Source organism: Cuculus canorus, chromosome 2 (genome assembly GCF_017976375.1).
Source record: "Cuculus canorus isolate bCucCan1 chromosome 2, bCucCan1.pri, whole genome shotgun sequence".
Lineage (NCBI taxonomy): Eukaryota > Metazoa > Chordata > Aves > Cuculiformes > Cuculidae > Cuculus > Cuculus canorus.
The window spans coordinates 142,319,312-142,439,335 of record NC_071402.1 but is presented as its reverse complement, the minus strand read 5'-3'; the positions used below and the strand labels follow the sequence as shown (position 1 = coordinate 142,439,335).

At 39.4% G+C, this 120,024-nt stretch overlaps 3 protein-coding genes across 7 annotated transcripts; 2 read left to right on the top strand and 1 right to left on the bottom strand.

Moving 5' to 3' along the window:
- Nucleotides 1-40,699: 40,699 nt before the first annotated feature.
- Nucleotides 40,700-51,212, bottom strand: THNSL1 (threonine synthase like 1). 2 transcript variants are annotated; one of them, XM_054060198.1, is made up of 3 exons: nucleotides 51,194-51,212; nucleotides 48,209-48,282; nucleotides 40,700-47,714 (listed from the first exon to the last, which is right to left on the bottom strand). In XM_054060198.1, the coding sequence occupies exon 3, from the start codon at nucleotides 47,660-47,662 to the stop codon at nucleotides 45,449-45,451; it is 2,214 nt and encodes a 737-aa protein (XP_053916173.1). In that variant the 5' UTR covers nucleotides 47,663-47,714; nucleotides 48,209-48,282; nucleotides 51,194-51,212; the 3' UTR covers nucleotides 40,700-45,448. The 2 variants fall into 2 exon arrangements, with proteins under 2 accessions (XP_053916173.1, XP_053916172.1); XM_054060197.1 differs by lacking the exon at nucleotides 51,194-51,212 and adding an exon at nucleotides 50,625-51,148.
- Nucleotides 51,213-51,862: 650 nt separating this feature from the next.
- On the top strand, nucleotides 51,863-72,625 carry ENKUR (enkurin, TRPC channel interacting protein). Of its 3 annotated transcripts, none has more exons than XM_054060818.1 (7): nucleotides 51,863-52,147; nucleotides 55,683-55,814; nucleotides 58,256-58,482; nucleotides 60,641-60,787; nucleotides 63,306-63,475; nucleotides 69,793-69,860; nucleotides 70,868-72,625. In XM_054060818.1, exons 2-6 carry the CDS (start codon nucleotides 55,736-55,738, stop codon nucleotides 69,839-69,841), a joined length of 672 nt encoding a protein of 223 aa, XP_053916793.1. In that variant the 5' UTR covers nucleotides 51,863-52,147; nucleotides 55,683-55,735; the 3' UTR covers nucleotides 69,842-69,860; nucleotides 70,868-72,625. The 3 variants fall into 3 exon arrangements, with proteins under 3 accessions (XP_053916793.1, XP_053916791.1, XP_009567632.1); XM_054060816.1 differs by having other exon boundaries at nucleotides 55,669-55,814; nucleotides 70,868-72,624; XM_009569337.2 differs by lacking the exons at nucleotides 69,793-69,860; nucleotides 70,868-72,625 and having other exon boundaries at nucleotides 55,669-55,814; nucleotides 63,306-66,705.
- A 1,495-nt stretch (nucleotides 72,626-74,120) lies between these two features.
- PRTFDC1 (phosphoribosyl transferase domain containing 1) lies at nucleotides 74,121-119,524 on the top strand. 2 transcript variants are annotated; one of them, XM_054058373.1, is made up of 9 exons: nucleotides 74,121-74,231; nucleotides 78,280-78,386; nucleotides 81,285-81,468; nucleotides 99,415-99,480; nucleotides 113,960-113,977; nucleotides 115,420-115,502; nucleotides 115,916-115,962; nucleotides 117,575-117,615; nucleotides 118,233-119,524. In XM_054058373.1, exons 1-9 carry the CDS (start codon nucleotides 74,190-74,192, stop codon nucleotides 118,278-118,280), a joined length of 636 nt encoding a protein of 211 aa, XP_053914348.1. In that variant the 5' UTR covers nucleotides 74,121-74,189; the 3' UTR covers nucleotides 118,281-119,524. The 2 variants fall into 2 exon arrangements, with proteins under 2 accessions (XP_053914348.1, XP_053914347.1); XM_054058372.1 differs by having other exon boundaries at nucleotides 117,539-117,615.
- Nucleotides 119,525-120,024: the final 500 nt, after the last annotated feature.

Genomic DNA, 120,024 nt, shown 5'->3' with positions numbered 1-120,024 from the left:
CACATTTTCTTCAGTCCTCTGTCATCCTTGAACCATAAGATATGCTGGTTTTTTCCTAGTAATTATTCTCTTAATTCCCTGAGCAGTGTCTTTGGGCTGAGGGCGCGCTTGGCTTCACTGTCAGTTCCTCTACTCTACAAGATTTTATTTCTGAGTAGCTCATTTCATTTTTACTTGCAGGTTTTTCTCCCTAAAATAGCAGGAGTTAATTGCAGGGTTTGTGTTATTCATCATTTCATTTCTAGAATTTCCTGAAGACATATAAAGGGACAAATATACAAAGTTCAGCACTGTATTTCTATTTGAAATAACAGAAGGATATAAATCCACCTACAACCAGTGACCTTTCTGGATTTGCAGCATTAGATGACATTGGAAAAACTCTGATGGATGAAAAATACAAATGTTAGGAAAAAGTATTATCTAGGATCCCTGGTGTGATATTTTCAGGACAAGATTTTATAGCAGTTATTTTACCCTTTGATTTATTCATACCTCTTGCATCTACCCTCAGGCCAAAGTGCTCAAACTTCTCCATGAAAAATTCTTATTTGGTGAGATTTTTTCTCAAATGAGATGCTGGCTGCCTGTGATAGGTCTTCCTGAGCACCCTGCGTAAGTTTTTCCTTTGACAAAGGTTGCAGTTCATGTTAAGCCTGTGATTTCCTTACAATAACTTTGTAGCTCTTGACACTATTACAGGAGATGAGAATTCTCCAAAGGGTTACACAATAAAATGAAATGTGAGAATTTGCTCTGAGTGATGGGTAAGACCTGGTGGTGGTGGGTGCACACAGAGTGCATTATGGTCACAGTAAGAACTTTCGCCCTGATGTTTATGGCAAATCTCACTGAAGAGCATTTTGTACTTTTTAAAACTGGTATAGACATTAAATCAAAAGAACTATGAATGCTTAAATACCACTTTTTGATAGATAAATTCAAGAGAACATGCAACACCAGTTCTTTCACCCAAGTTTCCTTCATCTTTAGCTCAAGTCACACAAAGCTGAAGAAGTTTTTCTAAAGCTTGTCTGGTCCTCTTCTTTCAGTAGTTCAAATAGCCTTGTGTTTATTCAAGCCATTAAAGCTAAGATTAGCATCCAGAATTTGTTGTATTCTTTCTGTAACTGCGAATGCTTTGTCCTGGTAGATGGATTGCCATAAATGAGCCTGACAGCATCCCTTCTCACATGTGCGTTGTCCTGCCGATGGCCAGCCAAAGCTGACACGTTAACCTGCAATTCCCCTGGCAGCTTTATTTCACTTCTTTGTTTCTGTCAATGCACTGTGCCTGAATGAAGGACGCTAGATAACACTCCAGCCTTTACATGCTGTGCCTGCCCTGTCTCCATCTATTGCTGAGGGTATCCATGTGTGTTTCCAAGATCAGAACTCGGGAAGGATTTTTTTTAGCCTTGTATCATCTACCTTTTTCTACATGGGGCTTTGATGCAGTAGCAATTGTACTTGGGTGTGTAGTGCTCCTGTCCTAAGCTATTTCTATGGAGCTTTCCTTAAATTCTCTGCAATATTCCTCACCACATGACAGTGTTCCAGATCAAGCTCTGCCAGCAGGCAGCATAGGTCAGATCATTTACCTAACTATGCCTCAAACCTCACCCAGGATGGCCCGCCACGCCGAGCTGATTTCTTAAATGCAGCTGTGCCAGGCATAGCCTACAGCCTTTTGCAGGCTTCTGGATCTCTGTGTGGACACAGAAATGTTGTCCACCTTTAGCAGTTGATGTTTCATACAATAATCCTTATCTGTGAGAGGCTTCTGCACTTCAAGGCTGTGCATTGGGCTTTTGAGATGAGATGCTTGAGTACATGTAAAATAGGCTGAATTCTACTTTCTGTAAACAACCTTGTCATTTCTTTTGTGGAATCAGGTTTAAAGGAAAAAAAAAACTTTTCGTTTTACTACATGATTCTGAGGATCTGCTGCAGGGATCTGTGGCTATAATAGAAGCAGCCATCGTGCTCGAGATCCTCAAGGCTGATTAAAGAAACATTACATACAGCTTTATTCAATGACTAACAGAGCAGCCAAATAATTCTACCTGAGCCAGTGCCCTACGACCTGCTGTAGTAAAAGGAAATCCTCTGACATATCAGTGGACAGATTTTGCCTTTCATCTTTAAAGGTGGGCTAGAAATTCAGCTTTCACTTTGTTCTTACTTTAGAGTTAGCAGCCTGAATAGCTATCACGAGCTTTTCCTAGGAGGCAGGATGCAGGAGGCATTAAACTCTTATTTGGCCCAGTCTTCAGAGTGGAGCCAGATAACTCCTTTGGAGTGGGCTAACAAAGGCTCCTTATTCAGGTAGAGTACCCTGAACATCCATACCTAGAGATGTTGCGGTTCTGTGGGCAAAGGTGGGCATGTAGGTGGGTACCCACAGCAGCACCCACTGTGCACCCAGCCTGGTCCGGCCGCCCCAGCCGGGGGCTGCAGGAGCAACATAATAGAGAAACAGCATTAGGGGGAGCTCTGCTACCTAGTCCAGTTTTTAGAAGAGTGAATGTTTGTGCTAGTGACAGAGCAGCGACTTCAGTTCTAGGGAAATCCCTGCCTTTCCTGTTCAGTCTCAGGCTGCTGTGGGAGAGTGACGAGCAGTAAGACCAGTAGTAAGGTCAGGTTCATTACAGATATTTTCCTGTAACCTCACTCTTAAAACTGGCCGATTTATCAACAACAGTTTTATCATTTCCAACAACAAGTCAGAAATGCCACAGGGTTACTTTTAACCAGGGTTTCTACATCCACAGACCAATTAACTAGTGAGATCAATAATTAGCCATGGGAACTTCATGCTGCTGGATTGTACTGCCAATACGGTGGAATGGTTTGACAGTTTCTCTGCAATTTTAGGGCTTATGACCCAGACAGTTTATTGTAGTAATTACACCTGAACATCTATTATTGTTGTATAAGCTCTAATGTGCATAATTTTATTCATAAATAAACATTAGAGAAGAAATGGAGAAAAACTAAAAGTTCCGATTCAAAAGAGATGGGATGAATTTGAGTTACAAAGAATAAATATGCAGACCACAGCATAGCAGTTGTGAGGAAGGGAAAAAAATGAGTACTCTAGGAGGGTGGAGGAGAAAAGGAGAAACTGAAAGAGGCAACAAAGTCTATGTGGTACTACCAGAGGGGTTATTATTCTCTTTATTTTTTTTTTATGTTAAGACACAAAGATCAACTCTAGGCTTATTTCAACAGCAAAAAATGAAATGCTTTGTACTAAATGGTCTTTTACCCATCTTAAAATGCTTTCTATCCTAACCAGTCCACTGCAAGCAGTGGCAGTGCTTGCACAGCAGTCCAGTTATGCCCTGAAGCATGGTTTTAAGCACTTAAGACAAAAGGGGGAGGCTTTGTGTTCAGGTTCTGTGTGCACCATCTGCTGAGAGGAGACACACAGACTTTCAGAAGGCTGCCAGCTGGCTGGCCATTCCTCTCATTTCAAATAAACATTCAACATGTTTTCAGTATATTCTGAATGATAAAAGTCTGCTTTTTCCTTTTTACAGTTCTCACTGGAGAGGGTGAGAGCTTTTTGTTTCTCTTGACTATATTACATATTTCCAGCAAGATGAACTTTCCCTTCAAACTGTTATTATCTCACGAAAATAGCCCACATGGAGTAATACTCATTACTGGGGTATTATATAATGAACTTTAAAGCGGTTATTAGCTCTTTGAAGTAGGTTAAAGAATAAGATCACTTAAAGATCCCTACACCTGAACTATTCCAAGGATGTTCCAATCAATGAAGTAATTTTAAAGAGAGGTTTTCCTTCCTAGGATGTTTCATTTATACAAAGTGAGGAATGCAGAGAGCTCTGGGGTGAAACACAAACACTGCACTATTTTCACTGCATAATGGTCCAAGTTAGCAAGCAAATGCCTTGTCTAAGTATATAAGAATGATGAGTACCATCACTCAACCACTCTGTAGTTAGGAAAGACCCTGCAACCAGCACGGGCTATCTTTAGGAGTCAAGACCTCAATTTTACGTTTTAGAGGATGCTCATCACCCATGAACATCCTCACAGGGTGCTCATCATCCATGGCCATTCTGAGAGGATGCTCATCATCTGTGGACATTCAGATGTTCTTGTTTGAAGTGAGCAGGATGGAGCAGTCTGGCATGGGGAAAGATGCCTCTGTAATCTAAAAGCAACACCAACCTGAACCATGCTGTCACCTTCAGTAGGAATGCAACACTGTAAAACTAGTTTGACTTTTTATCTCAACATTTTATAAATCAAATCATGGGGACTATCAAAGTTGTAAGAGTACCTGATTTTTCCAGCCTCTCTTTTAATGCCTGTGAGGATATGCAAGCAATCAAGTTACTGTTATTAGAGGAAATCCCAAAGCACCAGCTATTGTTTGGTAATTGCTCATCTGAATGTTCAGGACGCTGGAGGTCATCTTCTCCTCTTTCACTCCCAGAAAAGCAGTCTGAGTCCCCTTGATCTGGAGAGGTACACACAGAAAATTACCATGAAGCCCAATGCTGTACCCCCTATTTTGCCTGCCTCCTAAGAATCTGTGCCTATGACCGTGCCAGCTCCATTTACATAGACATTAGCCTTTTATTTCAGTTTCTTCATCTGTCCCAGCACTTTCTTCCATCTGCTGCTTTGTATCTCGTGCAGAAGAATGTAATTTTTTGTTCAAACGGTTTTGTTTTATGAGCCATGCACTATATAAGAGGTTTCATTGTACAGCCTCAGGTGTAAGTACCATGTTAAGGTCAAAGGAATCAGAGGGGTTTGGGTGGCAAAACACAAACGGACAGATAAACATGATGTTCTTTAAGAGATCAAGTGAAAGTATTCATAGCAACAGCTTGATCCTTCAAACAAACAGTCAGGTCAATAACTTTGCTTGGGCATATTCTCTTATCACCTCAGTAAGTTTTTGTAAAATTATTCACATGCATAAACATTTACAGAATCTTTCCAGGGGTCATTTCACTTCACTCGGTATTTTAAGCTCATCTTTTTCTTTGTTGATCTGTATTATTCACACATCAAGAAGCTGAACAAAAAGCACAGTGATATTTTACTGGTTTAAAAATCCTTTGGCTCAAACTGTAGAGCAATTTCCTTCTCAGGAGGATGTGTCATTTAAAATAATTCTGGCATACCCTCTCGCTCTTCACCTACCCAAAAAAAAATGTAAAAAAAAAAGTATTTTGCTCTTTTCCTTCCGGGTCTGTGAAATAATATAAGTGAGAGTACATAGGAGAATTGTGATCTTTAATTTACTGGCAGTACCCATAGTCTGTACAATGAAGCAGGAAGGAAGTATAGTTCATCTCAATGGCAATTGCTATTGTGAGAAATATTTCACATGCTAAAATATTCTTTATGGCCATGAAAATGCATCCTCATGCTACTAAAAACAGACTGGGAAAATATTACATACAGAAACATAAACAAAAATTTCCCCAAATAGCATAAAAGAATGAGGAAAACAATTAAGTTAAGGAAATTCCGAATGAAGGTGGTACCTACATCAGGCGGTGGCAAAACAAATATAGCACACATAAATAAACTGAGACATAATAAAAGATAGATTTACTGAAGTGCATTCTGCACAACTCATATCCTGCTGCATTACTTCCTGTCATTAATTACCCCTCCTACATCCAAATAATATCAATCAGCCAATTGGAAGCACAAGTTAATGAGCAAAATTTCATACTCCTGGATCAAATTTCTTTTCCTTCATTTGTCTTCATTAGCAGCACGTCTCAAAGCTTTCCTGAAATAGAAGGCAGTAAATTAGTCGAAGAGATTTTGAAAGTCGCACTCAGAAATGCTCTGAAGTAAAATAGGAGGATTAGCCTCAGAGCTGTTAGGATAAATTAAGGTTGCTATCATTATTAAAAAAAATACCAGAACTACGTGTCTCGCCTTTGCAATTATTTGCACAATCTGTACGTTTAACTGGGTGTCACATTTGCCTGAATGTACAAAGGATATACAAATGCTTTACAAATTATTGCTTGGTCTGTAAACTGTAAACCATAATGACTTTCCTTCCATGGCTCCTCCTGGTCAGTGCATTGCAGTCAGCAAGTTTCCCTTCACAGCACCCTATCCTCTCTTCCTACTCCGGTTAAGCTGGATTTATCTCTATTCCTCCCAACAACAGAGCAGGAAAATTGAGCACCACTGGTATCCATAGCATCTGCACAGAAATAAGGAGAACAATGTAGCCATGGGACCTCCACACAGAGGTCCTGCTGCTCCACAACCCCTCCTGGAGACTTCCAATCTCCTCCAGCTCTTGCAGAAGTCACATGCTCCAAGACTCCTTTGCAGAGTCCAACCCCCTTACAAAATATTTATGGGCAGGATCTGGACATGCAAAGAGGAAAGTGGGGTGTTCCTGTGTTTGTTCTCCAAGGAAATCTCTTCATCTTCTGTCTTTTCTGTTTATGAGCTGCCAGAGAAAAAGAAAGGGAAGACATTTTGTATCAGTAGCCAGTCAGCTAGAAACCTCTGCCCTTGACTCACAGCTGGGAAAACATAACATAGCCTGATAGTCCTAGGCAATATTTTGGTGACCATAGATATGCACCAGCAAGGGGTGAAAATGAGGCAGTTCATAGAGCAGCTCCAGCAGTTTGCACACATGAGGTGAGGTGTGATGCTCAGAAGCATCAGCATCACTGAGAAGCAGCACAAGGCAGAAGTGTCTGGAGATTAAACTTTGCACAAAGAACAACTCCTTCCTGTCCAGAGACACCTGGGTTTTCCAGTGACCACATATGGAGGGATCTCACTCTCATGAGGATAGAGGTTTCTCCTCTACTGATCCTATTCTATTTAGCCCTAACACAGAGTCTGTTTACAAAAAAGCAAGATGATAAACGGCAAAAAGCGGCTCTTTCCTTGGAGTGGAGCAGTATTTTACTTGAGGAGTATGAAACGCACTTCTGAGGATCAAATAGTGTCACATAAACACAATCAAAACCACCCTTTGGTGCAGTGCTGTGTGTACGTAAAGGAACAGGAAAAGTAAAAAAGGATTTGAGCACTGGGAGTTAAGACGAATTGCTTGTGGTGGGGTTCATCGTGATAGTGAAACTCAAATAGTCCCATGTAGTCTGTGGTCTCCAGCCCTGCAAAGGCTGAGGGCATTTGCAGTGATCAGACCAAGGTAGTGAGGCGCGATTCCCATGGCAGATCAGTCCTGCGTACAGGGGCCCCATCAATGGTCATTCGCAGCACACCACTGAAATTAAGCTAATTCCTGCCTTACCAGCAGCTTCTGACAGTGAGAGCAGATGATACTGAGGTGGTGCAGGTATGGCATGGTTAAACTACCTCTGCGTAACAAGGTTCCCCAAGGACAGGCACCATGGACCAAGGCAAAGGACATACTGATGGAGGCTGGTGGTAGGACACGGTGCTCCTGCAGCACCAGGGCCTGGAGGAATAAATCCCACTTCAAGGAATAGGAATGACTGAAAACTTCAGGGTGCACATTTCTACCTGAACACTTCCCCACCCAACTTGCTGGGCAGACAGAAAAAAGGCTTGGTTTGGTCTTTTTCAGTTTAGAAGAAACCTTAGTGAACACAGGTGAGTAGATATTTAGCAGATTAAATAGGAAAAATAATTTACTTCATTTTATCATCAATTTCCTGGAAAAAGCTCAAGAGAATTGCAATGCCAGACTCTAGGCAGAAAGTTATTTCTGCAAGAAAACACATGCTGAGCTGCAAAACTGGGCTCTGGACAATGAACACAGGTCCTCATAAAAGCAGGCTGGGGCTTCGTTTGAAGAAATTTTCCGAATGTAATTTGAATAATTAGCTCATCTCTGGTACTTCCATATCCCAAGACAGTCCATGTGAAAGAAGAAAAATACTCTGGCCAATGTTTTAGGCCTACAAAAGACACCATATTAGTGGCTCTGTGATGGCCGCTAATGAGACAGCTATTATAACTATTGATTTTCTGTGGAAAATTGACAGATTTATGTAGCCAAGCCTTGTAAAAGGGATATAAGATTGATTTTTGTACCAACTGTCCATGTAGCGTAGTCAGTCATTTATACTGGCAGATTGATGGCAAGTGGAATAGTAATCATTTGGGAAATCTATCAGCAATTTATAAATTCCAATCAAAGACTTCTATTACACTCTCAGTATGCAATAGCAACTACGTATTAAATTGGAAACTTCATTCTGCAATGCTAGTCTGCCTTTCTTGGCACTGTCTTTCCAGTTCTTCTGGGGAGTAGATGCCAACACTGAGAACAAAAGACAGAGTTCAAGATCTGTCAAAGCTAATATGTCTCCTACACAAACTCTACTTCTTCAGCAGAGAAGGTGTCCAGGTGAAGAAAGCTAGCTAGTGTCTACTCAACAGATTCCCACTGTGAAGGCTTCAGACTCCTGGTGATGTTGATGAAGCATTACATGGTAAGCAGAAGTGACAACCCAGAGCCCTGAAACTGTGAAGCCTTATTACTGTAACTGTACAAATGAAGCAGTGGTGTGGTTGAGTGTGTGAGAGGTAAGCCACTAAACTTTATGCCTGTCTGTGATCCCTCAAAGAGCTGACAAAGGTCAAAGCAAGCTGACTGTCGTACTGCCTTGAGCAGGATGTGCAAACCAGGAAACATCAACATGTGCCGTGAAAACGTGTGTGGCATGAACAGCACACACTATTGCATAAGCTTCTTGAATAACCTTAATTATTCAGTATATTTCAGAATTCAATATTATTATGTATCTTGATGTGTTAAGTAGTATAAAATAATCTAGAAGCAGTTTAAAGCAAGAGAGGTAGAAGGAAGTGACTGAATGTTACCACAAGCCTCAGCCTGACTTCAGTCATGCTGATTTAGGCTAATAGGTAATAAAGTAACAGGAAAGCATTAGCGAAGAGGAGTGTCGGACATAAGCGATAAGCCGTGATGTCTTATCAACTGGATTAACAGAAAGAAGCTGGACTGCAAATAGTGAGTAAGTATTTCTGCTGGCTTTAAAATGACAGATAATTTCCTATTTACGGAAAAGCTCATGTTCAAGGAAAGATTCCTGTCTGCAGATAGCTTGGGATCTTCCTCAGCGCTCAGGTGAATTTAGGTAAGGTTTCTCCTCTGCCAGAGGGCTGGCCACATTGTCAGTGAGTGATCTTTAAGGCAAGGCTTAGAATTTTCAACTAAAATTCCCACTCTTGTGTCTGTTATCAGAAATTCAGTACTGAAGTCTTATAGAAACTTTTTTTGCTTTAGCAATATCACATTGTCCTTTTGCTACTCTTTTTATCACGTATTCAAAATTAAAACTCTCTTTCATCCACAACAGTGAGTGCATTGTTCCTGCAGATTTAATTCCTCGGACTTTCTTCCTTTCAGCTCAGGCTTACAGATCAACAGTTTCTACTGAACGGATCCCACCTAGCACATGCTTAACACATGGATAAAATAATTAGACCATTAGAAAAATGCATTGTGGGGACAGGAAAACTAATAGAAGCATGTACCCTACAATGTACAGGGAAGCAACTGAATTGTATAAAGGATGATCACTGGCTGCACCTCGAGGATGATGAGCTTTCTGTCCACATCAGGAAAAGAAACCTGCAGAACAAATACAGAGTCATTCTGAAGTGAGGAAAGGAGGGGGAGTTCGGTCTTACAAAGAGGTGACTTTAGAGCAGGTTTCAGCACATCTACCAGTGCCTTGTGGGTGAGCCGTGCTAAGGGTGGCCAGCGCTCACCGTCACCAGTGGCTGACAGGGGAGTCACGCTGGAAGGCGCATTCGACAGTCAAGATTATGAAAGGATGTTCCTCCCTCTCCTGAGCTGGTACCCAGCAGCTAGGTATGCATTTCCATTGACACCATGAAGGCAAACTGAACCACTCAGAAGTGGGAGCTCTGGGAAGAGTCGTGCTGTGAAATGTGTGAGGTGGAGAGTTTGACCTCTGCAAAACTGCAGCCAGGCCAAACAAACATCAAACTGGGGTTCCTCTTCTGGTGTGAGGAAGGCAAATCCCATTCTGGGCCATCAGGTCAGCCCCTGCACAGGGTGCTTAGACAGGACCACTTGATGGTGTGTGAATCTCCGGTGGCTGCAGGAGAGCAGGGGTGCTGCTCCAGCTTGCCCTGGGAAGCACTACAGAAATCCCTCTTACTGTGGAAATCTGAGTAAACATTCCCAGCAATTCAGAGCAGTTTGCATGGTGCAGCTTGGATGTGGGTAGCTTTATCCCATTTATGTTGTGCTCTATTTGAGCAAGGAAACTAATAGGTGTCTTGGTAGAATTTACCAGTTCTCATGAAGCCTGATGTCTGTGTTGGGGGGCTGGAAAGTAGGAGTTTGTCATGAACCACTGCTGTGGCACCCATCTAAAAGTGCATGTGCAACATTAAGCTGCTTCCCCTGTAACTGCTTTGGCATCCCTGTGGCTGTGTGGCACCGAACAGCCATGGTTCACCAACTGCCACATCTGAGCCTTGCTGGGGTGGCTGTGGCTGTGCAACCTGTCTCTGCCCACAGACTCATTGAATTTTGAACAACTGGACACACTCAGACAGCCGTGGCCCTTGAAGCTGTGGTCCTTGTTTTTGCAAAGAAAAGCTTTAGCATATGAATTGAATGAATCACAGCTCGTGAGACAAACAAAAACAAACAGAAACATACTTGTCATTGTTTAGCCCCACCTAGCCAAATTCAGCATCTAAAGCCATGCAGCTGAGCCTCCAAAATCCCTTCCCAACCTTCACCCTCAGGGAAAGGAGAGGGGGAAAGGAGAGGAAAAAGACTTATGAGTTGGAAACTAGAACTACAGCTTTAATGCAATGCTAAGGACAACAATAAAAATAATTAGAATGTAATAAATATATGAAAATATATGAGATCGCACACCTTGATGACTATATTTCACCACAAATGCTGCAGAGCAGACACAAGGGGATGGGTCCATGGCTAAAATGGAGCTGGACTCAAGAACTGGATTCAGGAATGCGTGGACCTCGGATCAGGAACAACCAGACAGACAGGGTCCTCACTGGACATCAGCCATCGCAGAAGAGAGCGAGACCCTCATGATCTTTCAATTTATACTGAGAATGATGTATATGGGATGGAATACTCTGTTGGTCAGTTTAGGGTCACCTGTCCTATTCACCCCTCCTCACAGGTGTGGCTCCTTTGCCGTCAGCTTGATGATGGCCTTGGTTAAGTATAAGCATTGGCCTTTTTGCTTACCAATGCCCTGTGTTACCACTTTAGTGAAGAACAGTGTCTCAAAAACATGCACTTAGTTTTCGGAGAATGAAGTTGCTTACAGCAAGTGAATTAGTCACAAAACTGACTGTAGTTTACCTCAAACTACAACAATACTACATAGAAAATCTTGTGATTTTAAGTCAGTCTGTTCCCTGGGGATCAGGGTGAGCCATTAGCTCTGGCCACCTCTTTGGCCAAGTGCATGTTGCCATGCTCATGATACCTCTGTCTTCTCCACAGTCACTGCTTACAGCAACGGCCTCCAGTGATTTTTTCCCATTCTTTTTTTTTCTTTCCCAGTTTTCCCTCTCTTGCTCATCCTTCTCAACAGCTCTGTCGCATTGGCATTACCTGTCTTCCCATCTTGCTTGATTATAAACCAGTTTGGTTATGTTACACAAAGTAAAGCTGTGGCAGATATGTCTTCTTTTCTTCTTCTGGAGCCTGGCTGCGTACCACCCCAAGCATTCAGCTTCCAGGCCTAATGTGCAGCTGGGCATCCTGTCAGCTGCTGACAGTCACGTTTCCTTCACTTGAAGTGGGGCTAGTTTCTGGAAATGTTGAGCTAATTGAAATTCTTCACAAGATCAGCTGATTAATCGAGACAACAGAAACATTGATCAGCAGGAACCAGCATATCATGAATATTCAGGAGGCCCTAAAGTAAGATTTCTTTAATAAATGACATCCCCTCTTTCATGATGTCTGGAAGTGTCTCATTCATGACTATTGAGTTAGCGGCTTCCCCTCCAACCTCCTTGCACAGCAGTCTGATCACTATCGCACTCAGAAAGTATGCAGAGAATACTCAAAATCAGCCACACAGATTTTTCATGCACTGATTACCTGTCCCAAGAGAAAGCACTGACCTAACCTTACTATAAGAACAAAACTTTTTTACAGTGAAAACAAACATTCACTGGAACAGCCTTCCCAAGGATGTGGTAGGGTCTTCATGGCTAGAGGTTTTCAAGATAGGCCACTTCTAAGGTGCTAGATAATCTCCAGGCTCTCTCTCCCAGCTGATCTTTTGAGATCTGTTCCAATCTGTACTGTCCTATGACTATATAGTAAAAGTGAACGTGGGTTTCTGAAGATATAAAGCAGACGATCCCACTCCACAGGTCTCTGTTTCTCTGTTGGCTTTCACCAACTGTACCTCTGAAGCCACTGCATCCTGGTAAAGAGGGTGAGGGCAACTTCGGAGTCCCTTGGCTACAGTATCTGTCTTTACCAGGCAGGAACAGCAGCCAGGGATTTGCAAGGAGTTGAGAGTTTTGCAGCATGCTGGCAGCCCCGACCTGAGCAGAGCAACTCCAGGGGCAGAGACAGGGTCAACATTTCCAACATTGAAGTCCTCTCCTCTCCTCTCCTCTCCTCTCCTCTCCTCTCCTCTCCTCTCCTCTCCTCTCCTCTCCTCTCCTCTCCTCTCCTCTCCTCGTGAGATTAGATACAGGTAATATGGTGTATTTCCCTACACAAAGAAACCTAATTGGACTCATTATAGCAGCATTTGCATACATTAGCATCGTCACTGACTCAGAGAGGACTTACTATTATACAACTGTCCCCATTTTGCAGGGGCCATCAGTCAGCCACCTACAGCGTTGGCAGCAGGCATTTTGTTGACAGAGACTACTGCAACCCGCTCTCCATGCCGTTTGTTTGACAAACAATATTGTATCAGCCAACAGACTAGCTATCTGTCATCATGATGACATGTCTGGTCTATCATTAAAAGGGAAATCTTTCTAAATGAATATGTGTGTAAATTAAAAAGGCATTGTTTCAGCAGGTTATTAACCTAACAAAATTCTGAGCAAATTGAATATAAATTTTCCATTGCACTTTTTCTTCTATTTTATAAATCATAGCAGAAGCTATGAGCCCTTTCATATATGACTTTAAACAGCACGTGCTGAAGTAATATTTCTTACATCACCAGTTATTCACAACTTTTTAGAACGTATAGAAAATTACAAGCTCTACAACCAATAAGAAGTTGTTGTATTCTGAACTAGAAGACTTTTCATAGAATCATAAAATCATTCGGGCTAGAAAAGATCCGTAACACCATTGAGTCCAACCGTCAACCTAACAATGTCAAGTCTATGTCCCTTAGCACCACATCTACATGTCTATTAAATACCACTAGGGATGGTGACTGAAGTATTTCCCTGGGCAGCCTGTTCCAATGATTGACAACCCTTGCAGTAAAGCCATATTTCCTAATACCCAGTCTAAACTTACCCTGGTGCAACTTGAGGCCATTTCCTGTCATCCTGTCACTTGTTACCTGGGAGAAGAGACCAACACCCACCTAGCTGCAACTTCCTTTCAGACAGTTGTGGAAAGTGATGAGGTCTCCCCTCAGCCTCCTCTTCTCCACACCGAACAACCCCAGTTCCCTCAGCTGCTCCTTGTAAGATTTGTGTTTCATATCCAATTTTTCACCAGTTTTGTTGCCCTTCTTTGGGCACACTCCAGGACCTCTTTCTTGTGGTGAGAAGTTTGATGGGATTGGAGTAAATACTCTGATTTCTAAAAAGTTTTAATGCACTTTTTTCCTGTTTTTCTTTCATGGAAAACAAACATACAGGAAGACACTCTAAGGAACCTGGTGTTAATTTCAACCCCTGACAATGACATCTTCCCATGTATGCCTATATGAGGTCAATCCTGTTGATAGAAGAAGAAATAGAAAAATTCTTAAACAGAAATTGTGATTATCTTTTCATACAGAATCTGCCTGGAATGTTTTAAAAATAAGATAAACATTAAATTTAAAATTATTTTTATTTTTGCAAGTAATACATATTTGGTATGCAAATGCATGTCCTTTTATCACACAAGTGTCCTAACAAGCAGGACTGAAGATCACAGATAAAGGAGTGAAACCTGAGCCATTAATGCCTGTGTGGATAACACAGCTAATGAAAATGACAGAGCAGCTCTTCAAGGTGCAGAAGCCAGAGCTCTGCAGAGATGCATCTTCCTGCTGCACCAGAGGGCTTTGATGATGATTAGAGTCCCGCAGTGCTAGAGAGACTAATCAGTGACAGTCACGTAAACTGGGTGCTGATGGGTCCTTCCAAGAACGTGGGGAGAAGTACATTTATGACAATCTCTGTGATAAGTGCAAAACAGCCCCTGTTCTCAGCCTCATTACAGATAAAACTTCTGATGGGGAAATAATGGGAAAGGTGGTGAGGTACTGTCAAACACTCGTCAAGGCAAAAGCCAAATGTCATTCTCTAGACAATGCTGCTATATTAAACAGGCGCTGTAACAGAGTGCATTATGCAAAAGAGGAGCAAGATGGACAGTTTGGCAGCAATTCCATTACTTTGGACAGGCAGATTGCTTCCAGTTTTCTGGAGGACAAGTATTTTGTTAATTGACAGAAAATGCCAATGAAGGAACCTATGAACCACAAATCAAACTCAAAACTTTGTTTGGTTAAAGAGATCTGTAAGTGACACTGAAACACAAGATGATAGTATACTGTTTTGCTAAGAGAGATTTGGAGCAAAGCTGTTTTCTTTTTCCTGGGGATACATGAGAATTAAAGGGAGAAGACAAAGTGATGGTCTCACATTTCCATTTATGGCGCCTCTTCTGGCAAGACTGGTTTGGGACAACGCTAACACATCTGTGGTTTGCACATCTGTGAAACACTTGACATGTGCAAGACACCCTCTGTAGACTTCCTCATCACCACAGGAAAGGAGCCACAACACAGTCAAGTTGGGAAAGAATGTGAGAAACCATATTGAAACTTGAGAGGAAGTGCTTCAGAGGGCAAAATGCAGCTGCCAAAGCAAATTTACCAATGACATTTTTCAAACTGTGTTCTGGGCTCTGTCATGCCCACAGACAGAGAGGACCTTGGTTTTGCAGAGTGAGGAAAACTCCTGCCAGACACTCAGAGGCTGCTGCAAAGCGCTCTCAGACATAGAGCTGGATCATCTATCAAGGGAAACACTAAGCTCCATCTATTTGCCAAAAAAAAGAAGACATATGTGTCAGGCTTCATTAGAAAAAGGGAGGGGGGGAGTGCTATTAGTCACAACTTGTTAAAAATAAATAGCTTTAAAAACAAAGCCATGATTCAGAGAGTATAGAACTAGTGCTTCAGAAACAAACCATTGTGCCCTTTGGTCTCCTTGAAGGAAGGTGGCTGGCAGCTCCCTGCTGTACCATGTGCCCACAGTCTCCTCTCTGGAGAACACGGTGCTGCAGAGATAAAGAAGCTGTTAGAGCAGCCGTCGCTTCCCTCTCAGATAAGGATGACTAATAACACACTCAGCAGGCCTCTCTTTTTTAGGAGTGCCATTCTCAAAGGCTTACAATTAGTCAAGTCTAACTGAAGAAAATAGCGTTTCCCAGGGAGCTGGAGCCAGCTGAGAAGGTTGGTGGCCCGAGATGAATCAATTAATCCTCATCAGCCAGTCCCCACAGTAGCTGATCGGCGGAGGTCACTGCGGTTTTGCGTGAAAGCCTGCTTCCGCTGAAGTGTGAGCTGGAGTGCACTGGTACCCAGGGCATTTTTACAGGATGGATTCTCATCCATCCACCAACACAAAATCCCAACTGACCTGTCTGCAAGAGAGACCACCAAGCTCAGTGAGTCCTGATGCGAGATTGTTTCAATGGGTGACTCAGCCCCATTTTTACTATAATAAAAGCTAAATCTGCCATTCATGGGGCTCAACCAGAGGAAGATTGTCTGCCACCAGCCGGAGCCAGCGTGCGATTGGAAGAAGGGGGAGCAAAAGCATCTTCATCTCAGGGCCGGCTGCATAGAACCTGGTAGAAGCAGCATCTCAGCTGCTGTCACTGGCATTTCCCTAAATGTGTGCTCTTCACAGCAACATAGCTGTGCTTTTTATCCCTTTGGTGCTTTCAGCTGCTGTTCCCCAGAGCTGCTGCTAATGCACATAACAGGGGAGGTTCAAGCATCCAGAGAAATCTTAGCAGCAAAGGCTGGGGCTGCCTGTCAGGAGGAAAACAGGGCTTTTGCTGTCACTGCAGAGAGCTCTTGCTGCAAACAAATTCCTCAGGGAAGCAATGCCAAAATCTAAAGGCACAAAAGCCTTTAGAGGCTTAAAAGTTCTGTGCAACCACAAGGCAGCATTGGATGTGTCTGGTAAAGAAAGTAGGGTGGTATGGCTGCAGGGCGTGCTCCCAAAGCACAGTGATCAAGGTACAGCCACTGCTGAGCGAGAAGAGACAGGAGCAAGCACGCCCGTTCCCCGCATGTCAGCAAAGGGAATAATAGTCAGATTCAACCTTGCAGACTTCGTTTAGCAACCATTGCTCAGGCTGAGAATTTGGGGCTGCAGGAAGAGGTCATAGGTAAGCATTTTTTACAGCATTTTAAACCAGTTCCTGTGACTCATTATAACACAAGTATTTTCCTAGCTGAATGTAGGCATATAAAGATTACCTGTGGAACTGCAGCTGCTTTTAACTACTGCCATGTTGTAGATATCAATAATTAAACAGCAACCATTCTGAAGATCACAGGAGGAGACAACAGACTAAATTTATGATGCTGTGAGGAAAGGGTATTTTCTTATAACTCTGAGAATGTCTTAAAAAGCCATCTCACGAGACTGCATGCTTTCCAGAATCTATCTAGCAACGATTCAGCTTTTGAGTGAAAGCAATATAAAGGATTAAGCAAAATGTAATTCTAAAAATTCAATTAAAACAAAAAAACCCTCATGAAATGGCACTTTCATTGTCAAAGTACATACTCTCTCCTACTTTATTCAGCCATATTTCCCACAAAAAAAAAAGTAATATGCCATCCCCACAAAGGCAATAGCACAAGAGAAGTGCGGCACAGTCTGTCTTCCCTTTGCATCATTGAGAAAACTGAGTGCTGCCTTCTACCTTTCAGCCACTGATGTGCACACACTGCAGAAAACCAGCCTGGCTTTCCAGCATACAGATTATGTTTAAAAGGACTGGGATGAAAAAAATATCTATTGTAAGCCGAGCAAACAGTATATGGTGTTTATTAAAAGTATAATAGGCAACACCACAGTTGATGGCTACAGTTATTACTCTAATACTTCTTGTTTTACAGGACAGAAGGAGGATTGCAGAATGGTCCTGAAACACAAAACCAGGCAGGCCATCATTTCAAGGCAGATTAGGTAGCTACATAATGATCTGTATGAAATGAGCTGGTAATATCACCCCACTTTTGGAGGCAGTAGATACTCCTATTAGAAAAATCATCACCAAAGCTATCATCTTTCTTACCAGAGGCAATTCATGCACAGGCCTCTGTCCATTCCCAGAAACAGTCCTGTGAAGTGTACACACAGGCAGGGATGTGGATGCCCAAGCTACACTCCTTGGACACCATCTCTGTGCTGCCTGGCAGGCAGGCACAAGCACAGGCATTTGCCTTCCTGGGGTCTCAGGGTAGCACTTCTACCCAGGCGGCAGCAGTAGGTGAAATAGCTGTACCAGCACATGCTAATCCAGCGCTGCAAACCATAACAGCCATGTTAGTAAAACTCTCCTAGACCTGGTCATATTCCAGTATCAAGTTCTTTTTCCTTAACGTTACTACTGTGGACTAGAAAACAAAAATTCCCTGTTATTCCAGAGGTGGGGTTTCCCCACGGGGATTTATACCTATGCATGGCTTACATGTACTAGAATAAACATATTGGTAACTGGTAAATATCCCTATGCTGTTTGGACCTATAAAGAAGACAAAAAAGCTGGGGAAAGGGAAGAGAAAGGGGAGGTGGAAATGGGAGCAGGAGGCAAAGGGCTGGTCTGTTTAACTGCTCTCCAAACTAATTAATCTTGGAGCTACGTCTTTAAAGTAAGGTTTTCAGGGGATGCAGACATCCGTTTCATGTGTGCTTTATCAATTCCAGGAAAGGTGATGAGAGTCTCTGTCTGAGAAAGCAGGTTGCTCTGCTCCATCCAGCTCTTTGAAATCACCTAATGAGATGGTTTCATCCAGCAGATAACTGAAGAGCCCACGCAGCACAGCAGCCACTGAACACCAGAGCAGTCAGAGAGTGAAGGGCATTCAAGGTTTCAAAATCACATCCTCCCTCATCTCGACACGATCAAATCAGTGATGAGACAGCGCCTGCTACAGCACTTGACAGCTATGAAGACAGAACGACTGGTCCATTGGTCAGCGATCTGCAGGTGAAACAGAGTGCAGCTCCTGTAGTCCTGGGGAAAAAGTAATGAACCTTCATTTCCCCTGCTGTCTGCTCTGCGACAGATAAAAACTAGATTTTGCTGCTGAGTTTGTCAGGTGATAAATTTAGGTTAGTTTAAGGCAGGAAACCTGTAAAACGCTTATGACTTTTGTTGGCTGTGAGTGCACAGCAGGGACCCAGGCAATGCCCCTCATGTCCAACTGGAGTGACCTGAGCATTGGCTGCGCGGTAGAAGTGTAAAAGCTAAATGGAGTCCTCACGCTTGATTATCTTAAAGTTCATGCAATGTCATCCCTATAGTGTCAGGAAATCTGTTCTTTCAGACCCTGATGTTTTCATGCCCTTGAAGAAAAAGCCCCTCTGTCCCCTCAGTCTGGCAGGATTTCTTGACAGCATGTAGCTCCAGTACCTCTTCCCAGCTTACAAGAAATCAGCTGGAGTTCAAACCCTTTTCCTAGTTCTTGATTTCCCGCTCAGAAAGGAAGGACCACCAACCATCCTTGGTAAAACAAACTCAAAATTCAGGCACTGGATCCCTTCCTTGAGGTAGATCTTTGTCTTCCTCTGCTTTTAACCTTTACTAGATGACTTATGCCTTAACCAGTCCTCTTGACGGAGTCCTCTTTTCTCCCCCCAGCTCTACAGCTGGACTTCAGAGTTTAGAGAGCTGATTTCTGTCCTCAGTTACTACTTTTCCCAGCTGCCCACAAATGATCATCCAGAGCATGGATGAGCTTGAGGTGGGGAGCGTGTCCCTGAGGCAGCACCATGTGTCTTCTGTGCACAAGATCCTAGGTTCAGTAGAAGTAGCTTAACACAGTGGCTGTTTCCCACTGAGCTCTAAAGCACCAAGTTAACATAAATGACTGTCTGTGTCAGAGTTTAGGTTGCTGTGCTGCAGTGAGACACTAGTTTATTTGGTTTTGACGAGGTAAATGCTTTTGCTTTTTATAAAAAGAGCATAGGATTTATGCTCACTTGAGGATAAGCAAGTTTAGAAATCATGAATATTTAAAAATGCATTACTGAGGGGGACAGAGAGGGAGGCTTTCTTTGAGGGCAGACATGAACAGAGACCTAGAACAGACAGCCAGGTCACTAAGTCCTGTCCCCTGCTGTCACATAGCCCAGATGGTGTCACTCCCTCCAGACGCCAGTCACTTTTCTTTGGCAAAAAAGCAAAACATTTGCTCTGTAAATAGCTTAAAGGGTTTATTGCAAAACCTCAGCGTCTAGGTGGGTAGAAACTTTCTGATTTGCATACAGTCTATGTTCTCTCTGCATGCTGATTTGTGGGTTGGTACTGTCCTTTCAATAGATGAGTCTCTTCTCCAATGTTAACCCTTTGGTGTAATGGCAGGCAGGACAGTGGTTTGCTGGGCTCATGTTGCAGGCACATTGGATGCTGGCAGCCTCTAGGCAGGCTGGACACATCCCTGAGATTGCTGACACAGCACTGCAAAGAGTCTACACAGTCATTCCTCAAGTGATAGAGCATCCTTGCTCTCCAGCCCACACCGATGGGACAAAGTCTCCTAGGTGTCCCTGATAAACTTCTCTTGATATAAAAGGGAAGAGAGCAGGAGCCAGAGGAAGGTCAAGATGGGGCATATGAGCCTACATGGCAGCTGAGGAAGCCTTTCCTTCCACCTACCATCAAACTCAATTATGAGAAAAGAGCAAATTTTCTATTATGATTTCCCCTTGCTGCCATTATCATCTACAAAATGTGCTGTGCTTAAAAGAGGTTCATACAAATATTTAGGTAACATGCTTTAAATATCACCAGGTATTGTCCCAGTATGAAGAAACAATGTATGCAGTCTGATGTTATTTCTGTCCTCATGGAACACCTTTTACTCTTTGTTTGGACCCTCAAATGTAGAAACCACTCCAATTAGAACCACGGTGTAGAGCTTTGTTACTATTCCTTCCCCTTTGAGGATAGCACCAAGGTAAAGACCTGTGCCATCTTTGAAGGGATGCAATGACTCTATTCCTGTCCTCATGTCATTGCTCGCAGAGAGCAGGATTCTGCAAATGAGGCAGTCCCTGGGAGGCACCAAGGTTTGGCACAAGTTTTTGTTGTTCCTGTTCTGCTAAAGCTCCCTAAAGCACACAAGGACATTCTTTAAATTTTTTTCTCCCAGCCTGTTTTTTCATATCCCATAAATAACTCCTCTTTAACCACAATACTGAAATCCCTAAGTAATGAGCCAAGACTTGATTGTATTTTTAGAGGCCAAACACTTCAGTGGTCTGTTCAGCTTTAAATTAAAATTAAAATAGTCAAGAAATGCTATCTTACACCTGAGAGTCTCATAAAACAGAGTTGTTCTCCTTTAGTCATTGGAAGTACACCTACAGTGCATGAAAGGTTGTGAAATAGCAGGGATGAGCTCAGCTTCAGCAGCTCTGCATGCTTTCATGAAGTCAGCTTGGACATCACGGCCAGGGGTTTCACATTTAGATACCTAAATACAGAGCTGTGTATACTCGCCATGGCCGAATTGCCAGGAGCTTTTATGTTCAGAGCTGGAACATGATCAACAATTTCTAAATAGTCGCTTTGTGATGTCTAATTTTGGGTACCAAAAAGCAAATCCATTTCAGAATGCAAGTTACTTATGGAAATATTGAGATTGATTTTCTTTCATGTGTCATTCATGGAATTATTTCCATGGGAAGGCAAGATCAGGGAGCAGCAGCCTAAGCTTTCTTAGTAGTAATGTCATATAATATTACCTTATAAATTTCATACCAATATATACCAGTAATAACCTGATTGTCCCATTCTGTTCATTCAGCACCTCATCATAGCAACATGAAGTCAATTTTCTGGCTCTAAGGCAAAGCAGTACATTTGAAGAAAGCACTTTCCAAAGGGAAAGAAAAATGTTTTGCCTTCCCGGAGACTTTTCACCTGCGCCAGCATGTGTTGTGTTAACTGCCTCGCTCAGCACAAGTCCTACAGTAGCTGGTGGGGTGCACTTCTGCTGTACACACATGCACAATACAGTGCCACACATTAGGCTTATTAGGAGTAATTCAATGTCATTAGATGATAGTCCATTGATTATAACTTGTTATCACCTTGCCTCTGGGATCTAGAAATGATGGCTAGTCTTTTTTATCCTTTTATCTGACCCCTCTATAACACAATTAATATTTCACATTAAACAGCCTTCAGTATTAGGGATGTTTATTTAGCCCCTACCCTAGCCTTGCTCTGAAGCATGTATTTACCTTTCCACCTGGAAGTATTCAATGATACAACCTGTGTGATTAGTTTCAGCACATGCTACATTGCCGCAGTGCACTAGGTTCTCCGGGAGAAACATTCTCCCCTTCCTTGCTTTGCTGCTGAAGACCTCTGCATCCCATCCATCCTGGAGCAGACTAAGAGACTGAAGACATATTGCACTCATTTTTGTGATAGCTGCTATAAATGTTAAATGGACTGTGAGGCTGGAAATATCCTGCGGAAAGCAGCTGTGATAATAAGTCATGATAAAAGTATAAGAAATGCCTCACTGTCTGTCTGTTAATGTATCTTTGCAGAGGAAGAAGCGTGAGGAGCAGAAAACTCACCTCCAGCCTGGTCACTCTCACATAACTTTCTTGCCTTGACAGGAGGTGGTTAAAGGCGCACTTAGGTCTCATTGTGATTGTTTGGCTCCAGGTCCCTGGACATGATATTAATTTCTGCAGTCCGCTGAAATGCAGCCCCAGGAATTCAGAAGTGGGATGCTCCCATGCCTACTTTGCAGAAAAAATTCCCATGTGCCTCCCCTGCTCGGGACTATGATGCTGCTGTTGCTCCTGCTTCCTGGCCAGGGAGAGACTTGTGCCTCACCTCAGCAGTACTGCACGGTCATGGACCAACACTCGGAGGAGATGGTTCTTCTTCTGGACTGGCTCTGTCTCCTTGTTCTCCCCTAAAAAAATGACTTGTTGGTTTAAGACGAAGCTGTCTCTCAAGTCGTCTTCCAATTTTAGGAAATGAGAGGATTTGTTTTTCACTTAATCTGTGACTTTGACATTTTGACCACTTTCTCAATCATGTAAGACCAAACATTATGACATTTTTCCTCCTTCTGTAGAGTGTAGATCCAACTTTTTCCAAACATCTTGCTATTTTTATCTAATTGTTCACTCACACATCATTCAGGAATCAAAAATGGGCAGGAGCTGTGAAAGATGTGGCACCTAGCAATTAAAGGGAGACCTTCAGCTGGTACAAATGGCATTTCTCCAGCTGGACAGTGGAGTGCTGCAGCTGTGGAGCAGCTGAGCAGCCAGCCCGCATGGTGCCTGGACCACAGGGGCCTGGCAAGGTACATATCACAGTACTCAAGCTGGACAGGGAGGCAGTGGAGGCAACTTTAGCCAAGGGAATCTAGAGTCAAGACAAACCCAGGCTCACCCAACTTTGAACGAATGCCAAATCCCACTCCTACATGTTAATGAACTTTGCTACATAAGGCCCACAAATGTGAGAAAACTGCAGAACCTTCTGTAAGCAAGAGGACAGAGAGGCTTCATAGAGGCCACTACACACTTCCCTGTTGGCAATCTGGTTACTCAGGAAGTTATGTTTGGATGCAATGATGGGGATCTGTCAAGTAGCTCATCATAGCTTCACACATTCCTAAGTAATTTAGATGATGATGGTTTTAGTTTAACATGTGTTACTGCTTCTGCCTCCTGCTCCCAAATTCTGTCTGGTGGTAGTCAAACCTAAGAGCCAAATAAGGATTCATATTCATTTATAGAATGATATAAAGAAGTTGTAGAAAAAAAATGTATTTCTCCCTCCTTCGGGATAAAATCTAATGTAAGACAGCCTCATCTTCAAAGGAAGACTGCTCTAGTATAGCAGTCAGAAGTAGATCAGGCTTACAGACGTAAAGCCCCAGCTGTACCTAAAGGAGAAATTGATCCTGGCAACTATCTGACTATCAGTTCAGGAATGGGAATCCCCTCCAGGCCAGTGTGGAAATGATGGATGAAGAGAGAGGATCTTTGCTGTGGTGATATTAATAGCTCATTTGCAATTTTTTTCTATTTTTATTCACTTCAAAAGCTCAGCTTGGGGACTGAGAGGGAGATTTTTCAACAAAACATTAGTATCAATTAACTAAATGTAACTAAGATAAGTGGGCTGAAAATAAAAAAAAAATGAAGCAGATAAAACTAGTGAGGCCTTTAAATATATAAATGGAAGATGCTGAAACTTGGAAGGCACCCAAATACAATTCTGCAAATATCCTGAGGGTCAGAAAGGGATAAGAAGGCCCTCCCAGGCCAGATATGCTGAGCAACCAGACAGTATTGACACAGACAGTCGAATAACAGTGGAGCCCACAGCAAACACTGTGCACTAAGGTGGGAAAGAATTTTAATGAGCAATTTCAGTCTTATACATGATATGAAAAATGGACTTGGCATCATTCCCAATGACAGTGCCCTCCAGATTAGAGACTAAGTTGCAGCATCCTCAAGGGAGGATGAAGGGACAGCAACAGAGTTTCCTTCTTTCTTTCTTTGATTCTGATATACTAGTAGTAACATGTGTGCATAAGGGCTATATTGGAGCAGAAAGAGCAAGCTGAAGAATAAAAATTAAATTAAAATAAAGTAATAAAACCACAATAAAATGTTAACTAATTTTAAGGTGTTAATACAAATTTTTATGAACATCTATAGGAGGTCACGTACTTTGGAAAATTATTTAAGCAATAGTGCCCCTTAAAAAGACTGTTTTCTGATGTCTTCAGAAGGACCAGCATCCCAATGCTCTCAGATGAGGCAGATGTACAAAAATAAGCAATACCTCGTGGCTTGACAGGTTCCGCCCTCAAAAACTGGAGGAAGCAGCATGTATAGTGAAGGCAAAAGGAACAAAACACTCTCCAGGCATCAAGGGGCATCAAAAAACTCAGCTGTCTTCTGCCAAATAACTGCAATATGTTAGTAGCTCAGGGTAAATGAGTCAGATGCTTCCCCCAGGAAACATTACACCTGGCCAGCTGGGGGCTGGGGGACAGCAGATGGCTGCTGGGAATGCCTTTCTGTCTGGAAAACTGGGAATGAAAAGAACGTGCCCCCAAGCACAGCTGATCTCTTAATGACAAACTCATCACCGCTCAGTCCCCAAGCCCAGCGTGCTGCAGGAGCTCTCCCACCGCAGGCAGTGCCAGCACTAGAGCTGTCTTTGCTCTTCCCAAGCAGAACACAGGCCCCTGGGGCATCTTCATGGCCTTGATCCTGCTTTAGGCTAAAAAAAAGTATGTTATGATAAGTCAGCAAAACTCATGAAAAAGCCTAATCATATCTCTGTAAGGCTGAAGGAGCAATGTGCACGTTATTTCCCCAGCTCTGCACCACAATGCACCTTGCAAGCCCTTACAGAAAGCAGCATATTTAGTTTCAAGTAATTGTCCTGCCATGCTATTGTGGGCTTGGCCTCCTCATGAGAGCAATTTCCTAGATAAGCTGCAGAGCCGGGGAAGTGGCACTTCATCTGTTGCTGCCACTGCTTGTTAAAAGAATGGATCCTCCCACCATGGTGCTCTTCATTTCCATTTGATCCTATTCATTATTTCTCACCAGCTTTTTATAATCAGTGTCCTGTAAGAAACCCCAAAAGTGAGCATAAAGGAGAATTAGGCACTTATGGCGCTTACATCCAGATAAAGAAATACTTTTAAACTGCAGACGACTCTTGTGTAACACTGGATGTGCAACATTGCTACTATTGATGTGGCTTTAAATATAGGTCTTCAGCAATCCTGACCAGTGCATGCAGCCAGAACCAACATGAGGGTCATCAGGACATCAGATAAACACATTCATCCTTTCCCTTTGAACTAACTGGGAACTAGAACACTTGAAAGTAGTTAAATGTTTGAAAGAAAAGGTACGCAAACTCTTCATTCACCAACAAACTTGTGAGCAGTGACATTTTTCTACCTATGTGGAAAGGTTATCATTATTTTTGAAAACATAAGGTCAATCTTTTACAGAAAAGGCTTTAAACGATAGGGTTTGTTCCTCTGCTTTTTCCCTGTGTAGAGCAAAAAAAATTTCTACATCAGTAGCTTCACTTAGGTTTTTCACTTGAAAATCAGAAAGCTATCATTTTGCCTTAGTAGATTATTTCTATTATTTATTTGTGCATTTTCCTGTAAACCAGACAGACTGCTTACTGGAAAGTCATCTCCTGTGTTTCTCAAATAAGAAAGTAGCTGCTGTCCCGAAGGCAGACGTAATCGCTTGGTAACAGCCAGTGCAGGGCTTTGCTTTTCACCATGAACCTATTCCCTACGTAGGGACTAATTAGGTACTGCCAAAAGGAAGAGGGAATCTTCCAGAGCTGCTCATCCACTCTTGTTCCCTGTGACTTGCAATGTGTTTCCTTACACTTCCTGGTCTCAGACCAGCCACAGCCCAAGTCCAAACCCCTCCATACCATGGCTGGCCACCTGCTATGTAACCTACCTCTGCGACAGGATTTAAAACCATGTTGCATTTTTGCTGTCTCTGGAGCAGAATGAAATCCTCAATCCTCAGCTAGTAAGAATGAGCTCTTCCAAGCAGGCAAGGGGCTTTTGGTTAATCAGTGAGTGGTGGGGCAGTATTGCTGGGAGGCACTGGACCACCACTTTGGTCACTGTGTTTCCAGGGGGAAGCAGATGAGACAAGCAGACATGTGGTTCCCCTCTCTCTTCTTTGCACCCCCACAGCTATCCTCATCCAGGCTGTCAGGTGAGATCGACTTCACCTTTGAAACATAAGGAAATCACGACTTCAGACCAAATCTCTCTCTGCTGGGTTCTAATGCAATGCTCTGTGTCAGACATAATTATGAAGACTCAGCTTATAGGACTACATAATACATGTATGCTCAGAGATGATATTAGGAGGAAATTTCTAGAGGAAATTATCTGTGACAATGTAATTAAATACTGTATTGTAAAGGGTATATATGGGGAAACTGAGCTAAGGCTGCCTGACAAGTTACTACTTGGTTATTTCCTAGCAGCTGAATGTTTGACCTTTAAACAGTAGCATTTCTTTACCCAAGTTTTCACATGTCATATTAATAGAGAACTTCAGCAGCTTCAGTCACAGACTTGACAACTATCTCTGGTGACCGTGCCCCTTATTGTCTTTCAGCTTCATTACACACAGCAAGCATGAGAGAGATTGAAAAAGTGAATGAGATTTTTAATTGCTTTTGAAAGAATTACGTCTGTTCATGTACAAATTTATAGAGTCACTTGTTGAGGTACCTGGCTTTTAGCCTGTGTAAAACAATAATGAAAGAGTTAACCAGGAACATCATAGAGAATTATTTAAACATTAATAAATATGCAATTAATTTCCAGTCTGCATTTTGCAGTAATTCAATCCTGCTCCCTTGGAGCACCATAGTAGTTTTGTGATTCACTTTAAATGAATTAGAGTGGAGAGCTATCATGTAAGGTAAAATCCAGCACTTAAATAAACTCTTTATTCTGAAACTCCAGGGATTTCTCCAAAGACACATAGCACTGTTACTCCCATCATACAGATGTAGATGCTAGTGTTACAGAGTCACCCAGATGGTCAGGCGGTGGACCAGAAAAGAGTAATTGATAGTTTTCTTAAATAGTGGGCTTCAGTGAAGCTACAGATTGTATTTCCAATGGATAACTTATCATTTTTATTCTAATATCTACAAGGGAAATTCTGCTTCCTCTTGCAATCTATTTTTAAATGCAGTTTGGAAGCTAGGTTCCAAATATTTATTCCAAGATAAAATATTACCTTACCTATTAACTGTTCAGATATCCGTTGGCTCCCTAACTACCCAAAGCAGCTCAAGGGCTCTCAGCAGCGCCAGTAAAACCACTCACTTTGGGGAAGGTCAGAGGCCACAGGCAGCGGCAGCACCACAGCAAGGGCAGAGAGCATTGGAGGCTGGGCCAGGATGGGGCAGCACGGGGCAGCAGGACCCACCTACTCCCCATGGCAGGACAGTGAGTTTCCCCAACTCCTGCGTGGGTGATGCTCTGAGGTGGCTGCATTAGTTCTGCAACAGTCTCTATAGGCAGCATATGGCCTCTCCTACACAAAAGTCAGGCATCTGCAGATTTACAAAAGCCTTGAGGAATCAGGAGTGAATCTTCCTAGTTTTCTCTAGAAGTGCCTTCATAGCTGCATTTTCCAACACAGCCTCTGAGCTAGTGTTTGTTAGGTCTTTTCCAACCAGAGCACCCATACCAACAGTTAGGATTCAGGCGTCTTCCCAGCCCTCTAGCACTCTTACTCCCCTTGGACAGGCTGTATAAAGCAATGGGCATTTGCTCTGCATCATTGTTCTGGGTCCTGGTTCTCAGCTGAACATTGTTTGGACTTCTTGTGGCATAAGGGCACCTGAATTCCTTCTGAGAGCAAGATTTCTGATAGTTACTCCATAGTAAGGACTGCTGATTTTGTCTCACAGTTATTTCCCCTTTGTCTGATAACTCAAAGAGTTTCTATTGGAAACTATATATTAAAAGTCTTAGCAAACTGAAAATTAGCAGTGATTTTCTTTCTTTTTTCATAATAATAAATGCAAACAGCATTTCCAAAAATACTCTTCTCATTTATGTATCAATCACAAGGCAGAAACCGCTCTTGAATTATCATTGCTTGTAGGGAACTGCCTTAACTTTACGGATACTAGAATAAAGCGGTTATTTTTGTTCTCATGAAAGAAAATCTCATACATCCTTCAGCCTATATTTCAAAGCCCGTCTGAAGAAAAGCAGCAGATGTAGCAGTTTCTCCCAGTCAGTTGAAAATCATAGAATTATAGAATCACTGGGTTAGAAAAGACCTCTAAGATCGAGTCCAGCCATTCCTATCAACCACTAAACCATGTGCCTGAGCAAATACTGAGAAATGTCCCTGAGAAAACTGATGATGATTTACATATATGCCCCCAGATGACTGCCCCTCCTCCAAAAAACAATCTCTTGGACCAGGCTAAATGCAAGCAGGGCTGCACAGGACCACCGGCTCTCCCTTGTGTTAAATAATACATTCTCCAAGCCCAGACATGTCTGGAAATTTAGTCAACCCAAGGTTAGAGGAAGTAACTGAGGACAGTGGGCTGTAATGGAGCGGGCTGCAGAAGACGATTATTTTCCAGTTGCCAGACTGCTACAAGTCTCTCTCAAAATGTACCTTTTGTCTGTTTAGCAAATGCCCAAAAGTAAATGCTGTTGTGCACTGTGCAACAACTTCTCCGGCTTCAGCTTACACTGTTCACTGATTTGTTTAGAGGAGGGAGCTTGGGCTGCAGCAGCTGCTACAGAGCAGGAGCTCACAGTGTGATTAGGAAGCCTTTCTTCCTGAATGCCTTCATGTCTTCTTTCTGTATGAAGTCCCACTACCCCAGGTTCCTGAGTGATTTAATCCTGTTGGCAGGTTAGCTCATGGGGATATATTTTCCTATCTTTTGCCTAAATCTAGTTCACACTTTGTAGCTCTGGAGACCTCTCACCGATATCACTGCTACTTTGCAGCTCACAGGTTTTGTGGCATGGCTGCAGGGGGAAAATCATCCAAAGCTTATAGGCCAAACAAAGAGGTCACATCTTTCTCTATAAAAAACAGCCTTCCAACATGACTACCTAATTTCTTCACAGATAAAAAAAAAATCTCCTTTTTACAGCTATGTTTTGTTTCCTGCCTTTTGCCCAATTATCGGTCTAATGAGCCAACTTTCCACTTATTCCATTACTCTGCCTCACAGATGTTGTACCCTGGTCTGAAATTTTGCCAGATGCTCTAAAAAGCCATTGCACTCCCTTTGTACACCATAACATTAATATATTCAAATAATTCCACAGCATTAATGAGTTATAACCTTTCTTCCTAACACTGTAATTACTTTTCTGTCTTCTGCTCTTCCCTTGTGGTTGGTTTTCTATCATTTGTTTACTCTTCTCTAGTTAAAATTATGCTGAAGGAATTTCTTAACCACTTCAAGTACCCAATTATTATCTCTAATTTCCCTGACCATTTCTATTTTCACACTTAGAAGTTTTTCTTCAAATATCAGTTGACAAGTAGCAAGCATCAATCATTCATCTGAAGTTACAGCTAAAATCCACACAGTGGCATTATTCTATAATAAAAATTTATTGATTGGTCTGATTTAAACTAGTGAATCAAATGTGACTTTCACTGTATGTCAAAATGGATACTCCAAGCAAAATCAGAGATAAATCCCGTTTCAAACCTGGTCCTCAGAACTGACATTTCAGAGGAGGCTAAATTGCTAACCACTTTGTGCTTGGATCTTCCTTTAAAACGAAGAAAAATTAAAATGGATGGAACCAATGTATACTTGTAGTCCGGCTGAAATTATCCAGGTAGTCCCTTTTAGTTCAATGCTCTTCTTGCTTAATCACTTGGTTTGAGAAGTGAAACGAGGAGACTGGCAACAAGAACTATGGTGCTCGCAGGAATGAGCCTGTCAGGAAAGATATGCAGGGACAGGGGGACACAGCTTCTCCAGTCAGGTTTGAGGAGCTGCAGAGCGCATGCCAGATGGTACACACATTTCTACCATGTCCAAACCAAGTGAAAACCAACACAAGTTCAATAAGACTTTGCTGCATCTGAATGTCATCTATTTATACCCATAGTACATCCAAACATAAAGACTACAAAGACTATAAGACATTCTCAAAATGAGATTATTTCTTTAATCAGAGGGATACAAAGGCAATTGAGAGTCTACTTCTGCCATATGTGAAATGTGGTGTGCTTCTGGAGACAGGTGCTGGCTTTGGCTGTGACAGCAAGGGGGGACCTATGCAAAGGTCCAGCAGCCCCACAACCCCTGTGAATGGAAAACAAAGGTATTTTCATCTGGGTGTTTTCATAATCAGTAGTGCAAATTCTTTCTTGCCCTTAGTCCCTACCCCAACACTGGATACACACATTTGGGCTGGGAACATTTTGTTCTTGCTCCTCTAGCCCTGATGCCAAGCTAGGCACCGACGTGGGTGGCCAGAGGGCTGGTCAGTCCCCACAGACCTCCAGGGCCAGCACTCTGTGCTGGGGTAGACACTGGGACCAAGAGCAGTGAGAGCACAGTACCACATGTCAAGTGTGCCTTGGAGGTTGTATGAGTCAAGTGATTTCTCCGAGTGAAATGAAAGTAAAGACGTAAAGGGCATCAAGAGGCTCTTTCAAAAAGAGCTTGATTGGAAAACCATTGCTCAGATAGGTCAGGAGGGAGCAGACAAGAGGAAATGAGGAACAGTACAGAAAAAATGTGAAAAAGGAAAAGGGAGAGGGGGAAAGAAAACCATATGAAGTGGTTTCTGCTGCTTTTTATTAGTGTTGCAGATTTTATACTTCATAAGGAAAGTATCTCAGTTACGTTAAGACATCCCAGTAAATCAGGACATGTCTTCATAGTTGCAGAGAAGCCATTTTCTAAGCCTCTGCTTTCTCCCTCGGGTTTTATAGATCCCATGTCAGTGTTTTGTCCCCAGCCCCTGAGACACTCTTACGAGCTCAGCGCTTTCAGTTCTGCCTGGCTTTGCTCTTCTTACCATGCACAGTTTCAGTTTACACACTCACTCTCACAGCCCAGCGACAGCATTCTCAACAACAGTGAAGTAAGATCAGGCAGCGATGCCGCGCAAAACCAGCCAAGGGTCACAGCCAGCCAGAGTCCTAGGCAACAGGGGACACTGCAATCCTGAGCCTGACTGCATGGCTCAGGAAGATTGTGTGGTTCCTCTGTGACATCTCACATTGCCTATGAGGGACAACTGCATGGGTCAGATCCCACTTGGACTTGCTGATACAGCAAACCGGCACCTATTGCACATCTCTTTCTCCATGTGAAGTGAGGTGCATCAGTCAAGATGATGTTCACAGTGGTACTGGGAACATGATATTCTGTGCACACAATAAACTGAAATACACACAACCTATATGCATATACTTTATATGTTCATGTGCATACATGTAAATTCACTCACGTTTTCTGTCTCTCAAAACATACAGTAAACTGAACAAGATACCCTGGGAACTTTCATAATCAGGAAGAAGTCATAGAAATTCAGTTAAACAGATTACTAAACTAGTAGAGCTTAGCTCATCCCATGCTAAACATAGTTTTTTGAGGTTCAAAAAAAAGTTTCGATACTTTCTTCTTCCTTTATCTCAGAATTATTGCCAGACAAAAAGTAGAACCAACCTCCCCAACTGCCCCCTAAAAAGCTGTTTCCGTGTTATCTAAACTCACTGCTGCAGGATTTTACACAAATCTCTCAAGAAAACCACAGCTCCACTTTTATTGTAAAATGTTAAGGCTAAAGGTGGCCTGTTTTAGTCATGGCCATGTTTAAAGGAATTGTTTCAGGGATCAAAACTTCAGTCTTGGGCATTAATTGACAGGCACTCAGCAGAATTGTGTCCAACCTCTACCTATTCACTGGACCTGATTTTTGCCACTGATTTTCCATCTTTTTTTACTTACTCCATATTGAAGTCTGATTTTCAAAAGAACTCTAATTTTTGTGTCATTCATTTATGAATTTGGGGAGGAGGAAGGCAGAAAAAAAACCCCCAACATCCCCTAATCAATGTGAACAAAAAGAAATATTGCAAAAATCACCATTTTCAAGGTTTCTGAGAAAGATAACAGCTTATCAAACATCAGCACACTCACACATATACATCCATGTACACATTTTCTCCTCTTAAGTGAAATTATAAAAACAAAATAATATCTTCTGATTTTCCTCCCCACTGCAAATTGTTGCGTATACACAGTTTTATTTCTGTTCAGAACTCATGGCACTTCATAAAATTGTGCTGTCTGATAGCTGTCAAAAGTAGAGTTAAGGACAACACAGTTCACAGAACTTAAGCAAGAACATTTCAAAGGGTACCTTATTCCAGAAGGGTAATAAAACTCTTGATTTACAGTCCAAACATCAGCCTGAAAGGAGCTTACATTAACTACAAAACGCTTATTGCAAGATTATTTTTTTATTTTTATGATTCTGGTATTTTGAGTTGTAATATAGAGTTAAATTTACTCTATAAAGATTGTTTTTAAATTATCCTCTGAAAAGGATTAAAAAATTAGAAAAAATGATTTTATGCTAAAATGATTTTATGATAACGGGCACTGGTGAAGAACTTCAGTGCACTACACAGACATCTGCTTTGTAAACAAAAAAAACCTACTAAGGTGGTCTCAATGACACTCCAAATTCTACTGTTATGTGCCTTATTTCTTCTGTTTACCCTGTAAAAACAGATTTACAAACCACATCATTACCAACAACACCTATTGCCGCTATCAAAAAAAGAAACAAAAGAAAAGGCGAAGCAAATACAGCGCATACAGAAGGGAATTTAGGAACATGGGACTGGGCAACTGTTTCTAGGGAACTGGAGACAATCACATAATGAAATTGCTTTCATAAGTTGATCAAAAACCATCTTAAATTAAAGTGACAGAAAACTCATAGGAGGGAAAGCTAAGGGACATTGGAGGCTATAGAGACCAATTTTTATCTTTTTGGTCCTTACACACACAGTCACAGTAGCCATAAGGCACAATAACTCATTAGCTTCTCAGCTGCACAATTACTTTTAAGCTGTTCCATTTATATGTAATCTGATTTATGAAGCAGATCATGCAATCAATACAAGGAAAAAAACTTCATCACTAAAGATGATGCTTCTCCTGTCCCTGAACTGACTGAACAGCCACCACCATGGGAGATGGGTGATACACTCTTCACCCTATAGGTTTAGCACAAGCAGCTATATGCTCACAGAAGGCAAATTTTATTTTGAATGGATTTAAAAAAAAAATAAATGTAATTTATATTTTCTTCATTTCCCTGTCAGCTGTCAGCTGTGCCTTGCGGAAATGAGTAACTATCTGCGATGTTGGGCACTACAGAGATCTTAGTAGTTTGTGAAGTAGTTTTCCATCTAACTTCTGTACTGGTTCCATACAGTTCACTTTGCACTCAAGATCTTCCGGCTCAGCTTCAACACTCTGAATTTTTAAAAAGGTTTGTCTGTGTATTAGGTTTGATTAGTCTTTAGTAAAGTAATTCTAGTGCCAGGCAAAAGTAACACAATAGATAATTGTGTCTGTTTTATATCACGATGCCATTGAAAAGAAAGGTACCTGTATTTATAACCATTTCTTTTCAAAATAATATAATGAATAAGAAAGTAAGAGCTTTACCATCATTGACCTAGAAGCACAAGGAACAGACATGTTGGCAATTCAGGTGCTGCACACATCCTTGAATCTGGACTTGAAAGATAGTTCTAACAAAATAGAACAGTTTTTGTAAACAAGTGAGAGCTGTTTTTCTGTTTTCAGCAATCACCAGTGTATCTTCAGCATCTTCAGTGAATGCAATGTATTGTTTTGATCAGAGATAAAGTACAAGTATATAACTTGGAAATATATTAAATATTTAAGTAACTGAAAATTTTCTAAAATACATATTTCTAGATTTTGAGACTGAGGAAATGAAAGGTAGAGAGTGAAAGAGATTAATTATGTTACTAGCCTCAGGAAGGAAATCTACATGTTGCATAATGACCCTTTATATCATTAAAGGGTCATTTATTCAAAAACCTTATGGAAGTGCTTTATAAATCTAACTCCTTTTCAATTGGCAAACCTGGTCATCTATTGAAGGTAAACAACTAATTTCCTTCGTAGTGCATTATTCCAGAAAAACCTTTAATGAAAAATGTAATCCAGAGTGATAAATGACTTAGAACAATAAAATCACTTGCATGAACAAACACAGCTTCTGTTGGTAATTGTGCTTGCTTGCCCTAGGCGTAAGTTTGTTACATATGGGAAGTGATAATACTTGTGGTTACAGTTCCTAGGATCACATTTTCCTTTCCCAGTTCACACTTACTCTTAGCTATACTTATCCAGCAGCAGTTACGTAAGAAGCAATTCCAAACATTTATAATCCACCTCTAATAAAACAATAAACTGCATCAAATTAGCCCCTGATGGGCTTTGTACTAGCAAAGCAATTTGCAGATCTGTCATGAAGTATTAGTACTATTATTTGTCCGCACTCAGTATGACCATTTTTTCTGACAGTGTTACCTGCAACAGCTTGTTTACCTAAGTTTAGAGTGGCTGTCATGTAACTGAGAGTCCCCCAGGCAAAAGGACGAATCCAGTGTCATTTATTCCCCCATTTCTGGGAGTGGGAGTACATATTAATCTGATTCAACACTATTAGATATTCCAGATGCAACATCAGCAATGGTTGAGACCACTAATTTCCATTGGTGGTGTCCATCACGCCCTACTTATTAAGGCATTTTGGGGGACCCTGAACCCTGCCGCTGCCTTGACTAACCTGTTTCACTTGTTTAGCTGTATATATTTCTACTTAGAAACTATCCTTCAGGATAAGCCCTCTCTACACACCAGCCATCAGCCCTCGAGAGCAGAGAGTGTTTCTTTCCTCAGTACATTTGCTTTTCTTTTTTTTTAAACTTCCTCCATGAGACAGGCTATTTGCTCTTCTGAGTGGATCATGTACTCACCTACTCACCTACTGCTATGCTCAACTACTACAAAGAAAATTCAGTGTGTAACTTAACTTGAAAAGTAAGAGCAACAAATCATTTACTTCCACATCAACATTTCATAATTATTACATATAACTTTCTTTGTACTGTCATTTCCACATCCTTGCAATAGTCATTTTCACTTTACCATATTTCTTTAAGATTTGTAACAAGTGAGAGATGTTCAAGCCTTCAAATTTTACTGCTGGTCAACAGGAGATACAGTTAGCTCTAAAGGTTTGCCTCTGCAGACCTTGTGTCAGATTCAGCTAGCAGACACTGGGAAGAATTTTTTTACTGTGAGGGTGGTGAGGCACTGGAACATGTTGTCCAGAGGAGTCAGGAAAGCTCCACCCCCGGAGATTTTCAAGGCCAGGTTGGATGGGGCTTTGAGCAACCCAATCTGGTGGAAGGTGTACCTGCCCATGGCAGGGAGTTGGAACTAAAGGGTCTTTAAGGTTCCTTCCAGCCCAAACTATTCTGTGATTCTATGACTGACAATTGTTTTCAGTGAACAAAAATTCAGATTTTGTTTTGCATAGTCACCTTTGAGAGATGATAGAGGTATAACAGTGTGTTAGGAAAAAGAACATCTGTTCAAAGTCAAGGCAACATTCAGTCCCTCCACAAAGCCTGTCATTAGTGTCAGCAGCAGCTGCAGCCACTACTCCGTTCTCTCAGTTGAGGCATCAGCAGGGGAACTAGCAGGAAATGTACACATGCATTAGAAAAGATGCCGTGGAAGTTTCGCTGCCATAAAACAATCAAGAAAAAAAAAATTAGTCTATGATAATCCTTTCTGTTGACTTGAAATAGACTTGAAAAAAAAAATCCACAATTTACATGGCATTCCAGTTTAGGCAAAAACTTAAGATAATCTCTTTTTTTTCCCAACCAAAATGCAGCTGGGGAGGTAGCTAGAATGGAAATATAAAGGATTACTTAGCTCAGGTCTGATCTTAAAGAGTCAGCAAAAATAAGAAAAGTAAGATCAGGACCTTAACCATGGGGTACAGGAAAGGAAGTATAATATATATGTCTTTATGTTATAGAAAACATAGCCCACTTGCATTGGTTTAGTAAGTTGCTTGTATTTAAGGAAAAAGAACTATAAGATATTTGATTTTCACATGCAAAGATTACCAGAAACTGAAAAAGATACAAAGCAGGGCTGCCTGTGGGCTCTCTTATCATCCTGGGTGACAGGCATTTCAAAATATGCTGCTTGGTCGTTTTAACATTAAGCTATGCAAAACCCTGCCCTGCACAGTAAGCCATACTATTTACTGTTTACTCCTGTGAACACTTTATCTGCTTTTCTTTATCCCAAAATTCACTACAAGCCCCATATGCTGCATCACATTCAAAACCCCAGACACCTGGGTTTTGCATGTAAGAACATGGTATTCTTTGGGCTTTTGAATTAAATATTAAAGAATTGAGGTTTTTTTCTTTTAGATTCTTATATTAAAGCAAAACAGACTCAAGATCTACAGTTTAAATATCTCTAGCAGCACATAATGCCGTAAATTAACAGAGTGTTTCTCTGACCTGGAACCATCACACATGTCTGGGTACTCCACATGTCAATGAGTATTAACCTAATTATCATTAAGATTTATTATTTAAATTTATGTTAATTACGTTTTATAAAAATGAAAATATAAAAAGCTCATCTAACATTACAAATGCTTTGGAAAGCCTTTCATGTAGACCCCTTAAAAAAACTGCAAGAAATTATCAGGTCTAGCAAAGTTCTGTTAGGAATGCCATCTTGTGGTTAAAAGCTGTATGTAACAACGAGTCCAGGTAATATTAACTAAATATTTACTTGCAAAGTATAGTTTTTGCAGAAATGAACCATTCATGTATGACCTTTCAGAACGGTATAGTATTCTTTTATAGCCCATTCTAGATGGAAATGACTGTGAATATGGCTTTCTTGTCCTCATTTGTCATACAATGCTAATTAATTATGCAGGGAGGACTAGTTTCATTAGATGGGATGCATTTATTAGCATTTTAAACAGAACCAGATTGTCATGTGAATTTACTAAAAAAGTCCTCTAAATGCCTAGTCTATTTAGCTATAGTTTAGTGAATTAGTCTAAAGTGCATAGAAAATAGACACATTTTTCTCCAAATGTGTTTTTGAAGCAGAACCTTATGAGTACACTTTACGTTCTCTAAACTCCATGGAGCATCTTTGGTTGATATATAAAAGGTCAAGTTTACCTTTAAAAAGGAAACACTGGATTTTTCAATTTGTCTTACACAAATCTTACTCCTAGCTGAAAATTAATGGAAAACGGCCATCAGATCACCACTTGCTCGGGAAAGCAGAGAGAAATTACAAGTAAATAAGAATGGCCAGAAGGGGACCAAAAGCATTTAATAAAATTTAAAATATGTATAACTTTTAAAAGCTTAGAAAAATGAATAATAATTAGCCATGCACAAAACAGTTGACATTTACATAGGCACTTCCCCACTATGTATCTCCACCTCATTTCCATAATGGAAGTATATATTGCCCAAACTATCACAACACATATTGTATAATGAAATTTAAAACTTATGAGCCATATCCTAACAGCCATGAGTCAAGTCCGGGTATGCATTAGTAATCCATTTGCAATACTCTAGAGACAGTAAAAACAAGGCTAAACATATCCAGTCGCCTATTTAGTGCAGAACTTGTTCTGTGTACTGATAACACTATAGGCTGAAATGAGTTCACAATCTCTAGCACTCAAGCCTCTTAGCACTCAGAGCTCTGTGAAATACTGCTCATACTTTTGTAAGCATGCAGGTTACCCCTGGGGGAGCCAAAAAAGGACTGTCGTGATTATTTACCTTGACCTCTTGCATACCGTGGATCTGACTTGCCTGAATTGGTCCTCTTTCTATCAAATCACGACTTTTCAGGAAGTCATGTAACTCATCCAGACTAGAGAAAACCTTTAGCATTCTGTTACGTGCCTTTATCTCTTCAAGTAATGTGTCCAACTTCTACTGGACCACCCTTTCTATGCTAGATAGAACAGATATTATTTTATTATAAAATTTTTGCTCCAAAGATGGTTTCTTCAGACTAACTCACCCTTCACTAAACAAAGCAGATTCTACTCATTGAGAGTGTCATGCCAGTGCTTCTCTTTAATCCTTTTATTGCTCTCATGACTCTTTTGTGTCCAATGTTCCAGCATTACCGGAAATTGTGACTATTGGCATTAGGCATAGCATTCTTCCAAAAGATAACACCGAAGTCAAATATACAAAGCAATATTACTTCCCTGACAGTATTTCCATTTCTAAACCTGAGAATCTTGGTGGTCCTCCTGGCCACAAGCCATGCTGAAAATTCATGTTTCATTGAGCGTGCACATCCCCTCTAGACACTGTTTGGTAAGTATGTCCTCAAACCTCTGCTCCTTGAGACACAGATCTACTTTAGGCCACAGTGAAATGCAGTTTGCTTATAGCTTCCAACTAAGTAATTCACTTTACTCTGTTTAAGTGGCTCCTTAGTATAAGTTTTGTGGTATCTGTAAATTCGAGCAGTCATTATTCCATTTCCTTCTGTATTCTTAACAAACTTATGGATAAGAGGCAAATCCTGTGTGAACTCTCATAACAAATCTGTTCAGTTACAGCTGTCCTTTCAGATTTACATTCTGAGATCTTTCAGGTTTAGACTTGATTATGTTATGACAAATTTTAAATTTGGGGTGATACTTTGTTTCTATAGCAATAACTTCTTTAAAATAAAAGAAACTATTTGACAGTCTAAGGGCATTCCAAATACCAGCAATGAACTGCTAAAAAAAAATGCTTGAGCAACAATTCCTGCGCTATGTAAATGATTTTGTGAAGTTTGAGATACAGTTTTTATGAAAAATATGTTCCTATGTTGCAAAAGGAAAATGCTGTGATTTCTCTACTTTGTTAAATTTTATAAGATACTGTACCTAAGCAAGTAAAACAGGTGTTTTCTAAAATCTGCTGAATAATTTTCCTATCAAACATTTTATTTCCTTGTGCTGGCAAGAAAGTAGTCAGAAGCCATCTTGAACAGCTACCAGGGAATAGTGTCTTCTCAAGTAAAAGGCACAAAAGAAGCTCAGATCTACCTCCATGCCAAGTCCTTCAAAAGTTACACATAAGTTGGAGAGCAAAACCAAGATTGGTATCTTTTAGATTGCTTCATTCTAAAAAAAAAAAAATCAACATTGAAGCAACAGCTTCTCAGTTCTCAAAAGTGTGCTGAGCACATTTATGACTACTATGAAAAAACACAGTAATGTTAAAATGCTCCTCAAGCTGCTAATATGTGCTCAGAATTAACTGCTTGTTCACATTACTTCACTGAAAAGAACTACTCATTTCTTATTGCTGCTTTAACTATTCAAGTAATTTGTAAGCCTGTGATCCTGAAATCATATTCCATGTGAACTAAAGTTGCTCTGTAACTATTAACAACCAGTACATTCCTCCACTGAACTAAGTGCAAATAAGAAATATTAAACTGTCACAGATTTCCTCTTCCATATTAATTCCTCAGAATACAGATTTCCTATGCAGCACTGGACAAGTCTGCAATGCAATGTAAAGAGAGTGTTAAGACTCCTGCTATTTTTAATGAGAGTTTCTTTTTTATACATACTTCTATTCCAGGATAATGCAAATTATCTCACCAATATCTGTCACTCTCAGCAAAGTGAAGCTTGTTTACTACGCACCTAACTTTCAAGTAAACAGAACATGTCTTTCAAGATTTAACATCAATTCTGAAATAATTTCTTTCAGTGGATTTTATTTACATAACAATTATAAGGAATTAAGAACACATTTGCAAAGGAAATGGTGCAGAGTGGATCCCACAGTGTTTAGAAAAAATATAGTGAATACAAATTACTAATGCATATTTTCCGGCATATCAAATATTATTACCTAATAACAATGTGTGTTCTTGGTGTCCTTGAAGAGCAAAGCTGACCTCCTGAAAAATAAGAATCTTCCCTTTAGAGTTCCATCTGCTAAAAATTCCATCACCTCAAAAACGTAAATAGCAATTCTTTCTAAATTATAAGATGTTAAGCAGAATTATCTTCTGAAGCCATCCCTATATGCTCTATTCATCCTTTACCTCAAATGACTCTCTGTCACCCTGAGGACTGTGACTAAAGGCAAATAGTGAGCAGTTGGCAAGTCTGTAAGCAAACCGAAGCATTTGTATTCTTATAATAAAAAGCTTAAATATAGATATCACATTTATCCTTACATCCATGTCGTGGGTTGACCCTGGATGGACTCTAGATGCCCACTAAAACTGCTCTATCAGTTCCCCTTCTCCAATGGACAGGGAAGAGAAAATATAACAAAAGGTTTGTGGGTCAAGACAGGTACAGGGAGAGATCACTCAGCAATTATCGTCACAGGCAAAACAGACTCAACTCGAGGAAAATAATTTATTAGCAACCAAATTAGAGTAGGATAGTGAGAAAAAAAGTAAATCTTAAAACACCTGCCCTTGCCCCCCTCCCCCACCCCCATATTTCCCAGGCAACTTCTCTCACGATTTTCTCCACCTCCTCACCCAAGCAGCACAGGGGAGCTAGGACTGGGCCTTGTGGTCAGTTTATCGTACTGTGTCTCTGCTGCTACTCCCTCCTCAGAGGGACACTCTCTCCCTGCTCCAGTATGAGGTCCCTCCCATGGGACACAGTCCTCCATGAACTTATCCAAGGTGAGTCCTTCCCATGGGCTGCAGTTCTTCATGAACTGTCCCAGCAAATGCTCCTTCCACAGGGTGCAGTCCTTTAGGAACACACTAGACTGCTTCTGTGTGGGTCCTCCACAGGGTCACAAATCCTGCTCCAGAGTGGGCTCTTCTTGCCACAGGTCCTGCCAGGAGCCTGCTCCAGCTCAGGCATCTCATGGGGCCATTGCCTCCTTCATGCACCCACCTGCTCCAGCATCAAGTCGCCCATGGGCTGCACGTTGATATCCACTCCACTATTAACCTCCACGGGCTGCAGAGGGACAGCCGGCCTCACCAAGGTCTTTGACATGGGCTGCAGGGGACTTTCTGCTCTGGCACCTGGAGCACCTCCTCCCTCTCCTTCGTCCCTGACCTTCATATCTGCAGAGTTGCTTCTCTCATGTATTCTCACTCCTCTCTCTGGCTGCAGTTGGTGTTGTGCAAGGCTTCTTTTTCCCTTCTTAACTATGTTATCCCAGAGGCACTACCACCATCACCGATGGGCTCAGCCTCGACCAGCAGCAGATGTGTCTTGGAGCCAGCTGGCATTGGCTGTATCAGACACAGGGGAAACTTCCAGCCACTTCTGACAGAAGCCACCCCTGCAGCCTCTTCACTACCAAAACCTTGCCATGAAAATCCAATTCAATTTGTTACATTTGTCCCTAAAGTTTTTCATGCAGTATCAGTGTTGTCCTTATGTTTTTTCATGTAGTATCAGTGTCCAGCAAAAATTGATTTATACATAACATTAGCAGCTTAACTAAAGCTATGCTATTACTCCAGGTCAACAAAGGTAGTGGAAATGTGCATATGTGCTTGCTCACAATCTCTGTAGACATGGCTTATATTGATTCAGACTGTGGCAGTTTATCTTTACGTAGGTAGAAGCAAACTCCATATACACCAGGCCCAAATGGCTTAAAGAATCCTGCTACCATTAGAATATAGATCTACTTTTGTGCATCATTAGTGCATCATTTTTGCCTTAAGAAGTTGATAGAAAATATCACGTGAAACGTCTGCAAAAGACAAAACCCAGAACTTGTGTCCGCTCTTAATCATTAATGCCCTTTGAATCTTTCGTAATAGTGGTAGTGGGTAAAAAAGTGCAGTAACAGTAGCACAGCGTTTGTTGAACCACTGTATTTTGCTGACTGACATTTAGAAAAGCTAGGCTGCTTCCCTCACTATCCTATCCCCCTGCAACCAGGCACAGGAATGAGCACTCTGGAAGTCTGGAAATCTCTTCCTTTCCTCCAGGCCCAGCATGACAAGGCAAGCCAGAAGATTGTACATTACAGCCTCCACAACACAGCATCAGCACTTGGTCACAAATACTGTGTACATCCAGGATGACAACACTACTGCAGCATTTTATAGGGCCCATTACTAGAATCCATAACAGGTGTGGTGCACAAAAATAATTCACTGAAGTTACAACAAAGTTCAAAAATTAAGTAATTATTCTAAAAAATTAGTAAATACTGTGTTGTAGAAGCCTTTAGAAATTCTGAATACCATACATGCTCTTTAATCACTGCCTGTATAACCCTTAATGACACAGAGAAAGCCCATAACGAAGTACACCTGCTTGGTTTTTTACTTATTCAAATCATATCAACTGTTATAATGGCTCATGTGATATCAAAATAGCAACTAGGAATTTTACTAATACATTCTCCTTCAAACCAAGCCTGAGCTACTGTCATGAACTTTCAAATATCATTTGAGTCATGCCAAAATAAATCCTCTGTTAGTTTAGTTCTGACTGTTTTATCTAATAATCAGCTAACCTGATGAAGGACATTGGCTTCTAGCCTATTTAGAATCTCAGCTTTTCTCTTTTAGGTACTTTCTAGTACTTTCTACGAAAACAAGGTCTTCTTTGTGTACATTTCTATAAAATATTTTAACAATATGTGACAAACTGCCCTATGTCAAATTGCATTAAGCCCTACAGAACCAGGTACTGCAGGATTTCTACGGAGTCCTTATGCTGAAACCAATTCCTGTTCCAGTAATTCAGTTCAGGCAGCTGGGTTTGTTTGGGGTTTTGCGGGTTTTGTGTTTTGTTGGTTTGGGTTTTTTTTTTTAAAGATTCAGAATTCTGGCTTTTTACTGAGCACAGACAGTGAAAGCATTACTTTTTTTCCACTTGGAACTATTGTGAGAATCAGACTGAAACACACAGAAACACAAGGTAGATGGGCACTTATCACCTACACAAGCAATGCTTCTTTTTTGGCAATATGCTTATGCAAGTTTTCCTTACAGAATTTGGACTGCTTTTTTTTTAATTACACATTTATTGTCTTTCTCATGTTGTGTCTGGAAAATAATGAAAATTCCTTTGCACGATGAGAAGAGACTGAATGTCTTAGATATCTTCACCCAGGAGAAGAGGAGGTTCAGGTGGCACATCATTACAGTTTTTCACCAGTATTTAAATGGTGGCAAGGAAGAGGACGGAAGGTCTCGCCACAATAAGAGCAAATGGCTACCAGTTGCACCAGAAGTTTCATCTTGATACAAGAAAGAAATTTCTCACAGTGAGAACACTCAGTCACTGGAACAACCTCCCCAGGGATGCGGTAAAGTCCCCATCACTGGATGTTTTTAAGATGTGACTGAGTAGGGTGCTAGATAATCTCATCTAAGCTCCCTTTCCCACAAAAGGTTGGACCAGATCATGTTTTGAGGTCCCTTCCAACTTGGGCTGTTCTATGAGTCTGTGAAAATAAAAATGAGAAATTATTATCCAATGTTACTTTAGGAACAGAAAGTGAGGACTGAGCAGAAAAAAGAACTACAAAAGTCCTAAAAAGGCATCCAAGAATGGCAGAATATAGAGAGCTATTCTGTTGCACCTTTGTTATTAGCTCCATTTAATCTTACTGTAAAATCTATTCACTGCAGCAAATGCACGTTTGGGCCTTTAACTTTACACTGGGAGAAATGACCATTTTTTAAAACAGTTTGCCAGATGGTATCTTCTTTGCCTCTAACAGGGCAAAACCTACAAGTGGACACACAGAGAAAGCTGGGGGATATGGGAACAGTTCAAAGCTCCAGGAGTCCCAACATCTAGGTGATGCTGACTCTCAAAGAGGCAAAAAATGTTAACACCTCTCTTGCCAATACTTTCCTGTCTGAATCTTGGTGGGAACCACAACCTCCCATAACCACAGCTCCTCACATCTGATGACTCTTAAGTCTTTACCTGTAACTGCGTGCCATTCAAAACTTGTCAATACATCATTTCACCAGTTCTCTTAGTGTGAAATGTGGTATACTTTATGCCCGTGCCAAATATGATCTACAGTTAGCATAGTAAGTTTGTCCATAGTGACATGATCTCCTAGGGCAACCTGCTCTATTTTTTTTGATGCAAAAAAAACAATAAACAGCCTGTCATTAGCAAAAACAGATTGCTAGTATAGATCTACTTTAGGTTACACAATGAAGACCTCTGATGCTATCACACTTTCCAGACACTGGGATTCAACATCACCTTCCTTGATGGGATTCCAAGTACTTTTGGAAGCTTTGCTTTTTTCTTATACTAATTCAAGCAAAACATGAATAAAATAGAATGTCGAGGAAGTTAATTTAAGAAAGATATTAAACCAGAAGTCATCAGAACAAGAAAGCTATATGACCTCTAAGACAAAATGTTTATTCTGAAAACTCAGAATACACAAAAAATGTAAATAAATGGTCAAGTCTGGTTCCTACTTAAGGAGACTGCTGCTAATACTGCTATAGCATTAGAAAAGGATTCTAAAGTTGAAAGTTCAAGTAGAAAAGATCTAGGAAAAAGAACATAACACACTGGAGGAAGAATCACATCTCAAAAATTATTAAAAATATTGAATAAAAGATGCTATTTTACAAAGGAAAATATCTGGGAGAAAAAAAAGATTGAAAAACAAAATAATTAGATTTTTTTACATAAATGCTGGCCTTGCAATACATAAAAGTATTATACAAGAAGATAACAAGCCACCAAAATGAATGGTTCAAGGATTAACAATACAAGCATACTTCAATCTTTGTAGAGAAATCAACTCTCATTAGTAACACACAAACATGATTACAATCTTATTATATTTCAGTGTCCTAAGTGAGGTGAGTTAATGTTTAACTAATCACCCACTGACCAAATGATCACATCATACTTGCAACAAAGCAAGAGCTAATAGTTTCAGAAAGGTCAAATTTCATTATCTTCCTCTGTGCTTCAGGCTTGTGAAAGAGACGGCACCATCAAGAACAGCCAGCACCACTGCCATCTCTACTATGTATGGCCATCAAAAAAGTAGTCATCTTCTACACTCTCAGTTCACAACCTTTCAACACTGCTAGAAATCTCAGGTGCCTTGCTTACAAACTCTGTTGAAAACTTCACAATTGAGTATAAAACCATGGACATTATGCTGTGGAATGGACACAGACCAGATGAATGATGACTTCACTACAACATGCATCTTGTTAAGAAGGTACCACAATTGACACAGTGGGCATCTGAGTAGCTGCTCAGAAAACTTTCATAAAATGATTTTGAATTAAGGTTTCTATATGGGACATCAGCATACTCATATCCGCAGCACAGACCTGGTGATCCTCATTCCCCGTCTTTTTAAGTGTCTCTAATAGACCCCAGTGGACCGGAGGCAGCGGGCTGTAAGAACTCAGCAAGTGAAGCTGACTCAATGGATTCTGTTTTATTTCTGCAATCCTCAAGGCCCTCAAGATAGCAGGTGCAAACTTAGAATAATGAGCGGTAGATGAAATAATAACTGGGCAAGTTCTGTCTTGTAATCGATCTGCAACTACTTTTGCAACAGCTGTGTGTGTATCCAAAATATATCCTGTAGTACTGTATACTGAGTGAATGGCAGCCAGACAGTCCTCCTCAGAGCACCAGCCAGCCACCAAGTCTTGCTGTAGCTTTTCAAGAAGATCTTTCTCTAGCTGGAAATGGCCCTTATTTTCCAGCTGGTTATATAATTGCGTTACCAGTTGTCCATCCTCATTAGCAATCAAGTGCAAGTATCGCTCAAGATTGGAGGACTTCAAAATATCTACTGCTGGTGAAAAAGTGGGAATTATTTTTCTTCCCCTCAAATCATAAACACCTGTTCTTATGAAGTCAGTCAAAACATTGTTTTCATTAGAAGCACAAATACATTTCCTAATAGGAATTCCCATCATTTTAGCATACAAAGCTGCTAGTATGTTGCCAAAGTTCCCTGTAGGAATGCATACATCTACAGGGCTTCCAAAAGGAATAATATCTTGATGAACAAGATCAAGGTATGCAGAGGCATGATATACTATCTGAGGGAGCAGTCGTGCCCAGTTTATGGAGTTTGCCGCAGCTAAGGCTGTTCCGTATTCTACTGTAAGAAAGCCAGTATAATCAGAATTAGTAAAGATTTGCTTAATAGCTGTCTGGCAAAAATCAAAATCAGATTTGACACCTACTGACCACGCATTTTCTTTCTGACAGCCAATCATCTGTGATTTTTGAATCGGGCTTACCCCATTCTCAGGAAAAAAATTCATCACAGCAATTCTCTGTTTGTCAGCATCATGGAGACGACTAAAGCCATCTAAGACAGCACTCCCTGTGTCACCAGAAGTAGCTACCAGAATCAAGTAATTACAGCTTCTGGGAATGCAGTATGCAAATATATGTGGCACCATCTGTAATGCAAAATCTTTAAATGATGCTGTTGGTCCATGAAATAACTCCAGGAGAAACTGATTGCCTGTCAGATGCCTAACTGGGGCAATTTTAGAACAAGTAAAGTTTTCTCCATAAGCAGTTCCAATAATTTCAGCCAGCTTAGAAGCAGGAATATCAGCAGGATGTATGCATCTTTCTAGTATCACCTGCGCTCTTTCAATGTAAGTTGATTCTATTAGGCTTTGCCATTCTCCAGCAGTAAATTTTGGAAGTCCTCTCTTGGGAACAAAGAGTCCTCCATCAGGGGCTAAGCCCTCAGTAACAACATCACTGAAATATTTACAAGAGTCTTTTTCCATACTCCTTCCAGACGCACTGGATCGAGTTGAAATGAAAGATTCCAGTTCTGAGTTTTGGTATTTCTTCACAGCATCAAGTACCTTTTCTGCTACCTCTGCTGCAATATCCCAGCCACAAAGAACGCGGATGTCATACCACCTTTTGTAAAACTGCTTCCTAAACTGAAGTATGTCCTTAAGGGAAATACCAGGAGACTGGCTCACAATGCGATCCACTTTCATTGATTTCAGCCTGCTCAAAATGACTGGTGTGGGTACGTCCAGATACACAACTATTCCATTTTTCTTCATATGCTGCATGGCAGCAGAATGCATTGGATTGGACCCAGTAAGGGAAATGACACTTCCAGACGCTGAAAACTTCAACAGGGCTTTTCCTTCCTCCTCCAAAAATTGCTCATTACCAACATCCTTCAGTTTTTCCGACACACTCATATTCCAGGTTGCTTCAAGGACATTGTCGTCTATGTCTATGACGGGGCAATCTAGTTTCTGACCTACTATTCTCCCAACTGTTGTTTTCCCAGCACCTGGCAGGCCCATCAGGATAATATTTTTGTTTCCAACAAGAGAATGGCTTGAGAACCAGGACTTCCATATCTCTGCAAATGCAACAGGTCTGGAAAACATGAGTTTTAAACACATGCTAGAAAGATTCTTTTGGATTATTAAAGGCCGATACTGAACAACATGAAACATCTTCTGCTGGGTCCTTTTGGGTTCTTTCAAGCGAACTTGGCAATCAACTTAACTGCTCCAAAAAGAAAAAAACAGTAATTAGTTCTTCAGAAAACACCTAGGAAAAAAAACCCTAAAGAATATGAAATTCAGAACAACAAGAATTCAAACATAAATCCAGTTACGACTTCATCAGTTCTAGGGAGATTATTTTTTTATTATTATATTTTTTCAGAATAAGACTTATTCTTCTCTCCTGCACAGGTCCAGCTCACTTCCGCTGGCAAGACCAACTTCAAATAGTCCACATCCTCCGGGTAAACAAGACATCCAAACCTAACACTGCAATAATATTTGCAAATAATACTGTTTAAATGAATTAAAAATCAATTAGTTTTAGTACACCTAGTTTTAAGAACACATTTACAAATAATGAACATGAACTAAAATTAACAAAATACATGAATACATGTTTTTCCCATCTCCCAAGATGCCTTTTGATTTCTTGTATTTTCTTTCTTAATAAAAAAGAAATACAAGACTGACTTAAACACACAGAAAACTCACAGCAGGCTGGAGGACTTGCATCCAATTCTCTTCTGAAGGGATGGCAAACCAAGCAAGTGATTTGTGAGGAAGTCCTATAACAGAATTGTTTTGAGTGTAGTTTATGCAAAGCAAGAGAAAGAACACATCATCAAGACACCCTACTCTCAAAAAAAAGAAGTCACTAGGAAAGTTGGATCTCCAATAAACATTAACCAAGAGGCTGAATGGTATTTTGTTTGCTTAGAGAAATCAACATCAGTATCAGCACAAATTGCAGCACATGATTTGTGTGTGATGTTTAGGGCAGAGGGGGAAGGAATCTCAAAATCTCCAGATGGGGGGGGGCTGCAGAAATCAGCACAAATTTATACAGAAAATCCCTAAAAACTCATTTCTCATTTTAGGTAGGCAAACAGGTATCACTTCGTTACTGTTACTTATCCATTGTTCGTGACTAAAAATGCTTAAATAAAAGCAAAACTGAACTTCCTTAAGAAGTTAGGAAAACAATAAAATCAATTTACTTAGGAAACTAGTGATATTTCAGATGTAAAAATCCAACTGTGTGCTTACTCATCAATTCTAAAAAAAAAATACATATATTTTATATATATATATTTGCAATACATAGAAAATAAGCATTTTTTTTAGAAATTATTACTTTTAGTTTCTATTGTATGCAGTACAAAGAGACGGTTGACTAAGCTGCAAGTTGTACTTCTTTTTTTTCTCATGGCACCTTAACATGTAACCAGAATGGCAATCAGCAACTTCTAATAGCTACATTTTAAAGACTCAGTCTAACTTCTAGCACCCCAGCATCTGCTTTGAAATGGTTATTATTTTTTTAAAATTTATATACCAGCTACTTCTACGAGTGAAAAAAATATTGAGAGTTTCCCCATGTTAATCAAGACAGGCTAAATAAAACACCTAAAGGGATTCACTAAAGACTAAGTTTCCAAATCTTTTAATTGTTCAGTGCCTTTTCTTTGCACTTTCCAGTCCAACAACCTTCTATCACTGTGGAGAGCAGAAAAAGGCTTGGAATGACAGTAGAAGGCAGGTGAGCACCAAATGGGAACTGCATCATCTTCCAAACACCTACTCATGATTAACCCAGGTTTAGCGTTACCACTGACCCTGGTGTTACCCACCACTGTGCATAGTGTCAAATAACTCCAGAGATACAGGTCACAAACTTCAAAAGTGACACAGAAGCTCAGGTCTTGTAAGAGCAAACCAGAAAGACTCTTCACTTCCAGCTGCTCCTCACTCTAGATTGTTCTGCGTTCCCCAGTCTGTCTTTCACACTCTGCTTTCTTTACCAGACTATCAGCATACATTACAAAGACAAGATACTTCTAATTATTTAAATCTTTGCATTTGCTCATTTCTGTGTGGAGATATGAGCTTGCACCCAGTGCTATGACACAAGGCAGGGATCAGAGTAAAGATGGGCATACAGAATCACAGAATGATTTGGGTTGGAAGGGATCTTTAAAGGTCATCTAGCCCAACCTTCCTGCAGGAGCAAGGATATCTTCCACGAGATCAAGTTGTTCAGAGCCTCTTTCAACCTGATTTTTGTTTCCAGGGATTGGGGTCCTACCGCCTATCAAGTTGCAAAGTTATATCATACTATACATTTTTCCAATCTTTTTAAAGTAGAAAGAAATGGTCATGTGTGGATGCAATATAAGGGTTTTCTAGTAGTTATTAAAAAAGAACAATCTGTGCAGAGTAGTTGTAATGTTCAGTATAATTACAAAGCTGTACTAGTAATGTTCTCTAGAGAATACAAACATACAACAAGAGATATTTTTTAGATGTCCAGATGTAAATAAGTTATGTTCAGGATTAAAAAAAAAAAATTAGAGACAATATTTTAGCCATTTTATCTTCTGAACTTATGAATCACTTTGAGCGTTATGTATGAACTAAAGGAGTACAAACCATACAAATCATACCGGCCAGCCTACCATGTCTAGTTGCTCTACAGATTCACTTTGAGATGCACACACTCAGTACATACTACACAGCTGCCGGACAGAACATCTGGATTGTTTTATGAACTTATGCCTTTGGGACTGAAATCCTGCCACATTACAGGTGTAGAACAGAAAGGAAGTAAATGCAGATTTCTCTAGTTATAAGCTTTCCATGTTTACATGAAGTTATAAGCAGTCTATGGTATTGTTTGACATCAACTTGGTTAATCTGGTGCAAAAATTTGCAGGGAATTTCTTCATTCAGCTGCTCAACTGGTTTAACCTATTCTGGTGTAAATCAATTTTTTACTCATAGAAAGTACATTTACACAGAATCTTGCCAACATTGAATTCAATAATTTCTTTGAAACCATTTTTTATTCACTTGGCAAAGCCACACTGCAAAAGCATTCTCAAATTAAGTCTTTATATCTCGTGTTTACCAGGCTAGTTAGAATACCAAACCATCCAACGAGCAGATAGAGCAAATTCTCCCAGAAGAGTGCAGGGTTTTTTTAAAGCCGAGCTTTCACTCATCCCTCGATGCAATGTTAAGTTCTGATGATAACCCTCAGCCCTTCACTTGGTCTGCCGACAGCGCCTACACATCGTCAACAAACACCCAGTTTTAGAATCACAGAATCACTAGGTTGGAAAGGACCTCTTGGATCATTGAGTCCAACTATTCCAATCTGCCACTAAACCATGTCCCTGAGCACCTTGTTTATAGAATCATAGAAACAACCATGGAGTGAAAACTGAGCTTTTGTTACTGGTACAGTACAGGGAAAACATAACACATGGTTAAAATGTGGTAATCAAACAGGCCAGCCGCAGGTTGTGCTGTCACAGACCTCAAGGGAGGAAGAGACCTACGAGAATTATCATAATTGATATGATTTGATCATTATCATATCCCAAACTGCTCACACAGGACAGCTTCCACTTGACTTTTATCAGAGCCTTTACGCAGAGAAAAAATGAGAATAAACCCCAAAGTAAACCGTTCAACCTCCTCGTGGTCACGGAGGTGCCGAGCGGGCTCCAGCCTCGCCCTTTCAACGCCCCGAAGGTGCCAAAGCGCGGTAGGAGGAGGCAACAAAGCCCAGAGGGGCAACGCGATCCCCTGAGCCGGCTCAGCCCCAGCATCCGGCCTCCCCTCGGCGGTCCCTGTCCCTCTCCCTGCCCCTGTCCTTCTCCCTGCCCCGTCCCTCTCTCTAATCCTGTCCCTCTCCCTAATCCTGCCCCTCTCCCTGCCCATCCCTGCCCCGTCCCTCTCCCTGCTCCTGCCCCTCTCCCTGCCCAGTCCCTCTCCCTGCTCCTGCCCCTCTCCCTGCCCAGTCCCTCTCCCTGCTCCTGCCCCTCTCCCTGCCCGTCCCTGTCCCTCTCCCTGCCCCTGTCCGTCACTCCCACTGCCCCTATCCCTATCGCTCTCTCTGCCCCGTCCCTCTCCTTGCCCCGTCCCTGCCCGTCACTCCCCCTGTCTCTGCCCCGTCCCTCCCCCTACCCCTGCCCCCCTCTCTCTGCCCCTGTCCCGTCCCCGCCCCGCACGCGCCCAGCCTCACCTCCAGACCCCACCGCGCACGCGCAGCCGCCCGCCCCACGCCCCCTCGCGGCCCCGCCCGCGGCCCCGCCCGCAGCCCCGGGCTCGGCCCCGCCCGGCTGCACCGCGCGCATGCGCCCGGCGGCAGCAGTAGCGCGGGTCCCGTCCCTGGGGCACTGTTGCCTAGCAACGCGTTTCCCTAGCAACAGCGGGGATAACAGCGCGGCGGCCTGGACCGCGGCTGCCGGGAGGGAGACGCATCCTGAAGCGGGACCAGAGCGAGCGAGGGTGCTTCTCGGTGTGTGCCCAGGGCCCCTCGGCGAGGAAGGCGCTTCCCCTTGGCCAAGGGATGACGGCGCATTATGCCCAGGAGAACATCTGTAACCTCCTGCCCAAGCTAGAGAAGCCTGTCAGACCGCTCAGGTACGTGGGTGTGACAGGGCCACCCGCAGACACGGTGGCTGGTTCTGGCAAGGCAATACATCTAGCGGATAACAGATATTAAAAAGTCCAAGTTTTGTGTAGTTCCTGCTCCTCATAATGAATCTAACATCGGAGGGTCTACAGCCTTCTCCACGAGATGGTGCAGTTTGGTATCTTCAAAGCCATGTTGTTCATTGACAAAGAATTTACAAAGCATCTCTTCACCTTAAGAGTGGTGCGGCACTGGCACAGGCTGCCCAGGGAAGTTGTGGCTGCCCCATCCCTGGAGGTGTTCAAGGCCAGGTTGGAACTAGATGATCTTTAAGGTCCTTTCCAACCCAAGCTATTCTATGATTCTGTGATTCTGTTTCCACACAGAGGAATTGCATGACAGCTTTGTTATTTGCACTTAAAACAAATTTTCATTGAGCAGCCGATAAGTTGGGGGTGGTAAAATTTTTTCTCAGTGCTACACTTCTTTTCACGTGTCAGCTGTGCTTTGTGACATAGTTTATTTTGCTTCTCTTTCTCACGACTTACCTTAACATTTTTAAAAGGCCCCTTGCCCCCCCCTTTGTAACACCTTTGAGAGTCTTTATAAAATTCTTATTTGATATTTACACAAGCATATGTTGTTTTTTCAAGTCCATATTACTTTATATGAAAGAAAGCTGTTACAGTATGCATTTTCAGTGAAAGGCTAATGTAGGTCATAACTCAGCTTTAAAATTAGAAATATTAGTGACACTCATTAGAACAGTTATCCCTTTTCGGGTAAAAGGGTTCAGGCTCATGAGATTCCTACTTCTGAACCTCTTCCATGTAAAAACAGATGATACATTTTTTATTTCTAATGTGAATGAAGCTACTTTTAGCAGGCAGGGGACAATGAAATGACAGTATAGCAAGGCATACAGCACACTAAATCCATTCCTTTCTTAATACCGTTCAGAAATTTGGATATTGCATGACCATCAGGTTCAATTGAGGTAAGGGATTCCTTGGGTTGGATGCAATCTGACTAAATCCCTTTCTGATCTGGTTGACTTCTGTTGCCCCCCCACCCTTCCTGCTTTGGTCCATATTGTGCCAAATATCCAGCTGGTAACAACAGTTCCAGAACCTCATTAATAGCATTATCTGACCAGTTTTGACTAATGCGTACAAAATCTAGGGTCTTTTTTTTCAAATTAAATCATATGTATTTCACTCTCAACTGACCAGGTACTACACATGAAACCACAGCAAGCATCCTCATTTTCCCCGACTTTGATATCCCAAGATGACATCTAAGGAATAGTAACTTTCTTTTTACAAATACATTGTCTTCTTTCCCCTTGCTATATGATGAATGGATGAAGGTTCCATAAGTACCCTATAGCCATGTTTTCTTCCTTGCACTCCTCTTCAACCCTATTAAAATCATGTGTCAGCATTTAGCATTTAGCCATTTTCTTGGCCTGAGAAGTCACTGAAAAGTTACAACTGCCACATCTCTTTGTCCAAAGAAATGCCTATAACTCTGTATAAAAGATGTCTTTACCTTATGCCAATATGGAATAAGGTCAATACCTTCTCATTCACTTTCTCATTCAAGACTGTCTGAACTCTACTAGGTCAAACTCCTCATGAAGTTACTACCTGTATGGCTACAATGCCATTCCTAGCAAATGGTGAGGAACACAATAGTGTATGAATTTGGTGGGTTTGTGTCTATGTCAATGGCTGTTCATGATGAATTTAACAGGAAAAAAATTCCAAATAAAACCTCATTCACTATCTTTAGAATATTTCTGGAGTCATGTATAATCTTATGTACCTAATCCACCTTCTGATTTTGGAGATCAAATCTCCAGAAGACAAAATAACTCCATAAGTTTAATTAAGTCCTCTTATATGTTCTAATGTTGTGATCAAGAAAAAATTCACATATTGGACATTTGCAGCTCACATACAAAGGCTTTTATTGATATTGCTGCTGTGATTCCCATTCACTGGCCCAGCATTACATAATTTCTTTCATATTATTTCAGTGTTCCCATAAAATAAGTTTCTTTATGTAATCTTTTTTGTTCTTTTTTTCCTTACCTGAAATTGTGGTATAGTCTTTTCATAAACACACGTTTTTCCTGTGAAAGAAGAGCACAACCATTCATCAGCTTTTGTCTGCCATAAGTTAATATGACATGTTTCCTAAAGATGGGCAGATTTTAAAGGGTACAGTGAGGGAGCTTTAGCTTCAGGAGCAGTGAGTTCTGCTGTCTCAGGAAAATATGTGACAGCTCAGTCCTTCAGGTAGAAGCAAGATGCTGCTAATGATCAGCATTTGGCTTCCTTGGGAGAATATGTTAGCATACTTTTGATTAAAGCAGAAATTATAGTGCCATGTGCAACATTACACATAACAGAAGTGTGTGCATGCCGTGTGCACACAGCTTTTCATGTCTGAGCTCTTACTGATTTTTGCATTAGCCATTTCAGTTAATGCCAAAGCCATCACTCTTTATAATAGTTAAGGATCATCATTCAGATCTGCGTAATAGAAGAAATACACAGTTTGCTGTGCTGTTTTGGAGCATTCATCCATCTCATCTAATCTCTTACAATAGTCTGTAACTGATGGTTCGACAGGAAGATGAGACAATGATACAGTGGACAATAATAAGATAAACTTATGATCAAGGGCATTCTGTCCAGCTCTCAATTTTATTTGATGTGTTTTCTGAAGCATGAGGTTTTACATACCTCTAAAATATGTTTCATCCAATAGAATGAAACAGTTAATGTTCTCATTATCAATACAGACCTCATATTTTCTGAGGCCAACTGAGAGCTTGTCCTTAGATGTCTTATTTTCTGTATAAGGCCTGAAAATGTACTGCAACTGCCGCTTCTGAAACAGCTGAGATACTTTGGTATTTGTATCTTCCTCATAAGACAAACTTTCAAATATAGAAAATCTAGCAAAGTAGGTTCATGATTACCGTTTCCCTGTAGATGCACAGTAGCTACATATTTTGAATGTATTTTTGAACAAAACAGTCACATTAAAAAAACTTTCCAAAATGGAGTTAATTACAACAATAAAGACCAAAATGAGTAATGCATAGCCTCATAAAAATAAGCAATTCATACAATCAATACTCAAAGCAGTTTATTTCCAAAACTTAGCTTTTGTTGAGTTTCAAAATGTCTGTGTTCAGTAATTACAGGATCAGTGCACTTGCCAAAGTGTGACAATACTGATCTTGGAGACACAAGAGAAAAATGAAGAAGCAAGCTAACTTCAGAATCAGAAAAACCACTTGTCAGTGCAGTGCTGTGCTTAGCCTTAGTATGGAGGTTGTATGAATGAGGGCCTTTATTTGGGAGAGAGTATGAAACAAAACAGCTTAGGCTCTTGGCATGAATTACGGCAAAAATGTATATGCTTTGAAGAAGTATTTTTAATAACTTTCTGATCTTTAACTTCTTTATGTCTCTTTGGTGGTTTTTGTTGTTTTTTTTTTTTAACATCTAAGGAATATATCCGCAGCTAGACAACCAGTGAAACATGACACAGAGAAGAATAAAGCTCAGTGGAAAACTATGGGACCAGCAAAAGTTGCAGTGCCGTCTCAAAAAAATTTTCTGAAGAAACATTCAAAGGAACCCAAGCTGCCAGAAAGTAAGTGTAGGCATGAAATGTAATGTATTTTTTAATTTTAAAATTCAATATTATTGTTGAAAGTAACAATTATGGAAAATAATTTTTTTTAAAAAAAAATTTAAATCCTTCTTCTGTGCTGGGGCAGCTTCCATTGTTCCTTTTATAGTATCTATGGTACCAAAATTATTTCTCTATTTTACAAAAATGTTTCTTATTTATTGTCTAAAATACCAAAACAAGCAGCAAGGAGGTTATATATGTCACTAGAAAATACAATAAGTGTTTACTGTCACGTGCTGCAAAACCAGCTGAAATATAAAGAAAAATTATATGTCTTCTGGCTGCACCTATACAAGTGTTGGAGATGTGTTGATGGTATGTATTACCTTCAGGTTCTAAAAATCCATAGTATTTACTTTAATATTAATGATCAGTTGCAGAAAAGAATGATGTACAAATCTAAACTATATAATTCCAAAGTGAAATATCAGCAGGATATTCAAAATTATTATGACACATCATAGCTGCAATCTAGACTAGTAATTTCATTGCCTTGATTAGATCCTAACAGATCTTGGGAAGGAAAGGAACTGTATCATTAACTCAGAAAGTTTTTATACCTTTGTTGGATGGAATTTCAGACCTAGCTCAGTGAAGTCATACTGCTTAATCACCTCCTTTAGAGCATGGCACTTCCATCACTTGGAATTTATCCAGTTATCAGTTGTCTAAATGTGACTATGGCATTGTGTTTGTGGTATCTGTGCTGCTTCCAGAGCTGGGTTTGATCCAACTAGTTACAAAATAGACAACGAGGACAGAACAGAAAGATTGAATCTTTTTCAGTGAGGTCTAGGAGAGTTTAATTCTTTTAGAGTCTGATTACTCACCGTTTCCTTAAAAAAACTGTGTTTCCTAAGCTTCAGATGAATCTTGTTGTATTAGTGGACTGGAGAGGGGCAGATTTAGTCTAGACATAAGGAAGAATTTCTTCACCATGATAGTGATGAGACACTGGCACAGGCAGGCCAGGGAAGCTGTGGATGCCTCTTCCCTGGAGGTGTTCAAGGCCAGGTCAGATGGGGCCTTGGGCAACCTGATCTGGTGGGAGGTGCACCTGCCCATGGCAGGGGCGTTGGAACTAGATGATCTTTAAGGTCCCTTCCAACCCAAATTATTCTGTGATTCTGTCATTCTAAGATGCTATGATTCTATGGACTCCGGTGTTCATTTTAGCCAAACTCGCTTGCCGGCTCCAGAAGAAGTGAAGGCTCCCAAAACAGCAAATAGGCATCAGTGTACTGTAGATAAGAGTGAGCCAGTGCTCACTGAGAGGCTTCAGGGAGCTTGTTTCCAAAAAGACATCCTAAGAGAAGCAGATTTAAGTCTGTGTGTCCTACAATACTAAGTTATGGAAAGCTATTGGGTTGTAAAAACAAAACATAGGAATGCACTGGTTTGTGGGGTCAGTATCTGGAAATCAGCTGTTGTAGGAATGAGCTCTATCACTTGTGACACTACACTTATTTTCTGCCAAAGAAGACGTGAACTCAGACAACCTGAATCAAATCATTATCTCTGATAATGACTGTTAGTTATATCTAGTGGGAAGTAGGGTGGGTCTTTCATCACTCACCTGAAGTGAGTACAGACTTTCTGTTGGTGCCTTGGAGAAAAGATTACACTAAAAAGGAATAGTTTCTCCAAAGAATACAGAAAGGATCGTGAGAAGTTGTTTACAAGTGTTAGGGAGAAGCAAGAGCCAGCCTTTTCCCTAAGGGGAGGTGAGCCAAATATTGAGGTCAACCACAATGCAGGCCAGGCAGTAACCCTACCCAATAGGGCTGCAGTCGCACCACACTGGAGGCAGGCAAGCAGAGTGGAGTAGTGATGAAAACGTGTCCTATCAATAGTCTAGTGAGCAACAGGCAGGATGGGGTAATGGACCAGGTTCATCTGCTGGTTCAACACAGCTTTTCAGGAACAGGAGTAGGGGCAGGTATAGCTGAGAGAGCTCAGCCAGGAACTGACAGACAGGGCTGAGCTGAAATAGGATTCCTGAGCCCAAGGGTGTGGGTTAGATGCCCCAGGGAAAGCTGGTCAGGGCCATTAATGCCTAAGAACGTGGACAAGAAGCATCTCTAGTAAAAGTAATTTTAATTACATTTGAAAAAAAGTCTCATGTTGCTGCAGTTAAGAGGAAATGAACAGCATATTATAAGAAAGACCCATCTAAAACAATATAATATTTCCTACGTTATAAAACTTCTGTTTCACGAAGCAAGCATACTTGTTTTCATCACAGTACATTCCCAGTCAATTCTTTCATTGTAGATACAGTTGGTTTCTGGTTTTATGTAATTTTGTACATAATTTTTCTCTTTTGAAAAATGCAATAACTTTGAACTGCAAAGCTCTTCATGGTTTTTGCTAAGAATGTTTACATGTTCAATTCGCAGGAAAGAAAGAACAGGATAGTAAGAAATTGCCTGCATTATCAGTGCCACAGAGGACGTATCACCCAGTTACAGAAATTCAGAATAGAAAGAATTTTATAAACGCAAACGTAGTTGCTGCTGTGACGGCATTGCCTAAAAAGCCTCAACCTATTTATGTTGATAGAAGACAGGGAGATAAATATCTGCTTGAAACTTCAGGACTTGTTCCCAAATATATTAAAAAAAAGGTAAGTCTTATTAAATTATAGTAGAAATACCAGTAGCAATGCCTATTTTAGGTTCTTTATTGCATTCTCTCATGAAATGTTCATGTTTCTTTTTGTTTGGCTATCACTGCTGTTTGTGGTATGCCTTTGAAATTCATCCAGGAGAAATCATGCGCTAGAGTTGTGTCTTGCCTTTGCTCTATATTTTCTTACTTATGCTGTCAGCAAAAAACTGGTAGAATGATGCTGCTAAATCAACAGCCTACGTGTTGCGTTGGGAACCCAGAGAGTATTTAATGGGGAGGCAAGTGAAGCTCTGTGATGAACGAATGCTGAAAATAGATGGGGCAAGCAGTGGACTTTGTCTACCTGGACTTCTCCAAGACTTTTAACACAGTTCCTCACAGCCTTCTCCTAGAGAAACTGATGCACTGCAGCCTAGACAAGTGCTCAGTGTGGTGAGTGAGGAACTGGCTGACAGGCCATACTCGAAGGATGGAGGTAAATACTTCTTTCTCAAACTGGCAACCAGTCACAAGTAGGGACCCCCAGGGATCGATATTGGGCCCGACACTGTTTAGTATCTTTATAAGCTACCTGGATGTTGGGATCAAGAGCACACTGATGAAGTTTGCAGTGGGGAGATTGACATTCCAGAGGGAAGAGCTACCCTTCAGGAAGACCTGGACAGGCTGGAAGAGTGGGCTAGCAGGAACCTTATGATGTTCAGTGGAGATCAGTGTAAGATCTTGCACCTGGGAATACGTAACCCCGGTGTGCAGCTCAGACTGGATTCCACCTGGCTGGAGGGTCTTGGTGGACAGCAGGCTCAACATGAGTGAACAGTGTGCCACAGCAGCAAAGGCGGCCAACAGGATGCAAAAAAGTTAACCTGCAGCCTTTACAGTGCCTTTGCATGGCTGAACATACACGAGATCAGATACAAAAAACCCAGAGACTGTGCTTATAGCTCTTTTTATTTAACAAATTAAGAAAATCAACTACAATCAGCTTAAACATATTTCCCATCTGAGTTGATATACAGGTGCATACAATGGTGCCAATGTTCAAAGCAATTCCACAGAGCATTTACTGAAAAGGTTTTGAGGATCTCCGTTGTTTGCCTTCACATCTTCTACCAAAGGAAAAATGGGTTCCTTTAAGCATCAACTTGATTTTTGGAGAGTCAGGTCTGGTAAATAGGGTGGGTGCTCAAGTACAGTGATGTTATCAGCTAAAAACCCCTTCACAGGCAAAGTGTTATGGGCTGATACACAGCAACATTTTGCAACCAAGGGTAAGAAAACGTCTATACTTGAACACGTGTCCACTCATACTGAGTGAAGTGATTGAGTTGAGCCTTGTCTTGCTTTACAGGTTAGAACATGATCTATAACCATGTCTTTGTGTCTTCCCCTCCCACTCTTGATTCCCAGGCTATAGGGTTAGTCTAGGTATTTTTGCGTCAGACCTTGTATATAAACGACTCTAGTCATAGTGCTACAAATACTAAAAGATCTATGAATAATTTAGCATTTAGTAGAAAGCAGGTAGACTCTGGTACCTTCCAGCAGGGCTAGATAAGCTTCATTTTACAAAGTATAAGGCAAAATAGCTGTGTTCCCCCAAGTGCATCTGGAATATTCAGAAATTACGTTTCCCCTCAGAAACACAATTCTGCCACATACTGTATGGGATAGTTTATCATTCCTAACTAGTCCTTTGTATGTGTTAACACTATTCATTCTCTTCTGTGGCATGCAATGATCGGCAAAAATCAGGATACAGGAAGACCTTTCAAAGAAAGTATCTAAGGAATGTATTTCAGAACATAGACTATGACACCACATAAAAATGTAAAATAGCTTGCTGTCACTAACAGGTTTCAAATGCCTCACTCAACCATCAGTTCTTATAAACAGACGTTTTGGTTTCTGGGTTCTGTTATCTTACCAAGTTGCAAAAAGAAGTTGAAGAGAATTGCTTATATGTTTTGTTCAGGCTACAAAGATAATCATGTTTGATACTTCTAAGAACATAGTGTTTTAAGATTTTATTGCTTGATGGCACAATATTACACATCAACCTGTGTTTGCAAATGTAATAGGCTGTGGATGACAGGTATGTCTCAGTTTCCTTCTTAAAAGCACATATAAGATACTTCTTCTCCTACCCATAGGATTATGGTGTTACACCAAAATATGTGACACAGAGAAATGAAGAGAAGAAAAGAGCTCAGAAAGAATATGAGGCCAGTATCTTGGAGCATCTCCAGAAAGTAGCCATGAAACAGCTATCTGACGAAGAAAGGACAAGTCTTCTGCAGGTGCATATTTTTATTTAGTATAATTAGTAATGTGTATGAAAGATTAATAAGGTAATGTAAGTCCATATAAATAATAATAAGTATACTAGATTCTTTCAAGGGAGGCAAATGAGTTAGCTGCTTTTTCACTAGATGGAGCTGTAGAACGGATGTAAACTGAACTGAAGGGAGCTGCTTTAGCTACAGTTCTAGTCCGGTAGTACTTCAATTGTTAGATTCCTATTTGTCTAAATGACTTGGAATTTTAGTGAAACTTAAGAGGAGTGCAGAAAATCAGCTATATGGATTTAGCAACAGTTCTGACTCCACTTGTGAATCGTGGAAAAATACAAATTGCCTTTTTTATTTTCCTGATGCATAACGTCGTCACATGTATTGGCAGTTTCTGTCTTCACATTATGGCCTCACTGACTAAAGCATAAGATCATGCTTTAAAATGTAGCAAAACCAGAAAACATAACTAAATTGAAACATATTGATAGAACTATGACTGAAAAAAGTGTATTTTGTCAAGCTGGTTTGGATACTGTCTTTCACATAGTTTGTACTGCACAAAATACAAAAAAGATAAATAATAACATAAAAGAAGTAGAGCGAAGAAGAAACATTTTAAAAGTATATTTCATCCTTCAACTGGAATTTCACATGATGACAGTTTAGGCACATTTCCTATGAAAATGAGGCTTACATGACTGTGATATCTATTTATCAGTTTGTCTCTTAATAATTTGATCTTAGCAGACACCTGAAACAAATTAGCAGAAGGATGCACAAACACAAAATGCTAAATTGCCACAAAAAAAGCCAGCAGAATATCTAAAGCGAAAACACAGTGTCTAACTCACTTGCAAAGACTAACTGGTTAATCGGCAAAATCCAAAATAGCTAGCACAATGGTGTCTCTTCCTTATGCAGCAAGCCGTAAAAGCAAGGAAGGACTATAGGAGAGAGGTGAAGGTATTCATTGACAGTAATAAATAAAGAACATAACACCTAGAGTGAAGATTAATATATTTTTATGGTGGGAAAGGCATGGGACAAGCTGATGATCCAGCAAGTTAACTATGCAGCAAAATGTGCAAAAAGGCATGTGAGTTCAGCTGCTCACAGTTCTGCATTTAGTTTGATGAAAATTATACTCTGTATTTTTAAAATACAAGAATGCACTGAAGTATTTTTAATTGAGAAGTTTTTAGATTGTTTGTATTAACTCAGCATTTTCTTTCAAATTTCTCAAAAAGTTTGCTCTTTCATGGGCCAGATGACTTATACAGTTATATTGTGAGGAGGAATTAGTGTCCCCAGGGGTATGTGGCTTCTACCCAGTGCTCAGCTGTAGACATATGGGAATTCCTGTCTCTTAAAATAATTGACATTGCTAGTGAACACATGTGCCCTATCTGATTTGAAAGAATACGTGGCAATGGAAGTCTGAGAACAAAATCAAGCCTCATGAACTTAGAATAATAAAGAGAAATAATTTGTGCCAACATTCTTTGAACTCTCTCTCCATTATGCTTACTTTGGTTGGGATTTTCTAAGAATAAAGAGTATGTTGATAAATGCAGTACATATTTCTCACTGACCCAGCATATATTAGAATTCCTTATATAGGCTTAGACACTCAGTTTGTGATCTAGCCCATAGCAATACTGATCAGTGTTTTACATTGCTGTTGGAGGAGCTGTGAGTGAGATTTTTACACAGGGAGCCATGATTTGCTTTTGATCTGTCCACTCTGTAGGGACAGAATAAACTGTGATGACTGCATGCCCTAAACTCACTGTTTTCAATGATTTCCAAACCAGCTTTTACTAATGTACACACACACACAAAATAATTATTTAAAAGAAGATATTAATAACTCTGCTATGAAAGTTTTGGAAATACTGTGTTTTCATAATCATGTAAACTATATCTTATGCCCGGTAGACCAGGAGCTTCATTTAAGTACTGTACAGCTTTGGATTGCAAAGACAAGTAGCATTGCAAGACAGAAAATAAATAGACTTGTTGCTCTTAGTTTCACATATAGAGATAGGTTTTTTAAATTTATGTAGATATTTGTCTATGAGGATTGTTGGAATAACCCTCATGGACAACACTGAGATGCTTAATATTTTCTGGTTTTTTCTGTTAGATCAAGTCATATGGTGGACAAGTGGCATAGTTTTTGTCAGTTTAGGATTTTTGTAGCTCATCCTTCATTGGCAAGTTTAGTGATTGGTTTGTGGCCTCCTAAAGACTGCATTTTTTCTCGCCAAGGCACAGAGTTTTAAAAGACCGTACCTTTTATTGGATCAGAATCAGCCAAAATTATTTCTGTTGCAACTACTTTGACTTTTAAGCATTTAATTAATGTGAATAAATATTATCCATGTATTTACCTGTTATTTTAACGTTGAGGTGGCCCTTATCACATACCATATTAACCAACCCCCCCAAGTAATTTATATACATATTATTCTTAATGAAATAAAGTCTTCTGATATATTTCCTTTTCATGTAATGGCACTAGGGGCTGAAAAAGAACTGGGAAGAATTGTATCGTGAATTTCAGTGTCTTCCAGTAGAAATAGACACCATACTCAAGAGGCTCTATAAAGAAAAGCTGGAATCACAGATGAGACAACTGGAGCATGACATAGAAGTAATTGAGAAGCACAAAGTTATCTACATTGCAAATGAGTAAGGACTGATTTTCAGATATGGGCTCTTTCCTCCTTTTTTCTTTCCCTGTCCCTACATCTCCATGCCCCTAAATTCTCAGAAGAAACTGATGCTGTCAACTATTCAGAAGGAAATACTCAACTAATATAAGAATGCAGCTTCTTAGAAAAGTTGTTATATATAGCTCTCATCTGTGTAATTCACTAAATGTTTTGAAATAAAATTCTTAATTAAATTTTGAGTATAAACTGATGAATTTATTATTCTTTGTAATTTTTATTAACTACTAAGATTACTATAAACATAGTACAAAAAGCATAAAAAATACTCTTGCATGTGTTTGGAGCACTTCTTTCCTTGCGTAGCCAAAACAAAGTGAAATAATTGGCTGAAGACAGCTTGGTAAATATAACTTCAGGGTGGGATGGCTTCTGGACTAGTTATTAAGGAGCTGTTACAGTTTGCTTAAAAGCTTAAATGACTGTATTTCTAAACAGCTTGGGTTCTGCATAATTTTTTGTGTTCTCATTTTTTTTTACCGAACCCGATTTTTATAGTGGAAGCCCGTAATAATATAGACTTCACACAATATAAATACCACATGTAGCTTGCTGTTTGTGTTTATGTATAAACAATTCTGTAATACTATAGTAAAACTACAACTGAAGTAGAAAGACAAGTTTTGTTTTCTATTATATGTGTAATGTTAGAATGAAAGCTATATACTAGAATGTGAGTCAAGACCTAGGCAGAAATCATAGCAGCACACTATATTGCATATTTTGTATAAAATGAAAATTGTTTTTCTTTCCTACCGCTTAACCTTTGCTTCAGAACAAAGGGGGTTTATGTGTGGTATCAGTCATTACCACCAGCAGCTGTTGTGACATCCATAGTATCTGACATCAGCAGAGGATGAAGTAAAAAATTTCAAATGAACTATCAAAAGCTAAATTTCCCCATGCATTAAGTTCCTTTCATAAATTTGTCTGGGAATGGCTTTGAAAACTTCATGGTGATTTGGGCTACAGTTCTTATCTATGACATACACTAGGAAAGTGTGGGTGAGCAGGAATGTGTATTTTGTTCTTTGTAACTTATCGTTAAGAAATCATGTTTATTTTTTAAAGATATAAGCTGGAAGAAAGCTGTGGTTTTGTAAAACAGTAATTATTTCATTTACTGTTTACTCAAAAGAATGATTTGGGCTGTTTATTTTAACAAAGCCACACAAATCATATGCACTTAATAACAAGTCACATTATCTCCTAGAGAAGTACAAGATGCCTTTTTTAAGAAATGCAGTACAATCAAACATGGTCAAACTAGATTTTACTCCAGAATGGTGTGCATTCCCACTGTCTTGCTCTCAGCTTTTAGTTACCTGTACATCATTTGGCTGAGTTAGGTTGAGGATCTGGATTTACTTCTTTCATTTATCATCAGTGCTAACTTTATGCAAATGCAAATTAGGGGATGGCCTGTCCCATAATTTGGGACAAGCAAAGGGCCCACATTTGGAAACATGAATCATTAACCAGTAATAATGACTTGTTTTTGAAACTGTGAGAAGGATGCCAGGATATTATTGGGAAGTAAGGAAGTAAACAAAGGGGTGGAAAAGCATTCCTGCTTAGCAGGAGAGGGAAAACTAAAGCTCATGCACTTCTTTAGCTGAGTCGGCTGTCACTTGTATCTTTCAAAAGTGCTGTGGGGTTGGTTTTGCTTAAACCTCATATAGTGCTTTGCAGGTAGCTCTGTTGCCACACGGGAAGTTCCTCTCTTGATACATGCAAATAGCTTCCATCGCCCGATGGGGAAGGAGCTTATAACTTCTGCCATCTATTTTGATGTGTACTCCATGTGACCTACCAACAGTTCTGATTATGGAAAAAATACATTATCATGAAAACCGCTGGAAGTACACATAGAAGGAGATCGCTCTTACCCTCTGTCTCTGGGAAGTTTGACAAAATAAATTTACCGAATCCAAAGAATGTCAGTCTGTATTTCTATGTTCAGGAAATACCAGTATTGGAAGTGTAATGTTCATGAATCAACTACTATGTACCATCAGTATAGCTAAAGCAAAAAGTCAACAGAATTTTTCCTTCATAAGATATAATATTAACAGAAACAAGTCTGTACAAAGGCTAAAATATTTACCAGTTGAAATGTTCTCTAAATTCACTCGTCAATTACTGCCAATCAATGAAATAATGAGAAAGAAAAGTCATCAATATGCTTCTAGTACCTCAAAATTATTTTATCACACTGGTGCTTTGTAAAGGTCCATATTAAATTGGATAACCATCACAAAACACTTGCTAAGTGGGGTCTGAATGCTCTATCCATCAGCAAGAGTTATGTTGCCACAAACTGAAGATATTTCCTGTTGGAAGTTGTGCATGACCAAACTGTGTGTCTATTTTTAAAAATAGCAACATGAAATTATGATAAATATCTCACTGGCTGTTTTTCATAATGATACTATTTATATCCAGGAAGGAAGGGATCAGATATGGCATCGTCACAAACACAGGGAGTTCCTGATTGTATGGCTCCGATAGAGCTGCCTCGAGCGAGCATCAGATCTGTCAGGGGCATAGGGCTCCATGTGGCTGGTCTCAAAGCATGGTGGTTTCTTGGGCTCTGTGTGCAAGAGTTCCTCAAACTCTTCCTTGCAGAGGGGTAACCTCATTCCCCTCATGAAACAGTAACGGCAAAATTCTCTGGGAGAAATAACACAGGAGAAATTGCTCATTGATTTTATTTTCCTTAGGTCTCTGTAGGTGAGTTTTATTCTTAGGTGCATGTTCTGCCCCCTTGATATTTTCATGAAAAACTGGCATCATAGGCTGCTGCTGTGATTGATCTGCCACAAAGCTACAATCAAGTCCTTTCACTGGCTTACCTTTCAGGGAAAACATCATATCTAATGATTTCCGCCGTAATGAAGGCAGGCATCTTTCAGATAAGAAAATTTCACATATATGCAGATTAATGGAAGTCCTAGATAAATGCTAGTCCTAGTCAATGCTCTCATCCTTGGCTTTATGATGCTTGTAATGTTAATCATATAAATCATATAATTAGAGGACAGATAGGTAGCAGAATCTATTATTAAGGTTGCCTGACATTTCCCATAGTCACAGAAGCCAGCTGCTGAGCCCTGCAGCTGGTGGGGATCGTCCACCCCAGTAACTAGAGGCGTATGGAGCCTGACCAGGCCACGGAGGACTGGCCATTTCTCCCCATGGGCATCTGAGGTAGTGATGTATATGTGACTGCTGAATGCCTGGATTGTATTTTTTCATTCTGTCTCAATCTTGTTCCAGAGCCTTTGTTATGAAATGTTTTGTAAATAAAAATGTTAGTAAATTCATGGAGTTCATTCTCCAGGCTAACCAGTAGCATTATGTTAGGAATCCAAAATGAGATGCGTTTCTTGTTTGTGTTCTTTTCTTTACTGTTTAAAGAGTCCTAATGCGACTTCCATTTCACCATGTTAGAAAAAACATACTTGTTTTTTCTTCTAGACTGTACCTCCAACAAATGGTTGTAGATCAGCAGGCATAGCCAAATTGTAGACTTCATTCATGTCAGCTGGTCATCTTGATGCTGCTATGAGGATGAATTTCTATTCAGTCACAGTATATCCTGTGTTGTTAGTTGTTATTCCATGCTTGCCTCCACATTGACTCCGCAGCATGGAGAAATTCACACAAGCTTGCAGACACTGGAATAGCTTTGTCTTCAAATCCTTCCTCTAATGTTCTTTACAATAGTGCCCATTAAAAAATTAACAGCAGCTGAGCTGCTGAGCTGAGAGTAGGGCTTATCTTGTAGACCTGTGGAGTTTCTTTGAACTCCCATAGCACGGTAGCCAGTTGTTTCTTGTCTCAGCCTTAGATTATAAGTTATCTGTCATGTTGATCATCTTTTTCTCTCTTTGCTTACTGTAAAAAAAAAATATTGTCTGCAAGTAGAGCTTTTACATGCTTATAATAATAATAATAAATATGATCATCTGGGGATGAATTTAGACCATGGAATAAAGGGAACGGATTCAAGTTGTTTACTAAAAGGATCTGTTTTTCAAGAACTCTCATCTCATTTGTTTCAGGAACAGGAAGGCAGGAGCTGAAGGAAGAGAAATGAGATTTAAAGCACTTAACTTACTCCCTGGAGCAGTATGATTTATTTATGTCTTTGTCATATAATGCTTTTGAAATGCAATGGTAAATGCATGATAAATACCTGGCTTTTTCACTGGTAGCCATTAATATTGCATTTCTCATTTTTGGGGTTCCTGACTTCAGCAGTTTGAGCCCATATGTTTTAAATACAGGGTATGTGTGCCGAAAGCTAGAAGCTATGCTTTGAACCTAGACAGTGTTATATCGTAGTTTGTAAGCTATTGTCTCAAACCGGTCACTCAGAATTAATGAAATTAATGTTTAATTTACTCTTGTTAGGTGAGAGCCCCCATATGGAAAATTCAGGTGACTCAATCCTCTAATTCCCAGAGCTGCTGTAAAGATAGACAAGTATTCTAGAACTGTTCCCATATTGTTTTGAGGGTCATACACAAGCTGCAGAAGTAATGTATTAATTCTCTCTTCAGAGGGAAAAATTCAGTAGTGTTCATCATGTGGTGCCAAGTGCTGCACAAGGAACAACCACATTTTGCGGTTTGCTGAGGAGGAATGGTCTTTTACAGAAACAATATAATTAGGAAATGGTCTAAATCCAACATTCCAGCACCCTTAGGGAGCAGGTCATTCTGTGCAGCAACAGAGCTCAGGGGTTAGTGGCTGTGAACATCTAGCGTGCCTACACTACAGAAGAACTTGCTGGACCAGATTCTGCATTTCAATACACTTTTGTTACTGCACTGTTTGTTCTACGCAAGCTGTGAGGCATACAAAACTATATCAAAGACAACTAACATATTTTTGGGGATAAAACTGTTATTCATTTACTTGTTTGGAACACTCAGAATTATTTTGTTTTGCAGATTTTCCCAAATTTGCAGTAATTTATTAAGAAAAAAAAAAAGAAGAGGTATGAAGCCAAGTGAACAACCTCCCTTCAAAAGGAAACAAACTCTAGCAGTTAAATTCATTACATTGGGTGTGACCCACTATATATTTACAATTCCCTGACTAGTTTTCATGGCCATGCGTGATGAATTTGTCATAGGATATGATGTGAGCAGCATTTCTTGAAAACAATGCTTTATCATTCAAATGTCAGTACTTCTCAATAGCTGGTTAGGGGAAATATTTGCATAAAATTATGAGGGAAATAAAGTGTTTTCTAGTATTAAAGGACAAGAGGAAATTTTTGTTTGTGTTTATTTCAGCTATAAACTCTATATTAATAACATGAACCTGAAAAGCAGGAAGAATATCTTCAGGAGCCAGGAAATTGCAAAGCGAAGCTCTTGCTGCTCTCGTCTGGCACAGTGAGATTAATAACAAACAAAAATGTAGTTTGTATTAAAGATGCTTATCATGGACCAAGTAAGTCAAAGCCCAGAATTCTGTCAAGCAGTGCCTAACACTGATTTAAAGATCATAAAAAAATTAAAGCCAAACTAACATCTTTCAGCCATTTTCTTGATATTACAGTTATTGTAGTTAATTTTCAAAGCCTAAGTCAGTCTTTTCGGCTCAGGACAAGTTAGCTGCAATAGCTAAATGCTCTGAGCTTCCCTTGTGAATCCTAGATGCTGCAATTGCTTTAAAGCTGAACTTTCCAATTCCTCGAGGTGCAAATCATGCTGAAATTGAAGGTGGACAGAAGTTAGATTCCAGCTTCCAGTGCCACTCCATCACCTGCTGTAGCACAGCAGTCACAAAGGGGAAGTATAGCATCTCTGCTGTACATCACAGGATGCTACATACCTCTGCCTCATTGAATAGCTTTTCCTGAAGTCTCCCTAGGTTCTTGAATGTACAGGAACGGTTTGAAATACTGCTTCATGTTCTCCCAGATGTCTGTAACACTGTTTGGCAAATACATTCTGCTGCACTCAGGGTCTTTGACAGCCACTCTGTGGACTGGGGAACTGCCTCAGGTAATGCAAAAGAACTCAAAATCCTGGAATACATTAAAACAGGATATGAAAGCAATTTAGAATTGCTTTCAACGTGCCCTAAGTACTGTATATGCAAGACTTCTGTTTTAATATTCTCGCCAGTGACCATTTAACCAAAAAATGTCTTCCACTGCAACAAGTCGGGGGGATGTCACTTACCTTTTAACCACTAAGAAATGCAGGTTTATGCTCGGTAAGATTGTTTACAGCTTTGCTGTTCACATTACAGCTGCAGCAACAGGCAGAACCAGAATATGAGCTCTTACTTCTTCCCTTAATTGGCAAGCTTCTACCTAGGTAAGCCATACCTCCTGATTTTCATGCTTTTCTTGTCTATTTTTGGTGTTTACATATTAAACTGAGTTGTCAAATGTTTGTATAAGTTCCTGAGAGGAGAATACATAATGGACTTGCATAGGCTAAGAGGTAACTGTGTCTCTTGGACTGCTTTCTTGATATATCCCTGCCCCTAACCTTCTATTTTCAGTATTTATTTCCATCACCGTTGTGAAAGGGTGGATACTACATGTCCGGGTTTTATCAGTAAGAGGGTAAGAGAAGAAAAACGTGTAACTGAAATTATAAAGTTTGTTCTATAAAGGCCCAAGATATAAATACATTCACAAGGGATTTGCATGTAAATCGTAACTCTGCTTTGTTTCTCTGTGTGTTGCTTCTTCCATCTGCTCCTTTATGGCTGTTGGCTATGTGTCCAGATCTACCCAGACGTACTTGTTAGTATGACCTATCCTGTTTTCTTTGTTCTTTCCTCCTTTGATCATTTCCCATGGTTGTATATGTAAGTGTTTATTCTTTTCCTCCTATTTTTAGTTTATAAACAAACAGCTAAACAAAGATAATAGGAACATTCTTCAGAAAGCTTACAGTCTTTTTTCAGTTATTGCCCAAATACAGTGTTTTAAATAATCATATTTTGGCTCTAATTAAAAAAGGTTTTGAAAATCTACTGTAAGCTCATTCATTCTACACTAGTTCATACTATAAAAAAACAATGTAAACATTCAGTATGTACACATATCTCTGTAGCGAAATCCTTAGCAACTTCATTTCCATCGTGCACAAAGAACCTCATTAATTCTGGGTTTATTAATTCTGTGTTTACAGATGCATGAATTTATCTCACTTGCAACAAAACTAAAAAAAAATATTACATTTTATGCCAAAAAAAAAAAAAATTACATGAAGAACAACTTTGTGGACTGGAACGATAGCTGCTGATAAAACTGTACCCCAGCTAAACTTATCTAGTTTTTAATTTCTATGCTTTTCTTTATTTTTATTAGTGAGACATGACACTTCTTAAATGAGCACTGTGGAATTACTGGAAGAGAAGAATACCAGAAGGAAGATTTGACAAAATGCAGTCATCCAACCTTGATGGGAAGAACAAACATTTCCTGCTTAAGTTTTTAAGCACAATGCCAGAATTATTTATTTTGTAGTATCTCATTCATGTTAATCTTTTCCAGATTGTTAAGCTTCTGTCTATGGTGTAGTTAGAACAATCTCTTGTATTGGTATTGCAGTGGTTTGATAAAGAATGTGCTCAAAAAGACAGAAAACTGTAATAATAACCCGACCAGTCCAAAAGGTAGAAGAAACTAGCACTCATACAGCAGTGGCAAAATCAATCTGAGTTTCTAGCTGTAATCCAAATAGCTTTAGAACTATAGAGCCCACTTCTGTGATGTTTGTGCAACGACAGCCTTATCTGTAATGTTGTGGTAACTGAATCAGATTGCATCAGCTTCAGGGCGAATGTGGGCTTCGGAAGGGGTTCTTGCCCACCTTCAAACAAGAATAATCTTCAAATCCCAAAATGTGATTGTAGGTACAAAGCAATAGCATTTAGTCCCAAAGTTTAAATTAAACATTAGACTTTCTTTCTCAATAGCTGTATGAAATGTTGACATGCAATTGAAATGCAAAAAGTATTTAGGGATTTTGCCCATTACAAAAATATTTTTATGTTCTTTATGTAGGTTTGTACAAATCTGCATGTGCTGTTTATCAAATTCATTCTTTTTATTAAGTGCACTGTAAACGACTGTGAAATGGAGTTATTTTTTCCCAGCGTACCTCAGTCTTCATACACAGGAATTACTTCTGAAGCAGACATATTCTGGAGTTGGCCTCTGTCACTTTATAAACCCGGTCTTCTGTTCTTTCAGACATACTGTCACCTATAGTTAGAGTTCTTCTAAAGGCAGTTCCTTAATCCACCAAAAAGCAAACAGATCTGGCTTCATATAAGAAACAAACCATTTAACACAGATAATTTTCAATTGTTTTGGTACTCAGCCAGACTTTAATTGAAATTCATTTATAGAAACCTTCTTAACACCAAATTCCTAATCTATTAATTGTCCTATTGAACTTACAATAGTTCTGATGTAAGTGCACTAACAGGATGCACCTGACAAACAGCCCACAATAAACACCAAACTCTAGTGCAGACACGCCCATAGTGTACTCTGGATCAATCAGTTATGACTACAGCTTGGGTCCTACATGTCTTAATGACTACATTCTGCAAAAGTAGTATACCAAATAGAAATGCCTTCCTATTGGGTCAGTAAGATCCCCTCAGGTATCACTATGGATATTTCACTATGCCCAGCTCTCCCCCAAACCAACTTTTTCTTCCTTTAGTACTTTCTAATAGGAATGGCAGGATTCTATCGATTGTACGTCACAAATAAATACCAGAAATCATAAGCAACTTTCATTTTTCAGAAAGTGAAAAGCTGTAAATTTATCCACAGTGGACTAAGGCTGTTGGCATTTTTCTCCAAAAGGCAAGATACAAAACAGAGCAAGTCCAAATTTGAACCTCTTATATAGGAATGTAAAGACAGTCAACAACCAGAGCAACTCAAGAGAAGAAAAAAAAATTCTCATCTGTGAAGCTGTTAAAATATTAATAATAATTTTACAGAATTGGAAGGAGAATGGCAGAAGGCTGCATGGTTCCCAATCAGTTTTCTTCTACCACACCAACAGCGTGAGCCACATGGTAGTGGGCTGAAGGTATTGGGAAGACATAGCTTGCTCCAGCACGTACACAGCAGTGGGGAAGAAGGAGCATCGGTTCAGAAGTCAGCAAGGATGGAAAGCAAGATTAAAGACCTATTGGAACTTTGCTTTCAGGCATCCTTTTTTCTTCCTAGGGTATAAGCAAAAACCTCTTTTAATGTCAGTTTAAACTATACCAGCTTAATCTTATAGAATCATAGAATGATTTGGGTTGGAAGGGACCCTTTAAGGTCATCTAGACCAATCTGTCTACATGAGCAGGGTACACCTTCCACTAGACCAGGTTGCTCAAAGCCTCATGCAACCTGGCCTTGAACACCTCCAGGGATGGGACAACCTGACTTCTCTGGGAAACCTGTTCTAGTGCATCACCATCCTCACAGTAAAAAATTTCTTCCTAATATCTAGTCTTTCCCCTAATATCTAGTCTATCCCCTCTTTCAGCTTAAAACCATTACCCCTCACCCTATCCCTGCACTCCCTGATAAAGAGCCCCTTCCCAGCTTTCATCTAGCTCCCCTCTAAGTACTGGAAGGCTGCTATAAGGTCTCTCCCCAGGCTGAACAACCCCAACTCTCACAGCTGGTTCTCATAGCAGAGGTGCTCCAGCCCTGTGATCATCTCTGTGGCCCTCCTCCTGACTCACTGTGAGAGATCCATGTCCTTCCAGTGCTGACGGTCCAGAGCTGAATGCAGTATTCCAGGTGAGGTCTCACCAGAGTAGAGGGGGAGAATCACCTCCCTCAACCTGCTGGTCACACTTCTTTTGATGCAGCTCAGGATACGGTTGGCTTTCTGTGCTGCGAGCACACAGTGCCAGCTCAGGCTGAGCTTCTCAATCCATCAGTACCTCCAAGTCCTTCTCATCAGGACTGATCTCAATCCATTCCCTGCCCAGACTCTATTTATGCTTGATACTACCTGACCCAGGTGCAGGAGCTTGCTCTTGGCCTTGTTGACCTTCATGAGGCTCGCACAGGCCCACCTCTCCAGCCTGTCCCGGTCTCACTACCTTAGCCCAGGCCTCGCTGTGTCCCAGCCTTTCCACCCTCCTGCCACCCTTGTCACCAGGCCTGGCTCCTTCAAGCCCAGCAGCTCCCACTGCCATCCCACTCGCAGCTAAGTGCACAGCTGTGCCCCACTCTCCGTGACCTCGCCTGCAGCCCAGCTTAGGCGTTATAGCTGGTATTCCTTTTCCTCATTTCAGACCTGTGGTGATTGAGTCTGTCTTGTCAGAGCATAACAAGAGTGTATGGGTGGCTGTTCAGCTTGGGGACCAGGCCCAGTACACGGGATCCTGCCCCAGCGCACGGGAGCGGGGGGGGGGATCCTGCCCCAGCGTACGGGAGCGGGTGGGGGGGAATGCTACCCCAGCGCACGGGAGCAGGGAGGAGGATGCTACCCCCAGGCACAGCGGAGCAGGGACGGGGCAGCAGCTCCCGCCCACGGCAACACAGAGGGGGACCTGCCCCCCGCTCACGGGCGCCTCCCGCGGCAGCAGCGGCGGGCGCAGCGCGGCCCCCCGTGGCTCCGCCGCCCCGCCCCGCGCAGCCCCCGGGCGCGCAGAAGATGGCCGGGCGCGGCGGGACCAGCGGAGGCCGCGGCGTGGTGGTAAATGCGAGCGTCGCCCCGTCCCTCCCCGCCCCGGCGCAGCCGCCCGCCTCGCCCTCCGCCCCGGCCGGTTCCTCCGCGTCCCTCCCGCCCCGCCAGGGTCCCCAACGCTCCCTCCCCGCGCTGCTCCGGGATGTTTCCACCCGGTTCCGAGTTGTCCGGAGTGGCGGCCGCGGCTGCTGGGGTGACCGAGGTCGGGTGCGCAGGGCTGCTCCGACACGCTTGGAGGCCCCTGAGGATCGGGGAGCGCCGCCGAAGCTGCCCCGTGCTCGGGAAAGAGCCGAGCCATGGCAGCGCTTTGGAGTGGGGTGAATGGCGTACACGGAGAGGAACGCGTGTGCGCCTTCTTATGAGGGACACACCAGATCCTCCTGCAAAGCAAATACTGTCCCTGCCACCGCCTTAAATGCGTTCTTATTCCGTCGTGGCATTGGGATTTTAACCAAGCTGCAGAGCAGCCGTCCGTGGTGTGGCCCCAGCTGAGGGCTCTGACCCTGCCCATGCCAGCATCCCCTCATCGCCCTTCCAGAGAAACCCGTCACCCTGTGTGCGAGCTCTGCCCAAGACCACTGTGCATCAACCCTCTCTCCTGACATCTGCGCTATAAATGACATTTTTAAAGTGTGTGCATCGAAAGAAGCGTGGCCAGCAGGTCGCGGGAGGTGATTCTGCCCCTCTATTCCTCTTTTGTGACACCTCATCTGGAGTATTGTGTCTAGTTTTGGAATCCTCAACATAAGAAGGATCTGGAGCTGTTGGAACCGGTCCAGAGGAGGGCTACAAAGATTATTGGAGGGCTCTCATACAAGGACAGGCTGAGAGAGTTGGGCTTGTTCAGCCTGGAGAAGAGAAGGCTCCGAGGAGACCTTATAGCGACCTTCTAGTACCTGAAGGGGCTACAAGAAAGCTGAGGAGGGGCTGTTTACAAAGGCTTGTAGTGATAGGACAAGGGGCAATGGGTATAAACTGGAGAGGGGCAGACTTAGACTAGGCATAAGGAAGAATTTCTTCACTATGAGAGTGGTGAAGCACTGGAACAGGTTGCCCAGGGAAGGTGGTGTTCAAGGCCAGGTTGGATGGGCCTTGGACAGCCTGGTCTAGTGGAACATGTCTGTGCCCATGGCAGGGGGGGTTAGGACTAAATGATCTTTAAGGTCCCTTCCAACCCAAACTATTCTATGGTTCTATGATTCTACGATACTATGACTGTTCAACAGGGTGCTGCAAAGGAGGAGGTGAATACTGAAAACCATGTTCTGCTGTACTGAGTTCTTCTGCGTGCCACAAACAGATGCGTGCACACACTCCCCAGTCCTCCCAAACCCAATGAAAAGTAAAGCCAGCGCAGTGTGATTTAAGTTTACAAAAGCTGGGCTTTGCTTGATACTTACTCCCTTGTTTTATACCAAAGCAAAATCCAGATCATTGTTGCTCTGAAGCAAGTGTGGTGCTCAATCCTAACGTGTACCCACCTTGCCAGACAACAGAACTAGCAAAATCCAAAGGTGTTGCTATGGAATGTGTCCAGCTTCTCTCTTCTGCCTGAAGGGACCACTTTTCTGTAATGCCGTGTGATTATAATCCTTTTTGTACACATTCACATCAACTTCTTAAAGACCGATTGAAGAATTTCTGCTGAGCTCCTTGAACACACCAACCCTGAACTTGAAAAATAGCTCACTCTTTCACTGTAGGACTTTTTTTTACATGTTTGTGCACCGATATAGTTAGGATATGTGTTTATTTAGACAGTTGAACACTGTCTTTTTATTGAAACAATCACAACTATTTCCTTCATATTTTCAAGGGCTAAAAGCCAGAAGTAAATGGAAGTTGAGTTTAATCTGAGGTGGATATTTTTTGGTGCTTAGCTATTAAGCTGAGGATAATTGCTCTCTTTTTTTTTCTTCCCTAAATTCACAAGCAGAATACTCATAAAATTTACAGTAACTTGAAAATTGTCCTATAGCATAACAATGTGAATGGCAGGGTAAATGAGAATTTCTAGGCCTTATTGTTGGGAAGTGCCTTTTTAAAAGGAAGAATATGAAATAGGGTTATTATATTAGAAAAATGACTAATTAGAAAGTACATGTAAATATAATCTGATTTGTCAGATGCCAGTGAGCACTTGTAAATAGAACTTTTATATTATTGCAAAGCAATGCAGTTTATATTCTTTTATTCAAGACAACCAGAAGGATAGGTAGGAGAATAAAAATGTTGTCCTGATCCTATTTCATAAAAGACTTATTGTAACCTAAGTAAAAGCTTTGAGTTTGTATAATTTCTGAAGCGGTTTCTATCCATTTAGCTTGATCTGCGTCACACTAAAACCATGCAATTTGATGAGAATGCCTAAGTAAGCAATACTGACTGAGTTCTCAGTGATTGTTTGTAGTACTTTAGCAATTTAAAGCACTATCTCAAATTGTTTCATTTTATGTTAAAATGCTTTTGAATACAACCATGCCAGACCCGTTGATTGCTACAAAATATCTAAAAAGTGTCAGCCACCCTTATATGTACTGAAAATGAAGATGGGAAAATAGGCTTCCCAGGCTTTCTGCAGAAGTGTATTTGGAGCAAGATGTGCCTCTAGGTAAAAACCTAGCCAAGAAGGATATATATAATCTCCTGTTTCTATGGAAGTGAGTAACATAACTAAGTAACTGTTTTCTTTTGTGTAGTTTCAAGGCCTGTGTAAGTCAGGGGAAAAGCATTCATTGATTCCAGTGGTCTCCGAGTTACCGTTCTTCATGGGCAAGTGTTCATGAGTAGTTAACAACAAATAACTTTTTTTGATACAGAAACTTGTGCAGAGTTAAGAATACAGGAGAGTTGAGGTGCCTGTAGCTGTCAATGAATATGCAAAAAAACCCCAACCATCAGAGAAATATCTGCTAGGAGAGCACTGTTTCATTAAAGCACGAGGCAGAGCTATGCCTAAGAAGATGGTGGGGAGGAACAGCTCAACGTAAAATATGTTGTGATAGCCTAGATATTTTTGAGATATGGTTTATTGCTGTACTACATGAAATCATAAATAGAGATTAGTTTCAGTGACGGTCCTTTAAAGGCTATGTTTAGCAGAGATGCCAGTACGACGTGCACTTCATAAAGGCAAGCTTCTCAAAATTTGTCCTGCTCAAGGTTTGTGTGGTCATGCTGTAGAAAGAAGAAAGACAATATGTGACTTGAGGAATGTGATTATAAGGAAATCTGTTGTTTTAGAGTTTATTTAGTTCTTGTGCCATTTACTTTGCATCCTCGTAGCTTTCTGAAGCCTTTACGTGTTGGCCGATTTTTTGCCTACTTAATCTCTGCTGCCATTGTGTGCTGTGGAATCTCCTAACTGTTGTATTCCAATACTTACAAAAGTAACCTATATTAAATCTGTAAAATATTTTCTGTAAATGTATGGATTTATAGGCTAGCTGAAAGTGAGGTGAGATGTGAACATTTTGTAATTTATCTTTGATGACTTATCTAAATTAAGAACCTCAACCTTGGCAAGAAGTACAATCTTCTACTGATTTGTACAGATACCATCCGTGAACCACATAATTCATTTATGTGCAAATTTAAAATACCTCTAAACGCGAAATGTACAATTCTAATATATGATTTAATTTGACTTTTAATCCCACTGTCTGAATTTCCCATTGGAGAGTGGTAATTTTTACACTTTATGTGTAATTACACATATAATTATTACACTTGCATTTTGAATTTGAGACCTAGATTTACCAGTTGTTTAGTATTAAATATTTCCTCTTTCTATCTAGTTGTTTGTAATTCTAGGTGAAATTTCCCACATTCTATGGGGAAGAAAACCAGTAGCATTTGATTTCTGAAATATACTGAGAAGCAAAATAATTAATTGGAAAAGTGAAGTGGTAGATTATAACTGGAAGAGAGTATGTCATATGATTAATTCAACCAATAGAGTGTACTACAAAACTGATTTTATATTACATATAAATATGTAATGTTATGTATTGTCAAACACCATGAAGTATTCTTAACAGTACTATTTGATATTCAGATTTCAGACAATTGGCCTGGATACAGCCTGGATTTGTTTACTTACCCTCAGCACTACTATGGAGATCTGGAGTATGTGCTCATACCTCATGGCATTATTGTTGACAGGTATGTGTGGTTTGAATTTTACTAAATAAATTCTTTGGTCACTAGAAGTATTCTTTTTTATAAAGCCTATTGTCCACTGTTAGTGGGTATATAACATTTGTCCTAAAATATTACTTTAGCAATTATGAAAACACTTTTGTTTATTTAATTTGCTTGAAAGTTAGAACATGCTAGACTTGTAGTTGCCTTTGCAACTTCCTATCTTTCACCTGTTTTCTGATTTGGGCATTGAATGATATAGGGATCCCACAAAAAGGAGACTGTGATCATATAGTGAAATTGACACTGGAATGTAAATGACATGAGAGCTGAAACGGAAGGTGAAAGGATAGTACAAAGCTTTGTATGTAGTTATACTTAAATGTCCCACTTGCACTCTAACTGTCCTTTGTTTTTAATATAAAAAGGAGAAAAACTACATTCAATTATACACAGTATTGGCAACTTCCTAGTACAAATCATTAATATTGATTAACCTAATGGTTCCCAACTGTACCATTGACTTCTGCCATTCAGCACAACTGAAAAACGTGACATGGACAGTTTGAGTCCAGATGCTAGGTTTGAAGGGTGACAGTGGAAAAGCTTGATTATCCCTCATTCTCTACCTTGTAGCAATTCCCATATGCTCTCAGTGTAGGCATTTGATGCTGCTTTAATATTTGTGGCAGTCCAGCTTATTGTTCATGCTCATTTACTGTTTTGACATACTGTTAAAAATCTTATGAAAAAGCTACAAGTGGTACTTTTCAACAGTGTATTTATTGGGAACATCCGAATGGAATTTCACGGGACTTTTTCAGCCTGCAGCTTTCTACCTACCACATTTAAACAGCCAGTTGCAAGTACTGCAATTGTTGTAACTCATTGAGAGAAAATTTTAAATAACCATCATAAGGAAGAGCTATGACTCCTGTATCTGTTTTTAAACACAAGCTTTCTATTGTTGCTTTTTCGGTTACCATTGTGTTGAATTTTTCATCTCTCTTGGTTAGGGTCAACTGACCTTTAATTCCTCTTGTTTTTAAAAAATAATGTTACATCTTCAGTTCTTATAGAATTCAATACAAATTTATTTGAAGTAAGCGTTGAACTCCAGTGTTGTGCTTGTACTCCAGCAGAAAGTACTCATTCTGTTCTAATGGAAGAGGATGCAAAGTTTTCCTGTAGGAAGAAGGCTCTCAGCCCCTGAGAAAATTCTCTTGTCAGTTGGTAGCAATTAAATATAAGTTAAAAAAATGGTATGTCATGTTTAGAAATTGAAGTCAGGACATTTTTGCCTACACTGGAGTTTGTACTCTTTTAAAATGCAAAGTGATCTTTGGAATTTTTGGAAATTTGAGCTCCTCAAACAACTATTGAAGGACATTAAAAAAAATTAAAATCACCAGAGAAATATTTCTTCTTAATGATCAGTTTTCCCCATTATTCTCAGACTTGATAAAAGATGATAAAAGACTGTTTTATTAATCTTCAGTAAAGTAATGAAAGTCTTCAATCTTCATTCTTACATCAGTAAAGGGAATTATATATTTGAGGTCAGACAAGGTCATCTAATGATATCTTCTGTTTTTCAAAATCCAAAATATTCCAATTACTGCTGTATGGAATTTACTTGAGCAATACAAATACAAAGATGTAAAAATAAAGCAACAGCTCTTGCTTATAACTAGTACATTATCTTCAATGTAAAGCTTATTATTTTCTGGCACATGCGCACATGCAGATCTCACTAAAGTTCAATGTATTTATGTCATGGCAAATGGATTCCCATATTACATCAGGTAGAGAAAAAAAGACAAAAAAAGTAACCATGAAATACATAGGGTAGATTATAGGATTACTTCATGAATTGCGTCCTGTCAAGAAGTCCACTCTCATTGAAACTGCTTATCCAGAGAGCTATTAAAGAATTTACCAGTGAAAGCGTTTACAGAAAATAATGCATTGAGCGGTTTTTCCTCAAAACATCAAATGACATTGTTCAGTTTTCTGCTGATACCTGCTTTGCATCTGGAAATGACCTAGTACCCTGTTTGAGGTCTAGAAACGCTATCTACCTTGTTCTTTAGAAATCAAAGCCATTAATACTTAAGATAAGCATTTATGTCTATTATTTTTATCTTGAAAATTTATGTGTGAGATAAATATGTACCTTTGGGTTTCAGTCATCTGCCACATTCTATTTCCAATGCAGAATTCTCAAAGAAAAGAGAAATATGGGAAGCCTGTAATTCTGGGTTAACTGGAACATAACTTTAATTGTTCTTATATGTGAGACCTTGAACAAGTCATTTAAGCTCTTTGCGCTCCTCTTTTTTGCTGTGTGAGATAGTGATAGTGTACACCCACATTCTTTGTAAAATTTTGATTGATTCCATATTTCTTTGTAGCATTTGTGTACATTTTTATTAAAGTTTTAGGGGTAGTGTCTTCCAAAGCCTGTCAGTGTGAAAAAAATTCAAATAATTCTCTTCCCTATCTTTCACTTAATTTATTGTTCTTGGGTAGCAAGTTAGGCAATTGTACGGGAATATTTTGTATTGATAGTTTCTGTGAGGTAAAACCAAAGACTAAGTTGCATTCTTTACTCCAAAGTCTCTGAAATGCTTATGAATTCAATATATGCTGAGATGTGTTGCTCTCTTCTCTATAACTGGGGAATTTATGCATTTAACGTTAACCAGTTTGATTCACACACTTTGTATCTTACCTCCATCACTCTATCTCTGCCTACTATGCACTTGATCGAAAGCCAATGAAGCTAAGCCGACACTCAAACAAATTGTCGGTCAAGCTATATACTCACCATAGTGTTTGTAACCACACTGAAAGCATACCATGAACTTAGAGAATCTGCATCTAATGTTATTTTATCCTTAATTTTCTTTGCCCCAGGACAGAACGATTGGCCAAAGACATTGTGCAAGACATTGGAGACAATGATATTGTGGTTCTCTGTGTCCTCAAAGGTGGCTACAAGTTCTGTGCTGACCTTGTGGAGCACATTAAAAATCTCAGCAGAAATTCGGAAAGGTTCATCTCCATGAAAGTTGATTTTGTTAGACTGAAAAGTTACCACGTAAGTCAACAACTTATTTATGTAGATTCTGGTTGTATGTTCCTAATAAATACTTGACTTTTGTAAATGGGAAGTTTATTATTTTTAAAACAAAATTATAAGAAAAACAACATGAAAAACATTTTTCTTTGAAAAAACTGTGAGTTTTTCTTTCAAAATATTTGCTCATGTCCCTGTGTACCTTATGAATAGTATGAATGAGGATGTGAAGCATACTCAAGCTGTATTTTTCTATAAGGTCTGTCTTCACTTTTGGACAGAAAATTATTCATGTTCTCATCATGTGAAATGTTGATGTGTTGTTTGTTCTCAAAATACTCAACAATTCTGTCAAGTTTATTCCATGTTACTTCATTTTCCACCCCCACCCCCACATAGTTTGGCATAACTGCAAGGTGATAAATATATGTCTTGTTCTAAATGTTTAATGCTAAGAAATTGAAATACTTTCATCTTCATAATGTGCGTTTCACATAGTAGCAAAATATACCTCTAGATGATGATAGTGTTTTATAAGAAAATTAAATAAGCCATTGTGGCAAATCCAGTGTTGAAATAAGGATCAAGATTTGTTACTGTATGCAGTAATGATTTGTTTGTTTCAGTGGGGCAATGAGAGTGAGATGACCAGCCTTTTTTAGAACGCTTGATTACAATTTCTATTTGCATAAGCTGTACCTTTATATTCCACCTTGCAGTATACAGTCCATAGTGAGGGAGCATTTCTAGAAGGGAACTGTCCAAGAAGCATCTCGGCAAGTACACTAAAAAAATGGAGTGATGATACAGTTGCTCTTTGCGTGCAATTGCAACTTGCTAGTCCAATAGTTCCCACAATAACGCCTTACCAAAGACAGATGTTGGTTGGTTGGCAGTTTGCTCTGACCTCTGTGACCATAAACTTTTCCTAACTTTCACAAATCCAGTCTGAATTTTTTCCATCATGGAAAAGAAGTGGATGAGTGCCTTTTGTAGCCATTTGGTTAGGATTTGGTCCTGGGACTTCTCTTTCAAGAATTAGTCAGATCTGTGAAGAATTTGTGCAGTACTAATGTTGTACAATTTCTAGCTATTTATCAGTATTACAGAACAAATTAATAAGTAAAATATGTTTGTCCCACATAAAGGCACATGGAAATTATAGTCAAGCTTTTTGGTGTGGTGATTATAGTACTTCAATGATACTGCTTTGCAAATAGTGAAATTACTTAAATTGGTCTTTATTTTGCACCTGGCATATAGGTAATGCGCATGCTTTTCCTATTGGGTTATCTGTCATCCAACATGAGGATACCCTCATTCTAAAATTGCTTTCCTTGGTGACAAATCAACTCTTATTAGCTATACTAACCCATAACCAATGAGTGCCAGGAGCTGTATACCACAAAAGTGTGAAAATCTTCACATCATTGCCTAGGGGATAAAATAAAAGCACGTTTTGTCAAGCTGAAACTGCAAAACATTTTTTGTTATGCAAGGACGCAATTGTCAAGACTAAATCCTAGATGATCCTAGTATTTAGCGTCTCTGTATATTTTGGATTTTAACCTCATGCTTTAGGTGGAAGGTAGTTGCTTCCTTGGAACTAGTGCTTGCATCTAATTTTTATAAAATAAATCCTTTTTTTTTTTTTCAGAAGTGTTTCCAAACAGGTTCCGTGTATTGAGAGCCTGAAGGTGCACTTAACTGAGTGCTTGAAACAGTGCTTGGTATCTGGTCTTGAGAAGCTGAATGACACTGCAGTATGAATTTGAAATGACATTAATGTTGGTAGATGCAGTCCATGAGACATGCATACATGTAATGCTGACTAAAGTGCCATTACCTGCCATCCTTTGCAGTTTTAGTTATCGTTGTGTCTGTCTAAGTGCAGGCTTTAGAGAACGCACACTTGTCAAGATAGCTGTGGTCAGAACACTTGAGGAATTCACAGTTACTAGTTTGAGTGGCTCTTTATCCCAGCCTTATATGTGACTCCCAAATTCCCCATCTCAATTTGTTCTATGATAGAATACCTCTCACACTTTTTTACACTTTAATCAAAGGCAAATAATTACAGCTTTAGGGGTAAGACTCTACATGAAGTCTCAGAGCATTATTGATTCCAGTCCTTTGCTTCCCTTTGCCTTTTCTGTTCCACTTTCTATTAAGACTTATTACTGCTCTCAACCCCCTTTTCTTTCTTGTTATCCCTTTTTCATTTTATAAACACTGTTCTTCCCACATTATTTATCCTGCTTCCTTTGACTAACTGTTCTCTGTTTCTCTCCCAAAGGGAGTCCTGCTGCTGTCAATGTAATTCTTTCAAATACATCTCCTTTCCCTCCTCCAGCTGTTTAAATCCAACAACTAATTTCAGCTCAAACTCATGGGATTCTTGAATTGTATCATTCCAACTCCAATGCTGAAAGGTCAGTCAATTTTTAGAGGAAGTAATTAAAGTGGGATTTCTCCGTTTAATTGTGCAGCAAAAATGGACTGTAACTGTGACCCAAAGTCAGATCTCAGCATCACTGAAAGTACATCTTAACTGCAAAGTGTCAGTGGAAAACATTGTGCTTTGTGGTATCTGGCATATGGACATGATTACATTTCAAATAAAAGGTGATTGAAAGTGTGACCAGATTTACATGGCTCTTTGTTTTTCAAACCTGTCGTCATATTCCAGAATTTAGAACCTTAATTAGTATATTAAGATTGGCTTTCATATTAAGTAGCTGAAAGTTGGGCCTGTCAATTCCTTTTTAGACTTCTTCATACAAATGAGTTGATTTTTTAAAAAAGTATTGTTCGTTTAGATTCTGTAGATATTAATAGGTTGAGTGGCTGCTAACACGTCTGTAATCAGGATGGTTTTGTCCTGTTTGTGAAGTATTGACATATATGCCTAAGCTTGGACATTTTTATGAGAAACTTTCCTGTGTTTTACAGTTGCTATCTTGTTTCATTATCTCAAATTGGAATGACAAATCACTGAATTTAGGATTTATGCAGATAATGTAAGAAAATACCATTTGATTATTATTTTTGAGGAAAGTAGAATACAACTTGGGAAACTGTAGCCTAAAAATAGTGTGGCTTTGCTCTTCATGTTCTACAGACATCAGTATTGATTCGTAGACCTTTAACAGAATTCCTGCAACTTAAACTGGAGGTGCATCCTTGACTGAAGTCAGATTTTTACTTCCTCTAGAAATCAAACTACATTTTTCCATTTCATTATGGATTTTTTTTCATTGGAATGCTAAAGTGATACTGTAGAGGAAGTTAAGGAGTTTACGTGTGGGCAGAAACTTACAGTCTCAGGTGTAGATCAGTAAAGAAAAAATCAAGTGTGCTTAATTGTAAACAAAGTCTATATCTGTTAGTTGAGGAATATGATTTACAATGAAACAGTTGATAATACTGTAGCTCGGATTTTTAAGGCTTCTTACACAGTAAGAATGATATTAAAAGTAATTATGAAATGGAAAAAAAGTCATGACTGGAAGATACATGGGTAGTTCTCCATAGAAATATGATTTTTGCAGAATGCCATTTCTTGTAGACTTGCAGATGATATGATATACTTGTTCGCATTTTAATTTTGTGTATTTAAATTAGCTCAAAATAAGGCAGTTTTTTAGGTGGGGATTTGATTAGAGGTTCTGTGGTGACTTTGCAAGCTTCTAGCACAGTGAGCAAATTAAAAGAAAGCACTGAGGTGAGAGAAGATATGATTTCAGAAATGAATTTATATGGGACTGTTGTGTAGACTTAAGGATAAAAGAAGCAGCAGCTTTGAGTTTTAAAAGATAAAGAGAAGAAAACATAAACTTTTTTGAATGAACCTAAGAGTGGTAAGGCAGTGTCTTCCTGGAAGCACTAGAATAGTCCTCCCATGAAATATGATGCAGATATGGAAAGTTGCATGCCAAGTTTTAGGTGAACACAATGTATTCTAGAAGCAATGATGAAAGAACTGATAGAATTTGGTGACTTCTTAGATATTCAGTTCTAAGAGATTAGATCTTAATCTAACATAAGTTAGAAATGGTGGAATTGACTGCAGACTTTTTAATTTAAAACTGAATGAATAACATCTAATATATTCAGTTTTCACCATGCTAATTCTTTTCCTGAATGAATGCTCTTTCGCAGGGAACCAGAGCTCTAAAGTTGAAAAGATGTGAGAGTTTCAGACTGACAGAGTTCAAAATTATTTTCAGAAACATGGTAGGTTGAAGTCAAGGATGAAAAGTAATGGAGGAAGAAATTAGTTTTGGGAGTGCCATTGAAGGAGAATATGACACCAGTAGGAGTGTTAAGAAACAGAAGTTCTTTAATATGTTTGTGATATTGATAACATTAGCAGATTGAAGAACTAATTAGGAAGAATCCAGAGGGAAGTATAGCAGAAGAAGTAAGAAGGTGTTTTACCAGGATGTTTACAAATTAATGGATAGGACTAGATAAGAAAGAATGTTTAAGGATGAACAGAAAGAGAGAGCAAACACAGCAATAGAAGAAGGTGGATGTCATGAAGGGAAGGCCTGAATGGGATATATTTTAGTAAAAAAACATAGCATGAGAACCGTACTGGAAGAGTAGAGTGTTCACGAACCATGATTAGAGCTTCTCCATGTTCGTTGTGTGGAAGAGAAGATTTAGGACAGGCTGATAAAGGTAAAGGTTGAATTAGAGCTTGAGACAGAAGAGGGTGTTCTGTCGTATCAAATCTAATACACTACTAACAGATGCAACAGTATCAACTAATTCTTTTGTGATTTCTTTTGTTATTCCTGTGTGGACTACAGTGACAGAAGTCCAGTCATCTCTATTATTTTGAAATTGTGCAATGCATTTCTGAAAGAGGGTAGTAGATGAGTTGTCGATAATCAGATTATACATCATAGTTGTAAATTCCTTCTCGAGCATGGATTTTTTACAGAACGTTGTTATTGAGGATTCTAGAAGTGCGTTTTTCGTGGTCTGTTGTCAAGGAGATATTGTTGAAAATCATCCTGAAAAATGTGAATGAACTTTGAAGGAATGGTGCTTGATAGCCACTTGAAGAAAACTTCTAGATGTTTATGTGGATTTGGTCAATTTATATAATTCTTTAAAATTAATACATTATCTCTGTTTTTCAGAACATCACTAATAGAAAATGTGACCTCTGAATTATAATCCATGCACAATGGTTGCATTCAGGTCTATTCACAAACAAATCCATTGATATGATCTGTTTCCTCTTCAGCCTCCAATTGTTTGAAATATATTTACAACTGTTGGTTATTAATCTTGGCATAAATAGTACTATTAGTGCTGCAAAATTCAAAAAAACAGCAACAAAACAAGCATTGTTTAGTAGAAATCTGAATGTTTTTGCTGTATGAAACCATTGTGGTAAATAGTTTTGCTAAATCTCCCTGCTGTAGGAGTAAGGAAAAAAAGGATTTATAATAAGTTCAAAGCCAGTTAGTAAATGTGGTAAAATTATTTATTTTTTGGTAATGTATCTTTACTTCTCATGCACCATTACCAAATATATCTTAAGAAACAGCATGAGGCATGAGGCGTTAGACTAGAATCAAAGTAGAAATGGATGTAAAGTGTACATTCCAGCTTTACATAATAACCTGTTCTTATTCATTGCGATTTTAGTGTATGAAAGTTATTTTTTTAAGATCAGTATGAACTTTACATCTGAAAGTAATACACTATATTCTTGACCCTAGAAAAGAAGTAACTTCAAAATTCATTTTACAATACAGAAGAAACAACTAAGTGTATTGCTTGCATTTAATGATTCATATCTATACTCAGACTCTACACCAATGTTGCAATGATTGTTAATCTCCAAGCCTGTGTGTGATGAAACCACAATTTATGAACTACTGAGAAAAATGCATGTTCTGAGATCAAAGAGAATGTACATTAGCTTATGTATCTTGGGAAGGTTGTGAGTTCCCTTTATTTTACTTCATGCACACAGTTTAGCTGATGACCATGTAATCTTCTTGATACTGAGAAGAATTTCAAATTGGTGCCTACCTGGTAGAATGAATTCCTATCAATTTTAAGGCCAAATTCTGCAATAATTTCACAGGGTCGAACTCCAAATTATCTGTGAATTGCTAGTTTGACATGCAAATAAATACCTTCAGTGTAGGCAAAATGTGGCTTATTCATTTAATTTGGAGAGAGGCTGTGTGTACTACTAGACATTCCAAAACTAAAAATACACTTTTAAACTTTTTTTCAGATATATGGCTTGCAGTCAGCACTGTAGACAGTGAACACCTGTACAGAGACTTTTGCAGCGTGATACACTTTTAGAAGCTAGTGAACAACAAAAATATGACATTAATTTAGTCCACAGAAGCTACCAGTGTAGAGGATATACACCTTAAAAGTTGTTGGTGCTCCGAGAAATGTGTTCTAGTGATTGTAGACGGCGCTACCAAATAGATGTCTTACAGGCAAGCTTCACATGAGAGATTTGGGACTAGAAATTTACTCTTACACTTGCCAAAGGAATTTTACCTCTGTTTACTCTTCCATGTCTATGAATGGATAAAATGGTATTTGCATCGCAGTATCTTTATGAGTGGAAGCTCTGTGTAATGCTCAAACCTGCTAAAACTAGTGAGTAAAAGGTCCTTTGCAGTTCGAAGCCAAAGATACTTCCAACTCTTAAGAAGGCACTGATGCTATCTCTATCTCTATCTCTGATGCTTCAGTTATTGCCTGAAACTTAGTAAGACCTGAGATGGTTAAGAGGGTGAACAACAGTGGAAACAGATCATATTTTGTGTGGAGATGCTGCAATTCACAGTCGTCCTAACTCTGTCCAAATGTTCGTTTTTCAAATGTTAAGAATTGTTTAAAAATAGAATTTTTTTTTTTATGGCAAACCTCAGGCGTCCCCCTCTTCTTCATCAGAGAGGCGCTCCTCAGAGTTGTTGAAGGGAGCATGGATATTTCAACCCTAATTATTTTTGAGAACCAGTGTGCTTTTCATAGAGTCATAAGGCAAGCTGGAAAAGGCTATACTTTATGTAATAAAATGTGACCTTAAAATTCAGTGTCATGGAACTTCTCAGGTCTGGAGGCAGATGCTCTTCTTTCTAGGCATCTACAGCTTCCATTTAATGTGATGGCAGCGTTTTGAGATATGAGACCATAAAGCCATCACTCACTCAAGGCTGTCTTGAGCGTAAAGAGGAAGTAAGTGTTTCTGAGTTAAGTTATTTTAATTAAAGCATGTAGTATTTTCCTGTTGAACGCCGCTTACGGGCTTGGAATGTTACTAATAATATAAGTAGGCGTTAATTTGTGGGCATAGTTCAGGAAAGGTCGTAATAAGCCTATCATGCAGTCAGTTTATCAGGTTTATCTGTAATGTAGAACTTACTCATAGAGGGATGATCTCTGTAACTGTAGGCATCAGATGACACACCTACACACCACTTAAATATGTTAGCACCATCTGAAGTCTTCGTGATTTTTTTTTAAATATGAGTAAGTGTTCCAGTGACTCACGTATAAAAAATTTGGGGGAGACCAAACAGCTCAGCCAGGGAAGAACTGAGTAGGAAGTGGCCTGATTGCCATGGGGACAGAACGAGAACAGATGTGGCAGCAAAGGCAGAGTGGTACTGAGCTGAGCTGTGCTGCTGCAATATCAAAATATTGTCCTAAGGCATTTATGGGGCCTATTAAAGCAAGTAATTACTTGCCTTCTCAAAATACTTACCAGTTTTATCTGTTCTTCCCTGGTTAGGTATTACCTTCCTTTATACTGATTTGTGATTTTCAGCTTTGGAATTCTTTTTTCTAAAAAGAAAAAAAACGCCGTTTTCCTCTCTTGTGGATTGGTACTCTGTTCTCCTGGACTTCAGATCTAATGCAGACTCCACAAGAGGTATTTCCTAATCTTTCTGGAGAAATTTGTCTCCCCAAGGGTCACATTTTTCTATCAAACTGTAATGTTTACTTTTGAAAAAATGTTTTCCAATTTGTAATAAATGTTTTAGATTACAGTATGTTAATCTAAGGGTACAGCTACTATCTATCAATGGAGTTTTAGACTGAGGTTCATTTTTCTAAAATTTTTAAATGTGTTCTTTTTTTGCTGAGATTAAATCTTTAGTATATTTAAGCAATCCAGGTTTCTGGAATATCATAACATTGGAGACCATGGATGCTTTTTAAATTGGTCAGTTTTAGAACAGATTCAAAGCACCAAGGGATTTCATTAAAAGCATTCATGAGGTCATCTTTTCAAAGAGGTACATTCTAAGGTTCCCCTGGATGCCATATACAGTGGTTTATTACAAAGCCTAAAAAAATTGAAGTCTAGTCTTAGTAAAATATTTTGGTTCCTATTCTGCCAAAAATACAGCAAGATACTATTAAACTTTTGCAGTAATACTGTGTGTTGTCATTAGGAGAGATTTGTAGTCTGTATTTTCAGTCTAGAAATCTAGACTGAAATAGAATAGAATAGAAAATCTATTTCACAGATTTTTGCAGTGACAGGGACACAAACTCATATGAAATGTCCAGAACATAATGGTTGCGAATCCTGCTGTACAAATAAGATCTGATGAATTTGAAAGTACTGTGATATGTTCATGCATTGGAAAAAGATCACCTTCAGTACTTATTTGCATTCTAAATATATAGTTTAGTGTGTGGGTTTTCTATATTAAGATCTGAAATGGGGCAAAATTAATTAAAAGAAGCCATAGAGTTCTAATTTTCACAGGGAATTCTATGACTCTCTTTTACTGTCTTCTCTTAAATTTCTTAAAACAGATGATAGCATGTGGAATGTTCATGCAATGACACACCTCAGGGTGCTGTAAGGCATACAACAAAATGGTTACTTTATAGAAATATAGCAATAACAGCAGTACTGTGTTATTGCAGTGCTTATCTGCATGACAGATATAAAATTATTTCCCTCCCTCATTTGATAGACAGGAGTTAAGAGTATTTAAATAGAGAAGGGATACTAGAAAATGACCTTGCAACAAAACAAGGGGGGTATGTGTGTTGTCAAAAGTTTCCAAGTTCTCACTAGCCAACGGACTAAACGTAGTGGTACGAAAGACAGCGCTACTGAGTTGTGAGAGTCTGATACAACAGACTCCAGATTGCTGGAAGGGACTAAGCATTTGAGGTTTTTATCAGTCTCATCTTTGGTGAATTTGCTTACACCTATCTGTCTGTTTCGTCAGCCTATGGCTGTTTGACAAATTGGAAGATTCTTCTCCTACTTTCCTTTTATCACCAAATTCTAGGAACTGCTGATAGTCAGGGTCAGATGATTAGTCCTTTGTGCTTTATCTAGAGAAAGCTGTGTTCTCATTTGCTTTCAGAACCCCCCAAGGGACAGGGTTCTTACAAATTTACTATCTGATTTTTCACAATGTTCATTTACTTTTGTTGATTACTTTACAACACAATTTAAAATACAGAGTAAGATGGTACGTATGCACCTAGTAGTGTCCCAGCTGGCAGACCCTCTGTTGATGCTGGGAAACATGACTTTGAGTTCTGCTGCTGTAGTGTTCATGCATTTAATGCTGAACGATAACTGGGTAAAAGATGGATACTGCAGTTAACGTAGACTTGGACCCAAATTGACGTTTTCCTAGCTGAGTCTAGTATAGTTGGCTCTCGCATGCCTGATGTCCTTTATGGTTTTTGTATTACCGTAGCATAGTAGCAGGAGGAAGAGTTTTGCTATGTTCTTTAGCTTGTGGTGGTCTTCTGAGAGTTGAAGAAGAAAAGAAATCCAAGTCTCCTGTTCCAAGAGTGTGGGCTTTTATTGCTTTATTGTCACCCTTAGTAATACCTCCTGGCAGTGCAAAGCGAGTCCCTGAGTAGGACTGGCAGTTTTGGAGAGTCTGCTTCCTAAGTTGTTTTTTGCCTATAAGTTTTAAATTGTATTTGCCTCCCATCTCTGCAGATAAAGTATGAACCTCACCTCACAGGACTGAACAGCTCTCTGAAACTTTAGTACCTTTCCTTATCCTGGTAGATATGCAGATCTTATTTGTATGTTTTCAGTGTTATTTTACAGAATAAAAACAAGTTATAGTACAAAAAAACCTCAGGCTACACTCTGTGAAAACGAACATGAATTTTGAGAATATATTGTGTTTCTGATTTATATACAATTGCGAACATTTGGTATTGCATGTTCTTGATTTAAGTTCTTGCTGTTCTTTTTAAGTGTACAGGTGCTGTTTGTGACACATGGTTAGATGCAGTGCCGCAATCTTACTGCCTCATTCTTAAACAAAATAACCTATTTAATCAATGCCAAGCAAATATATAAAACTTAATTGCTACACCAGAAAGGAAAATATGATATAATTTATTGTCCTTATTAGCCAACTTAACTGATCTGAATTCTACTGCAGGTTACAACAGTTTGGCCTTTTTCCTGTAGAGTTACTTCATATTTATGCCCATAAAACTGAAATCATATCTCTGTTTGGAGATACTAAGGAAAGTTTTATCTGCAATAATAATGCGGGGTGGATAATGTATGCAGTCATGTTTTTAGAAAATTTTCATTATTTGAAAATATTTGAAGTACCTTTATTCTGTATATCTACAGAACTTACTAGTAGGTGGGAATGTAGTGTTGATCACTTGCTTACAGCAAAATGAGAGTGTACAGAATTTAGAGCTTTTAACACTTGCCCCGAGGAAATATGTTTGTATTTGCCAGTATAACCTGTATTAACTGCATTAGCATTGCACGTCAGCCTACCTTTGTCGATGTCTGAGAGTACACGCATGAGAAGTCCATTCCAAAGGCCTTGGTCAGAAAGGAAAAAGCTTCAGTGGCAATTTATGCTTAATTAGATACTAGAGAATCTCCATGGAAGCATCTCCTATGGGGGATGAATTTTCTAGTATCTGTTCCAAGATACCATGCCTTCTTTTGATTCAATACAGAGAAGACGTGCTGTAGTCCTGGTACACAAGGAATTACGGAATATGTGATTGTAAACAATCAAATTTATTAAGTTTTAATAGCTTATTATTGCACTGAGTGTTAAGCTGAATGATCTGCCTTGCTTTTACAGCGTGTGTTACCACAGGTCAGCTGATAAGGAGTACTTTGCTGTCAGTAAATTCACTGTCTTTCTCTGTCCAAAGCCAACTTTCTTATTGCAGAACTCTGGCCCTCCCTGGAACTGCGTAGGCTAGCCTGAATTTGAAGCACATCCAGACCTGTGTAATGGAGCTTTTAGTTCAGGAATAACAAGAAGGAAAAAAAAAAGAAAAGAAAAAAAAAATAAAAAATAAGTGGAATTATCTAGTTAGTTATATTGTAGATCTAAGTGTATAGATGTAAAGTAAGTATTACACTGTAGTAAGCAGAGCACTGATAGGTATGCCTACAGCAGTTTAAAGTTTAGTATTGTAGGTTATCCTTGCAATAGCAATAAGACAGATGTCCGTGCAGTGCAGTCAGTGGGGTGGTTACCAACCAGCTCCAGAAGACAATTTTAAAGCTACCAGATATATACAAAGCCAGCAGTGCTTCAGTGCAAATATACCTTTACTGTCCTGGTGGAATTGGTGGTGTATGCCAATAACAATAATGTATGACAGTGGGTGTATGCCAGGTTACTGTATTTGATTTCCAGTTCGTTGAGCATCGTCAGCTTGTTTGCAAGGTATTCAAAACACACCAACAAATCTATCAGTGACCTGGCACTTGATTATTTTGAATGTGGGTGTGCCCAGAAGTTGCAGTCTGCCTTTTGGTGTACATTTGGTTCTGGAGAAGGGATAGCATGCTTTCCAGTCTAGGAAGTGATCCTTATTATTCCCACTCATTTGCACAAGTCTCCAGCTTCATAGTACTTACTAGTTGTCCTCTGAAAGTTGTTTAAGCCTGGGATGTCCTTCTAGTTGCCTGCTATGGGTGTTCTGATCTACACTCTTGAGGTCCTTTGTTCTTAGAGGTTGTTCTTTAGAGAAGAGATTATACCAGTTCAAGTATATGTTGCTTCTAAGTACATCTTATGTATTACCGCTCCACCGATGTTCTTCTTAATTCTGCTGATACACGGAGGATAATTTCATAGCTTATACTTTATATATCAGTTTCACTTTTACCTAGTAGTCAAAATAGGTGAACAGATGATGTAGATGCCATACTAACACTCCAACGACTGATATATTCATATATTGAAGTAATTCTCAGGAGGCAGGCTGCAAAGCAAGACAGTTTATACTAGGGTGTCAGCATCCAAACTGGCACATCAAAATTTTCATTTTAATTACTATCTTCATGACTGAGATGATAGAGAATAGTCATATAGCAAAAGGTATCAGAATTACTGAACAGTATATAATTTCAAAGCAGAAGTCTTTTTAATTGCAGGTACATCTATCTAAACTCTGCCAATACCTGCAATTTCTGCAATGCTATTTTTTAAGTACAAAATGCTTGGTTATGTGTGAATCAGTTTGCTGCAGCTAAGTCACATAGGAGTAACAACTGTCTACTTCAAAATTGTGTGAGAGACGTTGCTTTTGTGGTTTCATTTTTGAAAAATATTAACTGGAAAGTAATTTCTTGTCACAGCTACTCTGTTTTCATCTGAACATTGTTTTTTTTCTTAGCTAATAAACATATCTGTAATACGTTTATTTGTGTGCTGGAGTATAACAGTTTTACTTGGATTTTCTGTCATTTTCAGTTTCTGTTGCTGCAGTGTATTGTAGCCATGTCTCTGAAAACATATATCCATTTCCTAAGTCATTTGTGTCCATGTGATATTTCAAAATCTAAGCTTTTCCTTACTGTAGGAGCTAACAAAATTAGAATTTTGTTCTAATCCTCATTGTTCATTAACCTGGAAAATGTCTTCTCCCCTTTGGCTTCTGTGCCATCCACCTTTTTCTGTCATTAAAAATGTAAATCTGCAGACCACCTTCAATGTTACCGTTAGTGTAGCCTGCCCAGTTGCTATCCTTCCCCCACCATCAAATGCAAGTTATTGTTTTACTGAGTTTCATTTAGTCTCCATTCTTGAGGATCATGAACCCCATACACATGAAATCCTATTGATTTCATTCAGTGGGTAAACACTATAGGTAAATTTATGTTTCTGTTCCAAGAACTTTAAAGTCCTGTTAATCATCTGGTGTAATGTTTTTGTAAAAAATCTGCAAAGACTGGTTGCTAATATTTTTTTTTAATTACATAACTTGGAAGAAATATTAGATTGGTTGTATCTTTTGAATTCTCTCCTCAAATGTTTTTTACTTAGATTAAAATGAAACCTTTAGTAAACATACAAGCAAATTATCCTGGAATGGTACCAAGGAGAATTGTGTTAATTGTTTGTGTGAGACAGAGCCTGAACAGATAGTTCATGATATTACTGATGGAAAATAGTCAAGATCATTGCTTCTTATGTGCTTGTGGTAAATGTGATTGAAAGTAATTTCTTTCTGAGTGCGCAGTGGGGCTTTTAGAAAGAAAATATTGATCTCATCTCTTAGACTGGGAGCCCTCTCACCTAATGCCAGATTTCTCACAGTTAGATGTCCAGGTCTAAGTTACTTGCTGTAGATTTCCTATACAGTGAAATAGACTATTTCCATAATCTTTTTTGTTTTCTCTATTGATTGTGAAGGGAGCCCAGGATGCATAAATTCAGATGTCTTAACTTTCAGATACCTAAATTAGGAAGAGTAATCCCGTCTTTAATTAAGACATTTCAAGGTCATGGATCACCCTTTGAGAACAGAAACAGCATAGATCATGTGCAGTTAGTGCCAGTCTAACAGAAAATTAAAAGACGAGCCAAAGTGAATGTGGAGACTGAACTCTGCTTTAATGGACAAGTCGCACCAAACCTATTGGTGAAGTGGTGCTTGGCTTTTGCTTTTCAAACTCTGCTGATTGTGGGTATAAGTCAGAAACCTCGCAGGCAGTAATTCTGTTCTAACCATTTCACTTGGCCATTAGGGAAGGGAAGCCTTAGTAATGCTCTGTATTCAATGGCTTGCAGTTCCTAGGAACAATGTAAAGTGATGGTCTGACTTCTTTTTGGTCAAAACCTTCCTGGAAAACCTTGTTGCAGAAGATGGTAATTTCTTACTTTAGTTGTGCATTTATAATGTTATATTAGAACTACATTTTTTTTTTTTTTTGCCATGATTAAAGAATCTCTGGTATAGTGAGCCCAGTATTAATGTTCTCCAGATTCTGTTTCTTTAAAAGAGTAACAGATGTTCACAGTTTGGTGCAATTTTCAGATGAGAAGTGCTGTTTATAATATATTTTCTCAAGACCACCCAACTCATTTCACTTGTGACTTGAACTATGTCCCAATGTTGATCTCAGGAGGTGTAAAAGAGATGTAATAATTCTGTGCCCCACCCAGATCAAAAGACATGACTTAGTATAGATGGAATTTAAATATCTATATTTCCAATCAACATAGAAAGTCAAAGTTTTATCTTGCATGACATGAAAAACAGAGGTGGAAATAGCAACATTCTTGTTTCCATTCATGAAATATTCATAGGGTCTGAAGACAAGATCTTCTTGTCTATTGACAAGATCTGAAAGAAATAAAATTACAAACTGAAGATGAGCAGGTGAAAAAGCACAACATAGCAAGTGAAACAAAAAAAATAAAGTTTATTCTGGAAAATGCAGATTTTTTAAGCAAAAAAAATTAGAAATGCAGTATTAAGTATAGCTTGGGATGTGACAAAATGCATCGTGTCTTTTTAGAAACAGCTGCAATAAATTTTGTGCTGCACTGAAACAAAATATAGTGTATCACTATCTGGGCCGTGATATTTAGCGTCAAGCATTTAACAGCAAAAACGGTGTTGATAGGGTTTAGAGATCTCAGAAAGCAAGTTCTGAAGAACTTTGGGAGAACGAGAGTGAACCTTTAATTCATGTCTCTGCATTTAAAAGAAGTTCTAGGGACTTAATTGTATCAGTTTTGTCAAGGTATGCAACAACTCCCCAAGGAAAAATCTCTGAATGACTTGAGACTGAAAATTAAACAACCAGTTCTGAATTGACAGTAATTGGTACTGAATTAAACAGTAGTGGGTTTTTTCCTTTCCTGGCATTTATTGTACTTTATACTTAACATTTAGTCAGATGTTATTTTGAGATTATAAACTGAGAACTCCAAAAAGATCACTGAGATGTTTCTATGGCAACCATAGTGTGCACATCACCTGTATGAACATTGTGATTATAATAACGTAGCATCATGATATTGAGCCTTGCTGTTTGACAGGTATGTATTTTACAACACCAGTTAATTGATGAACATAGGGATAGTGATAAATGACATTAAAATATATGATCTGATTTTTTTTTTCCCCACAGTAGAATTACTCTACTGCTTAATGCAATTAATATCTTTAAATTTCTTGAAAGCAGCTTGGCTGAAGGGTTCTGTGCTGCATTTTTATATATGGTTTTCTGGCATAGTGAATACTTAGTCCTATTATCTTAAAGCAATTGCTCTCCAGTCAGAACATGAGGATTTTCATAGTTATGAGCAGTTGTGTCACAACAGCCAGTGTGTGAATATGCAGATTGACAGGATGCTCTGATCCCCTGGCTCTCAATGGCTTTTGTGTTTGTTTAACTGTTTGCCGGTGATGAAGGTGCTATTTCAGCATCTTCCTTTCAGCTGGTGCTAGAGATATCAAATGCAAAGGAAACAGTGCTGTTGTGAAGACTGCTGAAAGAGATTTTTTTTAGTTAAAAATAAATTAATTCATTAATCGTTGCACCTCACTTTTCTCTTTTTTAATTGACAACCAAGGGCAAATTGCCCCTTCAGTAATACTTGTGTGTTGGTTGTTACTGCAATTCCAGTAATTCTCAATTGGAAATAAAAAAAAAAAATTTGTCACTGCCTTAGTTACACATTCCACGATAAGTATTATAAAGTATCTGCCTTTTAAAGTCTTGACCTGAATATATCCCTGACTTTTGCACAGTGACCTGTCTTGCTTTACAACAAAAGGGTTATGCTTTTAAGCGTCAACATAGAATCTTCTGTATCTCCAGTTTTCATTTAGTTTTAACATAAGCTTCTGCCAAATCAGTTGCTTTGGTTTTTTTTAGTTTGTTTTTCTTAAAAAAAAATTAAGAGAAATATTGACACTTATATTAGAAAACATATGTGATGTAACCTTTATTCCTGCTCTAGCTCTGTTTCCCAGGAAACAAATCAGAGCAGCATGAAAGGAAACTAAAGCTTCTAGATCCAGTGCAGAAGAAATGAAGTCATGTCTAAAACTTGTCTTTTAAAGCAATGACTGCTAAGGACCTCTTACAAAGCTGTGGTGTGAGAATTTTTGGGGAGTGGGGTCTGAGTAAAAGGGGAGCCTTTTGGTGCATCTGCAGTATGCAAACCTGCAGAAATTGTCATCTGGGCAATTCTGCAACCTTTACTTACAGTTACTCAGGAAGGCTGTATTAATTTAGACAATCCATTCCCATGAGAACCACAAATAGTTCCTGGGGTTGTCAGATTGCTTGTGATCAAGTGGCTGCAAAGGTGCCTTGGAAGTCCCTGGACGTCTGCCGCCAGGGCTGTGAGCGTGAGCAGTTGTAACCCTGCTGCATGACAGGTGTGTATGTTATACCACTGCTGGTGCTGCTTTTTGAGGGGAAAGAAGAGCTATAAACCCTACAGCCCAGTAAATTTTCACCTACCTTGTAAGTCCTGCTGCCCTATTATTTATTAATGGAAAAACATTTGACTTCAGAGCACTGGATTTATGAAATAAAAGCAAAATATTCAAGTATTGCATTTTTATCAGTTGTTTGCAGTGATAAAGCTTCCTGATGTTACTAGTAAACCACAGTGTCATATTGTGGTACTGCAGCTATTATTAAAATTGAACTACCCCTGTCTTCCTACAAGTAAGGAGATTAGTTTAGGACGTGTACCTATTTGGCAAAAAAACCCCACATCATCCACACTTAATTTTGCTCTTGCTTTCTCTTGAAGGTCCATATAGCCTGGCCATTGCTGTATATTTTTGATATCTTTTGTCTTCCCTTAAAAGTAGGGCTTGTGTATGTCTCCCTTATGTGATCCTAACTTTGTGTGCTGCTGATAATGAATTTGAACTAAAACTAGTGGAGAAGTTTTCATTAGAAGGAAACTCAAATACAAATATCTGTAAAACAAATTCATCAAAAAAGAACTTCTACTGATTTTTATTTTTTAAAAAAATACCTTTTCTAACAGGAAAATCAAAGCATTCTATTCTGTTGTGTTTAGTTCAACCCGATGGGTGGTATTTTATTTCACAGAACTGACCTCAAGGATTTTATCTTTGATTTAGTTGAAAAAGCAAAGCTAAAGCTCTTGAAACTGCATCGCATGCTGAAACTATTCTTGATAACAAGCTATAATTTTTGTAAAATTTTTTTCTTCGGAAAAAAATTTTGAGTGAATTTCTTCAAAAACAGGTGACTTTTCTGTGTAAGCGAGAAATGTAAGTACATTTTGCCTGTGTTTCTAAAGACTGTTCAAAAAAAAAACCCTGTGTGCTTACAGGTGTTTGTTCAAGTGTTGAAGATGCTCCTGTCTTCCTGTTGTGAAAGGGGCAAATACATTAATCAACCCTTTTCATAGTAGTAAATAGCAAGTTAATTATTTGTTTGAAAAAGAAAGAGGCAACTTTTTCAAGTTCGGTAAAGCCTAGAGCTTGATGTCAGATTAAATACATGGAGATGATAGATACCCAAACACAGAAACAAATGAAAGCATGGTTTTGTCATACTCCAATACTAGCGAGCATTAGGAGATATTAGTAACTAAGACTGTGAAAGATCAAAAAAAAGTTAGCTTGTTTATACATCTGTTTTATACAGTTATATCCAACTTCAAAGTTTTGTCTTTCTTCTTTCAGAATGATCAGTCTATGCAAGACATGCAGATAATGGGAGGAGATGATCTTTCAAAGCTGACTGGGAAGGTTTGTTAATTTTATGTTTAAGAAAGAAAATAAATCCACTAAAAACACTTGAGAAAGGCTGTATAATTTTGCACATGGACTGTCAGTCACTAATATTGGAATCAAATAAATGTATTAATCTCTATTAAATTGCTGTAATACCATTGCTTCCAGATTGCAGATGCCCTAGAAGGTCGTAATGTAGCCCCTTCTGACCTAGCGTAGGGATTTCCCAGTAGTTATACACATACTATCAGTGGGATTGTGGGCAGAGTTTGTGCTGGAATGCTTCCCCTGAGCTTGTTTTTGGAGCCTTGATTTTTCTGCCCTCAGTGAGTGCATGCAATCAAACTGCACATTGAGTATCCCTTTTGAATTCAGCATATAAGGAGTTTAATACACTTTTGCCTACTGTACAAGTTCAGTCATGGAACTTTCCACTCAGATAATCAAATGGATGTTTTATTTCAGCTTCAGGCTGGCTGTATGACTAAATTTGCTGTGCACTATCTTTGAACATTGTGGCAATGAAAGGGAGTGTTTTGAGTCAGTCAAAAGGCTATTTTAATCCAACTATGGTAATACAAAGCAATACTTTGAAGAGGAAAGAAGACTGATTTCATTAGGTAAATGGTCTGTGTGGAAAGTGGTCGGAAATGGATTCTTTACTTATGCATTAAGGCAACATAATACTTATCTTGTTATTATTATTGTTATGTACTGTACCTGCAGTTACTCTTTTATTAGATGGCACTAAGTAACATGTTTCTTCAAAGCACTCAAATGTAGCACTAGCAAACTCATTTGTTTTGTTGCACTGTAGCACGCAAGAAAAAGAAGAGAAAAACTTAACTTTAGATATTTCATTAATATTAAATAGGTTTTGATGCAACTAGAATGTATGAAATGAAAAAAATGCTGTGGCTAAATGAATGCTATATGAAAAAAAATGGTACCTGTGTTCTCAATTTGCACTTCTAAATACTCCTGCTGGGTGTTTGTTCCAAATTATCATTAGAGCATTAATCATGTTCTTCAAAAATATTAATTCATTTGCTACTTTCTTATATTCAAACACTGGAGCTACCTGTTTGTCTATGATGATTTTGCATATGTTTCTCTACCTCACAGGCAAAACAGGGAGTGCACATATTCATATTACCTAACATGTCTCTTTCCCAGATAGTCCAAACAGTTTCTAAGCTTCCAAGCCCAACTCTTCTTCCCCATCTTCCACTCTCAAATTTTCCCCATGAATGGTTTCAGTTATTAATATCTTTTTCAGATATAATCTTTCTAGTATCACTTGAATTTGCTGGGGCAAAACATTTTCTTTCACAGGGTTTTTGTGTATTTGTGTATATCTGCATGTGTACGTGAGAGAAGGAAAATGTAACTCCAGGTAGTACTGTTCTTTCAAAAAATATAGTTTTCTTATGGAAATGCCAGTGATGTTTCTTTCATTGGCACAGCTCTGTGGAACAGAGTGGAACAGTGTGGAGCAGGACATAAGATTTGGCTGTTGGGAGACTAGGAGTTACTTGAGGAGAAGACTGAACAGCAGTATAGTTTAAGATTGCTAGGAAAGGAGGCTGAGATCTTGGGTAGGCGTGAAGTGACTGGTTTGGGAATGAAGGTGTGTGCTGATCATGAAAGGAGCCCAGGGTTGGAAGCTGGATGTGGAAAGGCTGAAGCAAGAGCAGGAAGGGAGGCCTGGGTCTGCCAGGGGAACAGATTTGCTGAAAGGGCATGTCCAGTGGTTGGTTGTACATGTGGTTGTCTGTGACACAGCTGACATATAATAGCATTTTCACCATAACATGTAAGAATGGGGTTTCCTTAAGACTTATTTTACTGATTGAAAAACTGGGATGCAAAGCTTGAGCTCACATGTTCATACTTACATGTCTAAAGTTGGATATATGAAGGAGTGGCCTTATGTCCACAGATGCCAACTCCTCCATCTGTTGTTCACTTAAGCAATTAGTGGAAGTACTCAGCACATTTTACTAATCAGCCATTTGAAGACTGATTCAGAACCTCCTACAGTCAGTGTAAATCTTTCCTGGAAGTGTTTTTAGTACCTTAGTTTAGCTGCTGGCTTTTAAAACTGATGGTTTTAGTAACCATTCTAAGTCACTGAGTGAATTAGTGGTAGAATTCAACTTGCCTGCTTTTAGGTGAAGTGGGTGCTGCTTCTGCCTGCTTGGAGTACTTATTGAGAAAAGATTGTAATTATATTGAAAAATTAATATGTCAGCTTAAGTTCCATAAACATAGTGATCATGGAGGGTGTTTTCAACAGTGCCAGCATGGGTTCAGAAGGTCAGTTCAATTACGTTTCTGTGAAGTCCACAAGCATTGGTAACACAAACAGTTTTGAAAGCTGTGGACAAAAGATTCTGATCTTGAAGTAATCTTCATTAAGTAATTATACCAGGAACCTTAGCTAGCCTGTAATCTTAGTGAACAACTAAATAATTTCTCTGCATTACTTATTATTGGAAAAAAAGATTACTGAGTATGTTCATGAACATGCTGTTCCGTAACAATGTCTTTTTTTTTTTCTGGGAAAGCTTAAAGAAAGCAAAAAAATTCAAAAGCTAATTAAAAAGAGGCTGTTATGGATAATAGCTCTTCAGAAGGAAGAATATCTCCTCTGTACTTCTCTACAATATGCTTTTGTTTGTAAAAATATTATTAACCAGGGAAAAATGTGTGACCCAAACCATGAAAAAGAAATATTCTGAGAGAGAGGAGAGTTAGCATACAGACCCAAACTGTTACCTGAAGAAAATCATCCACAATTTGAAATTCTTCTTTTGTGAAGAAGGTCACAAAGGCAAGAATGAAGATTTCCATGGCATGAATCGTTAATAAAGGTACTTAAAGGATGAGTCCTAATATAGCTTAAGACTCTAATGCCTTGTAACTATTCATTTCAAAGCAGAAAAAATATAGTTTCAAAATCTCTCCTTTAATGATATAAGTGATGAACTTAAAATTTCTTAGTAGCTATTTTCGTAGTTAGGTAGCTGCTTAGTTTTCAATTACTTAAAGCTGAAATGTTCATTTGGCTAAAAACTAGCATTAATGTTTGTGAAGAGGAATAAATTTTGAAAATGGGGAGATAATCAATAACTGTCCAGAAAACTAAAGGCACTGTTTCAAAGCAAGATGGCTGTGAAAATCTATGTAGATGAAGTGAAAGAACAAATAATATAACCCTACTTAGTATTAATACTGTAATCTTACTATATAAAACTATAAAAAATCATAGCACATTTTAAAGTATTTGTGGCATTTAAGCAAAGTAAATTTCAAAACATCTAGAAACTTCAGCAGATGCAGCTGTATCAGAGTTCTGATTTGTCACTGTCATTTACCTCATACTTGTATGTCTGGATATTTTGTCACAAGAGCTTTGGAGCTGGATACATAATCTAAAGTCTCTACTAACAGGAATCATTCTGTATATCACACTGTATGTAATATGTCCAGTAACCTTTCAAAAAAGCTCCTCTACCACTTTGACTTGTTTCCTTGCAAATGCAACAAGTTAGACAAAATCATAAACTTGCTTATTACAGCTGTATCAAATGTATCTGATGTCAAAATCAGTTCCATATATTTTTGTTATTATCACTATTTCACCTAACATAGCATGTGAACAAAATTAATCATTCTTATTTGTTAGGTTAATAAGAACTTCTAATTAAGACAAAGTGATTAGTATGATACAATTATGAAGCCAGTGAATTTCTCGTATTCCACGTGTTTGTAATGTGGATCAGTGCTTATGTTCTTTATGAAGGTCTATTCCTTTTATTCATATTAAGTACATCTTATTGACAGTGAGTGGTTTTGGCATTTTCAGAGAAGTGTAGAAGGTAATACATAATCAAGAAAAAAAAGCAAGTGAATGTCTTATCTTCTCCCTGCACTTCATTGTGTTAATTTAAGCACTCCATCACTACTATGCTGCTTTCCTGGAACAACTGATCAGCTCATATCCATGTATACATCTTACTGTATTCCTATCAGACACACAGCCTTTACCTTTTTCATTGCTTCAAAGGTTTATTTTATGTGTCTTGAAGCATTCCACATCTTCATTACTTCTACTTAACTGCCATCTTTAGTCACTTTTATTGTTCTGCATTTTTTCTTAATTAGATTTTATGCTGTCTGTTCTTCTGACAGTTGCCATCCTTAACTGTTTTTTCTACAGCAAAAGACACCAATTTTTTTTCTTCCCCTAAGTCAATCACCTTTTTTTGCACTTCCTTCTCAGGTAATCCGTTCCACTGTTCATCATTTTCTTTTTTTGTTGTTGTTCTGAAGGAAAGTACAAAGAAAACATCTAATGCTTCTTATTCCATTTTTCACATTGGCTTTTCTCACCGTCTGTCTGCCTGCTTCTACATCTTATGTGTTCATAATTCTGTTGATTCTACCTGTGTCCAGAAAATCCTTTTCCAATTCGCATGATTAGACAATTACATATTTCCTTCAAGTAAGGTAATGGAGACAGTGATCCATTCCTGCATTACCTTTAGATTGATTATGGTAATTTGCTGTACTTATTATGCACAACAGAAGCATACTGGAAGGATGGCTGCAAGCAGAACACCTGCATGTGCAGCATTCAAGACAATGCTTTCTAAGAACAAGACATCAGTGAGAGCAAATCATCATGTCCCCCACTCTGTTAACTGTTGGAGATGCTGAACTAGTTTTACAGACCTTAAGTAGCTGGAATCTGTATGAGTAGACTCTTAGCCTGTTAACAAAGTTGCTCCCATCAGCAGCTGACACTGGCCAAACTGAGTCTCTAAAAAAATAAAGTTTTTGAGATATGGTATCTGCCCTTTCTGGAATGCCATAAAAAGTGGATCAGCCCAGTAGAAAAGATTAAGATCAGACATTCCTGATCTTTTCTAGAACCTTATAGGAAGCGCTAATTTCTCAAAAGTCTTTCATATTATTTTCTAACATCTTGATGAGGTGTTAGTATATGTGGATTTCATTCCTGTGCATGCTGTAAAATGATTTTTCTCCTAACAGTAGTCCTTGTAGCTTCCTTGGGATCTCTTCACTGACACTCGATGCGTTATTGTTTAACCTTTGTTTACTGATGACTCTTCAGCCCTATGGCACTGGTTCTTCAAGCCTAACTTAACTTGTCATAAGATGATGTGTTTAACCAGTACTACCTGAGGTTCCTCAAATGCAATACCAAGAAAGCAAATAGTGCAGGTGTGGTGAGTAAGCTGATAAGCCATTCAGTTTGAAGAATCACATTATCAATTTATGTATTTCCAATGAGATGCAATACATATGACAAGAAGCTGTCTTTAGAAATAATCTAATAGAAAATGCAGAATTCGAATGGAAATGGAACTAAAAGGAATGAAAATACACTATACTGTAGCCTTCGACTTCTTCCTCAAAAAAAGAAATAGAGATAGGTAAAAGGGGGCTGCATATTTTTCTTTTTAGTCCTTTGTATTTTTTACAGATATGCCTTCATCTGTGGAGCTGGATGTATAAAAGAATTCACCTTTTCAAGCAACTGTAACTCCAGCTACAGCTCTAGTTTCACAAGATCCTGTAGCAAGACGTTTTGTATTTAAGTAGCATGTGAAAAAGTTCTTCTTTCATTTAAGCTTGCCTTCAAGATTTAAGTAAATCTGCCTTTTTCAATTGCTTCCTTAAAAATTTCTGCGAATCTTGCGATATTGAGGCTCTTTTTTTTTTTTTTTTTTTTTTGGTACAGTTCTTTGGCCTGATCACAAGCAGAGCTTTGTTTAGAGATTCCTGTATTTTAAGGTTCAAAAGCACCATTGTATTCTTGTCTGAATTTCCAGGTGATTAAATTGAAGGGTCTCAAATGATAATTTCTTCACTGTGTCTGCAATTTCTCTTTTGAGCCACAACTACTGAAGCCTCCGTACTTCAGGCATGTGTTATCAACAGTCGACTATCATCACATGCTAAAATGGTGAACCTAATTTTCTCTTCTGAGCCTTTCTCTGCTACCTTTTTTAATACCTTTGCCTACTAGATTGAGCAGCTTGCCATTATTAAGTTTATGTTGCCATATGGTTACATATTTGCCTATCAGTCAGCCATTACTTAAGCTTCTTTTAGATAAACTAATAGACTAGGAGCCTGCTCTAAAGTACTGACATACTGTAGGACGTAAATGAAACAAAGTTTAAAGGTAGAATTAATAGCAGGAAATTAATACTATTGACAAGTGATATAACTGGAAGAAACAAAATTTCGAGCATGCAGATCCTTCTGTTAGTCTGAACAGCTTCAGCAAACTTCAGGCTAAGTATGGATTTGCAGAAACTCTTAATTTTAACCTAATGTGGTAATCAGACAAGTTTCTTCTTTGACAGGAGAAAAAGGTGATTGCCCTATGTGATCGCTTGCCCTATGACCAAAGGAGCAAATTATCCACTATGGAACACTGATAAATGAGTTGGAGGCCAGGTGCAGTGGAAGACTATAATGTGCTGTAAAGCCAGTATTTTATTGAGTCCATGATTTCTAGTGCATACAGCAGTTCTGAATTTTTGTTCCCAGGCTCAGCTGTTGAAGGTATTTTGTGGTCTCTGAGGTTGTGGGCTGAAAGGTCAAAGTTATTTTGTGAAAAATGTTCTCCCACTGGGAACCGGGCTGTTAATTAAAGAAAAGCTATTGCTTCCTGCTACAAACCTTGCTGCACTGTAAGGTGTTTTTTCCAGATCTCAAGTAATTCTTCTTTTCTCAGTCTTAACTTCTTTCTGGTTGTTTTTTTTAAACGCTTTTTTTTTTTTTTTCCTGTAAAAAAAAAGTGTATGCATGTTATTCTACTGATTTTAAGCTGAAACATTTAAAAAGAAAATACCCTTTTTGTGTACCTACCTAACTTTCTTGCTATACATGCAAAGGCCCTGTTTGTCCTCTTAGCTATAGCATTGCTTTAAGTATGGTTGTTTATTTGGTTACTTAAGTAGAGTTTCTGCTTTCCAGGAAATACTCCCACTTTCTAAATTGGCAACTTAGCATTTTACCTTATGAAAAACGTTAGATTTTTTTGTGAATTCAAATGCAGCTTTTCCCTTAAACTCTTATTAATTTCTAATTTCAAAGCATGGCAATTTCATAACAATTTTTCCTTTGAAATTGGTCTTCTAGATGCAACATAAAACTAGGAAAAAGTGTTATTCTTTTCTAGGAAGGTGAAAAACAGTTTCCATGGCACTTACTCCTGATAGGCAAGAGGTATATCTGATCTCATTACTCTGCTTGGTCTTGTTAGCTGACATTGTTCTGTTTATTACTGACCTGTGGGAAGGTAAACAGTATTGACTCGGTGCCAAAGTATTTTTCAGCTCATTACAAGTCAGGATTTTTCTTACTTGTATTATAACAACAACTTACTTCCTTGGCATATATACACTCATTTGGCTTTGAAAAGCAGCAAACTACAAATTTTCAGTTTTTGCAGGTGTCCGGCTCATTATTCAAAAGCTAAAAATTCACAGATATATTGAAATTCCTTATAAAAGTGAAGATGTGTCTCTGCTATGAGAGACAGATTCACATGAAATGCAGGGATTAGAAATTATTTCTTCTTCATTTTACATACTACTAATATTGTAAAAATCCTGCTTTTTTCTAGATGTCCTAAGACATGCTGCTATGAGCCATTTTTACTACATACTGAACAAAGATGTAACAGCACAAATTTTATTTTTATGTAGATCCAGTTCACACCACAAATATTATTTCTGCTCAGTGCAGGCACCCATGTGCAGAGTCACAAGTTGCATCCACCCTAATCACTCAACACTGGAGAATTTTAAACTTCACAGCACCCCGTTGCATTTAAAAACACACAGTACAATTTTTAGGGCCAGTGCTTGTTAATGTTTACAGAAATGGTCTGGAAACAGGAATGGAATCTACATTATGTAAGTCTGCCAGTGATGCTAAACCAGGAGGAGCTGCGGGCTAGAAGAGCTGGGCAATCACCAGCCATATGAAATTTAACAAGAGCAAGTGTCAGATTCTCCACCTGAGATAGGGTAATCCTGGTTATACGTACAAACTGGGGGATGAGAGGCTGTAGAACAGCACCACAGAAAGACATCAGGGGGGTAGGGGTTGATGGCAAGTCAAATGAGTCAACAATGTGCCCTGGCAGCCAAAGGGGCCAGCCAGCTGTGTCCTGGAGTGTGCCAAGGTTGAGGGAGGTGATTATCCCACTCGACACTACACTGGTGTGTACTGTGGGCAGTTTTGGACACCTCAGTATAAGGAGGACATAAAACTATTAGATTGTGTCCAGAGGAGGGCAATCAAGGTGGTGAAAGGTCTCAAGACCTGCAAGGAGCAGCTGAGGTCACTTGGTTTGTTCAGCTTGGAAGAGAGAAGGCAGAGGGGTGCCTTCATCGCAGTCTACAACTTCCTCAAGATGAGCAGCGAAGGAGGTACTGATCTCCTCTTTGGTGACCAGTGATAGGACGTGAGAGAAACAAATGAAGCTGTGTCAGGGAAAGTTCAGGTTGGACATTAGGAAAAGGTTCTTTGCTGAGAGGGTGGTGGGTCAGTTGCTGGAATGAGCTCCCTAGGGAAGTGGCCAAGGCCCCAAGCCTGTCAGAGTTCAAGGAGTGTCTGGATGATGCTCTCAGTCACATAATTTAGCTCTAGGTAGTCCTGTGAGGAGCAGGGAGTTGGACTCAATGATCTTTCTGACTCCTTCCAACTTGACATATTCTATGATTCTATATTGCACCAGTCTACTTCCTGCCGGCTATCTGGTTCAAACAGATGTAAACACAGGATGAATTACAGTCACCGGTGTCTGTCGGCTCCCAACCATCCCTCTGATCCATCAGCAATGAAGTTGCAGATTCTCTTGCAATGACTCAGTAGAAAGGTGTTTCAGTCTCTGAGAGCTGAGCCATTGCCCTTTCTTTATTTGGACTATATAAGAAATCTTTCCAGGACGTAGTCTACAAAACTGACTGTTCTCTGTGTCTCACTGTGAGATGTATTAGCAGCATTATTAGATTTCTGTACTTTACAGATTGTATTGGTGAAGATGGCTCTACTCAGCAACTAAGCTGTCTTCAGTCTAGTCAACGTGTCAGTAAATATTCCTATTTCCTGTTCCCCAAGCTCCAGAAATAGATAGAAAATATCCAATGCATGCCGGAAGGCCATTTTACTTTTCTTTTCATGTGGTTTCCTCCTCTGCAATTGCCTCAGATATATCTGAAAGAACAAAGCAATCTTCATGTATGTGGTACAGGAGCTTCGAACACATATACTTGAAAAGAAATCTTTTCTTCAGCATCCTTTAGCTTCTTGTAATTTGTCCGGCTATCAGTTACTGCTTTAGCACCAAGAGCTGATGAGTTCCACCAGTCTTCTGCCCACCAACTCACAGGTGGGTTTCCTGGTGAAGCTGAATAAAGTCTTTCACATAACTGTGACCTTTTGGAAGATATGCTGGTTGCATCCAGCTGGGCATTTAGGGGCATGGTGACATTACTGATAATGTACCAGTTTGCTGTATCCACGACATTCTTTTATCTTGTTACATCCATTTGCTCAAGGATAAGCTGATCTATTTCAAGCATCACCACTGTCTGGTCTTGGATACTGTATATCAAAACATTTCTTGGCGGTTTATTCCTCTACTACTCTGCTATGCCACCCCTTTTTTTGGAACCCTTCTATCGGTAGCCTGCTTCAACGGGAGAAAGGTAGGGGATAGGCCTACAGTCAGTTTCCCCACACATCACGTTGTTTTGTAGGAAATGGTTTCTGGTATCAGAAGATGGCAAACCATTTTGAATGCCTTCAGTCAGAAGCAAAAGTCAAGTATGACGACTTCGGTCACAGTAACCCTGCTTAATCAAAACAGAGATTAATGTACCATTGTCAACGATCAGGATGCCTGCTCATTTATAGATACAAAATATTTTCGCATCTATGTATTTTATAGTGACTTTTTCACTGCCAACTCCTCTCATATGGAATTTCTCCATAGCACAGAAAATCCTCATCAGTGTTGTGGAAATAATAAGAATGTGCATAATGCAAACCAAAACAAGATCTGTGTTTCCTGGACAACTGCCTGATTGAAGGGACTTTCAAAGGACCAAATCTCCCAATGTATATCATTTGCAACTGTTGTAGTCCTTGACTCTGAGGAGGTGAGGCAAGAATAACAGAATACTGGTCAGACAATTTCAGGGTCCATCAATATCCTTCCCTCTCAAGTTAGTCAGTACATATGAGATCTTACGCTTCAGCTGAAGTCGTGTGCAGGTGACTATCACTTTGGTGGGCAGACAAATCCTTCGGGCATGTCTGGATCCATGTTAATCTTCTTTCCTTCATATGAGTCATTTGTGATAAGGAAATGTAGACAAGATTAAATTTCTATCAGACAGAGGTATAACTGGTTGGAAAGCTGTTCTCAAGAAACAGTTAATTATGCTTCACTGTCAGACTGAGTGCATTAAAACTTGTTCTCCAGAGACTACACAATATTTAATTCATGATTTGAGAGATGGAACTAGCATTTAATGCTAATGATAACCTGGAAAAAACCTACAAGATAGTATTATGATCTTAAGAAATTATTTTAAGGATTTGGTTCAAAGAATGACATGTAATGACAATGAAGATGAATACTAACTTCTGTGTTTATATAGAAGTAATCTTTTGAATAAACACCAGTGAGGAAGGACTGACTAAGCAATAGTTCTGAACTGGAGGCGATAGGTGGATCACAAGTTGCACATGAGAAAACAGCATACCTTTATAAAAGATATGACTGTTGTACTCGAATATATAGAAAGGAGGATTATTTGTAAAGCATACAAAGTGGTTCTTCTTGACACTGGAAGGGGCTTCTCTCTGGCTTAGGGTACCACAACTGGGGAAGGAGTCGGACTGATTGGACAGGTTCCAGAGGAGAACAAAAGAATGATCAGAAAGCTAGAAAATATAACTTGTGAGAAAATGTTGAATAAATAGAGGTTGTTTAATCTGAAGAAGAGGAAACTGAGGAAATACATCTATCTTCAACTATATAAGTTAAAAAGAAAAGGAAAGAAAAGGAAAGGCGAGGAAAAGAAAAGAAAAGAGAAAAGAAAAGAAAAGAAAAGAAAAGAAAAGAAAAGAAAAGAAAAGAAAAGAAAAGAAAAGAAAAGAAAAGAAAAGAAAAGAAAAGAAAAGAAAAGAAAAGAAAAGAAAAGAAAAGAAAAGAAAAGAAAAGAAAAGAAAGCTTTTTCTATGCCCACTGCAAAACAAGTTTGGGTCAAATAGCAACAGAAGCTTTCTAACTGTATTTTTGCTCTTAGATAGTGAGGCACTGAAACACATTGCCTGGGCAAGTTCTGAAGTCCTCCTTATGTTCGAGAACAGGTAAATCAGATATCTGTGAGGGATTGTTTTAAGTTGATTCGTCAGGCCAACAGGACAGTGTCGATGACCTTTCATGGCCTCCTCAGCCCCATTTTTTATTAATGGCTGTGAGTTTTTTCTCACAATTTATTTAGTAAGCTCTGCTCCTCCCTGCTGGCTTAATCCTGATTCCATGGCCAGGATGGCTGCTGTCCTCTTGTTCTGCCTAATTTTATTATTTCCACTTGCCAGTAAGCAAGAGAATCCCAATAGCTGATTGATTCTCTCAGTTTGTCTTGGCCTTGTATACACTAATAGGCCTTAATGGCCATGACCTGTGTCACCTGGGGCCCCTACCCACACCGGAGGGCACAGGAGCCTCAGTTCAGCTCAACTCTGGGCTTTTAGTCCATGCCTGAGATATGCTGACCTTCAGCTCAGCTACAGCATTGCCTGTGCATTACTACAGATATTGATCCAGACCCCAACTCACAGACTGACTTCCCAGTTTAGCGTCAGACTTGTCTCATCACTGTGGACCTGCCTGGAGATCAGTGGGCTGTTTGATCATGGTTACTCTCACTGGACCTGATCCCAACCTGTGGATTGACATCCCAGCCTGACCTGGGATCTGCCTCATCACCATGAACTCACCCGATGCTATGCATTCTTGGTTAAAGAAGTCTCAGGTCTGCCTGTTCACCTTGTTGGGGCACCGTGGGACTAAGATCTATCTGGGGAGGACGTGGTGCTGCCAGCTGTGTTGTTGTGCTCAGCCCACGGCTACCCTTCACTCAGGGAGCCTTCACTCTTTTCTGCACCCTGACACAGCCTGCTGATGCAGGACTTCGTAGCGCTCTGCCATGTCACTTGCTATGTCCCATCTCATGCCATAGCTGCTGGATAGGTCTTGTCACTAGAAGTGCTTTTCCTTTGGGAGAAAAGTTCTTGCCAATAGTAAGAAGAGCAACAGAAATACATGAAGAGATACATGAAACTGGCAAAATGGGTCAGGATGTCATCTCTTACAAGGTGTGGCTCACATTCATCCCAGACTGCTGGTACTCAAGGAGTTCATGTTTGTCTTTAGTTCTGGTGAGGTTCTTCCCTTGTCAACTGTTCTGCTCTCTCTCTTTATCATACTCCTGCATATAAGTGCGTGTGTATGTATATGTACACACATAAATATTTACATGTATCACCAGCTGTGCAATTCCCTGGGGGATGGTTAAACCATTGCTTCTGTACATAATCTTCAGGTATCCACTGACTGAATCAAGTGATTTGCTTATGCCTCAGACCCAGGTGTCCTGGACTGGTCTTTGGAAGTGTTTTTCCTAGTTATGACTTCATCCAGGAAGCCAGATGAGAGCCAAACTCTTTTTGGATCTAAGTGGCTTCCTTCAAAAAATGTGTCCTTGCACGCCTGTCATAAGCTTTTCCTGAACATGGCTTTGGTCTCTTCATCTTACCTAGAGGACTGAGGTAATTCCATTCTTTCTTGTAGGAAGGAATTTCTAGAGTCTCTGGACTCAGTTGTTAAGAGGCTTTTGACTTTTTACCTCCACAGAACTAGATCTTTCAGATCCAGAGTTGTTTGTGTCAGCAGCTGAGAGGTTGAAAGTCAGGAGTGCCAAGCAGGATAACCACCAGAGAAACCTGTTATGAAAACACCAAAAAGGAGCCACCCTCCAAGATTAATACACATTACACTGGAGCTTAGTCTAAATTAGTGGCTTTCTTGAGTGGTATCTCCATTGCTGACATCTGCTGAACTACTACCAGGAGTTCCCTCCACACCTTTACCAAGTGTTTTGCCATTTCAGAAGCATACAGGTGTAAGACAGCATGTGGTGACATGTTTCTGCAGTGGTTGATGCATGAAGAATGCTATTTCTCCCTACCTGTGATTTTTAGGAGGAACTGCAGGATGAATATAAGTATGGATAATCTAAATTAATAATTTCTGGTTTGAAGATTAGAAAAAAATTTACACATCAGCTGATGAAACTGTCAAAGATGTGCTGTTCATGAGCACGTTCTTCACATACTCCTTCTCCATGGCGTTGGAGTCTTTCTCAGGACTTTCAATGTAGGGATTCTGTGATGGAAAAGGAAGTAACAGTCTCCACTTTGTGTATGTAGCAAAGCCAACAAGCCTGACAGGAAGAAGGTGGAATGTAAATCTGGTGAATACTGCATGGTTATGAAACTGTCTGCTTCAAGGTTTTGTAGAACATACAATATGCACATGGATATAAGATGTATAGATAGATACAAGTATTTGTGAAATATTTTTCCTCTTGCTGTTGCAGGTTTCACCCCAGAAAGTAGATCTTGATGCAAGATTGCAAGAGTCCATCCTTTTGAACATGCATATGATGATGCTTACTAATAGATTTTTATTTCTTTTAAAAAGAACTACTTAATAATACTTACTGCTTTTAATAGAAGAACAGATGTCAAATAAGATATTGTGATTTCTGAAACAGTGATAAACCATTTCAGCCTGTGTGATCATGCTGTCATAAGTCTTGATATCACTGTATTTGACTGGACCACTCCCCTTCTCTTCCAGTAATACTACTGATTTCATCATCAATGTGTGAAGAGAAAGAGGGTGCTTCACAGTCTGAGAAGGGTGGTACAGCCTGGCCTGTAATCCTTTACTGTGAGATTTCTGGAGGGTGGGGAGAGGGTGGAAGAGCATTTATTTCAGAGTAAGAGCGTCATTGCTGTAGTCTCATATTAACATTGGAAATGGTATTTTAATGAACTACAGGGCACACTGTTGCACATGGCTGGACACTGGAATGAAGTGAAGCTCATCCCATTTGGATTTCTTCCATCTAATTTTATTTTCCAAAGCTGCATCCGTTCTTGCAGAAAGAGGATAATCTAGACAGAGCTGACTGCAGGGCTTGATCTTATGGCTGGCTCTTTTTCAGGGCACAAAAATGAAACAGGAAGTTCCTTGCGTCCTTCATTATCTTTCTTTTATTTCACATTTTTTAAACATTTGTTTCTATCAGTTTGTGAATATTATGTAATTGTATTCCTTTTTGTTTGTTTCTTTCAGAATGTTCTAATTGTGGAGGTAAGCTGGGTGCTTATGTCATATTGTACTTCGATAAAGTTACTTAGTGAAGTCATGATTGTCTGTTCAGTTTCTAAAACCCATCTGTGTTTATACTTCTTTAGCTGGGAGGAGGTGAGGAGGGAGAAGGATTGATTTGCTTAATGACCTCTCAGACTTTTTGCAGTTGGGAGAGGAATCAAACTTCATTGCTGTCACTGTAATTGGTCCTCTGCCTTGTGATACCCAGGAGTCTTTGTTTCTGTGTCATTTGATTTGCTCTTTCCATGGTTTCATCAGCTCCTGTTCTGCAAGTTGTTCTGTTCCTTGGAGGACAATGAATTAACTGCAGTGATGCCCTGCACTTCTCAGTTGTGTGATTCTGAAATAGTAGCATAGCCTTGCACTTGTTTTACAGCTTGGGGGTTGTTCACACGATGGTTGAGAATGTCAGTCATTCTCTTAAGTCCCCATGACTCCTGCTTGTTAGCACTGCATCCTGCGGTGTTCCCTGGGGAGAGCCTGTCACAGATATGTTGCTGATGTTAATCAACAGTGTAGAGGAAAAGAATGTGTCACCTCACTGGTGCTACAAATTCTCTCCATTAATGTAGGTGATTCTCTTTTAAAATCCAAAATTCAAAAAAATTTCCAAAAAGCTGGAAAAGCAACTGGAGCATGTCAGGTTCTGAGTGGCATTTCAGACCCAGTCTGCTTGCGTGGGAAGTAAGCTGGACAGTCTAATGAAGGACATGTGTAAATGTTGGAATGTGTTTACTTAGCAAAGGACAGAAAACCACTCATCAGCCACAGAGATGGCTGCTTACCTGAATAGCTGTCAAGGAGCTCCCTGTTTGCTAATGCTAACTGCAGTAACAGAAATGAAAAACATCTGCAGCAAATGTTGATGCTATTAGATAGCTGGGGAGCAGAGGCAAGGTGTTGCTAATGAAAAATCCACACCTACAGACATCAGGATTAACAGCTGTTCTCCTTGTCATGGTCAGTTTTGTAGCCAGGTACCCACTGCTCTCATTCAGATCAGTCTGGGTATTGCAGTTCTGGAGAGTACTCATTTGTACTGGACCAATAAAAGAACAAATAGATAGATTTAGTTCTGACATGGAGAGATGCTGACAAATATAAAAAGTCTGATCCCTACATCCTTGCAGTGCCCAGTAAAGTCATCTCCAGCTCCATGTTGCATCTTGAGTACTAGAAACACAGCTGTATTCACAAGGAAGTAAACAGTCCTTTAACTGATTTTTTTTCTATGAGTAGAAAGTGTTTGCTTCAAAGAGTGTGAGCTCAATTGTTACCTTTTTTTGATGTGGCTTACAGTACACTGGGAAAAATACATCATTTCCACAAAATTAGAGGGTGGAACTGCTCAGTCATTGTCCAGATTTCCTCTTTTCAGCTTTCCTTTGTTTTTAACTTACTCTGTTTTTCATTTTTGTAAGGATATTGTTGGAACTGGAAGGACTATGAAGGTTCTGCTTAATACTATAGAAAAATATAAGCCAAAAATGATTAAAGTGGCAAGGTGAGTAAAACAATAACAAAACTTTAGTAATTTATTAGTCTAGCCCAATGTATTTTCCAGTGGAGTTTCCCATTCTGAGATACTGCTTTAATTTGTTGCTGTAGTAATAACCACATGAGGGGCTTGGCAGAGGAGCTGCCTGAGTCACTAAAAGAGGGTGAGGAGAGGAAATACTTTTGTATGGTTCTGCAGTGGCAGGGACCCTTCAGCCATTTCAAGACTAGCGCTGATGGACTTTGAAGGGGAACGCACCCATCTTTTCCCTGCCATCAGGACCTTGTTGAGAGGAGAAGCAGAACAAGACTAGTGACTCACATGGCTTGGAAGTTTTTTGATAAAGAGAGTAGGTTTTATGCATGTGGTTCAGGTAAATATCCAGATTTACATGGGATTTATTTTGTTTCTAATTACAGTTTGTTGGTGAAAAGAACATCTCGCCCTGATGGCTACAGACCAGATTGTAAGTGTTGTTGTGAAACTCTGTACTTCACAGGACTAGAAGTTACCATTATTCTATCATTTGGCTTTCCTGTCATTCTGTGGACTGCTAGAAGCATTGTGAAATGCCAGGTGTCCGTGGGACTGTGGGATACCATGGAAGGATTTGTATAATCGATAGTCGGAAGGATTTGTATAATCGATAGTCTCCATATAGTGTAATGTTTTCTGCAGAGTACAAACTTTATAAGAAAGTTATGAAAGGGTTTAATTTTATCGATGAAAGGTGAGTGGTTTATCTTCTGTCTCTGGCAAACTATATAGAAGAGAAAGTCCAAAGACTTATTAGAATAAATTATGTAATAACAGGTGTGTAACTAAATACTGAAAAGAATAGATCCATCTAGGAGGGATTGACCAGAATTTGCTATTGAATAAGGCTGAGCTCGAGGGCTGGGGAGGGGAGAGTAGGCAGGTGAGTACATAGAGGATGTGGGAGGGAGAGAAACTTAATGAAGCAGAAGTTACTCAGTGTTGGGCATAGCTCTGCAGTTTTAGCCCAGTAACCTAAACTGGGACCTAGGCATTTTGTTGGACAACTTTTTATACAGTAGTATTTTTAACATTTAGAATTTAATCCAGTAATTTAAAGTATATATATTGGACTGGATTCACTGATGTGATACATATAAAAAATACAATAAAATTATTTCAAGAAGGGTAGCTTAATATTTTTATATAGTAACTTGTAAAATGAAACAGGTTTTATCCCTTTTTATTCATACTGTGATATGATAACTTTATAAAACATCAGAGATCACTCCAGTAAATCACTGACGTGCTCTGTCTTTTCCTCACGCACCTGAATTTGCGATTCTGAAGTGTCTACTACCCGCAATTTTTAACAATTGAATAAATTCCTTACTTGAATACCTGTAAATTTTTTTTATTTTATATATTTCATCAGCACAAAATTTATATATTTTGTGCCGATACTGCACAAAACTTCAAACTCAAAAATATACATGCCCGTGCTTAGCCCTAAGTATGCGAGTTGTATTATTCAGCTACACTACATGTATTTATTTTGTTAAGCATGTGCATGAGTCTTCATAAGGTTGGGGTTTTAGATCAAGAAGCATTTGGCATGTTTTGGAAGTATAATATACAAAACAGGTTTTGCTATTCTCAGAAGAATAGAAAATCTATAAGTCTCTGAAAGCTATCTCTGAACTAAAATTGTACTTTTTTTCATCGTCAGTGTGATATTGGGCAGTTTTCATCACATGCATGTACCAATGGAGCTTCCGAACACTGGCAGAATTTTTCAGCTCTGATTTTGGTCTTCTTCCGCAATGTGTCTGTTGTACTGGTGATAATTGTACACGTCTCTCCTACTCTCCACTGACTATTCACATGCCTGTCACAAATACTCTCTGAGTGGGAACTGAGCGTAGGGCTACTGCTGACAGTAACATCACCTCAACTGACTACGTATCTCTATATTTCACTTGATGGGAAACCAACATACGTATTTCAGGGCTATGTAATTGCCACTAATCTTGTATTGATGGTGTTTCTTATTTGTCTCAATACAGATTACGGCTTTGAAATCCCAGATTTGTTTGTTGTAGGTTATGCCTTAGACTACAACGAGCACTTCAGAGATCTAAACGTAAGTTTCTTCAAAAAAAATAGTTTAAAAATCACTGTTTTGTTTTCCCGGGGTGTCTTTAAATACCCTATAATTTGTCTTCTCCCTGGGTCCCTAATGTTGTAGGAACCTCTCAGTGAGTGTAGAACTCTTTGCAAATAATCTGAAGGAAAGTCAGCTCAGCACTGTGAATGGTTCCTTCCCGTCTCTTCCCCGTAAGGTCAGAAGTCATACCTCTGCTACGCTTCCATCTTCTGTGAGCCTAGGACTTCACAGGTCCGCCATTCCTAGTACTTGCAGAGACAGCAGTAAAAAGGGAAACACAGCTACAGTTCAGACAGGTTTGGACTTTTACTGCTATGATGCCTGCCCCTTTTCCCATTGAGATAATGATGGAAAAACGGTGCAAGCCTTGCCTTTGCTTCCTGTGGTACTCCCAGGGGTGGACCAGTATGCTGAGAAGTGCATAGCTTGCCATAGCTTGAAAGTGAAATCAGAATTCAATTCCAGGTCTCTGGAAAGGAAGGGATAATTACAAGACCACTATATTGGTCAAGCAGAAGTATTTCTGAATGATTCATTAATAATTAATAATGTAATCAACAATGCTGTTGCAATCCATATGATATTTTTTTCAGCACATATGCGTTATCAATGACCACGGCAAAGCAAAATACAGAGTCTGAAGCAGTAACATCCTCACCTGAAGATTTGTGTAAGCTCAGCAGAACAGAAATATGACTACACTCCCTCCAGCATCTCCCAGAAGAGTGGTTCAACTGACTTGTGTTTCTTTCAACTCAGTGTAATATAGAGTTTTACTCTCAAGATACTGATTAATATTTACAGAAGTGAGAGCTGTTATCTAAAATGTGAAGCAGAGGGCTTTCAAAGTTAATAACTTTTTAAAATATTAAAATTAATTACCACATAAGATGCCTTTTGACTAATAATCTGCCTGCCTCGAGTCTCACTGTGAATGACTTTCCTTCACTTAGTCCATCATTCTGTCTGTTGCGATTCATGTACTTCACTGTGTGCATAAGATCATTCAAAAGTGCCATTCTGTGCATTGAGACTATTTTACAGATTTTTATTGACTTCAACAGCCCTTTAGTCTTGTCAGATATGCTGCTGCCAAATTGAAAGTATTTTTTATTTACTTCCACACTTCAAAAGTTTCAGCTGAAGCTGTACATTGTATGATCATACATTTCCAGCAGTTCCTTACAGCATCTTCTGAACAGTTGTTTTAAGTCTCAGAATATACTGAATTAGAGAGCTGCTGCAACATGAACCTTTGCAAGACAGTGTTGCTCTGGAATTGGAAGGTCTTGGTATGTCACGTAGCCATAGAACTAACTAGTTTAATGTGCTGAATTTTAATCAAGCAAACAATGCCAGGCAGCTTTCAATTTCTGCACGGTAGCCTTTTACTTCTGTAGGACACAAGTAAAAAAACTAACATAGTATTCTCCTGTGCGCATATGCTTAACTAAATCTCACTAAGCACAAAAGTTTAATGCCAGTCAGACAACTATTCGGTTGTGATTTGATTTTTGTAGAATGTCTAAGTTGAGGCCTTTCATAATGATTTGTCATCTTTAAGAACAAAGAGCTGACAATGTTGGAGAAGATTGATATTAAAAAAAAGGAAGAAAATTGTGTAGGAAAACATAGCAAGCAAGTTAACCCATGGATACTGTAGCTTCTAGAGCTTCATTCCCTTTTATATTGTTTTTGAAGAAGTTGGTTAACTTACGTGCGGTATTAAGTTTGAAAACTCTCATTCTGCACTGTACGTGTCTGTTCTCAACAGCTTCCCAAGGGAAGCCAGTGCAAAGTAAGTCGCTGTATATTTATAGCTTTGCTCTGAACTGTGAGAGGCACATTCAGGTTCCTTTAAACTAATAAAGAAACAGTAAGAACAGTTGTTAAGTTGCATAGTTGTGTATTTTCGTGCTTCAGCATATTTCACACATCCCATAAAAGCTCTTCAAAAATATGCATTTAACTGGTAGTCTGGACATACCTGATGTATGTATCCTGTGGGTCATGAGCCATTGTTATTTGGATAATATCTATAATGTTAATGGCATGAAGAAGTAAGATCAAGGAATTATTGTGGTTACTAGAGAAATGCTTTTGACCTTTCTTCTTTACTCATTTAATTTATATTTTTGAAGAGTTCTGTTGAAAAGCTTTCCCTCATAGAATAACTTTCATCTCTTACAGAGAAGAAAGCACACCTATACAGCCCCTGGAAGAAGTTGGTGAATGAGTTTCATCTCTTTTTCTTTTATGAGCTTGTTAAAGTTTTTCTTAATACCGCTTATTTCTATAGATTTAGCTTAGACACGCTTAGGTTTAAGGTTAGACCAGGAGATCCATTAGGTAATATCATTTTAATAACTTTCTTCTTAAAAAGGC

Bases quoted from the DNA above. Each gene is read 5' to 3' on its own strand.
- PRTFDC1 (XM_054058372.1), top strand. From the start codon at position 74,190: ATGGCCGGGCGCGGCGGGACCAGCGGAGGCCGCGGCGTGGTG. The intron at 74,232-78,279 runs GTAAATGCGAGC...TTTGATATTCAG, and splicing joins GCGGAGGCCGCGGCGTGGTG to ATTTCAGACAATTGGCCTGG. The intron at 78,387-81,284 runs GTATGTGTGGTT...TCTTTGCCCCAG, and splicing joins CATGGCATTATTGTTGACAG to GACAGAACGATTGGCCAAAG.
- ENKUR (XM_054060816.1), top strand. From the start codon at position 52,074: ATGACGGCGCATTATGCCCAGGAGAACATCTGTAACCTCCTGCCCAAG. The intron at 55,815-58,255 runs GTAAGTGTAGGC...TTCAATTCGCAG, and splicing joins GGAACCCAAGCTGCCAGAAA to GAAAGAAAGAACAGGATAGT. The intron at 63,476-69,792 runs GTAAGGACTGAT...TTCACATTACAG, and splicing joins GTTATCTACATTGCAAATGA to CTGCAGCAACAGGCAGAACC.
- THNSL1 (XM_054060198.1), bottom strand. From the start codon at position 47,662: ATGTTTCATGTTGTTCAGTATCGGCCTTTAATAATCCAAAAGAATCTT.